Raw genomic sequence first — 119,858 nt, forward strand, 5'->3', positions numbered from 1 at the left:
TGACTTAAATATCCTAAATGAACTGTGGCCTAATCCTGGTTTAAATTAAACCCTGTCTGTGAAAATTAAATTGTCATCTATTATATGGACTATTGTACAGACATTTAGAAGTTCATTTTAAAATGCTCAGTATTGAAACTAAAAATAAATCTCTGTAAACACTTGCATTTTTACAACACTATAAGGGTGTCCCATCAGGTAATGAAAGTTCTACACACTCTTGTTTTCTTTGTTTTCTTTCTGTATAATGAAGATCAAAGAAACCAAAAACATCAAATGATGTCCTAGTATTTTTATGAGATTTGCATATTTCAATGTCAAGTACTGTAATTACCAAGTCATTTAATTTTGAAGTGGATTTGTTATACATTACAGCATTAAAGTTCATTAATACAGAAGAGCCATCTTAAGACATAACTGTTTAGATTGTGCATCAAAAATGCATTGAGATTTGAGATGGCTGCATCTGCCATGCAATGCCATCCACATTAAAGCTCACCGTTTAGATTAATGGACAGCTCAGACAACTGTATGTAATGTGACTGCAATAACATGAGAATTATTTATTCACCAATAAGCCTCTCAATGAGTAAAATAGTTTATCTTATGGATCACCCAACATTTTTTACAAAATCATTTAAGAACTTTTCTTGGCTCAATAAGATACACTTAAGAAAACAGCAGTGGCTGGGAAAGACCTGAATGTCAGCAGCAGAGACATGTCAACTAGATGAGCCCCAGAAACAAAGCTCCCCTCGGAGGACCTCGTCACCTAGACGGCCATCAGGACAAGACCACAAAAACCAGGTGAGTCCTCTGCACAATCTGACTGTTGCAATTTAGAATTAAACTGCTAGTTTCATCTGCCCAGAGGAGAACATTATTTCCCCGTTTAATACGGTAAAGCTGCTTTGACAATCAGCATTGTAAGAAGCGCTACATAAATAACAGGGGACTTGACTTCCCATATCAACTTCACTTAAAAGATGCAATCTTATCTGGTTTAGATTAAATAAACTGCTGACCAGATTTGAGCTAACGGACCTGTTGCAATGGCAGCAACTGTGGGATGAACGAAGGACCTTGCAGTTTCAGACAAACACTTGTCAAAAAAGTTCAACAAAAAAGGCAACAAAAGTCTGATTGGATAAAAGCAGTTTAATTTGAGTCATGTGTCCTGCAGCCAGTAATGAAGCACACTCATTGACAGGGGGACATGTAGGTGGTCTCAAATGAGTCACCTGAAAGAAACAGGAAGTGAGCTTGATTACATTCTACAGGGAATTTAGACAATCTAAAGTGTGAGGCATGGAAAAATTTTTATATATACATATATAAACTTGGCTGATAGTAGTCAGACTCTGATAACCATGGGCTTTAGATTAACCACAAGCCCACATTTCAGTTGCAGCTTGTAGGTCAGGGGGACTCCTTTGGTAACCTGGGAGATCGAAGAGAAACAGCAGCACAGGAAAAGCTGGCAGGTAGGTAGTGAATATACCCAGTGTACACAATCTCACCTCTTTCAGATACACTAGGACTCGATCCTCTCCAGCATATAACCCGCTCCACTAGCGGGGCAAGTGAACTGGGTGAAGATCCAAGCTGTGAAAAGACCATTGTTTCTGAAGGAGCCTCAAGCATGTTGGGATTTTACAAGTCATCTTTGCTTTGTAATAGTGAAACATGAGCTGGTTTCAAGACACAAGTCAAAGCTGTTCTTACTTCACTGTGAAGCTCAACATGAGATTGGTGGTTGGCAGTCTCCAGTCACCTTTGCTTCGACACCCAGTGTCCTGGCTACTTTAATGGGTGTTGGGATATTGTAGAAACACGCAGTCTGCGATTACAAAAATAAGGAGAATTAGGATGAGCATAAGAGAAGCAGAAATAAAAGGAGGTGAAGATATAGACCTGCACAGACACAGGTGGAGCCCTTCGCTTTAACGCCATATTGGCCTGGAACATTCTTCAGCAGCTTCTCCTGATACAGCAGCCGGTTGTCTTTATTCACGTCAAAGCTATAGGAATCTCCCCCTGCCACAACCGACTGTACAGTAACTGTGCTGGAGCCCTCCAAGCTGAACACTTCAGTGGCATACAGAGAGAGCATGAAGAGCCACTACAGTGTCCTAAGAAACGAGCACCATATTTAAAAAAAATAAAAATAAAAAACTCCACTGTAATGATTGAACTCCAGTTTGGTGGTCAGAGTCACCTGGGTGGAGGCAAAGCCTCCATAGGGATTCTGCTGGGTCACAAGCCAGTTGACAATGCGGTTAGCATAGCCCAGATTAGCTGTTGTGAGAGGCTGCACAGAGAGAACCGCTAGCAGCACATAAGAGCTGATCTCCACCGCCAGAGTATCACCAGATGCAGCCTGAGACCAGTGGAGCTTCGTGCCTAAAACGGAGATGGAAGTTCATGCCAAAGATCCTGGTGAACAAAGTCTCAAAACAAGAGACTGGTAAAAATCCCACCTTCAGAAATGGCACGGTTGTCCGAAGTGGCAATTGCATACTAGTCTCTCCAGCCAGACTGAAGGTGTAGGCGAGCAGAGCCGTGGTGTAAGTGTTTCCCAGGTTCCCAACGACAGGCCTCAAGCAAGACAGAGCATTGGTGATGACTGGATCCTGAGAAGCAATTGAAACACTACAGCCAAAACAGGAAGCATTTATAACTGCTGGTGTTTTTTTATTTATTTTTTTAACCGTTACAGGGACATCCATTTCAGAGATGCAGTGACGTAGGCAGTTATGGTCACATTATAGTCAACTCCATCCTAAAACACACCAATATACTTTAGAAGAATAGGCCCACCCTAGTGTCTATTGGTCATGACGCATTTGAAGAAATGTGGTTCTCCTTCATGTCACTGTGGTACAGAGTCCCCTGCTGCATAAAACAGCCGTCTGAACCTTGCTTGCCGATCAGCCAATCCTTTGCACTCTGAAGGACACTTGGATCAATGACGATGAAGTTCCTTGCTAGGCCAAAAGACCTCAGGACAAAGGTGGTCAACCTGGTCACAGAGGAAATTTCAAGACAAAGTGAACCAATGACAACATTAGAAGAACAGTATGAAACACACCATGTGTTGGATGCATCATAACCAAGTGTGCTGTATAAACCATCGCTGTGCCTGTAGTTCAGTTGTCCTTGGTATCCGGTCAAACAAATGGGAAGAATAGGACTGGACGTCCTTTGCATTCAGACTCAAATACTCGGCAGTGGATCTGCTCATCCATACCTTTCTGAAGGTAACAGGTGGTGTTTTATAGGATGGCTGCTGTGTGTTGGCCTGTGACTTCCAATATTTACATCCTGTAGTACCTGGGAGCAAGAACAATCATATTGTGTTCCCCACAGCCAGATGGCATCTGTAATAACCCATCCAGATTTTTCAGTGCACGGCCCACTATGTCCCCTATGAGACAGAAAAACCGGAGGTCAGGGCAAAAACCCATATCAGAAATCAAAGTTATTCTGCTGAACGTCACAGTACAGCCTGAGCACTGACAGTCACATGTACAGTTTCTGCAATGACAGACAGAAACTCTAAACTTTACTTGCAGACAGAGACAAAAACAGACCAACAACATAAGCAGTGAAAACCCATTTAAAAGGTCTTTCTCCCATTGGCACAGAGACAGGATGAATATGGCTCATTAAATGATCAGAGAGTGAAGACCATGGACCAAGCCGGAGTCACTCGAACCTGCCAATAAGTAATATTAATACACATTGAGCAAAGACAAGAGGAATCTCCTCTTGGCAGATCCATTATACAATACTATAGACAATTGAACCCAGACCATGATGCACTTGGACAGATAGTGACAGACAGGTAGTGAACAACCCCTTAAATACTCATATATGCTTCAAATTTTAGAAACATTATGGGCCAAAACTGACCGAGAACAAAGGCTGAGAGACCCCACTTGAAGGTCTTTCTCCCATTGGCACAGAGACATGATGAATACGGCTCATTAAATGGTCTAAGAGTGAAGGCCGAGCGTGTAGCTGGAGTTACTTTAACCTGCCAATGAACACCAGTAACATGGAGCAAAGACACAGGACCAATATGGATCTATTATATAAATAAAAGAAAATAAACATGACAGACCATGATGCACTTGGGCAGATAGTTGAAGACTGTGGCCTTCAGCTCAAAAGACTCCCCACGGATGATGGAGTAAGGCAGGGAGAGCTCCAGGAAGAAGGGCTGGAAGACAGTCAGCTGAACAGGAGGAGCCAAACCGAAACCTTTGGAGGACAGGCAGAACGCCTCCGTCTCCCATGTGGTGATGGTGTCAGGAACCGTGAGATGAACTTGTGTGGATCCAGAGTCTCTGAAGAGAGGACACCAGATAATAGAAATTAGTAAGTGTAGGCAGGTAAAATTGTAGGAAAGTGTCTTTAGATGGCATCAACTGCTGAAATAAGGTGCCTCACTAACCCCACTTGAGAGTTGCCAGATCCAGGTTTCTGAAAAGTCAGTCCTGATGGTCATGTCAAAAGAGGAACTGCCCTCTCCTCCAGCACTCTCTGCTACTGCAGCAGGAGTAGCCATTTCAACAGGATGACTGAAATACTTCACTGAAATCAAAAGAAGCCATTAATACTAGGACTGCAGCAACCAAATCAGACGTATCCATTTTCGATGAGTTTTAGATAAATCAGGTTTGTGCACCATGCAAGGAATCTGACAGTTACTTTACAATGATTAACGTTGCCAAGAAGCTAATTTTGCTCTGAATAATTGAAAGGTCAAAATCCATCGTAGCCCCAATCACTTAATCTTGCATTTGAATACACCTGGACTAGAACTACAAAAACAAACAAAACAACAACATTTCAGCACTAGTTGTGCCTGTACATGGTATGGTATTTGTCTTTTTTTACTTGTTCGAAATTAACACCATCACAGAAGTTGCGATAGTAATTCAGGCCTCTATACATCAGGCACTTAGGTTCTCGGACAGGCAGATTTGTTGCAATCTTCATCCCCACACTCTGTCAGAGCAGAGACATACATAGAATTAAATAAAAACCGAAACTGGATACTTGGTGCCACATTTCAGTGGCTGCTCAAGCTTCACAATTGTCAGTTCACTAATGTTGGATTGTCTGGAGTAGCAGCTTGGAAAAGAGACAGTGTCTTCGTTTCTGAACTGAAGAACGGTGACTAACCATAAGCAACCGCTGCAGTTGCACTTGCCTGAGGAACAAGTTAATACAATTGGTTCCTTGCAAGATAAGTCTTCATTTAAAACAAAACTAAGACTTAAAAAAAAAAAAAATCATACCACCAGATTGAGATCAGCTTCAGGGAGATCAGTGTTGAGGGAGAAAACGGCCAGTCCATTCTGGTTTGTAGTCAGATTCAACAATTCTTTATTGGGCCATTGGCTACCATCCAGGAGATGGACTGCCTTGCTCACCATTCGGGTCCCATTGAAATAGGATACTAAGATCTGTTGGGAAAGATACAGGTTAGGAAAAGGAACCAATAAGAAGCCATCTGAAACGAGTGACGATTTTACTTGCCTTTCCATTAATCGTTGATCCAGATTCAAAAAAAACTCTGAGAGGTCCTCAAACGTGACCTTGCCGACTTCAAACGTAATGGACACTTGTGGATTTTGACATGACTACGTCTGGAAAAAAAAAAAAAAAGCAGCAACAAATCAGCAAATAGCGCACCCGTTCCCTCCTCAGTGAGGTTTACATTAACAAGAACCAAATTTTGCAGACTAGTCTCGAATCTGGTGTTGAAAAACTGATGTACTGAAGGTGAGGGAGGCACAGCCAGTGGCAGTCATCTGGTAGCAGAACACAAATGGCCATATCTGAATCAGCCACATAAGATAAAACCCTCTCCTTTACAGCAGTAGTCACATACCTTAGTAGTTTTATTTAGGCACAGACGAGTCACCTCAGGAACCACAATGTATGGTAATGCTCACGACACTTCCACAAACGCTTGACCAGGTACAGGCTGCCCATGTGTATATCTGGGGAGTGTTGTAAGAAAGGAGATCAAGAATTAACGGACCAAAGAGACAAGAAATCCAAAAAAGACAGTTTCACTCACCACAAACTTCAATTTTTAGTCCCACATCTCTAACACTGTCACTATAAAGGCACCACAGATGTACATCAAACTTGGGTAAAACTAAAACAACTCTAAATTAAGACCCCAGATCTGCTGGTGTACGGTTGCACATCGTACATGACAACTTGCCATATTTTTTCCACCTCAAAAACCTGTGAGGTCATTTGGTCACCAATAAAACCCCTCAATGTTTACATCCCGACCTGGTCATCAGAGTTTAAACCATGAGAAAGCTGCAATAGCCACCCCGTTGAGGAAACATTTGTCCACTGACCGATTCTGTTATGATTGTCCTAGTAAAACAAATAAGAGATTAAACCGCTAACCTAATGTAAACGTACAAAGCAAGACTGTTCAAAGAACAAGTTATCGTCTCCACAACCACTAGACTGTACTGGAAGACAAAGACACTACTATTAAACAGTGACTCGCTAACATTGATTCAGAAAGTATCATTAGAGGGAGGGAGAAAAAAAAAAAACCACACACACACTGACTGAAGCACACGCATCTACACATTTGCAATTTGTTCAGATTAAGCTCAATAGTGAAAAAGACCAGGCTGTATCATTTGATCAAGAGGCACAAATTTGGCATCCATGGTCACAACTCTGAAATTCACTGTGAGAAGAGAAACATCAATAAATGCACACATTAGAACTTGTATCAGAAATTCCTTTCTATATGCCAAATATTCACCCAAGGGTCATTTGTATCTCACCAGTTTGTCCTGGATTGTAGATGGGTTTGTCTGTTTGGATGAAGGTCAAAGGCAGGTAATGTCTGAATATGACCTTCCACTCTTCTGTCACTTTGAAGACCCTCCCTTGAAGCATCACCCTCAGCTTCTGCACCGATTCTCCATCTACTCGAGGAGCCTGTAGAGAAAGAGGTTTTTAAATATTAAAATCAAACTAGACAAAAGGTCCATGTGTAGCATGATAACAGACCTGGAAACTAAAGCAATCGGTGAAAAGCCATCCGAGAGCTCTGCTGCACAAGAGGAGTTGTCATGTTTTTGTCATCAAGTAGAGAAACAGTCATTGTGAGACTCTCATTGGGTTTTAAGAGACTTGCACACAACTTCGTGTCAGAGCCAGACTCAATCACTGCAGGAAAAGTCACCAAGAACCACCTGTGGAAACATTGAATTTAAACTTCAGAAAGCATAAACAACCAGGTCAGAACATGTACTTGTGTAGGTATACATTGACAAAGTGCCATAGCCAAGACTAAGAGCATAAAACAAAGCAGGATGCTTTTATTCACTTCAAAGGCCAATGGTACTTACGGCCCTGATCTCTGCCCATCAACAGCAAAGAAAAGCGCTAAAATGACCCTTTTCCAAAAACAAATCTCCATCATAACCATAAGACCAGATGTCAATTGAGTGTCTCTTTCAGAAACCCAGCTGAATTTCTACTACAATATACCACGGTTTACTGCTCTACAGTTTCTCACAACCATCTAGTGCCAAGGTCTACAAACCTTCCTTAGAGGCACTACTGCACATTTTGTATGTCTCCCTCATCTAACACACCTGATTCATCTCATCAGCTCATTAGTACAGACTACAAAACCTGAATTGGGTGCGTCTGATAAGGGAGACATACAAAATGTGCAGTCCTGGTGGACAGTGCTTGTAAATTATTAATGTTAAACACTCTTTTCACTGATAATCCCCAATCTGAAATTAATTTACAGTATGTTTGTTTAGGCCTGCTCAATCTAAGCTTTAAATGGTAAAACTTATTTCATGTAAATAGTGACACATTCTCAAACATTGATTGTAAAGGCTCATTCACACATAATAATAATAATAATTATTATTATAATAAAGATTTCATACATCTGATGAACAACACAAAATTGAATGACTTTAACAACGCAGTTAAGTTCACAGAACCTAAGTGCGCATTTAAAGTTATTGTACGTTAATGCTAATATATTATTTTCCAAAACAAAATAATAATAAAAAAAGCTATAAATAATCCTTAGCTTACTGTAATCTGTTTTATATTTCATCTGCAACACCATTTGCATTAAAGACCCGACTGGCAGATCAACGGTGTTACTTGAAATGTGGCAAGATGACAGGCAGGTTGATATATTATATGATTTTATGATATATTAGACTATAGTATATTTACATGTGACCCTAGGCCACAAAACCAGTCATAAGGGTAATTTTTTATTTTTTTTGATCTACCCATAAGGGTAATAAGTTTTGTTTTTGTTATAAGGGTACTAAGGTTTATACACCATCCCGAAAGCTGAATAAATAAGCTTTTCATTGATGGTATGGTTTGATAGGATATGTCTATATTTGGCTGAGATGCATTACTGAGATACATTATTTGAAAATCTGGAGTCTGAGGGTGCAAAAAAAATCTAAATATTGAGAAAATCGCCTTTAATGTTGTCCAAATTAAGTTCTTAGCAATGCATATTACTAATGAAAAATTAAGTTTTGATATATTTACGGCAGGAAATTTACAAAATATCTTCATGGAACATCCTAATGATTTTTGGCATGAAATAAAATTTGATAATTTTAACTCAATATGAATTGTTGGCTATTGCTACAAATATACCCGTGCTACTTATGACTGGTTTTGTGATCCAGGGTCACGTAGAAGTATTTTTAATGTCGAAAACATTTCTATACTTTCTATACAAAGATTCTTTGGCGAATATCAGAACAACAGCATTTCTTTGATTTTTTTTCACAAATGCACTACATACTTTAGTCAACACTACACAAATCCTAGGGCCGGTTTCACAGACAGGGCTTAGCTTGACTAGGCCTTAGTTAAATTAAGGTTTTTAAGCAGCTTCTATTAAAAATGCCTTAGAAGAAAACGTTACAAGTGTGCATCTTGAGACACAACAATGGTTCTGACATATTTTAAGATAGGAAATCTGCTCAAGACAGCTCAAACATGCATCTTAGTCTGGGACTAGCTTAAGCCTTATCTGTAAAACCGGAGGGTACTGCAAACTTGCATATTATTATCTCTCTTTGTGTATTATACTGTAGCTTTATTTTAACAAATGCATATTTGTTGCTTGATTTGTGGCACTTAAACAATATTTGAAAATTTTATTTCAATCTTTAAAGCAACTGAAAAAAATGGAATCTTCAAATTCTCGAAATGACTCTCTGCTTAGCGCATAGTAGGCATTGGTACGCTGTAGCAAAGTCCCTTTCAATTTCTCTAGTGTCTTTGGCTGCAGTCAGAGCGGAAATCACAGCGCCCTCTGCTGGTCCGTCAGCAGCATCCACTTTAAATGATAAAATGTTTTTGTGACAGCCGTCTGTGACACGCTTACATATTTAATACATATATTAAGAATGTTAAAAAAAGTCACTTTTATATTACACCTGTTTAGCGCTCGGTGGTGGATGTGTGTGTTTATGAGTTTGTGTTTATGTGAACTGATACCCGGATGTTGATCGGCGCGGCGTCAGTGCGCAGCTGCAGGCCGGATTGACTGAGGTGAGCAAAACAAACCCAAACATTTGCAAACACACTCAACATATATCACGCTAGCAGCAACATACGCATGCATGCGTGTGAAATAATATGTTAGATTCGTGTTTGAAAGCTGCCTTTACTGTGTCGCGAGCGTATCTGTCAGTAAGTTGCTGAATTTAGTTTTGATCTCTTCATCTGTTTACCATCGAAATCCTCTGAATAATTGAATGTATAGAAGCCTTACATAAACTAACGTGGCCTGAGATGATACAAGTAACTCTATACTACTTGCTTCGAGTGCTATTAAAGCATATTTTCTGTGCGTTTGAATGTTTGTGCGTAAATGCGCCACAATTAGCACGTTAGCTTGGTAAGTTTAAGCAGAAAGATGAATAAAACCGCTTTTTGGCACATATCAGCAATGATTCATAGTCAATTTCAAGTAGTACATCGGCATTTGAAGTACATTGGAGAACTAATATCGTAGTGTGGTCGTTATTCAGTACCATAATATGAATCCGCGTATTTTTACAGTGTAATGCTGTGCAGTGTTTGTGTAAGAAAGTTTGTAATCATTAACACAACACAGAATAGAATTAAGTCTATTGTTTCATGACTGAGTTGGTGGAAATAGGTGCCAATGGAGCCATTTACAACATGCATGGGACTTTAAGGACATGGATACAGAACTGTTGTGTATCCTTTAAAACAGTTCAATTAACCGTGGAGTTATAATGTAATGTGTGCCATGTCACAGGAACAGGAAGGGAGCAGCAGTTCATGGAAGACAGTCACTGTAAGACAGGAGACAGCAGTCATCAGGAGGTGGGCGACACTTTTGCTGGATTTAACACTGTACATACTCAAGAAAACATACATTAGCTGTATATGAATGTATATGATTTTTTAAAAATCTTTTTTTTTTTATTGCAGGGCACTGAAGACAGCACTAAAGGTTGGTATTTTACAATTAACTTTTGAATACTCAATTATGAAATAGTCACACATGTACACTATCGTTCAAAGTTTTTGTGGTTAGTATGGTTTTTGAAGTCTCTTCTGCTCACCAAGTCTGCATTCATTTGATGAAAAATATAGTAGAAACTACTGTTGTGAGATTTTTATAATTTAAAAGAACTGTTTTCTATGTGAAGATGTAGTACAATGTAATTTATTCCTGTGATTTAAAGCTGAATTTTCAGCATCATTATTACTTCAGTCTTCAGTGTCACATGATCCTTCAGAAATCATTATAATAAGCTGATTTGCTGCTCAAGAAACATTTCTGGTTATTATAAATGTTGAAAACACTTCATGCTGCTTCATATTTTTGTGGAAAACTTGATGCATCCTTGCTGAATATAATTTGATCAATTTAAAAGATTAGTTCACTTCCAGAATAAAAATATCCAGATGATTTACTTACCTCTATGTCATCCAAGATGTCCATGTCTGTCTTTCTTCAGTCAAAACGAAATTAAGGTTTTTAAGGAAAAGATTCCAGGATTTTTCTCCATATAATGGACTTCAAAGGGGACCAACGAGATGAAGATCTAAATTGCAGTTTCAATGCAATTGAAGCCGAGGAATAAGGGTCTTATCTAGTGAAATGATTGCCCATTTTCTAAAAAATAAATAAATAAAATTGATACTTTTTAACCACAAATGCTCTTTCTGTGCATCTTCACGCATTACACTTTCACATCGGACAGGACATGCATGGTTAGTTCTTCATCTGTGTACTTCGGTTCATAAAGGTAGGGTAGGGTGAAAAATCTCATTTTCTCCTCCAACTTCAAAATCGTCCGACATTGTTGTTTTACCTTTTTTGTAAAGGGAGTTTGACTTTCTTTGCATGTTTGCTTTGTAAACATTGGGTCGGTACTTCCGCCTACATCACACATGCATGGATACGCAATTCGTGAAGTCGAACTATTGCAACACAAGCAGTTGTGGTTAAAAAAAAAAGTATATATATTTTATTTATTTATTTTTTTAAGAAAGTGACTTATGAATAAGACCCTTATTCTTCAGCTGGGATTGTGTAGCCCTTTGAAGCTGCATTGAAACGGCAAATTGGACCTTCAACCCGATACAGACTTCTTACATACTTTCAGTGGCTGTATGTGTGACTAATTCACATTTGTGTATGTCAGTGTTTCATGTATGCTTGTTTGCATAAGAAGTATGATTTAAACTTCACTTGATAAACATTTTACAAATCCTACAGATTCTTCTCAGAAGAATCTTTAAGAGCTTTATCATTTGAAAAAGTGAATCAAAATGTTCTTACCAACTAGTACGGCCCATATTAAGCCGCTTCACATAAGCAATTTTCAAGACCATTTGTGAAAAATCAGTTATGTTTTATAGTCAGTGTTTATTAGGGGTGTAAGAAAATATCGATACAGGTGAGTATCTCAATATTTTGTTTGGCGATACTGTATCGATTCTCAAACAAAATATCGATATTTAAAAAAAAAAATCATACAAGATTCATGGCAGTTGTTTCGTTTTGAGTTCATATCCAGACTGCTAGATAGCAGTCTTCATCTCTGAACTTAAACAGTGACAGTAAATGCTACAACCCAGCTGAATCTTTTCAAAATTTCTTGCTTTTTCAGCTCTTTGTTGCCCCCTTGTCAACTTTTTTGAGACCTGTAGTAGGCATCAAATTTGAAATGAGCTAATTTCTCAGTTTAAACATTTATCTATGTTCTATTGTGAATAAAATATTGGCTCATGTGATTTGAAATTCTTTTAGTTTTCATTTTATTCAAATTTTAAAAAATGTCCCAACATTTCCGGATTTCGGGTTGGAGCATTAGAGCATGTAATGTTAGCGTTACGCCGGTTTCACACTGGATGCGCAAGCAGTGCGGAGGTAGCGCAGAAGCAGCGTGCGCCCATTGTGCTTTCATACTGGCAGCGTTTGTCACCGCTGAACCGCGGCTTGTACTGCAATACAGACGAGTATCGTCATTTCTGTCGTATTTTCCAGCGTTCTCCTCCGAACACTGTGTGCCATGTGCTTTGATGTATGATATGGCCAGCATACTCCGTGATGTGACCGTGTCCCCCTTCCCTCTGTCCCACACACATATGTAAATAACATGCTATATTATAAATAGGTAGTTTACACAATAAACTTGGGCCAAGTTTTCAGGATGTGTGTACGAAAAATTGCCGACCCTGTCAGGAAAATTTATGTCTGACCCTTCTCACATTTTGTATGAGGAATATTAATTTTGCCATTTAACAGAAGACTTAGAGTTGCATGTGTTAGATTGAATAGGTGTAAATATCTTTTGTAAATCAGTCTGTAAAATTAATAAATCAGAATTGGGGGTTCAAATAGGCCTCTGGGCTCTGGAAAATAGAAAGGACTCACTATTCTGCACTGTAGCCGTGTGTTTTGTATACACTGTTGTTGTTTTTTGTATTAAGGTGCGTCTATTGTATTGTTTGTTTGGTAATTATCGATGTGAGATGGTACAAGCTGTGAGATCCAAGACAAATTTTGGAAAGAATTCCAACAATAAAGTGTAATTGGATTGAATAATTGAAAAAGTAATCTTAAAGCTAACAAATGCCTCTAGTTTTATTAATTTAACAGACCTTTTGAAGTTTGGACAAAAACTCATGGAAGTGATGTTTTCGTGCGTTTATTTTTCATGTGGTGATTGTGAAACACATCACATGATTTTATGGTGAAATGTGTTATTTTTCATGTTAATCGGGCGATTTTGATCAAGAACAATGCACTGTGATCTTAATTCATCATAAGCGGCACAGCAAAATAGACTCGAAACGATCGCGGCACTGCCGCTCCTGGTCTGCTACGCTGCCATGCCCGCCTCTGCGTGCGGTGTGAATGCTCTAATCAGTTAACATGGGCACTGAAAAATATCGGCTGCTAACCCCTTATTTACACTGCACGAGTCTGCGGCACGTTATAGCTCCAACAAGGTTTTTTCCGTCCTCCACGCGGTGCCAACTCACACCAGGATCATTTCAGAAGCGGCGGCAGGATTCGTGAGACAACGTGATTTGTCTGTCCGATGTTGTTTTTCTTGATTTTATTTATTTGTTACTGATTTTTTTTTTAAATTCTAAGATAGTTGGCTTTACGTTTGTTTTGTCCGGTTTAATTCTGTTTACTACTCGTACAACTCCTGCAATTAAACTCCATGCCTTGTCCTTTTTAAATTGTCCTTGTAAAAACAATTTTGCTGTCATATAAGAATATGCGTTTTCAACTTTAAGGATGAACCTCTCATTTATTTCTGGCCTCCTAGCAATAATATAGTGATATGAAATACGATCGAGAGTCTGCACAGGGTGTCTATTGTGAAATTGACAGGATTTTTTAACTTTTATTTTATATTTGCTGTGCGGTTTGGACGCGGCGTCCGTCAAAAATAGACTAGGCGCCTATCTTTTGTGAAGCGGCATGGAAAGCCACTTCTGGGATGCTTTGAAATGTGCCGCAGCACGACTGGTGTAAACATAAGCATTGACTACAGTGGCCGCGATCAGCTCCAGTAGGGGTTACACTCTGTTTACGCGTGCAATATGAAACAGGCGTTAGTTCGCTGCCAATAATAGAGGATGAAAGAATTGTTCCAGTTCCCGTTTCAGTGTACAAAGCTGAAGTGTGGTGTCATTTGGGCTTTTGTGGTAACGTCCGCCCCATTGTGGAGAGCCATCAGTAGGGTCGCCGTGCAGCTGCAGGAATAAGGGTCTTATCTAGTGAAATGATTGCCCATTTTCTAAAAATAAATAAATAAAATTGATACTTTTAACCACAAATGCTCTTTCTGTGCATCTTCACGCATTACACTTTCACATCGGACAGGACATGCATGGTTAGTTCTTCATCTGTGTACTTCGGTTCATAAAGGTAGGGTAGGGCGAAAAATCTCATTTTCTCCTCCAACTTCAAAATCGTCCGACATTGTTGTTTTACCTTTTTTGTAAAGGGAGTTTGACTTTCTTTGCATGTTTGCTTTGTAAACATTGGGTCGGTACTTCCGCCACATCACACATGCATGGATACGCACTGTGAAGTCGAACTATTGCAACACAAGCAGTTGTGGTTAAAAAAAAAAGTATATATATTTTATTTATTTATTTTTTTAAGAAAGTGACTTATGAATAAGACCCTTATTCTTCAGCTGGGATTGTGTAAAGCCCTTTGAAGCTGCATTGAAACGGCAAATTGGACCTTCAACCCGATACAGACTTCTTACATACTTTCAGTGGCTGTATGTGTGACTAATTCACATTTGTGTATGTCAGTGTTTCATGTATGCTTGTTTGCATAAGAAGTATGATTTAAACTTCACTTGATAAACATTTTACAAATCCTACAGATTCTTCTCAGAAGAATCTTTAAGAGCTTTATCATTTGAAAAAGTGAATCAAAATGTTCTTACCAACTAGTACGGCCCATATTAAGCCGCTTCACATAAGCAATTTTCAAGACCATTTGTGAAAAATCAGTTATGTTTTATAGTCAGTGTTTATTAGGGGTGTAAGAAAATATCGATACAGGTGAGTATCTCAATATTTTGTTTGGCGATACTGTATCGATTCTCAAACAAAATATCGATATTTAAAAAAAAAAAATCATACAAGATTCATGGCAGTTGTTTTTGTTTTGAGTTCATATCCAGACTGCTAGATAGCAGTCTTCATCTCTGAACTTAAACAGTGACAGTAAATGCTACAACCCAGCTGAATCTTTTCAAAATTTCTTGCTTTTTCAGCTCTTTGTTGCCCCCTTGTCAACTTTTTTGAGACCTGTAGTAGGCATCAAATTTGAAATGAGCTAATTTCTCAGTTTAAACATTTATCTATGTTCTATTGTGAATAAAATATTGGCTCATGTGATTTGAAATTCTTTTAGTTTTCATTTTATTCAAATTTTAAAAAATGTCCCAACATTTCCGGATTTCGGGTTGGAGCATTAGAGCATGTAATGTTAGCGTTACGCCGGTTTCACACTGGATGCGCAAGCAGTGCGGAGGTAGCGCAGAAGCAGCGTGCGCCCATTGTGCTTTCATACTGGCAGCGTTTGTCACCGCTGAACCGCGGCTTGTACTGCAATACAGACGAGTATCGTCATTTCTGTCGTATTTTCCAGCGTTCTCCTCCGAACACTGTGTGCCATGTGCTTTGATGTATGATATGGCCAGCATACTCCGTGATGTGACCGTGTCCCCCTTCCCTCTGTCCCACACACATATGTAAATAACATGCTATATTATAAATAGGTAGTTTACACAATAAACTTGGGCCAAGTTTTCAGGATGTGTGTACGAAAAATTGCCGACCCTGTCAGGAAAATTTATGTCTGACCCTTCTCACATTTTGTATGAGGAATATTAATTTTTGCCATTTAACAGAAGACTTAGAGTTGCATGTGTTAGATTGAATAGGTGTAAATATCTTTTGTAAATCAGTCTGTAAAATTAATAAATCAGAATTGGGGGTTCAAATAGGCCTCTGGGCTCTGGAAAATAGAAAGGACTCACTATTCTGCACTGTAGCCGTGTGTTTTTGTATACACTGTTGTTGTTTTTTTGTATTAAGGTGCGTCTATTGTATTGTTTGTTTGGTAATTATCGATGTGAGATGGTACAAGCTGTGAGATCCAAGACAAATTTTGGAAAGAATTCCAACAATAAAGTGTAATTGGATTGAATAATTGAAAAAGTAATCTTAAAGCTAACAAATGCCTCTAGTTTTATTAATTTAACAGACCTTTTTGAAGTTTGGACAAAAACTCATGGAAGTGATGTTTTCGTGCGTTTTATTTTTTCATGTGGTGATTGTGAAACACATCACATGATTTTATGGTGAAATGTGTTATTTTTCATGTTAATCGGGGCGATTTTGATCAAGAACAATGCACTGTGATCTTAATTCATCATAAGCGGCACAGCAAAAATAGACTCGAAACGATCGCGGCACTGCCGCTCCTGGTCTGCTACGCGCTGCCATGCCCGCCTCTGCGTGCGGTGTGAATGCTCTAATCAGTTAACATGGGCACTGAAAAAATATCGGCTGCTAACCCCTTATTTACACTGCACGAGTCTGCGCACGTTATAGCTCCAACAAGGTTTTTTTCCGTCCTCCACGCGGTGCCAACTCACACCAGGATCATTTCAGAAGCGGCAGGATTCGTGAGACAACGTGATTTGTCTGTCCGATGTTGTTTTTCTTGATTTTATTTATTTGTTACTGATTTTTTTTTTTTTAAATTCTAAGATAGTTGGCTTTACGTTTGTTTTGTCCGGTTTAATTCTGTTTACTACTCGTACAACTCCTGCAATTAAACTCCATGCCTTGTCCTTTTTTAAATTGTCCTTGTAAAAAACAATTTTGCTGTCATATAAGAATATGCGTTTTTCAACTTTAAGGATGAACCTCTCATTTATTTCTGGCCTCCTAGCAATAATATAGTGATATGAAATACGATCGAGAGTCTGCACAGGGTGTCTATTGTGAAATTGACAGGATTTTTTTAACTTTTATTTTATATTTGCTGTGCGGTTTGGACGCGGCGTCCGTCAAAAATAGACTAGGCGCCTATCTTTTGTGAAGCGGCATGGAAAGCCACTTCTGGGATGCTTTGGAAATGTGCCGCAGCACGACTGGTGTAAACATAAGCATTGACTACAGTGGCGCGATCAGCTCCAGTAGGGGTTACACTCTGTTTACGCGTGCAATATGAAACAGGCGTTAGTTCGCTGCCAATAATAGAGGATGAAAGAATTGTTCCAGTTCCGTTTCAGTGTACAAAGCTGAAGTGTGGTGTCATTTGGGCTTTTGTGGTAACGTCCGCCCCATTGTGGAGAGCCATCAGTAGGGTCGCCGTGCAGCTGCAGGAATAAGGGTCTTATCTAGTGAAATGATTGCCCATTTTCTAAAAATAAATAAATAAAATTGATACTTTTAACCACAAATGCTCTTTCTGTGCATCTTCACGCATTACACTTTCACATCGGACAGGACATGCATGGTTAGTTCTTCATCTGTGTACTTCGGTTCATAAAGGTAGGGTAGGGCGAAAATCTCATTTTCTCCTCCAACTTCAAAATCGTCCGACATTGTTGTTTTACCTTTTTTGTAAAGGGAGTTTGACTTTCTTTGCATGTTTGCTTTGTAAACATTGGGTCGGTACTTCCGCCTACATCACACATGCATGGATACGCACTGTGAAGTCGAACTATTGCAACACAAGCAGTTGTGGTTAAAAAAGTATATATATTTTATTTATTTATTTTTTAAGAAAGTGACTTATGAATAAGACCCTTATTCTTCAGCTGGGATTGTGTAAAGCCCTTTGAAGCTGCATTGAAACGGCAAATTGGACCTTCAACCCGATACAGACTTCTTACATACTTTCAGTGGCTGTATGTGTGACTAATTCACATTTGTGTATGTCAGTGTTTCATGTATGCTTGTTTGCATAAGAAGTATGATTTAAACTTCACTTGATAAACATTTTACAAATCCTACAGATTCTTCTCAGAAGAATCTTTAAGAGCTTTATCATTTGAAAAAGTGAATCAAAATGTTCTTACCAACTAGTACGGCCCATATTAAGCCGCTTCACATAAGCAATTTTCAAGACCATTTGTGAAAAATCAGTTATGTTTTATAGTCAGTGTTTATTAGGGGTGTAAGAAAATATCGATACAGGTGAGTATCTCAATATTTTGTTTGGCGATACTGTATCGATTCTCAAACAAAATATCGATATTTAAAAAAAAAAAATCATACAAGATTCATGGCAGTTGTTTCGTTTTGAGTTCATATCCAGACTGCTAGATAGCAGTCTTCATCTCTGAACTTAAACAGTGACAGTAAATGCTACAACCCAGCTGAATCTTTTCAAAATTTCTTGCTTTTTCAGCTCTTTGTTGCCCCCTTGTCAACTTTTTTGAGACCTGTAGTAGGCATCAAATTTGAAATGAGCTAATTTCTCAGTTTAAACATTTATCTATGTTCTATTGTGAATAAAATATTGGCTCATGTGATTTGAAATTCTTTTAGTTTTCATTTTATTCAAATTTTAAAAAATGTCCCAACATTTCCGGATTTCGGGTTGGAGCATTAGAGCATGTAATGTTAGCGTTACGCCGGTTTCACACTGGATGCGCAAGCAGTGCGGAGGTAGCGCAGAAGCAGCGTGCGCCCATTGTGCTTTCATACTGGCAGCGTTTGTCACCGCTGAACCGCGGCTTGTACTGCAATACAGACGAGTATCGTCATTTCTGTCGTATTTTCCAGCGTTCTCCTCCGAACACTGTGTGCCATGTGCTTTGATGTATGATATGGCCAGCATACTCCGTGATGTGACCGTGTCCCCCTCCCCTCTGTCCCACACACATATGTAAATAACATGCTATATTATAAATAGGTAGTTTACACAATAAACTTGGGCCAAGTTTTCAGGATGTGTGTACGAAAAATTGCCGACCCTGTCAGGAAAATTTATGTCTGACCCTTCTCACATTTTGTATGAGGAATATTAATTTTTGCCATTTAACAGAAGACTTAGAGTTGCATGTGTTAGATTGAATAGGTGTAAATATCTTTTGTAAATCAGTCTGTAAAATTAATAAATCAGAATTGGGGGTTCAAATAGGCCTCTGGGCTCTGGAAAATAGAAAGGACTCACTATTCTGCACTGTAGCCGTGTGTTTTTGTATACACTGTTGTTGTTTTTTTGTATTAAGGTGCGTCTATTGTATTGTTTGTTTGGTAATTATCGATGTGAGATGGTACAAGCTGTGAGATCCAAGACAAATTTTGGAAAGAATTCCAACAATAAAGTGTAATTGGATTGAATAATTGAAAAAGTAATCTTAAAGCTAACAAATGCCTCTAGTTTTATTAATTTAACAGACCTTTTTGAAGTTTGGACAAAAACTCATGGAAGTGATGTTTTCGTGCGTTTTATTTTTTCATGTGGTGATTGTGAAACACATCACATGATTTTATGGTGAAATGTGTTATTTTTCATGTTAATCGGGGCGATTTTGATCAAGAACAATGCACTGTGATCTTAATTCATCATAAGCGGCACAGCAAAAATAGACTCGAAACGATCGCGGCACTGCCGCTCCTGGTCTGCTACGCGCTGCCATGCCCGCCTCTGCGTGCGGTGTGAATGCTCTAATCAGTTAACATGGGCACTGAAAAAATATCGGCTGCTAACCCCTTATTTACACTGCACGAGTCTGCGGCACGTTATAGCTCCAACAAGGTTTTTTTCCGTCCTCCACGCGGTGCCAACTCACACCAGGATCATTTCAGAAGCGAAGCGGCAGGATTCGTGAGACAACGTGATTTGTCTGTCCGATGTTGTTTTTCTTGATTTTATTTATTTGTTACTGATTTTTTTTTTTTTAAATTCTAAGATAGTTGGCTTTACGTTTGTTTTGTCCGGTTTAATTCTGTTTACTACTCGTACAACTCCTGCAATTAAACTCCATGCCTTGTCCTTTTAAATTGTCCTTGTAAAAACAATTTTGCTGTCATATAAGAATATGCGTTTTTCAACTTTAAGGATGAACCTCTCATTTATTTCTGGCCTCCTAGCAATAATATAGTGATATGAAATACGATCGAGAGTCTGCACAGGGTGTCTATTGTGAAATTGACAGGATTTTTTAACTTTTATTTTATATTTGCTGTGCGGTTTGGACGCCGGCGTCCGTCAAAAATAGACTAGGCGCCTATCTTTTGTGAAGCGGCATGGAAAGCCACTTCTGGGATGCTTTGGAAATGTGCCGCAGCACGACTGGTGTAAACATAAGCATTGACTACAGTGGCCGCGATCAGCTCCAGTAGGGGTTACACTCTGTTTACGCGTGCAATATGAAACAGGCGTTAGTTCGCTGCCAATAATAGAGGATGAAAGAATTGTTCCAGTTCCGTTTCAGTGTACAAAGCTGAAGTGTGGTGTCATTTGGGCTTTTGTGGTAACGTCCGCCCCATTGTGGAGAGCCATCAGTAGGGTCGCCGTGCAGCTGCAGGAATAAGGGTCTTATCTAGTGAAATGATTGCCCATTTTCTAAAAAATAAATAAATAAAATTGATACTTTTTAACCACAAATGCTCTTTCTGTGCATCTTCACGCATTACACTTTCACATCGGACAGGACATGCATGGTTAGTTCTTCATCTGTGTACTTCGGTTCATAAAGGTAGGGTAGGGTGAAAAATCTCATTTTCTCCTCCAACTTCAAAATCGTCCGACATTGTTGTTTTACCTTTTTTGTAAAGGGAGTTTGACTTTCTTTGCATGTTTGCTTTGTAAACATTGGGTCGGTACTTCCGCCTACATCACACATGCATGGATACGCAATTCGTGAAGTCGAACTATTGCAACACAAGCAGTTGTGGTTAAAAAAAGTATATATATTTTATTTATTTATTTTTTAAGAAAGTGACTTATGAATAAGACCCTTATTCTTCAGCTGGGATTGTGTAGCCCTTTGAAGCTGCATTGAAACGGCAAATTGGACCTTCAACCCGATACAGACTTCTTACATACTTTCAGTGGCTGTATGTGTGACTAATTCACATTTGTGTATGTCAGTGTTTCATGTATGCTTGTTTGCATAAGAAGTATGATTTAAACTTCACTTGATAAACATTTTACAAATCCTACAGATTCTTCTCAGAAGAATCTTTAAGAGCTTTATCATTTGAAAAAGTGAATCAAAATGTTCTTACCAACTAGTACGGCCCATATTAAGCCGCTTCACATAAGCAATTTTCAAGACCATTTGTGAAAAATCAGTTATGTTTTATAGTCAGTGTTTATTAGGGGTGTAAGAAAATATCGATACAGGTGAGTATCTCAATATTTTGTTTGGCGATACTGTATCGATTCTCAAACAAAATATCGATATTTAAAAAAAAATCATACAAGATTCATGGCAGTTGTTTCGTTTTGAGTTCATATCCAGACTGCTAGATAGCAGTCTTCATCTCTGAACTTAAACAGTGACAGTAAATGCTACAACCCAGCTGAATCTTTTCAAAATTTCTTGCTTTTTCAGCTCTTTGTTGCCCCCTTGTCAACTTTTTTGAGACCTGTAGTAGGCATCAAATTTGAAATGAGCTAATTTCTCAGTTTAAACATTTATCTATGTTCTATTGTGAATAAAATATTGGCTCATGTGATTTGAAATTCTTTTAGTTTTCATTTTATTCAAATTTTAAAAAATGTCCCAACATTTCCGGATTTCGGGTTGGAGCATTAGAGCATGTAATGTTAGCGTTACGCCGGTTTCACACTGGATGCGCAAGCAGTGCGGAGGTAGCGCAGAAGCAGCGTGCGCCCATTGTGCTTTCATACTGGCAGCGTTTGTCACCGCTGAACCGCGGCTTGTACTGCAATACAGACGAGTATCGTCATTTCTGTCGTATTTTCCAGCGTTCTCCTCCGAACACTGTGTGCCATGTGCTTTGATGTATGATATGGCCAGCATACTCCGTGATGTGACCGTGTCCCCCTCCCCTCTGTCCCACACACATATGTAAATAACATGCTATATTATAAATAGGTAGTTTACACAATAAACTTGGGCCAAGTTTTCAGGATGTGTGTACGAAAAAATTGCCGACCCTGTCAGGAAAATTTATGTCTGACCCTTCTCACATTTTGTATGAGGAATATTAATTTTTGCCATTTAACAGAAGACTTAGAGTTGCATGTGTTAGATTGAATAGGTGTAAATATCTTTTGTAAATCAGTCTGTAAAATTAATAAATCAGAATTGGGGGTTCAAATAGGCCTCTGGGCTCTGGAAAATAGAAAGGACTCACTATTCTGCACTGTAGCCGTGTGTTTTTGTATACACTGTTGTTGTTTTTTTGTATTAAGGTGCGTCTATTGTATTGTTTGTTTGGTAATTATCGATGTGAGATGGTACAAGCTGTGAGATCCAAGACAAATTTTGGAAAGAATTCCAACAATAAAGTGTAATTGGATTGAATAATTGAAAAAGTAATCTTAAAGTTAACAAATGCCTCTAGTTTTATTAATTTAACAGACCTTTTTGAAGTTTGGACAAAAACTCATGGAAGTGATGTTTTCGTGCGTTTATTTTTCATGTGGTGATTGTGAAACACATCACATGATTTTATGGTGAAATGTGTTATTTTTCATGTTAATCGGGGCGATTTTGATCAAGAACAATGCACTGTGATCTTAATTCATCATAAGCGGCACAGCAAAAATAGACTCGAAACGATCGCGGCACTGCCGCTCCTGGTCTGCTACGCTGCCATGCCCGCCTCTGCGTGCGGTGTGAATGCTCTAATCAGTTAACATGGGCACTGAAAAATATCGGCTGCTAACCCCTTATTTACACTGCACGAGTCTGCGGCACGTTATAGCTCCAACAAGGTTTTTTTCCGTCCTCCACGCGGTGCCAACTCACACCAGGATCATTTCAGAAGCGAAGCGGCAGGATTCGTGAGACAACGTGATTTGTCTGTCCGATGTTGTTTTTCTTGATTTTATTTATTTGTTACTGATTTTTTTTTTTTTAAATTCTAAGATAGTTGGCTTTACGTTTGTTTTGTCCGGTTTAATTCTGTTTACTACTCGTACAACTCCTGCAATTAAACTCCATGCCTTGTCCTTTTTTAAATTGTCCTTGTAAAAAACAATTTTGCTGTCATATAAGAATATGCGTTTTTCAACTTTAAGGATGAACCTCTCATTTATTTCTGGCCTCCTAGCAATAATATAGTGATATGAAATACGATCGAGAGTCTGCACAGGGTGTCTATTGTGAAATTGACAGGATTTTTTTAACTTTTATTTTATATTTGCTGTGCGGTTTGGACGCGGCGTCCGTCAAAAATAGACTAGGCGCCTATCTTTTGTGAAGCGGCATGGAAAGCCACTTCTGGGATGCTTTGGAAATGTGCCGCAGCACGTCTGGTGTAAACATAAGCATTGACTAGAGTGGCCGCGATCAGCTCCAGTAGGGGTTACACTCTGTTTACGCGTGCAATATGAAACAGGCGTTAGTTCGCTGCCAATAATAGAGGATGAAAGAATTGTTCCAGTTCCCGTTTCAGTGTACAAAGCTGAAGTGTGGTGTCATTTGGGCTTTTGTGGTAACGTCCGCCCCATTGTGGAGAGCCATCAGTAGGGTCGCCGTGCAGCTGCAGCTGCAGCTTTCTCTCATGTTGGGGGCGTTTTGTGCAGTTGAGGCCACGCGTAACATACAAAAACCTGTGATATCCAAGTTGAAAGGTTCTGAGAATATTCAACATCTGTATTTATTTTATTGTTTTACAATTGTTTTGTTTTCTTCAGGAAACCTGCAAGGACTTTATTTTTCATTGATATTAAGCAGATGTAATTTTTTTGTTCAGATCAAAATGTTGACATTGTATGTTACAATTGTAAAGTTAAACTGTGAACCTTTAAAACAGGGTCTAAAAATATACAGTCAGGTCCATCAATATTGGGACATCGACACAATTCTAACATTTTTGGCTCTATACACCACCACAATGGATTTCAAATGAACAAGATGTGCTTTAACTGCAGACTGTCAGCTTTAATTTGAGGGTATTTACATCCAAATCAGGTGAACGGTGTAGGAATTACAACAGTTTGCATATGTGCCTCCCACTTGTTAAGGGACCAAAAGTAATGGGACAGAATAATAAATCATAAATCAAACTTTCACTTTTTAATACTTGGTTGCAAATCCTTTGCAGTCAATTACAGCCTGAAGTCTGGAACGCATAGACATCACCAGATGCTGGGTTTCATCCCTGGTGATGCTCTGCCAGGCCTCTACTGCAACCGTCTTCAGTTCCTGCTTGTTCTTGGGGCATTTTCCCTTCAGTTTTGTCTTCAGCAAGTGAAATGCATGCTCAATCGGATTCAGGTCAGGTGATTGACTTGGCCATTGCATAACAGTCCACTTCTTTCCCTTCAAAAACTCTTTGGTTGCTTTTGCAGTATGCTTTGGGTCATTGTCCATCTGCACTGTGAAGCGCAGTCCAATGAGTTTTGAAGCATTTGGCTGAATATGAGCAGATAATATTGCCCGAAACTCTTCAGAATTCATCCTACTGCTTTTGTCAGCAGTCACATCATCAATAAATACAAGAGAACCAGTTCCACTGGCAGCCATACATGCCCACACCATGACACCACCACCACGCTTCACTGATGCTTAGGATCATGAGAAGTTCCTTTCCTTCTCCATACTCTTCTCTTCTCATCACTCTGGTACAAGTGGATCTTGGTCTCATCTGTCCATAGGATGTTGTTCCAGAACTGTGAAGGCTTTTTTTTAAACTCTAATCTGGCCTTCCTGTTTTTGAGGCTCACCAATGGTTTACATCTTGTGGTGAACCCTCTCTATTCACTCTAGTGAAGTCTTCTCTTGATTGTTGACTTTGACACACATACACCTACCTCCTGGAGAGTGTTCTTGATCTGGCCAACTGTTGTGAAGGGTGTTTTCTTCACCAGGGAAAGAATTCTTCGGTCATCCACCACAGTTGTTTTCCGTGGTCTTCCGGGTCTTTTGGTGTTGCTGAGCTCACCGGTGCGTTCCTTCTTTTTAAGAATGTTCCACACAGTTGTTTTGGCCACGACTAATGTTTTTGCTCTCTCTCTGATGGGTTTGTTTTGTTTTTTCAGCCTAATGATGGCTTGCTTCACTGATAGTGACAGCTCTTTGGATCTCATCTTGACAGTTGACAGCAACAGATTCCAAATGCAAATAGCACACTTGAAATTAACTCTGGACCTTTTATCTGCTCATTGTAATTGGGATAATGAGGGAATAACACACACCTGGCCATGGAACAGCTGAGAAGCCAATTGTCCCATTACTTTTGGTCCCTTAACAAATGGGAGGCACATATGCAAACTGTTGTAATTCCTACACTGTTCACCTGATTTGGATGTAAATACCCTCAAATTAAAGCTGACAGTCTGCAGTTAAAGCACATCTTGTTCGTTTAATTTGAAATCCATTGTGGTGGTGTATAGAGGCAAAAATGTTAGAATTGTGTAGATGTCCCAATATTTATGGACCTGACTGTATATGGTATTTTTATAAAATACATTTCAAATACATTTTATTGCACAAAAAGTGGTTCAGTAATATTGAATGTTACAAGGACTGATGATTGCAAATGCAGATCCCACTGTGTTCTGGTTAAATGATTATTATTATTTATTTTTTTTGCTAAGGTATATGGTGGTGTGTTCTTAATGACAGCTTTCCTAAAAATAAATCCTATTCCTAAAATAAGAAATATCACAATATATCTCCATAAGGTACAATATGTAAGTTTTCGTCACTAGAGTTCGCATTTTCAAAAAAATAACACAGGCAAAGTTTGATGACGCTATGAAGGAGTATTTCGATGGATGAGATAATGAATACATTTTTTTTTATTACCTGTACCTTCCTTAGTTATTCAAACAGCGAATAAATTGCAAGCAAAGAACATTTACACTGTCAAAGAACATTATGACTGACTTAAGTCTAGCGTGAGTTTAAGCACTCTCAAAAAACTCCCCTTATAATCAGTAAAGTTGTCTATACACGGTTTTATGAATGAAACTCTTACGTCATATACGTACATCTGCACTTTGTTTATGATGAGAGAATTAGCGTAAGAGCTGAATTCAGTCAGCGAGCGTGTGCAGTGAACAAAAAACTCATATGAACACTTCTGATTGGCCATTGCATTCATAAGCTCAACAGACTAGTGAGTGATTGGTTATAATGCGCAACACTGTAAAATGCATTAAAAAAATCATGGCGCAACATTGAGCAGATTTAAATTTAATGCTGCGGTCAACACTTTTCATTTCATTTGCATTTTATTCGCGACAGACGTAATGGATTTAGTTTAACTGTTCCACAGCATTTGTGTCTGTGTGTTGCCATAGTTTCTACAAGCGGAAAATGAGGATATGCGGATATTACGTCATTGATTGGCGACAATGACCAGGGACGGGTCATAATTTAAAATTGGAATTTCTCTGGATTAACAAATCCTTGGGAACTTTTGGAATAACATAAATACCCAACTGCATAAAATATATAACACTAAGTAGTTTTTGGATATTTTATTACGAAAATCTTACATATTGTGCCTTTAAAGCAGTGGTGCCCACACTTTTATGTGTGATGATCTACTTTAAAAATGATCAACTCAATAAGATCTACCAACAAAAACAGTTTAATTATAAAAATAAAAAAAACACTTCAGATCCTTGTTGCTACTACATGGAATCTTCTAATTAAGGAGAAAAATAATAATTGCTCAATGTTAATATCATTCAATTTTAACAGTAATTTCAAACTCCTAAAGCACAACAGATTACAATAGCCAGGGCATTTACTTTATTCTGATGATTTGCACTGAATGGAATCAGACAGTTTTGCATAATCAGGGCAGTAGCTGCTGATACTGAGTCTCAAACAGGCCTCCAAATTGTCATTAGTTATGGTGGAGCGGTGTTTTGATTTAATGATCTTCATTTGTGAAAAGGCTGATTCACATAAATATGTCGAGCCAAAGAGTGCAGTCAGTGAGGTGGCACATTTTCTGATATTTGGATACTTGTCTTCTGCAAGAAGGTTCCAAAACTGTCCACTGGCCCTTGCTTTCACCTGAATGTCAGTCTGCAGTGATAAAATCTCATCTTCCAGTGCTGATGGGTTCATCTGAAACAGCTTTTCCATGTCTGAGGCCAGGGAATCAACTTCATGCTCATCTCCAAATGGAAAGCACATGAATGTAGCGACTGGTTCAAGTAATGCAAAGTCTTGAAAACGTCTGTCAAAGTCGGACTTGATCTTTTCCATTTGTTCAATGTAGCACTCACTGTCAAGTTGCGCAGGCTCCTTTCCTTGCTTATGCAGTTCAGATGTGATGTTTTGGAAGTTGCCTAATTCGTGGTGCTGCAGCTTAGATGTGAGTAACTGAAGTTTTCTTTTGAAAGCATTAACTGAGCTGATCATGTTGACCACCATCTTCTCTTTACCTTGTAGCTCTAAATTTAGCTCATTCAGCATGTTAGTCAGATCAGTCAAAAAAGCCAAATCTAAAAGCCACTTCTCATCCTCAAGTTGCTTGTATTCTGTGTTATTTGTAGATAGGAGAAACTCCTTTATCTCAGGCAGCAGCTCACGAAATCTTTCCAAGAATTTGCCCCTGCTTAACCATCTGACATCAGTGTGCAGCAGGAGATCGGTGTGGTTGCAGTCAGCTTCCTCCAAATGCGCATGAAACAGCCGTCTCTGAAGTGAGCGTGCACGAATTGAGCACACGATTTTCATGGACACATCCATGATCTCTTTCATGTTCAGAATTTTTGCACAAAGTGCTTGTTGGTGTATTATACAATGATAATTGAGGAAGTCAGGGAAAGCATCGTCCTCCTTGCACTTGGCAATGAATCCGTTCGAACGGCAGACCATAGCAGGTGCCCCGTCAGTTGTGATTGACACCAGTTTAGACATCGGTAGCTGCGTTTTGTCGACAAAGTCCTTAAATGAGTGAAAAATGTCCTCACCCCGAGTGTGTTCTTTCATAGGTAAAAGTGTTAGCAGTTCCTCTCTCGCGGTCATGTCTTTAAACACCATCCTTATAAAAACGCACAATTGTGCAGTATCGCTGATGTCTGTGCACTCATCTAACTGCAGTGAGAAACATTCACAGTCAGTTATGTCCTTTCCTAGTTGCTGTGTCAAGTCATCAGCCATCATTTCACAACGACGTGTAACTGTATTTCTCGAAAGCTGAACAGCTTTAATAGCAGACGCGATCTCAGATTTGTTTTTAAAATCCCGAAACAACGAGTCTGTTGTCTCGACAAGCGCGTCCTTCATCATTTGTCCATCTTGGAATGATTTTTTATGCTTGACGATGGTGTGACTCACCCGGAATGATGCCTCTGTGGCTGCCTTTGCTTTTAGGCCTGGGCGAGTAAAAAGAGACTGCTGACCAATTAATTGAGATTTCAGTTCTTTCACCTTTGTTCTTCTTAGCTCGCTTCTTGCAGGAAAATCGTTGTCATAGTTTTTATGAAGTGTCCGAAAATGTCTCTCAACGTTTCCTTTTTTTGGAATAGCAATACTTGCTTGACAGATCAGACAGAAGATGCATTTAGAAAATGACATAGTGAAAAAAAAAGTCTTCCTCCCATTCCGCATGGAAATGGTAAGTTTTGGGCTTTTTGCTTGGTACCGCACTCATTTTCAAATTGTTGGAATTGTGTTTTGAAGATTAAGGTAATTTGTTTAGCTATCGGATTTGTAATTTCGCGCTCCGTTTTCCGAAGCTCTCGATAGGCTTGAAGCAGGCTAGTTGTCATGGCAACTAATAAACAAAAGTTTTGCCTGGTCAATTTATTCTCATGTGCAAATCAGACAGAAACTAAAAAGAGAAGAAAAATAAAACCGTTTTATTTATTAACAAAAAGAAAAAAAAAAGAACATCCTACAATTGTGCGCGATCTACCAGCACTGTCTTTGCGATCGACCGGTAGATCGCGATCGACCTATTGGGCACCCCTGCTTTAAAGTATCGTAGCATATTCTATCACAACCCCTGTATCGTGATACGTATCATCAGATTTTTGCAAATACACAGCCCTAGTGTTTACATGCTGTGTTTTTGTTTTGTGTCTGGTTAGGGTTAGTACACAGTCTTATTTTTAGGAGGCAAATTATTTTACTAAAACACCAAGACTGGAATTAGGTTTATATTCAGCTGCCAACTAAAAGCTTTAGTTAATTAAATTTGGTTATTTGAGTAATTGCATGGTGTTCAGTTTTGACCGAAACTGATTGTTTTCTATGATGTTTCACCTGAATATTTTTGGTTGCCAATAATTTGGTGCATCACCAGTTTTATCTTTTTTCTGACTTTCAAATATGTTGATTCAAGGTTTGAAACTCAAACCAACAAAGAATTTTTTTTAAATTATGAGTGAAGTTTTCTGCCATTATGTAGAAGTCATTTTAAGAAATGCTGTCCATTGCTATGTACTATTGACTGCATCTCTTCTCAACCGCTGTCCTCCTGTCAGAATCGGGCTCATCTCCATCTGCCGCCATTGTCACCCTTACCTGTGCTTCATCTCGACCGGGTCCCGCCGAAACAACCTCCCCCTGTCCTGTTGTCGGGGGTTTGCCGGACCCCCCTGAGGGAGGGAACAATGCAAAGTGGACCGCTGTGGCCAACGGACAGCCCCCCTCCGCGGTGTCCCAGCGCTACATGCCCCGTGAGGTGCCCCCGCGCTTCCGCAACCAACAGGAACCAAAAGTGCTACTGAAGAGGGGCCAGCCACCACTGTCCTGCATGCTGCTGGGGGGCGGAAACGGAGGGGACCCTGTGCCCCAACTTCCCCTGCAGGAGCAAGCTGATGCTTCAGGTGGGTTGAATGAAAAAGTTATTGGATAAAGGTTTTTGGGGGGTCTTTTAAACTTTTCTGATGTGGTGTATTTTTCTCTTCCAGATCCAACAGTAGATTCTGTTTCTCTGCACTTATCATCAGACGCCTCTGCCACTCCCACTTATGCAAATTACACATGGGGGTTGAGCTCAGGACGTCAACCCTCCACTCAGGGAATGGACAAGGACAATTCTGATGTAGAGAAATGGCCAAGACCGGAAGACTCATGGAATAGTGATCAGATCCCACATTCTGCCATGTCAGGGATGGATGAGTCTGATGGCTTAAGAACGGACAGTTCTTCTCAACTCTCTGAATATGCAGAAGCCAGTGCGGTAGGAGGTGCATCTTCACAGTCTGAGAATAAAGAATCCATTAAAGGAGGCAATCAGCACTTCATTTCCAATGTGTCAATGATTTCTGGAGACCAGGAGGACACTCAAGGTCTAAAACCAAATTCCGACCCTGATGGAGTAAACCACACTGCTTCTGAGGAATCTTCTCCCACACCCTTGAGTCCAGCCAGTGCAGTGTACCAGACACTCTGCAAGAACGAAGAGCGCATTACAGGGGATTTGGCGGAGCTTCAGGCTGGACCAAATAGTGGTGGAGATGGTGGAGATGGTGGAGTCTCCAGTACGGAATTATGGGATACAGGAGAAGACCCTGTTGGGAAGAGAATTGATGCAGTAGGTGGAAGTTCAAGTGAAGGCACTGGCATCTCTCAGGGAGTGTGGGATGGAGACACGGTAGGTTCAAACAAACAGGCAGCTACAGGATGGACCTCAGACTTAGCAGATGGAGCATCAAAGGAGAATGTGAGAGGGATCTCTGAGGTAAGCACAGATAGTTTACAGGACTCTTCAATGTTTGCAAACAGTGTGGCATCAGGAGACGACAATCAGAAAGCAGTCAATGATTGGGATGGGTCTGAGGAAGTATCAACTGGCAGAGGAAGAAACGAGGATGGGATGCTCGCCCCAGATGTGGTCCAAAGCCCCTCCGGAAGTCAGGCCCTCCACCCAGAAGAAGCCTTACAGAGCATGATCAATCACACTAACCTGGATCCTAAAGTGCTGTGCAACACAGGATGGGGAAAGACTCAGATCAAGCAGAATGTTGCCTGGGATTTTGAGGGTGACCGTGGGAATGTTGGCTGGGATGGAGAAGTGCACACCGACCGCAGTAAGGAGGGCTGGCAGGACGCTGGTGATCTTTCCAGTTCCAAAATGCAGAAGCAGGAGGTTGGCCAGGTGGGTAGAGCTCAAGGGTGTCCCGGGCATGGAGACATGAGCATTGGGATTGGTGGCAAAGGGAGTGGTTGGGGAGAAGACCGGGAGGTTGAAGATACTTGCAGGAGGGAAGGGACGGGGTGGAACCAGCGTGGTGGAAGTGAGTGGACTCCATTACCCGAGAGTGGAGGCTCTAATGAAGAGAGAGACGGTGACCGCAAGAATCAGGATGAAGGGTTATGGGGCAGCCCGGAAGAGTCGGGACAGCGGAGTGGTGGCTGGGGAGGCAGCAGTGTCAAACCGCACCAGGGATGGGGCGAGAAGCTTCTTCCATCACAGATACCAAACAAACAAGCAGCACTTAAAACCCAAAATCAAAAACCACAGTCGCAAACACAGCAGCAAATGCCGGGATATCCAAAGGCCTTGCAGGAACGGGGTCGTCCAGGAGACACCAATGACCAAAGTAAAGGGTCTGGCTGGACCTGTGGGCCCATCCCTCAGGTGCCTTCAGTTGTAGAGCCGAGTGGGTGGGATGAACCCTCGCCACAGTCCATCAGCCGTAAAATGGAAATTGACGATGGCACATCTGCATGGGGCGATCCGTCACGCTACAACAGCAGGACCGTCAATCTGTGGGAAAAGAACAGCTCACAAGACCAACAGCAGTTGTCTGGAAGACAGGCAGGAGCTCTTTCTAAAAACTCTGGTAAGAAGGCAGCAGTGCATATTAAAGCAGTTCAACAGTTTCAAACCAGAAACATCCCATTCATTAACACACGTTCACATTCCAGTTCCTGCAACATGGGCACGCAGCAGTGGTCCCTCCGATCCTTCCGTGGACAACAGTACAGCTACTTGGGGGAAATCGTTTGATGGTTGGGGAGAATCCAGTGAACCAGGGAAAGGAGGAGGCTGGGGGAACTCACATTCCCATTCTACTAAATCTGGTAAGAGCCTGCCTTAAGTATACATGCTCAAGAGTTGCCAAAACAGTGGTTTTTGCAAGGAATTTGGCTACTTTTAAACTATTGCCCGGTTTTTTCCTGTGGGTTGAGGGTTTGACACATTGCACCAATTATGCTAGTTTTGAAATATTTTACTCTACCAAATTTATATTCTATAAATTAGAGGTCGAACGATAGTGGATTTTACCGATAATGATAGCTAGGTTGGACCACACTGGCCGATACCAATTAATCAACCGATAGTTTTCAAAATGGATACTGAAAGAAAGCTAGTGCTTTACTATTTAAAAAAAAAAAAAAAAGCAGTAACAGTACTGAACCATACTTTGTAAATGAATAAAAATATTAGTATTACTTACTATGTTGATCATTAAAGTTATTTCATAGTTTGCTAATGTTAAAATAAGAAACTTTTTAAAATTTAAAAATATAGCCTATTAGTAGCTAACTCCTTCTCAGCCACTCCAGCAACGGTTGCAAACCGGAAAACTATTGGCATGGATTTTTGCCGATAATCGATAGTTGCGGAAATCAACAATCGTGCCGATTAATCGGCAAAACTGATGAATCGGTCGACTGCTACTATAAATGATAAAACTGTTTTAAATGAGACAAAATAAGGAGAATTATGTGAAATCCTTCATGAAAACACATAATTTGATAATTGCTATTATACAGTGATTATTTGGACTAGTCTTGGGGCTAGTTTAATGGGCCATTAAATTAGTTTTGATTGGCCAATCGCTTGGGTTTTTTCTATGCCAGATCTGGAAACCCTGAGTACAGTATGATGGGGTTTAACAGTAAGATGGCACTGTTATGACAAAAACTAATTGTTGATTATTTCTCTTTCTATTATAATTGCAATTTATTAATTTTGAATAATCAAACTTGCATTCAAATACCACTTTTGTTGTATTCTTCATATAGATTATTCTTATTTGGTTGCTAATATTACATTGGTTACCTTGATTTGCCATTGTGTTCATCCACGCTGAAGACGTGTAGCTGTGTTTCCATTGCCCTTCAAACTGCCCAAATTGAAATTGCAAATTAGGGCTGCACGATAAACCACATGTGATGATGATGCTCATCTCGTCAGTAAAGCCGGTTCTGTGATTTGTAGTTAAAGGAGAACACGCCACTATTTTTGAAAATAGGCTCATTTTCCAACTCCCCAAGAGTTAAACAGTTGAGTTTTACCGTTTTCGAATCCATTCAGCTGATCTCCAGGTCTGGCGTTAGCACTTTTAGCTGCAGCTTAGCATAGGTCATTGAGTCTGATTAGACCGTTAGCATCTCACTCAAAAATGACCAAAGAGTTTAGATATTTTTCCTATTTAAAACTCGACTCTTCTGTATTTACATTGTGTACTAAGACTGACGGAAAATGAAAAGTTGCGAATTTCTAGGCCGATTTGGAAACTCTCATTCGGCGTAATAATCGAGGAACTTTGCTGTCGTACCATGGGTGCAGCAGGCACAATGATATTTGGACATTTTTGAGTGAGATGCTAATGGTCTAATCAGATTCAATGATCAATGCTTAGCTGCAGCGAAAAGTGCTACCGTCAGACCCGGAGATTGGCTGAATGGATTCGAAAACAGTAAAACTCAACTGTTTAGCTCTTGGCAAGTTGGAGAATGAGCCTATTTTCAAAAATAGTGGCGTGTTCCTTTAATCTGCATCACATGCTTTCAGATGAAGCAGCATTTAATACACAGAGCCGTAGTTCGCTGACAAGCTATGCAATATCGCGTTCATAATCGAATGCGATATTGCGTAGCATGTCAGTGATCTACGGCTCTGTGTATTAAATGCCGCTTCATCTGAAAGCATGTGATAGAGATTAACTACTAATCACAGAACTGGCTTTACTGTCGAGATGCGCATAAGTCACATGCGATTTATCGTGCAGCCCTATTGCAAATTAAAAATACAGTCATTGGAAACGTTTTATGTAATGAAGTAAATCTAAATAGGCCTAATGCTGTCTAAGACTTTTCATATTTAATTAACTGGCAAAATAATCACGATTATGGCTACCATGATTACCTAAACTCTACCTAAACAGGTTCAAAGTCTATGCAAGAGGGGTGGGGTGACGAAGGCTCGAATGTATCCCGACACTCCAGCTGGGAGGAAGAGGAGAGTGGCACTGGTGTTTGGGGCAGTCGGGGATCTCAAAGCAACACATACAACTCCGGGGGCTGGGGGCAAGGCCAGGGGGCCAGGAGACTCAACGCTAAGGTATGATGGGAGCTCTTTTTGACCTCACCAAGACTTTTTTATTTTGGAAATCTATCGACTCCTAAGTAACCCTTTGGTTTGTCCCTTAGAGCCCTCTTAAAGGTAACAGTGGGGACTCATGGGCATCTCCTGTGAGTCGGCAGTTCTCAAACATGAGCGTTACGGTAAGCTAGTTGCTACCACTGTGCTGATCTGCTCTTGTGTGTTGCTGCAGATCTGTAGAAATATGCTTTATTTTATTTTTAATTTTTTTGTCAGGATGAAGACTCCAGTATGGGTCACGATAGTAGGCACGACAGGAGAGGAATGAATGATGGTGAGATGCGGAGAGGCGGCAGGACTGGGGGAGCTTTCCGCTCACAGCCTTCCAAAGAGATGCCATGCGGGGAGACCGGACCTTACCTGGACAAGGTACTGAGACACATCCAATCTCATCTTCCCTGGAGGACAAAGAAAGTCTCATCTTATAACAAAGATTCCATGACATATAGGTTAAATGCAGAAACCCTCTCGAGAACAAAAAGCAGCTGGACTTATTGCAGTCCCGAGTGACCCTGGAACAACCTGAGGATATGAGATCAAATTTATCTGATACTACTCACTTTTCACAAGTGATAATATCAAATACTGTTCTGTTTTTTTGTCTTATTTGATAAGCAGTTTCACTCGAAAGTGCTTTACCATACGGAAGTCCATTGCAGCTTCCATTTTATGCTGGTTAAGTACCTTGTTCAAGGTCACAAGTGTAAAAGTCCATAGCTAGATTTTTAAAAACCTTTTAATGCCATAAACTTTATCTGTTGCACTTCTTTGCTGTTGTTTTGAAGGTTGGAGGTCATAGTATGTTTGGCGGTGGTGGGATTCCTCCACTGAGAGGGATGCATCAGGCTGGTGTGCACCCCTTAAACCCTTCCCCTGGGATACGAGCACAAGTGCCTCCCCAGTTCCTGCCTCCTCAGGTCAGTTAGTGTTCTTGGATTTAACACTGGGATAAATGGATGTTTATTAGTGCACAGTTATATCATGGTTCCTCCGTCGTTCTTCAGGTTCCTGGGCCGATGCTAAAGCCAATGGCGCATCCTAGTGGAGGCATGTTCCCTCCACAGCTTTCCCCCCAACACATCGCCATGCTTGGTGGCATTCATCCACACATGCAACAGTTTCAACTAGTACGTATCACATTAAGGGCCAGATTTACTAAACAGGGCAAATTAGCATTAGAGCGCAATTCCATAAAAGCGTCGATGGGAGGGGAAAATTCTGCGGGTGATTTACTAACAATACGCACATTAACCCTCTAAGCGCCAAAGTCTCAAAATTGCGACAAGACGTCATACTTCATGAAATAGACTGTAGTTCCTAATATGGTGTAATATCTCAGTAATGGCAGACAAATTAGTACTTCGATTCTAGACCAAAATTGTTCGAGGAAATAGCAAAGCAAGTGAGCTATCGTGTCATTGATGTGGAAGCAGTCCAGTTCATAGCGTCGGAGTAAATTGTGAGATTCGTGAGAGAAAATCGCAAATGGCTAATAAAAAGTTGCACCGTGAGGATGTGTTGCAAATGTTATTCGCCGATTCTGACTCTGAAGGGGAATATTTGCCTTTTAGAAATGATGATTGGTCGTCTAATGATCGTGCTTCTCCTGGTACATCTTCACATGCGCAATGGTGCCGCTGTAAAAGGCGAGAGTGTTCACGAAGCACCATGAAGTGATCATTTAGAGCCTTTGCCCAACGGGGATGGGGGTGGCAGGGGTGGACGTGGTCGTAGTGTCCATAGGAGAGCTGTTGCTCTCTGATGATCGGCCAGATTGTGTCGTTTGTTCTGATCGCGCACGCTCAAAGGGCCGCCGGCAGACATTACAGGTGCAGTCAGTGTGGGGTAGGTCTGTGCGCTGTGCCATGCAATGAGAAGTACCATACTCTCAAGAATTATAAACTGTCACCTAGATAACTGATTGGGCAGATAGCTGGTCAACTGATCAAAAAATAGGCACATGTATTTTACTATGGCACAGTAATATAGTAATAATTTAATACTTTCTCCTGTTTTACTGTTTTTCCTCTTTTCCTGATCATTTGGAATGAGGATAAAAGGACAAAAAAAACAAACAAAAAAAAAACATGCAAATCAATTCAATATCTACTATTTCCTGAATATTATGAAATTCGAGAGGGCCGCCTCCTGACGACGTCATAATATGCAAATTAGACGAGTATATTTACACCCCACATAAACTTTCAAGCATGCCCAACATTTTTCTACTTTGCAGTAGATCTCTATCTTTAAGCCCTTTCAAGCCACAAGCTTTTGAAATCTTGATGTCAAAATCCAGCATTTTTCCCAAAAATCCTGGCGCCTAAAGGGTTAAAGAACACAGCCAGAACTAGTGATGTGCGCTACAACTAATTTGACTGTCGTTTAAACAGAAGTTTTGTATCCGACTAGTCGACTAGTCTAAAAGCTAGAAACCCCCAAAAAATGGCAAAAGAAAAAAAACTGCGTGTACAGCCTACACTTGAAATACTTAATCTTTGCATCACACTGTCAAATCCCTCAATGAAATCTGCTAAAAACAGGTCATGATTATGCCGTATGCTTGCCTCACGTTATCATCATTTAATTTTAGGTGGTCGTTAAACAGAAAATAAGGAAGAGCTTACACCCAACATAAACCAGTGCATAGCTTATTTATTCAGATCAGCTGAAGCAATGCAGAAATGGAAAATAGACTGACAGAATTCTTCATTTTCATATAACGTTAGCCAACATATTAAAACACAAGTCAAAAACAATAGGAAAGTTTATCAAGGAATGGCATTAAACGGCTTTTAAAAATGTACTTCATGTTGGCTATATCGTCTAAAAACAAAATAATGCTTGGTTTACTTACTCAGAGCATGCGCATTTGTTCAGTGAATATAACATGTTAACGTGGTCTGGCGAAAGACGGGACTAGAGGCGATTCTGCACGTGAAAAAAAACCCGCGCTCGGCAGGAACTGAAGTCACAGGCACACAGAGAGATAACTACAAGCAAGCAGACAGTTTCGAAAAGAGCCTGGAAATCCCACACCACCAAGTGGGTCTTCGAGGAATAGACGGCGCGGATGGAATCGCGGACCGCAGCGGCAGGTTGTAGTGTATGAAATGATTGACATTTGCTGGCTTTGGCTGCCTCCAAGCTAACGCATGCGTGCCTGTATTGAATATGATTACGCATCACTCCAGTAGAGTTAATGTAAGCCAAATTTAACACAAAACTTTTCCGTTTCCTTCTAATTCAAAATAATCCCACACCTTACTGGTTCGTTGCGTGGTCATTTTGAGCACGCCGCCACTGACATGAAGAAAAGGCATGCGAGGTCTGAGGTAAAAATTTAGTTTCTGCCCAGATACACTTTTAAAAATATTTATATTTAAATATTTTGATATTTATTATTTTTCAAAAGTTTTATTTTAGCTTGTTGTTAAAATGTTTTAAATGTAGCGTTAAAATTATGGTAATTTTTTTTCTCTCGTGTAATCGACTATTGATTGCAGTGTCGACTAGCAGGAGCTGTACCGACTAGTCGACTAGACCCGCACATCCTTAGCCAGAACATTTCCATAATGACCAGCGCAATCTACTAAGAGCAGCGCAAATTAAAGCCTGCTTTAAGACATGCTTTTTTTGGTTGTTAAATAATGGCGCAAATACCAGTAATATGACGAGCGCAAACGTTAGTAAATCGCGTTGCGTGATTAATTTTTATACTCTCCTCCCATAAATTTTGTCTGAAAGGGAAACTTCTACAAATGCATGTTCAATAAGGTCAGGCTCAAAAATAACTGTCCATGCCTTTTCAGCGCTAATTCTTCACTGCGCGTGTTTAGTAAATCCTGACAGTACTATTGTAATGCCAAAAGATGGTTTGCGCTGGCGCAAGCTGTTAGTAAATCTGGCCCTTAGTCCTCAAATATAACGTAAGGCATTTAAGAAGCATCGTTTTAATGTTTTATATACATTTTCTATTTCAGGCCTGTCAGCTCCTATTGCAACAACAACAGCAGCAGCAGTTTCTGAATCAGAGGAAGTTTCCTCCTCCTGTAAGACAACAGCATGACCCGCAGCAGGTACAGACAGCATAACTGCTCTAGCAAATAACACCACAGTGCCCCCTACTGATTCAAACCTGTAAAGCCTGCCAAATCCAATTTGATATGGAAATTTCTAAGGCTTTTAAATAATCCACATGATCAAAACTGTTGTGCACAATCAGTCAGGCAACATAAGGCATGTAGCATGTAGATTGATAACTTAAACACTTTTATATCTAAAAATTATGGAAGCATATTCTTGACGATTGTAAGACCTGTTTTCATTGATTTTCTCTACTTGGCATGCTGGCAGATTTACACTATATGTATATAATGAAGTCAATATAACTCTATATAACACGTTTTAATATCTCATTCAGTGTTGCTTCTAAAAGCGGAATGCAAATATTCATGCGTTGAAAACATTTTGAGCCTGTTTCACTGTGTGAATTCTTTGTAGTTGGCGCGGATCATGGCAATCCTACAGCAGCAGCAGCAGGGTGTTGGTGGGCCTAAACTCTCACCTCCACCCATGGGAGGACAGGTTCCCAAACACCCAGACGCACATCTCCATTCACTGGGCATGAATGCCCACAAACAGCCTGATGGACCAGTGCATGCAGCCATGGGAGGATCTGAGCTGCACAGCAAAGCTCCTGCTGCTTTCACAGGTGAGGACGTCACCACCTCAAACAAACAAATCAGACATTTTGGACTATCCAACTTTTTCTTGCCGTAAAAATGGGCATTTGTAAATTCTATGGGTCTTGCTTCCGGTCTCGTCCGCGTCCAGCTATTTTTAGCTGTACAAAACAGTTTGTTTTGCTGCTTGATATTGAAAATTTGTGTGTCGTATGATATTATTTTAATGAATTATCTTAATTATGAGCACACTGGTTTGTAGTGCAAGCAGTTTTACCGTTTACTGCATGTTGTTATTCTTCTCGTTATTTATCAATGAACCGGAAGTCTCACCCATAGGCTTACTTCCGCGTTGAAGACAAAGGTGGATAAAGCATGTTTTATTGGTATGTGCTGCTTTAAATTATATTAGGGAATGGTTTTATTTAAATTTTTCATTAAATGTATAGTTTTTTTTTGTTTTTTTGTTTTTTTTCTTGAAATTTTGTCACCTCAGACGTGTGGATGAGTTTGTTCATTGGAACAGATCTGGAGAAATGCAGCATTACATCACTTGCTCATTAATCGATCCTCTGCAGTGAATGGGTGCCGTTAAGAATGAGTGTCCAAATAGCCGATAAAAAAAATAATAAAAATTACAAAAATCAGCAAGTAATCCACAGGACTACAGTCTGTCAGTTAATATCTTGTGAAGTGAAAAGCAGTGTGTTAGAAAACTCATAACCGTGAGCAACACTTTGAAGTTTAAAACAAAAAAAAATCTTAGTCATGGATTTGTTTCTTACAAGCATGCAGCTTTTGGCTTCACAAGATGTTAATTGATGGACTGGAGTGGTGTGAATTACTGTGACGTTAAATCGTCAATTCAGTTGATTGGACGTCCTTTTTGATTAGTAAAATGTAATTATTATTTAATTATTAAAAAGGAAAACCCAGAATTTTAGAAAAATAAAAGGCGATTTCATAGGCTCCTGTGAGTAGGTGTTAAACTCTGTGTTTGTGTGTTCAGGGCCGGTCAAGCAGGGCTCCTCGTTCTCTCAGTATGATGTGTTGGGCGGCAGCTGGCACAGAAGCGCAGGTGGGAAAGTCGATGTGTCTCCTGCCAACCCCACCTGGCCTCCAGGTAACATTTAGATCATTTTATTAGTGATTTCCCTCCTTTGAAATGGTGAAATTACTTAAAGGAACACTCCGCTATTTTTGAAAATAGGCACATTTTCCAACTCCCCAAGAGTTAAACAGTTGAGTTTTACCGTTCTCGAATTCATTCAGCCGATCTCTGGGTCTGGCGGGAGCACTTTTAGCTGCAGCTTAGCATAGATCATTGAGTCTGATTAGACCGTTAGCATCTCACTCAAAAATGACCAGAGTTTCGATATTTTTTCTATTTAAAACTTGACTCTTCCATAGTTACATTGTGTACTAAGACTGACGGAAAATGAAAAAGACTCATTCCGGCGTAATAATCAAGGAACTTTGTTGCCGTACCATGGGTGCAGCAGGCACAATGATATTACGCAGCGTCTCTCACAAATATCTCCATGGTTGCAAGGCACGCTCCCTGTGCAAGCAGTGCTGCATAATATCATTTTATTCTCAGTGAATAGGAGTTAAAACTCCCATCCCACTGACACTACTCCAATAATAGGCCATGCAAAACACCAAAAAATACTGTCTTTAAAATATTGCCAAGTAACGTTTCAAACAACAATAAATTCAGAGAAGGTCTTTAACACACAAGCATATGGAAAAATACAGTTATGATATGCTTTTCATATGATTCCATCGTGTTAGTTTTGCATCAAACACAATGTAATTTTCAGCAATCGAGATCTGGCAGCAACAGCGCATTTTGGTGCTTGGGCGAGCGCTTCGTGGACAGCTTACCTCGTGCATGAAATCAGCTGCATAGCAGCAAAACACTGAGAACATGCTACAATCCTGACGAGTCACAGCTACAGAGCGGAGGCGCCAAAGCTGCGGAGAATCCGCTCGCCCGGAAGCTTCCGTAACTGACGTAGATTTACAGAAAATTACCGTTGTTCTTCAAATAAATAATTTTACTTACTTACACTTACTTACACTTTATTAATCTTTAAGTCACATCTCAAATGACAAGTGGTCAACTTATAATCATGTTTATATTAATTAGCCGTGAACTCATTCTCTCACGCCTGTTTCACACATTCTCCATTTGCAGTGCAGAAGCAGCACAGACTCATTGTGCTTTCACACAGGACGTGTTTGCAGTCCGTTCCTGATCCGCGGCTGTTTACCACAAACACAACATTTATCCATAATTTTGATTTCAAATCCAAACATTGTTGGCCTATACTGAAAGTTGGCCTATACTTTTATCACAGTAAAGTTACACAATCTTTCTTAGACATATTCACATTTAAACTCAATTAATATAAACAACGTATTAAATGCATTTAGCTATATATTTGTATATTAAGTTGCTCAAGCAAGTGGAAACAAATATTTTAAATTAAAACTTACCATTGACAGAAACAGTCGGCTCTCGTGCCTTTTATATTTAAATCTTTATTACAAACAGTCCTGCGGGTCTTAAATAACTTAGTTTTTCTACCTTCACAAGACACAAGTGCATATGTTGCCGTGTTTATCTAAAAGTGCAATTTTCTTTGTTTTAAACCTAGCTAAAAAGCTTGTGAAACACAGACATTAATATCTATTTTACCATGTCAATCCATGTTCATTTTTACCATGAACAAAGTGCTGTCAGTTTAATTCCGTGCGTGCAGCACAGCAAAAATAGACTCGGTGCGGAAACGATCTCTGCACTGCTGCAGACGCACCGCTCCTGGAACGCACTGCCGGACCGCAACCGCGTGCAGTGTGAACGCTTTAATCTGTTAACATGGGTGCGGAAAAAAATACGCACCGCATACGGAGTATGTGTGAAACAGGTGTCAGACAGCCTGGGTATGCGGCACATTTGCAGCTTATATGGATGGACCGCCACACACAGTTGAGGTCAAAAGTTTCCACCCCCCTTTCAGAATCTGCAAACTTATTTTACCAAAATAAGAGGGATCATACACAGTGCATGTTATTGTTTATTTAGTGCTGACCTGAATAAGATATTTCACAAAAAAAGATGTTTAGATATAGTCCACAAGAGAAAATAATAGTTCTTATGAAAAATCCTTCGGGTCCTTTGGTTTTCCAGCATTTTTGTGTATTTGAACCCTTTCTAACAATGACTGTATGATTTTGAGATCCATCTTTTCACACGGAGGACAACTGAGGGACTCATATGCAGCTATTACAGAAGGTTCAAACGCTCACTGATGCTCCAGAAAAAAAAACAAAAAAAACATGTATTAAGAAAAACAATGCATTACACACACACACACAGACACTTTAAAACATAGTTTACTTTTTTTGTAACCGGAAAAGCAACCTGCTTGAATTCTGATGCTTACAAAACCCCATCCAAAGCACATTCAGGAAATCCTTAAAATACGTTTTTTTAGAAATCACTTTCGGTCTGAATATAATGGAGTAGTGTCACATTTCACAGTAGCAGTTCTTGTTTCATTTAAAGTTGTATTTGACTGTTCAAGAACTGTGAGTGGGTCATTAGACTGGTCATATGAACAAATCAGATGACTTAAATACAGAGTCATTTTCATTGATACTAGAGTCATTTATTTAATGTTCTCATCACATTCAGTCCAGCTCAGCATTTCACCCAACATCAGGAGCCCCACAGACTTTCACATGTATTTCGTATGTTGTCTCACTCAGAGTTTCAGCCGGGCGTCCCGTGGAAGGGCGTCCAGAGCTCTGAGCCCGAGCCTGACCCCTACATGAGCCCGGCGGGAATGCTGGGACCCTCCGTGCTCAGTGATACCGAACATCATCTGCTGCAAGACAACACAGGTACTGAGACAGCGAGCGTTCATGTTAACAGCATGATGTGTATCGCACGATGTGTGCTTTACGTAACGAGTCAGGAGTTTATATCCGTGTTCAAGGAAGGAAAGTCATGTTTACTAGTTTTGAGAAGGAACAAACTAGATGTTCACCAGCACAACTTATAAAATGTGTCTTAATTTTAATTAATCTTACATACAGTTTGCTTGTTTAATTAACAGAACTCATGGGAATTACTATAATACGGTGTGTTTTTTTTTTTTTTTTTGGTTTTTGTTTTTTGAGGTTTTTCCCACTAATGGAAAACTGGGAATTTGAAATGTTGAAGTTGAATATTAAAATCAAATTTTAGGATTGTTTCCAGGCCTTTTAAAGAGAGAATTTACAGAGTTTAATATATTTTGAGTTTTATTTAGTTATATATGTTAATTATTTAAATGTTATAGAATTTTGCATATAATTTTAATGTATTATATATGCAGACTTTTAAATAATAATAATAGTAAAGGATTTTACATACAGTTTAACCCTGTAAAGCCTGACGTGAAATGATAGTTAGAAAAATAAAATGTTTGAAATGTTTTTTTTTTGTTTTTTTGCATATTTGATACACATCAGGCTTTTATGGCTCATATAGTCTGATGTATAGTGAGAATACGGAGGGAAAAAACAGCTCATTTTTATTCAGACACAAATTAAGCAAAAATATGCAATATGTGCTGATATTTATATGATCAAAAAGATGAAATTCTGAAACTCTTATAATGCAAATCAATGAGATCTGTTTCACAGTATTGCAGATACTTACATGAAATTATATAAAACTCAGTCTTCACACTATATCTCCAGTAATATGTCAGTAAGATGAGATTTAAATGATCCAAACATATAATGCAATGCAATCCAATGATGATTGAGAGATGAACACACAAATGTTCCTCAGAAGATGTGAGATGTTTTGGAGGTTTGTGAAGATCATTCCTCCACTGAGGATCAGTGAAAGTAAAGCTTCTGGAAACAAACGTTCCTCAAAAGATCCTGATTATCTTATTTGAGACGCTGTGATTTTTACAGTAAAAATGATTGATGGAGAATCAAGTAAAGCCGAGCTTGCTTCAGTCCAGAAAGTGTTCATCTGGAAATATGACTACAGTTATTCTGATGTTTACTTGAGGAAAATCAGTAAAGATTTGACGGCAGAAAGACGCATGAAGCACCAGCAGAAGGTGAACGTTTGTACAATTAGACTAAAAGAGTTTTTACTTGATTAAAAAAAAAAAAAACGATCAATCATATGACAGAAGGCATGTAGTAGGTTGCGAACAACAGTTTTTTAAATTAATTTTTTTGTTCTTTTAGAGGCCTTAGAAATTGGTTTTGCTATGAATACTTGAAAAAAGTAACCGTGTTTGACAGCCTGTCTGTCTGTGATCAGGGTCGAACTCTCTGAACACCTGTATGCCTTCACCTGGTGCCTGGCCGTACAGTGCCTCAGAAACGCCCCTCACTGCACACGGCACCGGTAACGCTGACTTCAATATACTAATCAAGGTTTTAATGAAAATGCACAAAGGTTTTAAGTCATTTAAATTGCAAGGACCGTCGGTAACATTGTGCATCACCTCTTAACATTTCCAGCTAAATACTCCGAGCTGAAGTCCAGTTGGCCGCCGGAGCCCATTGGACATGGCAAATCATGGCGGACCAATCGGAACACTTCTCACCTGCCCCGCCCCCCTCCGGGTCTCTCCAGTCAGAAGCAGCCTTGGTCGGGGGAGGGGCCTTGGATGCCTAGGGCATGGGGGGGCGGAGCCAGTGGCCCAGAGTCGCCCTATAAAACAGGTACTACACACACACACACACACACACACACACACACACACACACACAGAGAGTCACTTCCATATGTGATGAACAGATGTTTGTGAAGATCAACCTGTTCATGTCTCGTGATCTTCAGAGTGGAGCGATGGAGGAGCTTCCGCGGGAAAATCGTGGCTGTTACTGCGAAACCTCACGCCACAGGTGTGTACGAATACACACACATATTACTGTTCAAAGATTATAATGTTTTTAAAAGTATAATATTAGGCTACCTGAGTAATGATGCTTAAAATTACAATTTTCACATAGAAAACTGATTGTAAATGGTAATATTTCACACATTTTTTGTTTTTAATTGTTTTTGATCAAATAAATGCAACAATGGTGTATCTGAATCATTTGCTGCTACTTGCATGTCATTTTAAGAGGTTTTACGGTATTATTTTGTATTTAGTATAGCAAAGCATCATATTTTTGTGATTTCTTGTGGTTTGTGTTGCAGATCGACGGTTCGACCCTGAGGACGATCTGTCTGCAGCACGGCCCTCTGCTGACCTTTCACCTCGGCCTGACGCAGGGCAGCGCTCTGATCCGCTACTGCAGCCCTCATGAAGCCGCCAAAGCCCAGAGCGCCCTGCATATGTGAGTCACACTATCACACACAAACACGTGTTTACTGATATTATATGTGATGAGAACGTAGAGATGTTGTCAAATGTTTATATCAGATTTTCCAAAATATGCATTAAATATTTTCCGATTTAGCTCATCTCATATATTTTATTTGCATAGATTTATTTTTGCACAGATCAATCAAGCGTTCTCCATTTACTGATACTCTTTTAATGTCAAAATCAATAACTGTTTTATATATATTTACTGCTGTTAAATGACTGGTTGATGAGAAAACATGCCTGTAGCTGTAATTTGAGTTCAACATATCACAACACATGTCACATAAACATTTCAAAGCCGTTGATAAATATAATTAATGTCAAACATGAATGCAAGAAGTAAGTTTATTTATTTATTTTTTTAATAAATTGACTCTCAATGTTGTGTCTGCTGATCAGGTGTGTTCTGGGAAACACCACCATCCTGGCTGAGTTCATGAGCGAGGAGGACGTCGTCCGTTACTTCACACATTCCCAGGCCGCAGGGGTCGCGGGGTCACCTGAGGGCTCGCCCGGCTCTGACCCCGTCCCACGAGAGGGCGAGAGGCCCGTGGGCTCCGGGGCGGATGGAGATGCGGCGGTGGGCTGGCAGGGGCTGGACGTGACGCCTGGCTCCACGGTGGAAGCGCCGGGACTCGCCCTCCTCAGCCAATGGAGCAACAGCGGCGGGAGGGGGGGGAAAGGGGTCTGGGGGGGTGTGGCTCTTGGTTACCACGGCAGCAGCCTATGGGGTGCTCCTCAGTTAGAGGACAGCACAGCAGGGTTGTTGCCAGGCAACCTTCTTGGAGGCGGGACGGACAGTTTGTGATTGACAGCAGTCAGTTATTAAGATTCTGGTACGTGGTGTTTAAAGTGTGTCAAACTGCAAAAATAATGATTGTTTCCAAACATGTGGAAGCCCATGCATTATTATGGTTTTTCATTCTAGCTTTCGAGAACATTTAATTTTTTTTAACCCCAAACTTTTTTTTTTTAGGGCCATTAAGAAATTTGCTTGATGACATTATTTTGAATGACAGTTAATCACGTTTCCAGCTAGTTCTCATAATATATTTGGATGTTTTTATTCTTCCCCAAGTGATTTCCATTTGATTTGTCTTATGAATACAAGAGTGAGTGAGTGAGTGTGTGTGTGTGTGTGTGTGTATGTATATATATATATATATATATATATATATATATATATATATATATATATATATATATATATATATATATATATATATATAATTAAATATTTATGCATTTATACAAAATAAATTTAGATATAGTTTAAAGGCATTGCAACAAATATCATGATGAAAAATAATTGATTTGGCATGAAAATATCACAATGCAAATAGCTATGTAAAACTCAATTACATAACTATATTTAAGTTTAAACGTATTTTTGAGGTAAATTTTTATTTGAGTAAAATAAGTTACCAAGAAAAAGCATAATGCATGGCCTCTGTATGTTTTCATTATTTTTGCAGTTGTTTCTGGTGACACACTGCAGCTTTAAGACAGACACACAATTTGAACAAATACTCGCATTCAGAGAGCTACATTTCCACACAAACACTGTACGTGTTGACAGGCTTTTGTATCTATCCAGTGAGATCTTAACACACACACACACACACACACACACACAGGTGCAGGGTGAGCGTTGTAGGGATTTGCTTACAGACATTCTCATCATTGCCAGAGTTAAGCTATCATGTATTTGAATGCAGGGACTGTTCCTTAAGGCCTTCTTACACGCACACACACACACACACACACACACACACACACACTGCTCAACTTGAATGACTGATTTCAATTTGATGTTACGCTGGCACACGCAGACACTGTTTGATGCTTCGATAGCAGATTTATTGATTTCATTAGAGCACAAGATCATTTGGAGCTGGTAGATGCGTTAAACTCGCCAAAAAAAAAAAACACATCTAAGTTTCATTTCACTCCAGAATTAAAATCGTGATTGATGACTGAGCACATTTACTCACACATTCTCATTATTGTAATGTTGAAAGTTTTTAATTTCTCATTACTGTAACAGTAATATTTACTATATTACCGCAATGCAATTAGCTTTTGATTTAAATAAACTAGTATCATGACAGATAAACACTTTACATTTTAAATAACATAATTTTTCTGCATGAAAGTAATGAGAATTTGGAGAAAAAAATGTTTAAAGTTTGGAAGGTCCTAAAAATGAGCTATTTTCATTGCTACTTTGGGATTCCGGAGTGAAATTGCTTCCCTGTGTTTTGGGAGGTTCACGCAGGTGGTGTTTTGGCTTTTCTGTCGCTCCGTTCCTTATCCAGCGCTGCGTTCCTGTGGATTTGTGTATCTTAAACGCATCTGCTCTCTCATTCAGACCTTCCACTGTTCCCTTCTTGATCTGTTTGTCAGGTTTGCTGTTACATTTATATGATTCGTACGTTGTTTTTTTGCTAAGGCATATACAAGTTATCTTCAAAGACTCTCAAGTGATCGGACGGACGGACGTCTGTAATGTGTGTATGTGTGCACTTTACTGTTTTGGTCTGTGTTTGTGAGTTTGTGTGCAGCTGTACATTGTTAATTGTGCACTATACACTGCTGGTTGTGTTTTACAAAAGTTGGCATTAGCGGGTTTCTGCGATTGGCGTTTCTCTTGTGTTTTTTAAGCGTACTCATGTAGCCTTTTGTATCGGCTGAATTGCAATAATGATTCTACAAGCATTTTTAAGACACGAACGTGTGACGGCGTTTCTGCCAAACTTATCCGCCTGTCCAGAGTTTACAAACAGCTGAAAGACGTATGTGTTTTTATGTGTCTGTACTGTTGTTTTTGTTTTAAATTAAGACTTTAACACTCCTTTCAGTGTTTCGTTTTTTTTGAGATTTTACAGAGAAAAAGAAGTGAAGAGTTTATTTAAATAAAAGTGACATGCAGCTGTTAAAACACTGAAGTATCAGACCTTTTTTTTTTTTTTTTTTTTTTTGGTGTGGTTTCTGGGCTCTTTTTATCATACATGTTACTAACCATAAACAGATTTTGTCTCTTAGCTGTAAACTTGTCAGTGCATTTTCCGGTTTTCTTTCAATAATTGAGTGTTTTACTCACTTATGTATAATGGATAATTATATAGATTAGTGGTCGTACTCATACATTTTATTTGAAATGTCTTGTTACCTTTTGATTGTGGATGTTTTGATTTGTAATTCCAGATGATCTTTGATTTTTCATTCTATTTCAAGTAATGTTTATCATTAATCTCTTAAATAAGTGCATTAGATGCTACTGAATGCACATTGAAAGATTTGTATTTTTCCATAAACTGTACAAGTTAAGTCTGTATTATTATTATTATGATGGATCGTTCTCTCAGCTCAGCTGCCTACCTTTCATTATGAGAGGGAAGTTAACAGGTTTTCATTCATGTTAATTTAATCAAAGTCTTCTTAATTTTTAATTATGTGAATGTTTTGCTTTGTGTGATTATAGATGCTGTTTATCTTTAGTAACGCATGTAGTAAAGATCATTTAATCAAAAAAATTACATTAGATACTAGTTGTTAATTGTACATAAGTTATAAATGTCATGTTTGGTGTATATCTTTCCACATACAGTATAAGTCAGAGTTTGGGCACAAGTATTCAAGGTTGTTGACGTTTTGTATAATAGAAAATTGTTAAACAAGCCTGGAACTTATGCAATAATCAAAGCATGCGACACAAATGAAAACTACGCTTTTATTTGATCTCTCTCTATAGTACAATGTTTCAAAGCAGTTTAAAACATGAACCAGATAAAATATGTTGTTCGTATGAATCGTTTCACGTTAATAAATAAGCGGTAAAGTTGCTGGAAAATACGTTCCCTTCACAACTGAACTAGCATATTGCGGTTACATTGAGGGATTATAAAAATAGTTTCTGTTTCAGTTTGTTTTGTCATGCTTAAACACCATGAGGAGGATAGAGCTAAAAAAAGATGCTTTTACTTCACTGTCTTGTAAAACTTAAAAATGCAAGTTCCGTTTTCTATATATTGAAGACATTCTTAAATCGTTCAGCCAAAGGTGTGTCCAAACTGCTACCGTGTTTATATTTGCAGTACCAGCTAATCTATTCAGCGTTATCTGTTGTGTGCTAATGACTTATTAATGCGTGTGATTGTGAAGCGTCGCCTGGCGGACTCGCGCCGCGCGCTCGGTGACGTCACCGGGAGTGAACGCTCGCTCGCGGACGCAACGCATCGCGGAGCAAAGCATCATGCGGGGTTTCACGTCCTGAGAGCTGCAGATGAGCTGGGTCCACTGAGAAACGTGAGTACTGGGTTTGATCGATGTGTAGGTTCTGGAGATCTGTCTGAAATCGAGATCAGCATCAGCATCAGCGCATCCGCTCGCGACGCGACGCGACACTGCAGCGTTCGCATCCTCCGCCGAAACGATCGAGGAAATTATAAGCGCTCTCGTTTCTATCGACAAAGAATCAACGTGTTTGATTTATAAAGTCGCCGGTTTATGATTTCTTCGATTGTGTGTCTTTACAAAACCACAAACATCGATGACAATGAAATAACGCGGCGTTTTATTAGTTTGTGACTCAGATATAAGGAGGCCCTATCATTGTATCTTCATAAATGTTGATATCTTCAGTTGTGAAGATTCTCATCCTGCGATTGAAAAAAAAAAAAATAAAAAGCAAAGATGGAGTTTTTCTTTTGATACGTTTTTAAACATGGTTCCATGGTAATACCACGTTATTTTATTTATTTATTTTTTGGACTTATTCTATAATAATGCAACAATATATAGCCTTTTTTTTTTTTTTGGTGTGGTACATTGTGTACCTTGTAAATATCATAGTATAAAGGCGCTGCGTGTACCACAGTATTAATGTATCAACGAAACACCACAACTGCATTTTTGTAAGTGTATGCTGATAATACTTCAGTCCAGCATATAGAGGCTGCTGTTTTGATGACATTAACCTCAGTTCACCTCACCAACCCTCATTGTGTTCATTTAAAGCGATAGTTCACTTAAAATAGTGTCATTTAGGCCTAGAGCCACTGGTATGTGAGATGTTTGAGATGTTCATCTTGTGGAGCACAAACATGAGCTCAGATGCTATCAGTGTTTCGGTCAGTCGTGTTGTTGTGATGCTGCCGTCTCCAGATGACCGGGTTGGCATGGCAACACTGAGAACATCCACTTCCTGTAAGAGAGTCGTGAGTCAAACACTGATGCATCATCTCTGCAGGAGGAAGATCTCCGCTTATTCTTGTCTATATTAATAAATTCTACGGTGCCACGTGTAAAATCCACAGATTTTACAAACTTGTTCTATTTTTGCATCATAAGGCTTTAGGTAAGTGTTAAAAAAAAAAAAAAAAACTGTATGATTCACATGTTTCACTAGTGAAACCTCTATGGACCTTCACCTTTTTCACATTTCCGGGTTTCTAAGCAACGAGAGTCATAGTTGGGTTAACTTGAAGAGCAGTGAATGGGAGAGTACCACAAATATATATTTTTTTGCATTCTCATTTGCTCAAATAGCAAAAGAAAAACTCCACGATGGTGTTTTCATCACTTTCAAGCAAAGGAAAATTTACCGTTCCTCCCATAGACGCTGCATTAGAAACACCCTCGCATTAGCGTTAACTAGTTTTTTTTGTAATTTGATGCAAAGGTGAAATACAATACAAAGTATAGTGTTATAACTTTACATACATTTAAAAAATATATATATATATATATATATAATTATGAAGAACTTTCGAGGATTTACGATGCTGATAAACGCATGATCACAGTCTTGTGGAAAGGGTCCATTTAGACGATTTTTTATGACTAGTATCAGCTCCTCCCCCTGGTGTGTTTGCCGTGTTCTGATTGGCTCTCGTCCGCAGATGGCTCTGCTGTGGAGGAGGGGCGTGTCATTATCGGAGCGTTCAGGGAATGATTCTTTGGTTGGCATGGCGCCAGGGCCCGGGGTCGTTACGGTGGCCCCTGTGGGTCACAACAGGTCGTGGGAGACGCCGGTGGTCACCCCGGAGACGCCCATCTTCCTCATGACCCCCGCCGCTCAGACCATCTCTGGGATCTTCACCTGGACGGCTCTGCTGCTCACCTGCCAACAGGTGCCACACATGCATTCATATTCAGAAACATATTCCTTACACCTGAGAAACTCCTTCTAGACTCCACTATAAAGTTTAGTTACATTGTGACATATATATTTATGTATTAGAGAGGTAACGCACTAGATGTGCTTTTAATAAAACTTGGCAGAAGTAAGGCAATTTATTTTTTTAAATCAGTTGTACAAGACTAGAGAAACATAGGGAAAGGGCTGTGGTGCTCTGTTTTATAGAAAAGTAGGGAGATTTCAACACCCATAATGCACTGGGCTCAATCCGTCTGTCTGTGAGTGGAGATACAAAAATACAGAAGTGCAATCTGTAGTTTTAAAAAAAAAAAAAAAAAACGACTGCTGATTACTGTAGATGATAAACAAATGTGAACTTCTCAGGGCAGGCAGCACGTTTATTTGTATATTTCTATATAATTCTGGCTTTTTAACAAGGCTGGTTTGAAATATGCAAGCTTATACATTTTTAGGCAGTTATTTATTATATTATGTATTTAATCATGTTTCGTAAGGTCAAAGTATGTGTTTTCTTTTGTTTAAATGAAACAAATATTTAATCATATTTAAATGCGTAATACTGTTAATATTGGAGTTAATACTAATATAATGTATTATTACTTGTTTTTGCATGTATATATTAATAGGAAATATATATTGTGTTTAATTATAATATTGAATTTCATAAGGTTCAAGTATGTATTAATATATTTTATAATGTCTAAATGTGTAAAATACAATATTAATATTACAGTAAATACTAATACATATAATTTATTACACAACTGTCTAGTTTTTATATATATATATATATATATATATATATATATATAGTACTGTATTACATATACATTGTGTGTGTGTGTGTGTGTGTGTGTGTGTGTATACAACACTTAATTTTTTATTATTTACAAAGCAGTTTTTAATTAATTTCTAAATCTATGATATATGTAAATCACAATATTTATTGTAAGGTTCACATTACATAATATATCTGTGGTATCATAGAGGTTCAGCTGACATACAATGACCAGCAGTTGCTCTGGCAACAGGTGGCATGACATCAGAGAGCAGAGGTGGTTGCATAGCAACAGCATTCAGAACTGTGTGTGTGTGTGTGTGTGTGGTGTGATAGTTCAGCTTATGTGAACTTGTAAAACACACACATGGAGAGTTGTGCTGACAGAAGAGGCACCTGCTCCACTGACACACAGACATTTTTTCTCATGTTTGACAAACATACAGGAAGTTCTGTTTCTGCTCAGTTTACATGTTTAATTCATTGGCATGATTGTTTTATGTACCACACAGCATCAACATATGCCGCATGCATATTAATAAAGAATAATAAATGACAAAATGTGAGTAGGCATGATAATAAACATGAAAGTATTAATGTCATATTGTCTGTGTCTGTGTGTCTCAGATCTACATGCACTTGCGCTACTATAACACTCCTAACGAGCAGCGGCACATCGTTCGCATCCTCTTCTTCGTGCCGATCTACGCCTTCGACTCGTGGCTCAGTCTGCTGTTCTTCACTAACGAGGAGTATTACGTTTACTTCGACACCGTCCGCGACTGCTATGAAGGTCAGACACGCACATCTGCACTCTTTACACTTAGAAACTTGATTGCGACATTAGCACTTTTTTGAATCATGCCTGGTTCTGTAAATTCACATTACAATTGCAATTCAGCATCATATTTGCATAATAAAACACTGTTTTTCAGACAACTCTGACTTCTGTATAGATTAGTTAATGTTATGTTTTTTTAGTTTCTCTATAGTGTCAGTGATGCCTAACCATTCACCCCTATATTGTATATATTGTAAATCAGTGCGTTAATACCATGTTAACACAGTTTCCATGTAGAAACAGTAACTGTCTGAACTAGGGGTGTGCGATATTGACAAAAACATTTTTAAAAATGGGGTATTTTTCGATAATGATAATTAAACAATATTGTGCTGGTACCCTGGCTGGTTTAAGCCAGTCATAACTAAATATGACACTCAAACCACCAGCAGGTGGCGGCAAGTCGCTGTCTTAAAGAGTGAGTCATTGAACCATTCATTTGTATGATTCATTCAGAACTGCTGATTCATTTAGAAACGAACAAGTGACTGTTGTTATGAATGGCACATTGAATTATTGACTCAAATAACGTGTTCAAAAACAGATTCATTTATGAACGAAACACAGCAGCGCTACTATGAGGTGCACACATGTTCTGAACCGACTTTGTTTGGAACTATTTTCTTTGGCAAACTGAAGAAAAACAATGTTTTGTCTACAATGTATGTCACTTAATATGAACGTCTTGTTTGTTGAACGCGCTGATATTCAGGAAAACCGCATTTTTGCAACTCGCTTATTGTTAAAACAATAAATATCGCACAGCCCTAACTGTGGTAAGTCCAGTAGAAACTGTGCTTTATAGTAAATGTTGAAGGAATGTGAAGTTGAGATTTCTTTCACGTCTGGACCCGTTCAGTAGAAACAACACCTGAAGCGGCACAGATACAGTGGACTTTAATATCTCACAGCTTTCTCTTTCACTGCTCAGGAGATCTGTTATGTTTGGTTAATTTATGAACTATGTCTCAGATGTTTCCGCTAATATTCAGTGAACAGACCCAAATGAGTCAGTAGTCATCATCCAGTAACAGTCTAGAGCTACATTTGCATTTATTCATTTAGCAGACGCTTTTATCCAAAGCGACTTACAGTCGGGGAATACTCATATTGAGACTTTAGCATCTTCTTTAGTCGCGCTGTGTAGGAGGAATCATTTGATATAACGTAGATTTCACCGGTGTGTTTCTGCAGCGTTTGTCATCTATAACTTCTTGAGTTTGTGTTACGAGTATCTGGGTGGCGAGAGCGCCATCATGGCCGAGATCAGAGGAAAACCCATCCAGTGAGTTCAGCGTTTACTGCTCCTCTCTGTTTCTCTGTCACGTGTTACATCAGCTGATCTGAGGTGTGTGTTTATTCAGGTCCAGCTGTGTTTACGGCACTTGTTGTCTGTGGGGCAGAACGTACTCCATCGGCTTTCTGCGCTTCTGCAAACAGGTATCTCACACACACACACACACACAGGGGCGCCGCTATGGTTTCTGGGCCCCCTGGACAGCCCTGTTGTTGGGGGGTTTTGAGCTGGTTGGTTCTGTGCAGCTTTGCATTCCGCGTTCCATTCGGTAGATTGCGTAACCGGGGGATTCCCCTCAGTAGAAACTGCTTTTCCCCCTCCATCGCCGGGCCCTTAGAATCATCCTAACACCCCCTTATGGTGGACCTGCACACACACACACACACACACACACACATAAGGAGTAGTGGGAAAACAATTTTAACACATATGCGAAGTGCTTAATAATGACTCAAACTGCATAACAATAATTCATAATTATAAATAATAATATAATTAATTATCTGAGAAGATATAATGAATTATTATCAGTAGAAATAAAAAGCAAACAGAATATAAAAAAATAAATAACTGTATTTGTATATTGTGAATTTTCTCTTTGACACGCTAATCTGAATGAATGTTTTGCGTGAAAGAAGGATGAAAGTATGTGATATTATTATGAGCGAGTCATGAAACTCTGCAGTGGTTATCACACGTTTTATTTTTTTATGATTATATTTTAAAACAATATTGCTTCACCATTTTATAATAAAAGGTTATGTCTGCCTACTTTATGAAGTTTATTTGGCATTTTTCTTTATGATCTCTTTATGAAAAATTAATTTGAGAAATTTAAAATGTTCATTGTAGAAGTCAGTTCAAGTTTTTATTTTTGTCTATAAGTGAAAAAAAGTGTGTGCATATATTCCATACAGAATTTTAAATTATAATTTTAAAGGTATTTTGAAAAAATAATCATTTTATTAATGCATTTTACATTTTATTTTTTGGAATGTTACAAAAATGAATGTCCTTTATATTCAATATAAGAACGAATGTACACAATGCATAATAAAAGTACAAATGCAATAACATATTTGTGTGCAAAACCTTTGGATATGTTTTTCAAATTAAAAACGATTTCAGAAATATTGTGGATTGAAGCTTTAATATCTTGAAATCCCTTGGGGTTTCACCATCCATTTTAAAATCTAAACATTTCTGCATTCGACATGGTTCAAATTGTATGATATTTCTAAAAGATGAGGCTCTTAATTGTTTATCACACAACATTTCTAGATTTTTCTTGACCTTAATTTGGCAACAAAGGTCTTTGTTGTTGTTAAAGCTACACCATCTACATTTTTTGGAAATAATAATACCACCTAACTCCAGGCTACTTTATAAAGTAGGAATATTCAGAAAATGAAGAATGTTTGTTATAGTTGATTCTGTGTTTTTATAAAGCGTATAAGTGAATGTGTGTGTGTCTCAGGCGACGCTGCAGTTCTGTGTGGTGAAGCCGCTGATGGCCATGATCACCGTCATCCTGCAGGCCTTCGGGAAATACAGAGACGGAGACTTCAAGTGTGTCTGTTCATCGCTCTAATCAAACAGACATCAGTGAGTGTTTTATGAGAGACTGATAGTAACTGCATCTCTCTGTCTGTGTGTGTTTCAGCGCGGCCAGCGGTTATTTATACGTGACCATCATCTATAACGTCTCGGTCAGTCTCTCGCTCTACGCTCTCTTCCTCTTCTACTTCGCCACTCGTGATCTGCTGGAGCCGTACGGCCCCATGCTGAAGTTCCTCATGGTCAAATCCGTCATCTTCCTCTCCTTCTGGCAGGGTGAGTCTTCATCTGACCTGACATTTGATCTTCACAAATAACTCAACGTCTCAAGAGGTTTTTGGGACATTTCATGGAAATCATCCCTAATGGAGGAGGAACATTTGAAGATCGTTTGTATTTGCAGTTTTGTATGAAGATATGTTCATTAAATCAGGATGATTTCTCAAATGATCACTACTGAATGTAATGCGTCCTTCATCTTTAATGTATATGGTTAAATAAATTAATAAATGTTCATAAATATTAAAATTATAAGATGTCAAATATAATTCTTAAATATTGTTGTTAAAACATCAATATAATTGTTAAATGGAAATCTGAATATCTTCAACTTGAATGTTTAAACAAATTATAAATCTAAATGTTGTGGAAAATTACAGTAGTCTTGTAACAGATTTTTTTTTTTTATATAATTTTTACATTCAGTTGCCACATTTATTTCAGATGAATTCAAAGGAGATTCATAGAGTTAAATTACAAATGTTTTACAATGTGTCATTTTTTAATTAAATATACAATTTCCTACAAAAAAGAAAAAGAAAAAAGCTTTTTTTGTTAAGTATAGAACCTTCATGCACTCATTTGTTTTTTGTCTTGTTAAAATGTATTAATTATAGCTATCTGTACTTGATTGTAGACATTAGAAATGCTTGAGCGATGCACATCTGAATTGAACTGTGTTATTCTGCGTGCTGTAGGGATGCTGCTGGCGATTCTGGAGAAATGTGGCGCGTTTCCTCGCATAAACTCTCCTGATGTCAGCGTGGGGGAGGGGACTGTTGCCGCCGGTTACCAGAACTTCATCATCTGCATCGAGATGTTTTTCGCCGCTCTGGCGCTCAGACACGCGTTCACGTACAAGGTCTACATGGACAAGACACTCGACATTCAGGGTAACTGCATGCGTGCTCATGTAGTACATGATTCGTTTAGACTCGATTCTGATTCACAAACTCAGTTTGAATCGATTCCGATTCTTCTGGGTATCAGTTTCACTTTTCACTGCCGTGGCGCTGAGAGTCTGTGACAGAGACGTATTTCAGCTTTATAAATGTGCAAAATCTTCAATGTTTCTGACTGCTCTTTCTCTTTGTCTTCCTCTCTATCATTTTTCAAATATTAATTTCAATGTGGATGTGCTGTATTTTGTCTCTCTCAGGTTGTGTTCCTGTCTATGGCCAGTACGGTAGGTTTACTCGATTTTTCTCTGTCTTCATTTAATGCATAATTCACTTTAATACACATTGTATCTGTACAGGGAACCTTTCATTTTATTTAATTAGGTGTGTTCATTTTTCTTTTTATGTTTTAACATTAACATTTTTATATTTTATATTTTGACCTTTTTTAAAAGCTTTAGTGATTTTGTTGTGTTTGCTATTTTTATAATAGGTTTTTCTTTAAATGCGAATGGAATTATTATTATTATTATTATTATATATTTTTTTTCAGTTGTAGTGTAGTGTTTTTCCAATTAAATATTTTCTAGTTTGGGACCAAACTCTAATGCTGTTTATTAAAAAAATAGCAATGGAAATAACATTTTTACGATCAACTTTTCATAAAGAAGAGTTTAATTTTCTGTAGCATTTTTGTTAATAGGTGCATTATTGTCTCATGTTGTATGCGAGTCATTTGTCATATATATGAGATTTTAATTAATTAATTAATATTCAGATTTGTGTTGAAAATGTATGGTAAAATGCTACAGCCATGGTTTTGTCAGGCTGTGCTGTTAACTAAAGGCTATTGCCAGTTTTTCCTTAAATTCACCCCTCACAAACTTCATAACTGAATAGGGAAATAAAATTGCTCTGCAAGAGGTTTCAAGCGGTTATGTACTCGGTAAAACTGTCTGTCTGTCTGTGTTTCAGGTCGTTGCGCTCCCATGAGCATCTCCAGCAGTCTGAAGGAGACGATGAATCCAGGCGATATGCTGCAGGACGCCATCCATAACTTCTCTCCGGCGTATCAGCAGTACACACAACAGAGCCGCTCTGAACCGCTGAGCCGCTCCAACAGCTGCAGCAACGAGAAAACACTGCTGCTCAGCTCCGACGACGAGTTCTGATGCGCTCGCGTTCACTTACAAACACCAGTGAGACGATGATCATGATGCCTACATAGTCAGCATGTTTAGGCAGCATCGGTGCTTCCAGTATGCTACCTTTCAGTACTTCGTTGTGGCCAAAAGATTAATAGAGAATACTTTAATTCAGTGGTTCTCAAACCTTTCAAATGGAGTTACCACCTTTGATCAAATCAAAGCACAACTCATTCTATTAACAGCAGTGGAAGAATGTTCTGGCGAGGTTCTCTCAAAGTTACGAACAAACGTTCTTAATAAAGTGTTTGCTCAAACTTATGTTCTCAAAATGTTAGCACAAAAGCATTTGTTCATCTTTCATTGTTCACAAAACATCGTTCATGGAAGGTTTTTTTCCTGAAATGATTTAATTGGAAGTTTGTGTAACATTTTTTTTTTTTAAATGTTACTACTTGTTCCGGAACATTCAAAAGTAATGTTCCCATAATGTTTAAACAATGATAAAACGGAATGTTTCCCTAAGTCACATAACCGAGAGAAAACGTTTTTAAAACTTAAAAAAAAAAAAACATAACTTAATGAGAACATTAGCGAAACATATTCATAATACAGACGATTTTGATTAATATCATAATTCTGATCAATATCAATAACAGACAACCCAGTAGTTCCGATAAATCATGACGCTATCAGACCCCTTTTTAGGGCTCATCCACACGAAGCCAGAGCCCTAAAAAAAGGCTAATAGAAAAATACAACTTTTTTTTCCTCGTTCTTCCGTAAACAGCGTCGTCTCAAGAAATATCTGCGTACACCGAAACCGATTCAAAACAATGTAGTATACATGCCAGACCAGTATGTGGCGCTGTAATTATGCCACAGAGATACAAAAACGGAGAAGAAGACTTGAGGCATGTGCATAAATCTTGCACGCTGTATACAAACCCAACACAACAACAACAAGATGAACATGGAACAATAGACTTATTACACTATTTATTAATCTGTGTTAATGTTAGCTAATAAAAATACAGTCGTTCAGTGATTGTTCATGTTGTTGTTGATGTTACGTATCAAAATATGCGGATTGGCTGAACACATGAAATGCAAGCGTGTCATTTTCAGATTAATCCACTCTGGGACCCGGTTTCAAAAATAGCGTTTCACGCTCCCAAAACGCCGGATCCGTCTGGACGAAACGCCGATACGATACAAATTTTTACGTATACAGCTAAACGACGGGCCCTTAGACTTGACTACAGGAGCTTGAACTTTTTCGTCATGTTTTCAGCTGCTTTTCCGCACATTTAAAATCAAATTAAAGAATAAACATTTGGGTAAAATAATCTTCCGAAATAAATATATATCAATTTAAAAGTGCGGTTTGAGAATCACTGGTTTAATATTGTAACTGGAGCACTGTATGTGTGTCACGTGAAGCTGCTGCCTGTGAAGAGCGTCTCAAATCACTCACTAATGAGGGTTTATTAGCTGTAGTAGATCTGATAGCGTGAGACAGACTGGAGGATGATTATGAATCATAATGATGTGCCATATAAACACAAACGCTCCTCTCGGCACTTTCTACATGTATATTTCAGGGTAACGTTAAGATTTATTCACATGAAGTATCTAAATTATAAACTGCTGCAACTACAGGAGGAGCTAGCTCATGACTGAAATGCCTTAAACATCTGTTACTTTGAGAACGTTACCGTAAGAAAATAGCTGCAGATTTGAATGAAGCAATTTAGTGTCTCTTCATTTTCTTTTCACTCTTGAATGTTTTCCTGCTGTTTTTTCTGTTTTTCTGAGTAAATGAGACTGAAATCTCTCCTCAAACGGATGTAAAGATGAGTGAAATACAGATGGGACACCGATTAAACTTCACAGATGTTTGAAAGCAGCTGTGTGAAGCTTCCTCAGATAATTGTCCTCTTTCGTTTGAGTGTCTTTTGTTAATCTTTCCTTTCCAAACAATCTATATTTTATAGGCACTTTTAGCTTTACCTCTAATTATCAAAGTTTGTAGACAAAAATTCGAGGTGCATTTTGAACGTACCTGCCAAGAAAACTGAAGTATATTGTTTTAACATAATCCACTCTGCTGGTGAAGCTTCTGTTTTCACAGTTTATATCATGTATATTATTACACTACCAGTCAAAAGTTTTTCAACAGTAAGATGTTTTATAAAGACGTCTGCTCACCAAGCCTGCATTTATTTGATCCAATGTAGGCTACAGCAAAAACACTAATATTGTGAAATGTTTTTACTTTTTAAAATAACTGCTTTCTTTTAATATATTTTCAAATGTAATTAATTCCTGATTTCAAAGCTGAATTTTCAGCATCATTACTCCAGTCTTCAGTGTCACATGATCCTTCAGAAACCATTCTAATATTCTGATTTGCTGCTCAAAAAAACATTTATTATTATTATTATTGTTATTATTATGTTGAAAACAGCTGAGCAGACTTTTTTCAGGTTTCTTTGATAAATAGAAAGTTCAGAAGAACAGTATTTTTCTGAAATAGAAATGTGATAGCACTTTATCTTTTACTATCTTTATCATCACTTTTGATCAATTTAAAGCATATTTGCTAAATAAAAGTATTAATTTCTCCCCGCCCTCCCCCCAAAACACACACACACACATATAAAAGTGTGTTTACATAATATATGTATGTGCGCTGTGTATATTTATTATGTATAAATACACATGCATGTATATATTTCAGAAAAGGTTGTTTATATATTAATTTATAATATAAATTACATGATTATAAATATAGACATATAAATACATGTAAATATTTTCAAAATATAAACTGTATGTGTGTGTATTTATATATACATAATAAATATTAGAAATAAAAACAGAACACATATGCAAACAAAATATATTTAAAGCAGTTATTCTAAATAGTAAAAATATTTTGCTGTATTTTGGATCAAATGAATGCAGGCGTTGTGAGCAGAAGATACTTAAAAAAAAAAAAAACTTGACTATATTCATGTTATATCAGTTTGTGTAACTCATATTTAGTGGAGTGTGAGGACAATCGGCGAATCATTTAAAATGAAATAACCTGATTTCTTAAGAAAGAATCGAAACTCCTTCTCAGTATTTATTATAGAATCTGTCCTCGTGCTGTAAAGTCTCCTCCGGAGGGCGCCGGTGAGTTTCTACTGTACAAGCGCGTTTGATCGTCACGTGACTTTCGCTTTAGAAACCTAACGGAGTTGCTGAAATAATGGCACAGAGCGAGTGTAAGATCCGGATTTAACTAACCAGACACTTGAGCTAACATGCTGCTTCAGTTAACCAGCAGAATTAACTCTTACTGAGAATGAATGATCTCAACTAAACCTTTTTTTTTTTTCTGTCGAGTTGTTTTCTTGCGCTGTTGAGCTGGCCTGTGTTAGTTTAATATGGTCATTTCCAGACGCTACACAAACATTCCTATAGCGAGAGAAATTCGTGTAAGGAATAACAACAAAGTTCACTGACAGTTATTTTTTTAGGCATGCATGTTGTTTTTATATTGTTGTCATAATAATAAAACTCTAAGCTGGTTTATTATAAGCTGCTATTATTACTTTTTCAAACTCGCGCTCATTACAGTATTGCTGCTTGTAAATCGTTAAATGTTCTTTTCAGTATGTTATTGTGGATATTGTAATGTAAGACTTTTGTTTCAGTGACTGCTGCATACGATCTTGCTCATGGCAGTGGTTGGAGCATAGACCCTCCTCCTAACTGTAAGTCTATTACATAGCCTAAAGAAAATCCAACCGATGTTGGATGAAGATCAAGCATGTGTGTTTTGTGTTTCAGTGAGTGATCTGAGGATTGTCCTGCTGGGGAAGAATGTGTCAGAAAACAGTGGAGTGGGAAACTTCATATTAGGACGAGCAGCGTTTGACAGTGAAGCTCCTCCAGATGTTGTAGAGAGAGTCGGAGGAAGACTGAAGCACAGACGCGTGATCATCATCAACAGTCCTCAGCTGCTCCAGACAAACATCTCAGATCATCAGATCACACAGACAGTGAGAGAGTGTGTGTATCTGTCTGAACCAGGACCTCATGTGTTCATAATCATACTGCAGTATAAAGACTTCACTGAGGAGGACATAAGGAGAGTGAAAACTGTCCTGAAAGAATTCAGCGAAGAGGCGATTAAACGCACCATGGTGATCACGACTGATGAAGAGACGCGTGACGCTGAAGGGGCATCTGTGAGAGCTAATGAATTAATTAAGCAGTTAAACAGCGAATGTGGAGGAGGACAACTGCAGCTTGATCATAAAAACAAAGAATGGTGCTCTATAATATTGCAACGATTAGAGAAGATCCTCAGAGAAAACGGTGAAGAATATCTCACACGTGAGCTGTATCATGATACAGAAGGATCATCAGTTGATGAAGATTGGAGCACATCTTTTGTTTCACTCAGAACAGAGGAGGAAGAGGATGCAGACGATGATGGAAAGTCATACACTCGTACAAAGAAAAAGGAAGCAAAAGGTTTTCTTCATAATATACCAGAAATGTCCTATTGTAAGTATTCCTGCTTTTGCAATTACATATTCAGCTGTGTTCTGACAGCAGGTTACTGAATATTAGGAACTTGAATAAGACGTTCAGCTGTTTTGGGTGGGTAGTCCTAATATTGATTGTAGTATTGAGAGTTTTTATGCTTGGACTACAGTATAATTCAGGCCAAGTCCAATTTGCCAATTGTTTTGTGTGTACCCATTTGATTGATTTAGTTATGCAAGATAGATCAGAACTAAGACATAACTCACTCATGGTTTTTTAATTAAGAAGCCGTTCATATAAATATATTTTTAAACGTCTTAGTGTGATCAGAGACTCATATGAGATTCTGTAATGGACAAAATGGTTAAAGTTTCAGTCATGATGCCTCATTGCGTATTGAATCGTGATATATGTATTGCAAAGTCTTATAGTAAATACATGCAGAGTGAATTAAGTTTAAGTAAAGAAATGCTAGGCAGCATCATGAGTTCTGTTTTCATGTATTCGCACTTTTTTTTTTCACAGTTAGTACTCCACATCTAGGACTAGAGCGCGATCTTGCAAAGAGTAAGTTTATAAACACATATGTAGATACATTTTTCAATTGCTGTAACATTTGCAAAATTAATATAATTAAAAAATATGTCTGAAAATGCTGCAGTAAGTTTTGTTGTTGTTCTTGTTTAAGGAAGTGTACATGCGAGCAGAAAACAGAAGCTGTGTGTTGTGTTGTGTGGAAGTGATGGAAAACTGAAGGCCTTCGTATCAAAACTTATAAGAGGAAAAAATAAGTTTCTTTCCCCCTTACCCCTGAAAGAGAAAGAGTGTGCGAAGAGAGACGTGGAGCTTCCTGCTCTGACTCGCCTCTCAGAGGAGGAAGTGATGCGTCAGGCTCATCAGTCTGTGTCTCTCTGTGATCCTGGAGTTCATGTTTTCCTCCTCATTATTCCTGACGCTCCACTGTCTGATGCAGACAAAGCAGAAATAGAGATGATCCAGAGGGTTTTCAGCTCAAGGATCAAAAACCACCTCATGGTTCTCATAATCCAAGAGAAGAACATGTTTAGTAAACTGATCAGTAGTAAAAGTAGTCTGTATAATATTTAATGTATTCAGATGAGTCTTCAGTCATTTGGAGGTAGACAATTTGTTTTGGAGAATGGCTCACGGGTTCCAGATCTGCTGCAGGATGTGGAGAACATGGTACAAGAGAATAGAGGAAGTTACTACACGACCTTCATGTACCTTCAGGCTCGAGTAGAACTGGAGAGAAACAAACACAGAGCTGAAATAGAGGAACTGAGAAGATCTATGATGAAAGCTCAGTCAACAGCAGGTACGAGTTCATGAGAAAGTGTGTTCCCAGGTCCTCCTGGGAAGTTTGTATTTGTTTTATTAAATTTAGCAAGATATTTTTAACTCTACTTTTACAAAATGATAAATAAATGTAAAAATTGAATTTTATGAAGATCCTGTCAATTTAATTGATATACATCCACGTTGTTTTTCAATACGTTAGTAACTATTTTCTGTGACTATAACTAGAAGAATAACAGAAAACGGTAAAACTATTTGTGCTACAAACCAGTGTTTTTGTAATTACAACTGTAAATATGGTAAGAAATGCCAGTCTGTAATTTCAAGTGGCATAACAGTCTGTTTTGTACAGTAGAAAGAAATGATGCAGATAACATCGGAAGCCAGGCACATTCAGTTTACAATAGCCATGCTGCTCTGACATTAAAATTATAATTAGTTTTGTAAATACTATTGTATTTTTTACATGCAACATAGATGTATTATAAATGGGGAAAAAATCAAATAATTTAATTTATTGACACAGACACAACATCTATTGCATTCCACACAATCAATGTCGTGATTCTTGCCTGTGTTCCCTTGTCTTGGTCTTGTGTGTTGTACTCTTATTTCGAAATGTATTTCCCCATTGTTTCTGTGCTCTTTTGCCTACCTGCCTTATCAGTTACCGTCATTAGTTACTATAGCAATTCATTAGCCCCTCCCCCTTGTTAACACTAGAAGCGCCAGAATTCCAAAACTACTAGAACAGCCGTGAGCGGTCATTTTGACCACTATATTATAAACTCTATAATCTCTAAATAAATTGCCCAAATGAGAGATTAATGTATTAACTGTGTTAGGATATCTTTAAAAAAAACAAATAACACCAACATGTAGACTTTTTATTTAGTTAAAAATGATAATTATAAATTTAGAAATATTCGCATCATTTCATAGTAAAATGTAATTATTGCATATTCAGTATTTCTCTGTATTTATTTTACATAACTCAGAACAACAAAATAACATTTAAAATGATCTATTTGATTATGATTTTTTTTTTTACAACATTTATGATACATTATAACACAGAACATAAGCTGGAAACAAGCAGCTCTAAAGTTAAAAAGAGTCACGAACGAAGTTTGGAACCATAAAACAATTACGCTACAAATTTTATATTAAATAAATATATCTATATCATGCTCAGCTATTTAAGATTCACAGTCAACACAAGTTACTTCTGTTCTTCTCGCACAATTTCCACACACGGGTTTGTGGCATTTGCAACAGGTGTCGCGCGTTTTATTTTGTTTGCAGATTCTCCGCACCTGGCACTGTCTCCGTTTTGGTGTCAGTTGCGGGGGTTGATTGTGCTTTTGGTACATTTTCTAAACGCTCCCTATAAACTCTTTATAAATCTATTTTTTAAAAGGCAATAATAATTTGTAGTCCAAGAATTTGTATTTATAATCAAATGAGCATATGCTAATAGTACTGGAGACGCTGACAGAGACAATAAACCGCGGAAAGAACAATAGAATCACATGAGATTTAAAGCGGTCAATATGACCGTTATGGCTTTAATAGGTAGAAATGCTCATATTTTTTTCCTTTTATGTAATTTATATAAAATCTATTGTAAGTAAAAATAGAAACACTTTTAGGAAAAGTCACAAACCAGCAAGATTGTATTTTTTTATTCAACAAAGTTATTGTACATATACATTTCAAAACGGTCATTTTGACCGTCATGGCAGTTCTAGTGTTAAGGTGTGTATTTAAACCCCCGTATTTGCCCTGTTTTTTTGTTTAGTGGCTGTTACGTATTTGGTTTTCTCCTGCTTATGGCTTGTGTCATTCTGGGTCCTGTTAATTCCTTCAATAAAGCTCCTCTACATTTGGATCCTCCTGCCTTCGCTCTTGAATCGCCAAGCGTAACAAACAAATGGGAAAATCAAATCGTGGTTGCTTTAGAAAATGTGATTTTTTTTTTTTTTATGTTCCACGTCATTAATTGTTCTTCTCTTTATGTTTGCAGGTTTAACACACAATTATGCTGCTGTGAGGATTGTGCTGTTGGGAAAGACGGGTGTTGGGAAAAGTGCAACGGGAAACACTATACTGAGAAGAGACGCTTTTATATCAAAACTGACTTCACGCTCAGTGACCAGAGAGTGTCAGAAAGAAACCTCTGAGTTCAACAGAAGACGGGTAACCGTGATCGACACTCCAGGCCTGTTTGATACTGGAGTTGATAATGTTGAGACCAGGAAGGAGATTGTGAAGTGCATTTCTATGGCGGCTCCTGGTCCACATGTGTTTCTGCTGGTGATTCCTCTGGGACGATTCACTCAAGAGGAGAAAGATGCAGTGAAGATGATCCAGGAGATGTTTGGAGATAAATCCAGAATGTACACCATGGTGCTTTTCACCAGAGGAGATGATCTGAGAGGAACCAGAATTGAAGACTTTATTGAAGCTAATGATAGCTTACAGTACCTCATCTATAAGTGTGGTAAGAGATACCACGTGTTCAATAATAATGAGACTACAGACCAGAGACAGGTTTCTGCGTTGCTGGACAAGATTGACTGTATGGTGGCAGCAAATGGGGGGAGTTTCTACACCAGTGAGATGTTCCAGCAGGTGGAGAAGAACATCAAAGGGGAACAAGACAGAATCATGAAAGAGAAAGAAGAAGAGATCAAGAGAAAAGAAGAAGAGCTGAGAGCTAATTATGAAGCAGAAATTGAACAAATGAAAGAAAATGAGAGAGAAAGACAGATGCAGCAGAATGAACTGAGAAAAAGTGAGGAAGAATTCAGAAAAAGAGAAGAAGAGATCAAGAAAGAAACAGATGAAAATCTACAAAAAGAGCTGCAGAGAAAACTGGGGGAGAAACAGAAACTATTTGAAGAAGAAAATAAAAGAAAAGAAAAGGCTTTGGGAGAACAACAACAGAACTTCATAAAATACCTGGAAGAAAATCACGAGAAAGAAAAACAAAAGCTCCAGGAGAAAATTCACCGTGAAACAAGAGAACAAGCAGAGCGTGAATATCTCATAAAACTCGAAAGAGAAGTAGCTAAAGCTTTAAAAGAAGCTGAAGAACAACTACCATGTAGTGCAAAACGAGCTTGTGACTGGAGTCTGTATGGAGGGTTTATTGGAGCAGCTGCTGGAAATTTAGTTGGTTCTTATGAAGACGTTGTGTATTGGATTATCAGAATACATTCTAAATGTCAAGCTAAACAGCAAACTGAAGGGTTTGTTCAGGTACAACCCCAATTCCAAACAAATTGGGACGCTGTGTAAAATGTAAATAAAAACAGAAAGCAATGATTTGCAAATCTAATAAACCTTTATTTTATTCACAATAGAACATAGAAAATATATCAAATGTTTAAACTGAGGAACTGTACCAATTTAATGGGAAAAAAATGAGGCAATTTTGCATTTGATGGCTGCAACATGTCTCAAAGTTGGGATGGGTGGCAACAAAAGGCTGGAAAAGCAAGTGTTTTTTTTAAAAAGAAACAGCCAGAGGAACATTTAGCAACTACCGTATTTTTTTCTTGGAAATACATCTGAAAAAACGCAGGCGTCTTATATTCGGGGTCTAGACTTCGACATGTCAATAATACACCCACAACAATAGGTGGCGCCAAACACGCTTAAAACGAGTGTGCCATGAAATATGTAATGTAATGTGTGTTGTAAAGATCACGAGTGAAAACAAAAGAAAAAGAAAAGCTTACAGCGGCACGAGTCGTGACTGTCATGTTAGCCTGATGGGAACAAACTTCCTCTGTAAGTGATTTTAAATCATAAGACAGTACCCAGATTTGAAGACTACAATAAGATTTCACTTCTACTGTTAATAAAATTTTGGTAGGCTACTATGAGATGGATAGCCTAAATGTTATATAATTCAGATGGGCTACCTGTTATTTCAATGGTAGGCTATATCAAAAAGTGTATATTTTTCAATGTCATTGTTGTTACATTTTACCAGTATTTACCATACTTTCAAAACAAAAATTAAAATAGGAAAAATATGCAATTTGAAAATAATTTAAGAAAAAATGTGTTTTACAGAGAGAGAGAGAAAAAAAGAAAAGAAAACAAGATTTGGTTTTCAAAAAGTCTTTTTCCAAAAGCTACATCTGGAAAAAGGGGGGCCGTCTTATAATCAGGGTCGTCTTATATTCAGGACAATACGATAATTAGGTTAATTGAGAACAGGCAAGTAACGAGTTTGGGTATAAAAAGAGTATCTAAAGCCTGAGACACACTACACGATTTTAGGCTGTCCTAGACGAAAGACTGGCATCGTAAAACAATCGCGAAGATTTCTGATTCGTCACGATTGTTTCACGATGCCAATCTTTCGTCTGGGACAGCCGGAAGTCGTGCAGTGTGTTTAGGGCTTTTGAGGGGCAGAGTCTCTCAGAAGTATAGATGGGCAAAGGTTCACCAATCTGTGAAAAACTACATCTACAAATTGTGGAACAGTGTCAGAATATTATTCCTCAAAGTAAAATATTATGTTTGTAAACCACTACTTTTCAATATTATTCATCAAAGTATAGCTGGAGGTGCTGTGCTGTGACAGGTTGTCAGGTGTGCTGTGGGAAATTAGTAAGTTTTCATATCGCTGTATTTTGTTATTATTATTCTAAATCCATGCTATTGGTCATATTTACGTCTATTTGTGGGTTTTACAAATATTTAACCAATAAAAAGCATTTAAAAGAGTTTGTGCCAAAACCTTATAATGCCATTGGATCCTCAAACTGTCAGCGAAACCTCGTAACTCCACCCTGCCTCCATTTAGAATGAAGTGCTGCGCACAGTTTGGAGACAGATATCTGCTTGTTTGCAGTGCAAACGTAAATAAAGAAATGCTGTTTGAATAAGTACAGTGTTTTATTTGCTCTAGAAATGCTGTCTATAAAAGGCTATTGGCTTTTTTTGGTGTGTGTGCGTGTGTGTATGTGTACCTGATATTCACTACGTTATGAGGACCAAATGTCCCCACAAGTATAGCATTACCAGTAAATCTTGACATTGTGCAGACATTTTTTTTTTTTGGTCCCCATGAGGAAACAAGCTTATAAATGATATATGATGAAGTGTTTCGACAATCTGAAATTGCAGAAAGTTTCCTATGAGGGGTAGTTTATAGGGTGATAGAAAATGCAGTTTGTACAGTATAAAAACCATTACGTCTATGGAGAGTCCCTGCAAAAAGTGTGTGTGTGTGTGTGTGTGTGTGTGAACAGGTATATATGGTTTATGAGGACAAATCATAATAACATGGGTACTGCAACGTGAAAGTGGTTTATGAGGACACTGCCTATGTCCTCATAAACCAAAAGGCAAAACATAAATGGTGTTTGTTTTGTGTGTGTGTGTGTTTCAAGAGCAGAGAAGAGTCTTATTAGCATTTGCCATCTAGGTGTAGCCAATATACCGTCCTGTGCATAGCACTTCATCTTTTATATCATGAGATTTTGGCTAAATGTATTCAACAACAAGATGACTAAGTGCCCATATACAATCAACTTTATAAGCATGTTCTTTTAGGGTCAAATAAAGATTTTTCAACTTGTTTTGGAGTGGTGTGACTCTCTTTTCAAAAGCTATTGAACTGGATGGTGTGCCATTGAAAAAACCAACAGAATACAGTAATGGTACAAATTATTATTAAGCAAATAATTGTAGATTACATAGTTGTAGCATGTTCTTTAGGGTCAAATAAAGATTTTACAACTTGCACTGTAGCACTGTGTCCGTCCTTTCAAAAGCTGTCGAACTGGATGATGTGTCATTGAAGAAACCGATGCAACAGATAATGGATCGCAATGACAGTTCGGACGCTGAGGAAATTTTAAATGTTTATTTACACTTGTATGACGGACCAGATACAATTATGAGCCTGCTATGCAGCCAAGAGAGCAGGGACAGGCCAGGATTAGACAGAACAAGGGTCAGAGGAGACACATTGAGTTGATGTGTGAGGAGAACAGGGCAGGTGTCTTGGTGAGAGAGAGTGTTAGCTTACAGATATACACACGTTAGCTAAATTTTTTGTAATCGGGCAATAGCAAAGCTAGAATTGGTCATCTATGAGTATTGATACTTACCAGTAACAGAAAGATAAGCGTTGATCAGGTGTGTCACATTCGTTAATATCCGACACTAATGTTACATGATATAGCGATTTCTCATCACTGCAGGAGCGAGAGATAAACATGTTTTTGTTTCATTAAGTGTTTGTGTGGGAAAAGCGAGGCCATGGTCACAGCTGAGGAAAGTCAGTGCTGCAGGGAGTTACACACTGGGTCTTAGTGGAGAATGTGACCCCCACACTTGATGTGCAGTGTCTGACTCTGCACCCAGGCTTTGAGGCTTGCTGTCTGAACCCATATGTGCTACAGATAGCCTATATACACTTCAGACAGGAGCATGGACCTCTCCAGGCCAGAAGACACATGTATGTTTAGGGCAGAGATCATGTATTACTCTGAGCTAAATACTTGTATGTATAAATACATAGTAAATTAAAGATTTGAATATTAAAAACATCTGAATAATTTTGTTTTTTTTTCAATTACAAGTTGTCTATATTTAGGTCACAACTACCTGCAAGTCACACTTTTTGATACCATTGGTATAAGACAATCAATATTGACAGCATACAGACAAGTTGTCCGCTGGGCCTATGGTGTCCTGAGCCACATTTTGGTGACAATAAATAAAAAAGAATCACAATCACAAATCGTCTTATTGTATAACAATTTGTTTATGAAGTTTAATAGTAATAATAATAATAATTTGTTATATTTATATAGCACTTTCTAGGCACTCAAAATGCTTTACATAGTAAGGGTGGAATCTTCTCATCCACCACCAGTGTGCAGCATCCACCTGGATGATGTGACGCAGCCATAGTGCACCAGAACGCCCACCACACACCATATTATTGGTGGAGAGGAGACAGTGATGAAGCCAATCAGTGTATGGGGATTGGGTTTGCATCAGATATATATCAAGCAGATCTGCATATATGGTTAATTCAATTCAGTTTTATTTATATAGCACTAAATCATAACGAATATTATTTAATAGCACTGTTAATACCTAACTCAAAACACAACATTTCAACTGTTAATATATATATATATATATATATATATATATATACATACAGTGGGGCAAAAAAGTATTTAGTCAGCCACCAATTGTGCAAGTTCTTCCACTTAAAAAGATGAGAGAGGCCTGTAATTTTCATCATAGGTATACCTCAACTATGAGAGACAAAATGAGAAAAAAAAATCTTTAAAAAAAGGATTTTTAAAGAATTAATTGGTAAATTCCTCAGTAAAATAAGTATTTGGTCACCTACAAACAAGCAAGATTTCTGGCTCTCACAGACCTGTAACTTCTTCTTTAAGAGGCTCCTCTGTCCTCCACTCGTTACCTGTATTAATGGCATCTGTTTGAACTCGTTGTCAGTATAAAAGACACCTGTCCACAACCTCAAACAGTCCAACTCCAAACTCCACCATGGCCAAGACCAAAGAGCTGTCAAAGGACACCAGAAACAAAACTGTAGACCTGCACCAGGCTGGGAAGACTGAATCTGCAATAGGTAAGCAGCTTGGTGTGAAGAAATCAACTGTGGGAGCAATTATTAGAAAATGGAAGACATACAAGACCACTGATAATCTCCCTCGATCTGGGGCTCCACACAAGATCTCACCCCGTGGGGTCAAAATGATCACAACAAACTGTGAGCAAAAATCCCAGAACCACACGGGGGGACCTAGTGAATGACCTGCAGAGAGCTAGGACCAAAGTAACAAAGGCCTCAAATCCTGCAGTGCCAGACGTGTCCCCCTGCTTAAGCCAGTACATGTCCGGGCCCGTCTGAAGTTTGCTAGAGAGCATTTGGATGATCCAGAAGAGGATTGGGAGAATGTCATATGGTCAGATGAAACCAAAATAGAACTTTTTGGTAAAACCTCAACTTGTCGTGTTTGGAGGAGAAAGAATGCTGAGTTGCATCCAAAGAACACCATACCTACTGTGAAGCATGGGGGTGGAAACATCATGCTTTGGGGCTGTTTTTCTGCAAAGGGACCAGGACGACTGATCCGTGTAAAAGAAAGAATGAATGGGGCCATGTATTGTGAGATTTTGAGTGAAAACCTCCTTCCATCAGCAAGGGCATTGAAGATGAAACGTGGCTGGGTCTTTCAGCATGACAATGATCCCAAACACACCGCCTGGCAACGAAGGAGTGGCTTCGTGAGAAGCATTTCAAGCTCCTGGAGTGGCCTAGCCAGTCTCCAGATCTCAACCCCATCGAAAATCTTTGGAGTCCGTGTTGCCCAGCGACAGCCCCAAAACATTACTGCTCTAGAGGAGATCTGCATGGAGGAATGGGCCAAAATACCAGCAACAGTGTGTGAAAACCTTGTGAAGACTTACAGAAAACGTTTGACCTCTGTCATTGCCAACAAAGGGTATATAACAAAGTATTGAGATGAAATTTTGTTATTGACCAAATACTTATTTTCCACCATAATTTGCAAATAAATTCTTTAAAATCCTACAATGTGATTTTCTGGATTTTTCCCCTCATTTTGTCTCTCATAGTTGAGGTATACCTATGATGAAAATTACAGGCCTCTCTCATCTTTTTAAGTGGGAGAACTTGCACAATTGGTGGCTGACTAAATACTTTTTTGCCCCACTGTATATATATATATATATATATATATATATATATATATATATGAAGATGTACCAAATATATACTACCAAAAGAAAAATATTCCATCTGACCCATTTAAAAACATTTAATAATCTTTCAGTCTGGCTATCACACTAATGTGATGTTAAAGTGTGTTAAATTGTGAATGCTGTGCTAGATACACGCCAACAGCCTCATCTTGTTGATCCTCTGGAGTGACATGGAAAGAGGAGCAGGTGTAGTGGAAGACAGGGCTGATACATATGCGGGGAGAAGTAAGCACAAGTCTAGATCACATTCACTGCTGAAAATACTTTTCCACTTGGCCTCCATCACATCTGCATCTCCATTTGGAGTGGAAGCTGCAGTCCAGTAGAGGTGGTTAATAACAGCTGGCCTTCACTGCTTCAGAATTTCACACTCCCTCATTACTTGCAATGTCTCCCAAAGCCGTATAAACACCACATGACAAAATTTGTTTCTTCTCAAAACCAGGACAAAATAAAATATGGCAATAAAGCCATAAGAGCCGGCACTCCTAAGGGAGCCGAGCCAAAAGAGCTGAATCTTTGAAAAGAGCCGGACTTCCCATCACTACCAGGCTCACGACTCCCTCTCGTGACGTCATATGACGCGATGTTGAAAAAAAATAAAACAGAGGTTTTTGAGAACTGTCAAGGAAACTCACTTTTTTCTTCTAAATTTGTGCCCTCACGTCTTGCAAAACATTTTCAAATCCTGCATTAACGGTTTATATGGTATTTTCATACAAGGTTATATATTCATTAAAAAAATAAATAAATAACCTGCAATATGCACTTTAAACATGAACATATATCTAATATTAGTAGACATAGATTTGAATATGCACTAAACAATAATATGATACAAGCCTCTGTTGCTCTATATTGTACTGAGATTCAAAGCTTACCATGCATCATCTTGGAAATGAAGCTTCATGAGTCTGTACCATATGTCGTCAGCGCTATTTTTCTGTATGATGTTACGATGTGTGCATTTTTCTTTATGTTCTGATTGAGCAACATCCATTTCAGACGTGCAAATTCTGTGGCTTTTTACAGTTTCCATAAGAGTAAAATGTTATGTATACTGTATATGTTGAACAAAAAGCATGCTGTTATCGAAACTTTATTCAGATTTCACAATATGTACTTTGTCATTTGTAATACATTTGTTGAGGGTCTCGTTAATCTGATGTTTGCTACTGTAATGTATATGATACGTAACTTTTTAATATGCAGGGGAAATTCACAATATTAAACAAATAACTAAACTTACAAACGATCTTTGCGTTGTAAGAACATTCAGGAATACTTCAGATATAAAAACGCTGACTTGTTAGGTGACGTTTACTCGTTAAAATTGTACGATTTACTATCAATTCAATATAATGTTGGAGAATAGGAAATAGCAATATGCACTGTAAAAAAAAAAAGTTGAGCCAACTTAAAATTTTAAGGCAACAAACTTCAGCAGATTTTTGAGTTTTCTCAACTTGTTTTTTTAAGTTCATACAACAAAAAATTGAGAATCTCCCACAAAAACAAGTTGAGCAAACTCAAAAATCTGCTGAAGCTGGTAAAAAATGTTTTTTTTAAGTTCGCTCAACTTTTTTTTTTTTTACAGTGTGGTGGCATGGTGGCTTTACTTCTATGGAGCAATTCAGTTCTCTATTATAGATCAGTAATGTAAACTTATAATAATGGATTACTGTGGTCACATGGACTTAACAGACACATGCAGGCAGCGGCCATGATGTCATCCAGACACATCAGATTGTCAGACAACTTGTTTACATAACCCTAGGAGGTCAAGTTTAAAATAAAATTAGATAATCTCACAGCCCTAAAGTAGAAGAAAGACCTCGCTTCTGGATTGCAAAATAACAAAAACACATCAGTGACGAATGTCTTGATATTATCGCATGTAGAAACGGTTGTCAAGATACAGTTAGCTTGATAATATTTATGTAGCAATAGTAAACTGCAAATGTATTTCCTTAATTTCTCCAGCACCAAAAACAGAACAATTAACATTCACTTTTCGATACTACAGTCTTTCGTAATTTAGCCCCAGCGCTGGTTTTAATACCAGGTTCAGGTATTCATTTCTACTTACAAAAGAAGCACAGAAGAATCAGTTGCAAAGCTACATGACAGTAGGGCTGTGCAAATAATCAAATGCGATTACCATGCGCATCTTGTCAGTAAAGCTGGTTCTGTGATTAGTAGTAAATCTCCATCACATGCTTTCAGATGGAGCAGCATTTACTACACAGAGCTGTAGTTCACTGACAAGCTACGCAATATCGCGTTCATTATCGGTGATGGATATTTACTACTAATCACAGAACCGGCTTTACTGACGAGATGCGCATGATAATCACATTTGATTATTTGCACAGCCCTACATGGCAGTATATCTTGCATGTTGGATCCAAGATGGCGGCGCGATCAGATGCAGCGGCTGCTCCAGGTCCCAAAGACGGTGCTTTTTTGTCTTTTAATGTCGTCTGTTCGTCTCCAAATAGTGTAAATTTACCGCTAGTTCATAAGGAAATCACTCCTAAACTCAAATATGTTCGTCAAAGACTTTTGGATATCGGCAACGCATACAAAGACCAACTCTCGCCGGCGGCTACTGAGAAGCTACGAGGCCTCTGTTTACTGCTGAAGCCGGACCTCGAGACCGCGGCCTTGCCTACTGTTGCTACCCGCACAAGGCGGCGTCGCAAGCGGTGTGAGAGAGGACGGAAGCACGGTAAGCGCGGAGGTATACGAGCTAGGCTGAGGGAAAACCCCACAAGACCGGCTCTTCCAACACTCATGCTCTCAAACGTTCGCTCTCTGGAAAACAAACTGGACTTAATTCAACTCAGTCGATCTACACAGCATGAGACAAGGGATTGTTGTGTGTTTGTTTTCACTGAAACATGGCTGAACGACAACATCCCGGACTCCGCCATTCAGCTGCATCGGACTAACTTGCTACCGCGGAAAGAGATTCATCACTGTCTGGTAAGACTCGCGGCGGTGGCTTGTGTGTCGTCAACAAAGAATGGTGTAACAATGCTGGGGTAGTGACAAAACACTGTTCATCGCTGGTGGAGTTTATGTTTGTGAAGTGTCGACCGTTCTATCTGCCGCGGAGTTCACGGCCATTGTTATTGTCGCGGTATACATCCCACCGTGCGCAAGCGCAAAGGACGCGCTTCGCGAGCTGTACAGCGCCATCAGCGAACAACAAACAAATAACCCCAACGGCTTTTTCATCATAGCCGGTGACTTCAACCACGCAAACCTAAAGACAGTTTTGCCAAAGTTCTACCAACATGTGAACTTTGCAACAAGGGAAATAACACACTGGACTTTGTTTACACAACAGTTAAGAGCGCATACAAAGCTGAACCCGCCCCACCTCGGGTACTCAGACCACATCTCTGTTATGCTAATCCCAGCATACAGACCACTTCTGAAACTGGCCAAACCGGTTCACAAACAGATCAAGGTATGGCCAAACAATGCCACCTCAGCACTGCAGGACTGCTTCCAGGACACAGACTGGAACATGTTCAAAGAGGCGGCCACCTACAACAACCACACAGACCTGCAGGAGTACACTGAAACTGTGACTGCTTACATCCAAAAGTGCACTGATGATGTGACAGTCACCAAGACCATCACCACACGCGCCAACCAGAAGCCATGGATGACAGCAGAGGTTCGTGGGCTGCTAAAGACCAGAGATGAAGCATTCAGATCAGGAGATAAAGCAGCCCTCAAAACAGCTAGAGCCAATCTGTCCCGCAGCATCAAAAATGCAAAACGGTCATATGCTCAAAAAATCAACAATCACTTCACAGACAGCAGTGACACACGGAGCCTGTGGCAAGCTATTCAGACCATCACAGACTACAAGCCCCCGCCACAGGCCTGTGATGATGACACATCCCTCCCAGACACACTCAACCACTTTTATTCACGGTTTGAAATGCAGAATGACACACCTGCACAAAAACTGCCCACACCTCCCAACGACCAGGCGCTCTGTCTGTCTCCAGCCGATGTAAGGAAGTCCCTATCTAGGATCAACCCACGCAAGGCTGCGGGTCCCGACAACATACCTGGCCGTGTACTGAAAGACTGTGCTGCACAGCTGACAGATGTCCTAACAGATATCTTCAACACCTCGCTGAGCCAGGCAGTCGTCCCCACATGTCTCAAATCCACAACAATCATACCGGTACCAAAGAAATCACCTGTGTCCTGTCTAAATGACTACCGTCCCATAGCACTGACTCCAATCATAATGAAGTGCTTTGAGAGGTTAGTCATGCACAACATCAAAACCAGCCTCCCCAACACACTCGACCCGCTCCAGTTTGCATACAGTCCGGACCGCTCTACGGACGATGCAATTTCCTCCACTCTCCACCTGGCTCTTACCCACCTAGAAAATAAAGACTCCTACGTTAGAATGCTGTTCATTGACTTCAGCTCAGCATTCAACACAATAATCCCACAACAGCTCATAAATAAACTCAACCTGCTGGGCCTTAACAATTCCCTCTGCAATTGGATCCTGGACTTTCTAACCGGAAGACCTCAGTCAGTCCGTGTCGGCCACAACACCTCGAGCACTACCACACTGAACACAGGTGCCCCACAAGGCTGTGTGCTCAGCCCGCTGCTCTTCACGCTGCTGACCCACGACTGCACTGCCAAGTCCAGCTCCAACCACATCATCAAGTTCGCTGATGACACAACAGTGGTAGGCCTCATCAGCAACAACGATGAAACGCACTACAGAGAGGAAGTGGCACAGCTGGCTGAATGGTGTGGCACTAACAACCTGTCCCTCAATGTGAGTAAGACAAAGGAGGTTGTGATGGACTTCAGAAGAAACTCCGGTGATCACCCCCCACTGACCATCGACAGCTCGACTGTGGAGAGAGTCAGCAGCACTAAATTCCTGGGGGTGCACATCACAGAGGATCTCACCTGGACCACCAACACCATGTCACTCTCCAAGAAGGCACAACAGCGCCTACACTTCCTCCGCCGGCCGAGAAGAGCAAGTCTCCCTCCACCCATCCTCACCACTTTCTACAGGGGCACCATTGAGAGTGTGCTGACCAGCTGCATCACTGTCTGGTACGGGAACTGTACCGCAGCAGACCGCAAGACCCTCCAGCGGACAGTGAACACAGCTGCAAGGATCATCGGTGCCCCTCTCCCCTCCATCCTGGACATTTTCCTTACACGATGCTCCAGCAAAGCAAAAAGTATCGTGAAGGACTCCACACACCCCTCCCACAGTCTCTTCCAGCTCCTACCATCAGGAAGACGGTACCGGAGCATCAGAGCCCGCTCTGCCAGACTGCTCAACAGCTTTTTCCCCCAGGCTGTGAGAGCCCTGAACTCAAATCACCCCGCTCCTCTCTGAACCCTCATACAAACCCCCTACCTCCTGAAACATGTAACGTGCAATTCGAAGTGTGCTACACACAGGTGAGTGGGCCTGTACAAACCACCTGTAGTAACACACTCTCCTCCTCTATGCGCACTAGTCACTTTTCACACACACTGCTGTGTGTACACAAATCCCACAAAAAGAACTCAGTAATATATGTATGTTTACATGCTCATGCACTACAAATCCTCCTGCACTGTTCCCCAGCCAGCTGCTTGAACTCAATGTTTCTCCTTGCACATGTACAGTATTTATCTGAAGCATTTGTATAGTTTGTATAGTTTGTATTTTTTAGTTTGTATAGGTACTTTTTTATAGATAGTATATTTATATTTATAGTCAAAATCTATCAGTAGGATAGTTGTGTATAGGTTTATATTGTCTTACTCCATTGTTGTATGCCTGTATTTATGTAGCACCGTGGTCCTGTGAGGCACGACATTTCGTTCCACTGTATGCCCCCGCATGTAGCGGAATGACAATAAAGCTCAACTTGACTTGACTTGACTTGATATGCATTTCCTAAATACATTTTACGTGGAAGAATAACTCAGTCATTTTAAAAACAACAGTGAAGAACAATATATACAGTCATGGCCAAAAATATCTGTGAAATTTAATCTGCATTGTTAATCCTTTTGATCTTTTATTTAAAAAATTCACAAATATCTAACCTTTCATTGGATAATAACAATTTAAAATGGGGGGAAATATCATTATGAAATAAATGTTTTTCTCTAATACACACTGGCCACAATTAACGATACCCTTTTATTCAATACTTATTTAAACCAGATTAACAGCCAGATCAACAAATCTAAATTTTCTCCTATAATGCCTGATGAGATTAGAGAACACCTGACAAGAGATCAGAAACCATTCCTTCATCCAGAATCACTCCAGACCCTTTAGATTCCCAGCTCCATGTTGGTGCTTCTTCTCTTCAGTTCACCCCACTCATTTTCTACAGGGTTCAGGTCAGAGGACTGGAATGGCCAGCAGAAGCTTGGTTTTGTGCTCAGTGACCCATTTTTGTGTTGTTTTTGAGGTTTGTGTTTGAATTATTGTACGGTTGGAAGATCCAAACATGGCAGATAGAATTTGATAGAATCCATGATGCCATGTGTCTAAACAAGATGTCCAGGACCTCCAGCAGAAATATAGGCCCACAACATCAAAAATACAGCAGTATATTTCATTGTACACATGGGGTACTTTTTATCCCTGTGTTCACCAAACCCATCTTGAGTGTTTGCTGCTAAAAAGCTCATTTTTTAGTTTCATCTGACCATAGAAGCCAGTCCCATTTGAAGTTCCAGTCGTGTCTGATAACTGAATATGCTGGAGTTTGTTTTTGGATGAGCTAGGAGTATTTTTCTTGAAACCCTCCAAAACAACATGTGGTGATGTAGGTGCTGTTTGACAATTTTTTTTAGGTTTTCTGACCCTGAGACACAAATGTTTTCTGCAATTCTCCAGCTGTGGTCCTTGGAGAGTCTTTAGCCACTCAAACTCTCCTTCTCACCGTGCATTAGGACGATATTGACACACGTCCTCTTCCAGGCAGTTTCATAACATTTTATATTGATTGGAAATTCTTAATTATCGCCCTGATGGTGGAAATGGGAATTTTCACTGCTCTAGCTCTTTTCTTAAAGCCATTTCACTAATTTGTGAAGCTCAGTTATCTTTTGCTGCACATCAGAAATATGTTCTTTGGTTTTTTTCATTGTGATGGATGATTAAGGGAATTTGGGCTTTGTTTTCCCTCCTATTTATATTTCTGTGGCTCTTTCCCACCTAGAAAATAAAGACTCCTACGTTAGAATGCTGTTCATTGACTTCAGCTCAGCATTCAACACAATAATCCCACAACAGCTCATAAATAAACTCAACCTGCTGGGCCTTAACAATTCCCTCTGCAATTGGATCCTGGACTTTCTAACCGGAAGACCTCAGTCAGTCCGTGTCGGCCACAACACCTCGAGCACTACCACACTGAACACAGGTGCCCCACAAGGCTGTGTGCTCAGCCCGCTGCTCTTCACGCTGCTGACCCACGACTGCACTGCCAAGTCCAGCTCCAACCACATCATCAAGTTCGCTGATGACACAACAGTGGTAGGCCTCATCAGCAACAACGATGAAACGCACTACAGAGAGGAAGTGGCACAGCTGGCTGAATGGTGTGGCACTAACAACCTGTCCCTCAATGTGAGTAAGACAAAGGAGGTTGTGATGGACTTCAGAAGAAACTCCGGTGATCACCCCCCACTGACCATCGACAGCTCGACTGTGGAGAGAGTCAGCAGCACTAAATTCCTGGGGGTGCACATCACAGAGGATCTCACCTGGACCACCAACACCATGTCACTCTCCAAGAAGGCACAACAGCGCCTACACTTCCTCCGCCGGCCGAGAAGAGCAAGTCTCCCTCCACCCATCCTCACCACTTTCTACAGGGGCACCATTGAGAGTGTGCTGACCAGCTGCATCACTGTCTGGTACGGAACTGTACCGCAGCAGACCGCAAGACCCTCCAGCGGACAGTGAACACAGCTGCAAGGATCATCGGTGCCCCTCTCCCTCCATCCTGGACATTTTCCTTACACGATGCTCCAGCAAAGCAAAAGTATCGTGAAGGACTCCACACACCCTCCCACAGTCTCTTCCAGCTCCTACCATCAGGAAGACGGTACCGGAGCATCAGAGCCCGCTCTGCCAGACTGCTCAACAGCTTTTTCCCCCAGGCTGTGAGAGCCCTGAACTCAAATCACCCCGCTCCTCTCTGAACCCTCATACAAACCCCCTACCTCCTGAAACATGTAACGTGCAATTCGAAGTGTGCTACACACAGGTGAGTGGGCCTGTACAAACCACCTGTAGTAACACACTCTCCTCCTCTATGCGCACTAGTCACTTTTCACACACACTGCTGTGTGTACACAAATCCACAAAAGAACTCAGTAATATATGTATGTTTACATGCTCATGCACTACAAATCCTCCTGCACTGTTCCCCAGCCAGCTGCTTGAACTCAATGTTTCTCCTTGCACATGTACAGTATTTATCTGAAGCATTTGTATAGTTTGTATTTTTTAGTTTGTATAGGTACTTTTTTATAGATAGTATATTTATATTTATAGTCAAAATCTATCAGTAGGATAGTTGTGTATAGGTTTATATTGTCTTACTCCATTGTTGTATGCCTGTATTTATGTAGCACCGTGGTCCTGTGAGGCACGACATTTCGTTCCACTGTATGCCCCCGCATGTAGCGGAATGACAATAAAGCTCAACTTGACTTGACTTGACTTGATATGCATTTCCTAAATACATTTTACGTGGAAGAATAACTCAGTCATTTTAAAAACAACAGTGAAGAACAATATATACAGTCATGGCCAAAAATATCTGTGAAATTTAATCTGCATTGTTAATCCTTTTGATCTTTTATTTAAAAAATTCACAAATATCTAACCTTTCATTGGATAATAACAATTTAAAATGGGGGGAAATATCATTATGAAATAAATGTTTTTCTCTAATACACACTGGCCACAATTAACGATACCCTTTTATTCAATACTTTTTAAACCAGATTAACAGCCAGATCAACAAATCTAAATTTTCTCCTATAATGCCTGATGAGATTAGAGAACACCTGACAAGAGATCAGAAACCATTCCTTCATCCAGAATCACTCCAGACCCTTTAGATTCCCAGCTCCATGTTGGTGCTTCTTCTCTTCAGTTCACCCCACTCATTTTCTACAGGGTTCAGGTCAGAGGACTGGAATGGCCAGCAGAAGCTTGGTTTTGTGCTCAGTGACCCATTTTTGTGTTGTTTTTGAGGTTTGTGTTTGAATTATTGTACGGTTGGAAGATCCAAACATGGCAGATAGAATTTGATAGAATCCATGATGCCATGTGTCTAAACAAGATGTCCAGGACCTCCAGCAGAAATATAGGCCCACAACATCAAAAATACAGCAGTATATTTCATTGTACACATGGGGTACTTTTTATCCCTGTGTTCACCAAACCCATCTTGAGTGTTTGCTGCTAAAAAGCTCATTTTTTAGTTTCATCTGACCATAGAAGCCAGTCCCATTTGAAGTTCCAGTCGTGTCTGATAACTGAATATGCTGGAGTTTGTTTTTGGATGAGCTAGGAGTATTTTTCTTGAAACCCTCCAAAACAACATGTGGTGATGTAGGTGCTGTTTGACAATTTTTTTTTTAGGTTTTTCTGACCCTGAGACACAAATGTTTTCTGCAATTCTCCAGCTGTGGTCCTTGGAGAGTCTTTAGCCACTCAAACTCTCCTTCTCACCGTGCATTAGGACGATATTGACACACGTCCTCTTCCAGGCAGTTTCATAACATTTTATATTGATTGGAAATTCTTAATTATCGCCCTGATGGTGGAAATGGGAATTTTCACTGCTCTAGCTCTTTTCTTAAAGCCATTTCACTAATTTGTGAAGCTCAGTTATCTTTTGCTGCACATCAGAAATATGTTCTTTGGTTTTTTTCATTGTGATGGATGATTAAGGGAATTTGGGCTTTGTTTTCCCTCCTATTTATATTTCTGTGAAACAGGAAGCGATAGCTGGATAATTTCATGTTCATAATCACCCTGGAGTGCTCAAAATTGTGAATATGAATGGGAATATACTTCAGAGATATTTTACTCATAAGAATTTCTAGGGGTGCCAATAATTGTGGCCAATGTGTATTAGAGTAAAACATTTATTTCATAATGATATTTCCCCCAATTTGAAATTCATATTATCCAATGAAAGGTTAGATTTTAGTGAATTTATTAAATAAAAGATCAAAAGGTTTAACAATGCAGATTAATTTTCACAGCCTTCTTTGATCATATTTACCAAGGGTGCCGATATTTTTGGCCATGACTGTATATATATATATTTTTTTTTTAAATGAACCAGAAAAAAGTGTCCTGGACAAGAATTGTTTGTAAAAAGCATCTACAAGTAAACAAACTGCAAGCAATACATATGCATTATAAGAGAATTGAACATGATATGAAAATCATATTCTTATCTTTTTTTTTTTCTTAGGATTGCTCTTAAGACAAAACTTAAGAAGAATTAAAATTCTTGAAAATAATCTTCTTAAAAATCATTGTAAATAACTTCTTAAAGTTAGGATACCCCAGACTTTAATCCAAATTAGTAAGAATGATTTAATTAATTTATTGGGTCATTTCAAATTAATTGTTTTATTTAAGCATTACAACAACACTAGCTACATATAAAACATGGTAGGACTATTAACAGGGATGTGCCCAAGTTTTATGAAGTGACAGCTATGACTGCTGATGCAAACAATGACAGGTCATGATTACGCGTAATGCGTTTTTTTTTTTTTCTTTGCCGAATTCAAAATTCAGTAACAACTCTACAAAAACGAGTCAAAATGGAGCTTGTCTTTAATTTTAGTCTATAAATACGATCTAATCTTTGGCAGTATTCAATGCATATGAATATGGCCATACACAGGATGCATTTACTGTAGCAGCACGAACACACATACCGGAAGTGCCTAATCAGAAGACAGTGCAAAAACACAGCACAAAAATGAATAAAACAGATCGCTGCAGCTTGAGATAGGCTCTTTAAAAGTAACTTCAAAAACACTGTGCAATAAAAACGCAAAGCCGAGCAGCAGTCAAACTAGTTACGATGAAAATAGTGTGCATGCTTATTATGATTATTAAGGTAATCTGCAGGAAGTGCAAAACTACAATCCTTGAAGTGTGAGTTTATCAGTGCATCTTCAGCCATGTATTCAGTCAGATAAAATATTTTCTTCTTAGGAAAAAAAATTAAGATATTCTCAAGAACATATTTGAGAAACTCTTAAGAATTTTTCAAGACTTGCGTGTTGTGAATCCGGCCTCTGGTCCAAAAGAGAGAATGTGAATGACTGAATGAATGAATGAATGAGACAGATGGAGAGGAAAGAGAGAGATAGAGCCAATTCAGTGAATGAGGATTATCAGGAGGCCATGATTGACAAGTGCAATTCGGCCAGGACACTGGGGTTACACCCCTACTCTTTTACAAGAAGTGCATGGGATTTTAAATGACCAGAGAGAGTCAGGACCTCGGTTTAATGTCACATGCGAAAGACAGTGTTTTTTTTTTTTTTTTTTACAGTAGTGTCCCCATCACTACTGGGGCTTTAGGTCTCACACAGACCACAGGATGAGCACCCACTGCTGGCCTCACTAACACCTCTTCCAACAGCAACCTAGTTTTCCCAGGAGGTCTCCCACCCAGGTCCTGACCAGGCTCAACCCTGCTTAAGTGGGCAACCGGTCTTGTGCTGCAGGGTGATATGGCTGTGGTCTAAAACAACACCACCAACAAAAACACGCATTACACATGCAACAAAACAGAACTGCTCCAACAGCAGCAGCAATGAGAAAACACTGCTGCTCACATAGACGAGTTTTGACATGCTCACATACTGATTCCGATATGACCCCTGTTCCAATCATTCTCCATTCTGCTCATGGCCCCCTCCCTGCTCTGCATATTTTGTATATCTCTCTCTTATCTAAGAGATCCGATTGAGTTCATGAACTCTTTAGAGAGAGATTCATGTACTGAGCTGCATTCCAATTCACTTTTCATTGTGTTTATTTCTCTCATCTTACAGAAAACTTTTACAGAAAAGGATTTGTTAAATGGTTTGCCAGGTCTTCTTAGGTAAATGACATTATTAAGCACGTTACAGTACAGTCAAGCAATGGGGGGGGGGGGGGGAGAAAAGATAAACAAATAATATTTTGCAAAAGAAAGGTTTTTGTCAAACAATATTATAGTTTATATATAGGTAAACAATATATAAAAAGGGCAGCTATAAAAACAAATCCACTGTTGATACAGCAAGCAGGTACTTGAAGCTGCTGGTGTCTATGCAGGCTGCCACTTGAGCCTTAAACAGAGCTCACAGAGAGAAACCTTTACAGCTGGTGGAGTAATACAACTATTTTATTGATTTAAATTTTATTATAAAGTCAACAGTTCACAGATGAGCATAGAGTGAGTGACAGAAGGATCAATGTGTTCTTCTCATGAATGAGACCTCTGACTGCAAACAGACAAGCTTCCTGCTTATCTGATACTGAACACTAATAATGTCACACGAATAATAAAAATAAATGATTTAAAGCAAATAATAAATGAACAAATCATTATGGTCATAGGACACACGGTGATATAGAATTGACCAATGACTTTCATGTGTGCAAGTTCCCTCCTAAACGGGAGGAGTTTATCTGAACATACATAAAGTGAAAGTGTGAATCTGACCAGTTTGTGAAAGTTTCCTTCAGCTCACATCTCAGCTGAAGGAAAATCATGTCAGAGACAAGTTCAACTCTCCAGTAAGCTAAACTGAAGGTATAACAGAAAAGGTAAGTGAAGAATCACGCTAGAATGCATTTACAAACAGAGTCTCTAAGACTAAAATATAAATCAGTAAATGAATAACATCAGTGTCACAGTCAGCTGCTTTATTTTTCAGCCTGTGCATTTAAGACATTTGGTGCGAAGTTATTTTTATTCTTTTTGTTTTGTCGGCATGCCAGCATATGTGTGACTTCACAAACAGTAACTGTAACCGCTCTGACCCCCTCATATGACTGTTTTTAGCATGGATTCAGTGGGACTGAATGTGATAGAAACTGCAGCTCTTGGGAGACCCTTCCAGCTGGGCATGCTGTATGACTGCAGAAAGGATGCATTGATACCAGGTACCACAAAATAAACTTATCACACATTAAAAATATGATTCACAGAGAAATGGTCTAATGTCATGCGAAATAAGAGGTGTATATTGTTGTGTAATAAGGCACAAGAAACACAGTTTAAAATACTGCACCGTATACATTGTACTCCTTATGTACTTCGCCAGCATTCACCAGTCTGCCGTAAATGTAAATCTGGTTTGGGTACACACTCCCACATGTTTTGGTTCTGCTCCTTGATAAGCCACATTGGGGATAAGATTAAAGCAAAGCTTGACTGTATATTGAATTGCATTATTGAGAAAGACCCTTGGTTTTTTTTATTTTGGGAATGAGTAAAGAGGACAGACTGTCACATCTTCAGGTCAAGCTTGCAAGCAAATTATTATTCGTAGCTCGTAAATGTACACTTGTTCTGTGGATTAAAGACAAACCTCCAACAGTGGACCAATGGTGCAACGAGATTTTCAAAATCCTTCCTTTAGAACGTCTTGGGGCCATCAGCGATGGGAATGAAGCTGGTCCCAATTCTTTTGTAGTCTCTCTCAGAATACATCACAAGTTTGTAAAAAAAAACAGAGTACGTTTAAATTAGAAATACTAATGTGCTTTCATGGGTGCTGGAAGGTACATTCTGTCTTTATTTTAGTAAAAGTATTTTGTAAAAGACCTTTTTTGAAAAAGAAATGCCTTTATTTATGTAGTGTTAAGTCTGATCTTTGAGAAAATGTAAAGGGTCACTAACTTTGTTAATTATTTCACTGTTTTTTTTTTTTTACTGAACTGTACCATAGATTTGTCCTATGGTGTGACATAACAAAAAATTAAGAAAATAAAAAAAGCTCTTAATAATACATAAATAGCATTAGAGAGATTTATCTTAATTGTTAGACACTTATTTTCATATAGTGCTATTTATTTAATATGAAATTATAATTAACATCACCCCCCCACCTGTTCATTTTCTCTATATATTTCTGTGTCCTCTCTCTTCCACTAATTTCTCTCCCTCAATTCTTTCTGTCTCAAGAACATACAGTAGTATCACATTTTATACTTATTTTCATGACACTTTATAACAGTACAAGTTTTCTGCAAAAAACATCAGAAAATAGTTTAATTAATGTTATTATGGCATTTAAGAACACTGAAAATGATCAAAAAATAATAAAAATGAGTTAAACAATTGAATGATTTAAAATGCTTTTTAAAGAGACTTTGTCCTCTGGTGTGACATATTTGTCCTGTGGTGTGACAGTATAGGCGTCACACCGGAGTACATTTTCTGTCACTCCATAGGACATTTCAGGCTTTATCTGTCAATTAATTACCTTGCTATACCAAGCTAACCTGTCATTAGCGGTAAGCAAGACACATTTGCATAATTTTCCATGATTATGTATATATATAATTTAGGGGTGTCACACCAAAGGACAACAAAACGTAACACTTTTGTAGTGGTTCCAAAAAAGTTAAATATTTGAACAATTCTGAGACAAAAATGGACCGTGTGCACATGTCATGGGCTTCACAGGGGGCTTCAGTAACACGACCATGAATAGGGTCCTTCAACTAATTAAAGTGTTCTCTGGAATTGGCTGATTTAAAACTAGGATATGGTGTCACACCAGAGGACATGGTTTTCAGAGACAAAATGTATCAATTTCCTAGGTTTTCAGAAATGTATGGATGAAAAAAAATGATTGCCATTTAATAAAATAGACACTTGTACAATTATGCCGGAGGTATTTATTAACATTTTTATGCTTTTCTTTTTCATTTATAAAAGTTGTAATTTACTGAACCATGCTTGGGACAGTCACACCATAGGACAATTTTGAGATTTGGCTCAAAAATGTAAAAAAAATCTAACAACACTGCAGGTTTTATAACAGCAGGTCCATGTAGGACAAATAAATGTTTAACAATTTACTGCATTTATATGGTAAAAAAAAAAAAATTATATATATATAATATTTTCTGAAAATGCTCTTATATTATGTAGTATCTCAGAAGCAGAAACATTTTCACTTCCATTATCTTTAACTTCATTGAATATTTAACTTTATTAACTTCACCATCAGAATATGTATCTCTTTAACTTACTGAATTTTTAGATGTGAAATGTGATTCTAATAAATTCAATGTTGAACGTTAAAGCACCTTTTTCCTTTTACAGGGATCAGACTTTGGAATAAAGAGCAGCTGCAGCAGAATATTTGCCCTTGTCCTCAAATTAATACAGGATTCAATGTCACAGCTTCAGACTCCATTCAGGACAAATCTAGATTGCTAAATATTGATGGTGGACTTAAACTGAGTTTTTTAGGTGATCTCATCCATGTTAGTGGAGCAGCAAAGTATCTCAATGACACAAAAACATCTTTCAAACAGCAGAGACTTACGCTACATTATCATTCAACAAGCCGATTTGAAGAACTGACTGTGAACCATTTGCCTTTTAGAGATATGGCTGATGATGATCTTGATATAGCCACACATGTGGTGACAGCAATCCTGTACGGAGCAGACGCCTGCTTTGTGTTTGACAGAGAAGTTTCCTTCGATGAGGACAAAAGCACAGTAGAAGGAGAAGTAAAAGTGGCTCTTGAGAAGCTGCAAGGTGCTGTTTCAGTGGGTGCAAATGCTGATATGAGTGTGAATCACAGTCAGGAAACGGCAGTCAAAAAATTCACATGTACATTTTATGGCGACTTTCAGCTGTCGTCTAACCCAACGTCTTTTGAAGATGCTTTGAAAGTTTTCACTGATCTTCCAGAACTGCTGAAAGATAATCAAGAGCTGGCGATTCCACAGAGAGTTTGGCTTTATCCTCTGGACAAACTTCATAAAAGTGCTTCAAAACTTCATAAAGACATCAGCATGGATCTTATCATGAAGTTAGAATCAGTGATTGAGAGTTTAAATACAACTGAGATGAAATGCAGTGATCTTCTGAAAGACTCGCCTGCTCAAACATTTGCTGCATTTTATGATAAAATTCTACACATGAAGCGAAACTGCTACATGTACAAGTTGAGGCTCATGAAGAATCTCGGCTCTTTGCTGCCAAACATTCGTGGAGATGTGATGAAGGAAACCACACTGATTGATCTTCTACAAGAATATGATGCATCTCCATTCAGAGGAGGTGACCTTTCAGAATGGCTGAGAGAGAGGGAAAGAGAGTCTGAGATCATAAAAACAGTCCTCAGACAGCTGAAGGATTATGGTGCACAGGTGGAAGTCAACATAGATGCCATCTTGATGGATCTGGAGGTCGAGAGTCTGGTCAGTTACACATTCGCATCACTGAACCACTCAGATGTGCTGCTTCTTCAACAAACTGCCTATCTGAGTCCATCAGCACGAGGAGAAACTACTGAGAAGAGCCCTGATTTCAAGCAAACGCCTTGGCTCACTCCTGAGATCCAAAAGACCATGAGGAGCTGTTTGGAGATATTTAAGAGGTTAATGGATTCAAAAGACTGTAACCCAGCTAAGTTTATTGTGTCCTCAAAGGAAATGGAGGACAATCCTGGTTCCTGCATTCTTCTGTATGAAAATGGATGTGATAAACCTCTTTGGTTTATTCCTCCATCCAAACCAACCTGTCCAATCACTGAAGAGGTCAAAGGTCAGAGTGTGGTTCTGAAGGTGGTTCCTTCCTCATGTCCTGCTACAGTGGAGCTCAGATTACTGTATAAAGCAAAGCAGGACACAGTCTGGACATCTGAACCTGTGCTGAAGGATCAAGACACAGTTACTCTGACTGATCTGAGAGCAGGAACTGAGTATGAGATCAAATGTGCAGCGGTGGGGAAACTCAACTACACCGTATACAGTGATGTGATCAGCGTTACCACAGAGGTAAGATGATCATTCATCAAATATCAGCTGGCAATAAGTACATGTTAGGTAAGAAGTACGTTAGGGAACTGAACAGAAATATTATAACTTACCCTCTTAAATTTCATGATTTAAATTTCATGATTTAATCAGTTTTTCATTAGAATAAAGTGAGTGTTTTTTAGCAAAGTACAAAAGAACCTAATAGTTATGTAATAAATGTATTTTTTTTTCTATTGAACAGAGAAAAAGCAAGAACATTGGAACAACAGGAATCAAAGTCGAAAAGATAGATAATCTATTTCACAGACTTCACCTTGAAGACAGGCACCACAATAAACTAAGGCCTGCAGATGTTCTTCAGATAACCAAACATTCATTACAGTCCCATGAGTCTTGTGCTGAAGAGAAGCTGATTCAGATTTTCATACAAAAGCTACTGATGCTGAACTACAGAGCAAGATATTTAAAAGCTAAAGAAAACAACGAGGAAAATCACATACAACAACGAGACTATGACCCATCTAATGAGGGTGATATTTTTCATGAAATGTCTTTGTCTAATGATAGAACAAGTCAGTCGGAGCAAATTCACCCGATGGATGTTCAGATGGCTGTGTTTCATTGTGCTGATGGTCTCCTGAAGCAGCTGATGGTGACTAAACTGTCCCAGTGTCAGTACGCTCTGCCTCTGCTTGTTCCTGATCCATTCACACAACAGATTGAGTTTCCTCTCTGGACATTTAGACAAATCAAAAAGAGCTGGAAGATGAGAAACACCAATAATGAAATCATCAGTCAAACCCAGCCAATCTACAAGGCAGAAACTCCAATGGTGTTTTTCTTCAGGTTTGGCTCTGTGTCTTCATCCAAGTCTCAGCTGATGAACAGTCTGATCAATGAGAAACACAACACATTCTTCCACAGGAACTGCACAGGCAGCAGCAGAACCAGAGTCCTGATGGATGGAGTGGTGGAGATCACCTGGTTCTGCCCCTCCGGATCAAATGATGATAAATTCACTGAGTGTGTTGCTTTCTGTAATCTACACGGTGATGCAGGAGACCATGAGAAACAGCTGCAGATCCTCACTAAAATGGCCTCAGTCAATGTTGTTCTTCTACCACGACTTCAGAGGTATGACAGAAGAATGAAAAAACTTGACGAACTCTATAAAGGCTCAAAGCCACTCATTTGTCTTTTTACTGAGGATGAAACTGCTGTAACTGTGTTGAAGGAAAAATGTCAGATTGGTCTGAAAAACAGAAATCAGTCAGAAGTATCTGAAGAACTCAGAAGAGTTATAAATGATTGTCTCTCAGAATCATCTTCCACTTTCAGACTTGAAGATGTGTCCAAACACTCAGACATCAGAGTAGATGAGGAAGATGATGATGACTGCAGGAGAGGAAGAGAAGCAGCACAGCAGATGATGAGTTTACTGGAAATGAAAAGTCTGAAAGAAATCAAAGAATCATTTCTGCCTCATCAGGGGAAACTGTGGCATCAGTGGAGTCAGAAGAACAAAGAACTACATCGACCTCAACCAGATGAGACAAAAATGGACATCAGCAGAAAACAAATAGACTTGAAGAAAATCCGTGAACAACAGCATGCATCTGACATCAGTGAGTTTGTGAAGCTCTTCATTAAAGAAATGAACACAGATGCTGAACATGAAAAGATGTTTTTCATTAAATGGATTGGAATCCTCCTGGATAAACATATCTCAGCTGACCTTTCTGCTCTACATCATAAGTATAATGAAAAGTGGTCAACAGTCTTAACAATGAATGATAACAAAAATAAATCTGAGCAACTGACAACTGTACAAATTGATCTTGAGAGAATATCTGAGGAACTTCAAGCTGCAACCTTTGGTTTGGAGCACATCATGAGGGAGATCGGTCAGATCTATGAATCATGTTCATCTGTGAAGAAGAACAAGAAAGACCTGCAGGTTCACTTCTCTTCTCTCCCGAGTCTTGCAGCAGAGATGATGATCTCTGGATTTCCACTGGAGCTGATGGATGGAGATGCTGCTCATGTTCCTCTGGTCTGGATCTCTGCTGTTCTAGATCAACTCATCCAGAAGCTGGGAGACCAGAGACTCTTTGTGCTGTCAGTTTTAGGACTTCAGAGCTCTGGGAAATCCACCATACTGAATGCCATGTTTGGACTCCAGTTTGCCGTCGGTGCTGGCAGGTGCACCAGAGGAGCTTTCATGCAGCTGGTCAGAGTCTCAGACGAGATGAAAACACAACTGAACTTTGACTATATTCTGGTTATTGATACTGAGGGACTTCGTGCTCTAGAACTGGGAAGATTGTCAAGACATCATGACAATGAATTGGCCACATTTGCTGTTGCTATTGGAAATTTGACCTTGATCAACATCTTTGGTGAAAATCCATCTGAGCTGCAGGACATTCTTCAGATTGTTGTTCAGGCCTTCATGAGGATGAAGAAGGTCCGACTGAATCCCAGCTGTGTGTTTGTGTGTCAGAACGTTTCAGACGTCAAGGCTGGAGAGAAAAACATGGAGGGAAGGAGAAGACTGCAGATGAAACTGGATGATATGACAAAAGTCACTGCTAAAGAGGAAGAATGCGATGCAGAATGTTTCAGTGATGTCACTGAATTTGATGTTCAGAAAGATGTGAAGTATTTCACTCAGCTCTGGGAGGGTAGACCACCGATGGCACCACCAAACCCAGTCTACTGTGAGAGCATTCAAGAACTGAAGGAAACAATTATGTCTTTTGCCTCAAAATCACATGGAATAATGCTGATAGACTTAAAAGTTCGTATTAAAGATCTCTGGGAGGCTTTACGGAAGGAACAATTTATCTTCAGCTTCAGCTTCAATGCTGTGGAGATTTCAGCATACAGGACACTGGAGCGCGAATACAATAAGTGGTCCTGGAGTCTTCACAGTGCCATGATGGAAACTGAGAACAAACTACACAACAAGATAGAAAATGGAACAATTCATGAGGTTGAGGAAACTGATCTTAAAAGAGAAGACGACAAGTGAAGAAGTGAAAAAATCAATGTCAGAATTATCTGAGAAAGTCAGAGATAAAGATAAACTGATTCAGTGGAAAGCATCATTTGACCTCAAAATTAAAGAACTTCAGGAAAACATTGTGAGAGAAACAAAGAGGAAATTAACTGAGATTCTTCAGCAGCGAGACCTGATGAAAAATATTGATGCTCAGAGGACACATTATGAAAACACTCTCTATGAAAAGAGCAAAGAACTTGCCTTTAAATTTAAAGACAAAGCAAATGATGAGGAAACACTGAAGAAAGAGTTTGATTTGTTTTGGGAACAGAGTGTGAATAAGATCATCACAGAAATTCATCCAATACTAGACATTGACATAATGACAGATTTGAAACACATCCTCAGTGACATCTACAAAAGTTCTTGTCATTACAGTGAGAGCTGTGATATTTTTACTGTGCCGACTTATTCAAAATATGTTCTTTTCAGAAAGTCCACAAAAAGAGTTAAAGAGAAACATGGATTTTCTAAAATTCTGTCTCCATTGGATGAAGCCCAAATAAGATTGTTAGTCACAGATATTGCTCTGCAGACAGACACAATGATTCAGTCATTTAACATTTCAAAGTTGGGCTACAACATCAGCTGCATTCAGCAACTCACAGGTTACATCAAGAAGAGAGTAACAGAACATCAGATAGGACAAGTGAAATATGTGTTCAAGATTAATTTCTTCATGGATTTGGTTCTTTCCATCTATAAGAGAGCAAACAAGAAGATCACTGACCAACACAAACTGTTCAGGGAAGCTAATGATCCTGTAATATATGTTGAGAAGAAGAGAGAAGAGTATTATACAATTTTCCAGAAATACTGTCATGGAGCAACGTCAGCTGCTATTTTTGGTAAGGTCATCTGTCAGAAAATTAAAGAGCCCATTGAGCAGAGTGTCTACAAGAAGACTGCCAGAGATTTGGCAGATGACATGAGATCAAACTGTAAATCAATGAATAGAAGCAGAGCAAATCTGGAGAAAGACATCCTGAAGACACTGGCAGAAGAGGAAGATTTCAACAAATACATGAACTACATTCATAATCCCAGAGATCACTTCAACAGTTTCATCAGAGATGAAGTCAGTCGGTACATCACTGATAAGTTCAGTGTCCGTGTTTTACCCAAGATGAAGGAGAACATTAAACTCCTGCAGCAGAAGATCATGAAAGCAGCACATGAATCTACTGAACATGTTCAAGTCAACAGTGGAGATGTTGGTTTGTGGTTGAAGAGTTTCACACAGCAGCTCTCAGATGAGCTGATCTTCTCTGAAAAAGATCTCAGTGGAGTGAAACATGATGATGTTGAAGTGAAACTCCTAGAAGATGTGATAAAACAAGAACTTCCTGCTACAATGTCTGAGATCAGCAAGAGCTTCAACACAAAGACATTTCCAGTAAAGCTGGACTATAAATTCAGACCAGATGAGCTTCTGATTGATCACTTCTGTTGGTGCTGTTGGGCTCAGTGTCTGTTCTGCACCAACACTGTAGAAAACCATGATGGAGATCACAGTGTTGCTTTCCACAGAGTGAGAGGAATTAAAGGATGGCATTTCTTTCAAACTCAGTATCTCTGTGCTGTTATTTGCACCAAAGTAGTGGCATGTGATCAGGATTTCAATGAACCAGATGGAACGTTCCCTTTGAGAGAACATAGAAGAGCAGGAGGAGTTTATACAGACTGGAGCATCACCACTGACCTCTCTGAACTGCCGTACTGGAAGTGGTTTGTGTGCAGATTCCAGAAAGATCTGGAGAGATATTGCAATAAAACATTTGATGGTTATGGTAAGATTCCAGATGAATGGGAAAAATATTCAAAACAGGATGCTATTGAGAGTTTGGGTCAATGCATCTAATGGAGAAGATGAACATTGCAAATCTTCTGTCTCCTCTTAGATTCACCTCAGATCACAGCCAGAAATTAGTTTACATTATGCATCAATCAACACCTCAATCAACACCTCATAGAGGACAATATTCAATCTAAAAGTTTTCTGTTCTACGGAGCAGGAAAAATCCTAAAACGATTTGCATTTTCTAAATTTTAATTGTAGACATATTATTGAAAAAAAATGCAACTTTTGACAAAACTTAATTGTTTTATAGCTTTGTATTTTTGTAGTTGTTGTTGTATGTTTAGAGGTTAAATTAGCTGTAGATACTAACATGATTAAATGAGTATAAGAAATTAGTTGTAACAAAGTTACAAATAATAAATAATAAATAAATTCAGATTATAAAATTATCTGCTGTTTAATAATACAAAGACATTTTGTTTTTTGCAACATTACTGCCCCCTACAGTTAAGTGAGTTGAATTCAATGTTTTTACAGTTCAAAAAGGATATGTAATGTGTAATGTGGAAGTCTGTGTACCATCATAATGTTTTTGGCATTCCTATTTCAAGTTAAATAACTTACAGTATGTGTAGTTGCTTTAATCACGTTTTTAAAACATTTAAACATCTCATGAAAATGTTATTAAATAATACTGTATTCATAACCTATAATCCCAGATAGCATGCAGATGTGGGCCACTTAAAGCAATGATACGGCACTGCTGGCCTTCTTATGGCCCAGACAAAATGGATGTAAGCCTGAAGTGGCCCACATGTAAAATAGAAAAAATGGCCCAAATGTATCAAATCACATGTGGGCCTCTGTCTGTAGGCAAAGATGCGGTGTTCACGGCAATGTGTAATCTGAATGTGACCCTAAAGTGGCCCATGTGGTAAATAATGAATATGGCCAACCAAATGTGGGCCACCTTTGGTAAAAATGTGGCACAATTGACAAAGGCTAATCAGGGTGTAAACCAAATGTGGCCCAGGTATATTAAAATGTATCTGAGCCAGATTTGGCAAAGATATGGCACAGTGAGCACTGGTTAATGTGGCTGTGAGCCTAAAGTGGCCCACATATGATGCCACAAATGTGGCCCAGTTATCCTAAACCGTCTCTGGGCCAGTTTTGGCAAAAGTATGGCACAGTGAGCACTGGCTAATGTGGTTGTGAGACTAAAGTGGCCCGCATATAAAATGACAAGTATTGGCCAAAAAAATTAATAACAATTTGGGCCATTTTTTATTGTTATTATTATGTGTACTGTGCAGCATAAAAACAGAAGTGCAATATAATGATAGCTCTTACTGTTACGGTTTCTGTTCATTTGGACTGTTTTCCTTTTACACCATTTCCCTTGTTGTGTTGATTGTATTGTTCTGTTCAGGTGTGCCTAGTTAATTATCCTTGTTTGGTCTGAGTACTTAAGTTCCTGTATGTTCACTTTGAGTTTGTCTGGCACTTACGCCTACATGTCTTAAATGTTGCTGTGCTATATTGTGTTTGGATTTACCCTTGTTGGATTAAAGACTTATGATATATAACCTTTCATCTTTGTTGTGCACTCTTTAACACAGAGCTCATGGCTGACATGCGGCCTTCCTATGATTTGCTTGTAGCCCAAATTTGGCATACAGGGCTGGACCACCCATATGCCATCATACTACACAGTATTGTGCAGTAGCCCCTCACTGCAGAACAAAAGATCCAGGGGGCGGGGTTGGATCCACATCCAAGGATCCTTATTCTGAAAGGCATGGATAATGGCTTCAAAAACGAATAACGGATAACGAATAATTCTGCCGAATATTCGGCTGAAGCTAGGTAACAGGTGAACCAGGACATCAGCGCGAAATTTTACACAAACCTCTAAAGTTATGCAATAGTGAGTGTGTAAAGCGAATGCATGTAAACTTTAGAGCGCAAATCAAACACTGCATTGCTGTTGCCTCTCCGTGCATCTCTCAGAAATCAGAGCTTGGCAAGAGTAATATTAACTAAAATAATACATCATACACGTTCTACTATTTGTGTATATTTAAAATGCAATGATTTAAACCTTATAGGCTACGATATGATACACGAATGAATGAAATGAGCACAGCGTGATCGCTAATCAAACAGCCACGTTGCCACGCACATTTGTTTAGTGAAGTTCAAAAAAGACTGCTTAAAGAGTTCTGCGTAATGAAAAAGTGTGCCTTGAATTAATTCAGTCGTGTTCAGATGATTAGGCTACTAAACGTTTGTCATGAAAGCTCTACTTGTATGATCAATTTATTTGTAGAAATTAATTTTATATTTTAGAATACTGAATAGGGCAAATAGTCGAAACACAAATATTTTTCCATGCTTTGTTCTCTATTTTTCCATACCTGCAAATTACTTAAGTGAAATGGTAACACTGTACAATAAGGTTCATTAGTTAAACATTAGTTAATGTATTAACTAACATGAACTAACCATGAGCAATACATTTGTTACTGTATTTACTAATCTTCTCTAACGTTAGTTAATAAAAATACAGATGTTCATTGTTAGTTCATGTTAGTTCACAGTGCATTAACTAATGTTAACAAGATTTTAATAATGTATTAGTAAATGTTGAAATTAACATTAACAAAGATTAATAAACGCTGTATAAGTGCAGTTTATTATTAGTTAATGTTAACTAATGTAGTTAACTAATGAACCTTATTGTAAAGTGTTACCAGTGAAATAATTTTTAAACTGCGCAGTAACCAGTGAGCCAAAGGAAATCATTTTGTTTTACATAAACCTCTAAAATTACAACGCAGTTAACAAGTGTGTGAAGTAAATGAGTGTAAACTATGAATTAAATAAGCACAAATAAAATAGCAGTGTTGCACTTGCCTTTTTCCATGCATTTCCTGGAAATTACTTAAATCAATTTCCATATTTCTAAACTGCATAGGAACCCTTACTGTTTTAATTAGAAGATATTTAAATATTTATTTATCGGATCACGAAAGGTCCCCAAAGTGGGACTCGACTCGTGTCCCCAAGCACAACTGCACTGCATGTATGCATATATAACAAGGGTATCAGTTCCGACTGTTAGAAGATATTTCAATAAATGTTATAATCATAATATATATATATATATATATATATATATATATATTAGTTAAACACGGCATATTTGTTCAGTGATAACCACGAAAAAAAAGAAAGGCTGTAAAACCATAGACATAATTGTCTTATCAAGTATAATTGTAAAAGTTCCGGTTCAAGCTCCGCCTACTTCTGGTTTTATCCGAATACAGATACGAATAATTTTGTGATTGTTACAGATACAAATATGCTTCGCTGCACACCCCTAGTGCTGACACAAATTTCAAATGATTTTCAATTGTCGCTTTGTCGCATCCAGTGTAGGTAGACTTTAGCTGTTGCTAAGTTGCGCGTCCAGTGTAGACACGGTGTTACTAACCTATCGAGAAAAAACAAAGCAACCTCGGCGTCTGATCGCAGGCCTTCCGCTCCTTGAGTTCTCTCCAGCACTGGAAAGCTGATCCGATATTTACACGGGTCCTACTCCTTGCCTTATCATTCCGCAGAAGTTTTCCTCTTTTGTTTATTATCCGCCATCTCTATCTTTCTGTCATTCAGCTCGGCTAATATCTGTCCTGTGCACTGAACGCTCTCTCCTCCACATCATGAGTAGACACACCCCTTACTGCTGATTGGCTACAAGTTTGTTTCGGTACTCGGCCCCGACTCAGTTTTCTAAAGCGTTTTTGAAAAATTACATACCCCACCTTTAATTGTATAATAAATAAAAAGAAAACAAATAGATAGAATACAAAAAGAATAGAGAAGCTAATGTTATTTATTTTTTATTTTTTTTAAAGAAAACAAGCAGTTAGTAAATGAATAGAGTGCCAGTTTTTTTTTTTTTTTTGGAATAGAAGTAGAATAGAGAGTGCTAGAGTTAGAGGTTCCAATAAAGATGGAAGATATGTGTTTTTAGCCTATTCTTGGAGATGGCTAAGGACTCAGCTGCTCAGATTGAGTTGGGCAGGAGGGAACATTTAAAGGGGTCATATGATGTGATTTCTTGTTTTCCTTTTATTTAGTGTGTTATGTAGCTGTTTGTGCATGTATGCGATCTGCAGAGTTACAAAGCTCAAAGTCTCCCACAAAAGGATTTATTCTATCTAAAAGAGAAGGCTGATCCAGACCGGGCTAAAACGGCTCATTCAAACACACCCCCCACATGTCTACATCACAATGTGGAAATATTTGCGCAATGCCGCCAAAATGTGCATGCAAAGAAAGAAGGCGTGGTTTCAGTAACGGCAGTACTGTTGATGCAGCCATGTCAGGGAGACGCTGTGTGTTTCTATGCAAAAGAAAACACACTTTATTTGGCCTTCTGAAAGTAGATGCAATTAGGAATCATTGTTAAGATTTGTTTACAACAGAACAGCATAACCCAAATGGTCGAATTTGTGCAACACATTTTATAGACGACAGTTTTGTGAACCTAGGAGAGTACATCCATCACTTTCCATCACAAACTACATTTCCCATAAACCTTTGCCTGGACTCATTATTGTGTGATTTGCACCCTTGTTCTTGGCTTGGATTATCCGTGTTTGTGTTTTTTTTTTCAACTGCTTACACACAAAATCTTTACTTGTCATACAATTTCTGAAAGCTGACACTCCAACAGCAGAAGCACACACCAAATCTGCAAAACCATACTCTAATTCTCTGCCTTTGACTCGGTTTCAATTTTATAAAACACTTCTTGCAAAACACAACACACAATTCTCTATGTAACACATACAAATCTAACAGGAATTCATATTATGGCAAAGGTGTTTGCAAATGTTTGCTTTTGAGATGTGTTTGTGATATTTTGAATGCAGTGCTTCATTTTGCAAGACATATGAGGCATTTTGTGTGCAATTCTTGGATTTGCGTGTAAAGTTTTGAAAAAAAAAAAGAGGCAAAGTTTTGAAAATGTGTGTAAGCAGTAATAAACTGTTATGCTTGCACCTGGATTCTCGCTCCATCTCTTCCCTGCTCCTGTTACAATATGACACTGAAAAAGCTACTTGTTTTTGTAATTACTTATTGCAAATGTTTTCAATAATGAGGCATATTTCTGATTTGTTCCAAATCCATAATGGTGCACAATGACATTTTTTTTTAGTGGCACAAAAAGTACCTTTTAATATCAAATGAGAAGATGCTTTGGAGCAAAATTATTTTTGATGAATGTAATTGTAATAATCATTTTGCTTTTGCTGTTAGCAGACTTAACAAACAGTGATGATGATGATTGTGATTGTGCTGCTGGGAAAAGTGTAAAAAAAAGGAAACGCGATACTGAGGCGAAAAGCTTTTAAATCAACGCTGACTTCATCATCGGTGACTAGAGAGTGTGAGAAAGAAACCTCTGCATTTTTCTTATTTTGCAAAATATCCACCAATGGGGTAAGAAAAATAATCTTATTTCCATTTCCAGAGAATGACTGTATCCTACATCACAAAGGCAGTACTAGGTGTCAACTTGTGCTCCCTAAAGTATACAATGCTTCAGTCTTCATAGAACTGCACCATGAGATGGGTCATCTGGGCACAGAGAGAACACTCATTTTGATCAAGGAACTCTTTGACTGGCCTAAAATTCTTTGAGATGCTGAGCACTTTGTGAAGAGAGAACATGAATGCCTAAAAAAAACAAAAAAAACAAAAACAAAACAAAACAAAAATGCAGCAAAACAACTGCTCCAACAGCAGCAGGAATGAGAAAACACTGCTGCTCTCTTAGACGAGTTTTGACATGCTCACATACAGCTTCTGATATGACCCCATTGTGATCACTCTCCATTTCACTCATGGGCCCCCCTGCTCTGCATATTTTGTATGCCAGTCTTATCTAACACACCAGTTGCCTGTAGCACGAAGTGAGATGAACAAACTCAGAGTTGCAGAGTAAGTTTTGAGTTGACAAAACCCGATAAAGCCAACCTGGTTCACCGGGCTCACAAAGCTCGATGCAAACGTTCTCTGTCAACTCAGAGTTTGAGCCAGAGTTTGTAATTAACTCAAGAGTGCGTGCACCTGAATATATATCAGTGTTTCCCATACACTGATTTATTTGTGGAGGCTCGCCACAATATCAAACTGACCGCCACAAATAGCTTTTTTTTCAAAAAGCTTTGACTTCGTTGAATAAACATGAGCACTGCACATTTCAAAATCGAAACACGGTGCGGGTGTTTTTATATCACTGTATTTTGAAGGAAACCGACCATCTTCAGAAAATTTTGGATGTTATTTTTATTTAATCTTGCTTGTAATGTCTGATAAAGCAGCGTTTGTGAGCGGAGCACTGCTTTGTGCGCAGCGTTACCGTGGGCGCCCTACAGTATATATATATATATGTCAAATTTTAAATTAAGTGGCCAGTTTAAAGGGGTCATATGATGATGCTAAAAAGTTTTGTGTATTCGGTGTAATGCAATGTTTATGCAATTTAAGGTAAAAAAAAATTAAAAATGTATTTTCTACTGTACATACCGTACATTAATGTTGCTCCTCTCTGCCCTACATTTCTGAATGAGGCGTTTCAGGAAGGCGTGGTTCAGTCTTAACTTTTAGAAAGAATATCTCTTTGCGTTTGAGATTTAATTTTTTTGCGACTTTATGGATTTTATCTATGCACAAACAGGTTGTAACACTCCAAAGAGAAAGGAAAACATGAAACTGCATCATATGACCCCTTTAAATATGTAAGTGAGATCATATTGTACATCAGGCCGCCTCACAGGAGTGTTCATGGGCAAATTAACCAGACAGGGCATTTCATTAACCTACAAAATTACATTAGGAAAACAGCTAAAGTGCACACACTTAAAGTCACTTTAGTTGTGTGCACTTTCACTGTTTTCCTAGTGTAATTTCATATTAAATTTATGACATTCAAACTTAAATGGCCAAAAATGATTAATAAAATTATGACAGATACCTTCTTGTCTCTGACGTCTATCTGCTGGAAAGAAAGTGACCATTACAAAACATGAGGCGCGCCTGCGCAGTAGACAGAGAGTGTGCGTGCCACTGGTTTAAAACATAAAAAGAAGTCTGTTTCGTGAAGAAGTATTCAACAAATTATAAGAAAATAACTGAATCGACTATATGCACGCTACTTTCTGGTTTTAGATAAGCCAGTTCAGTCATTTCCGGTCAACTGTCAAAATCAGCTGTGATGTCTTTGCAAGTTTACGAGAACTTTGCGAGATCTTCCCAGTATAACTAGCAAACACACATGTAAATAAGATTGCACATTGTGCAGTGTATGTCACTGATTAGCCTATAACAGGGTTTTTCATGAGTGAGCTCGGTCAGTTATGCTATAAAGGGAGTGCCCTTAGAAGAAAAGTTTTGTTTGTTAATTTGTAGTTAACTAGTTATAGTATTTGAATAATGTGGGTGTCAAAGGAGACATTCAGCATGTGCATTGTTGGGGAGGCTCCAGGAACAGTTTTAGGAACTACTAGTCAATGCAGACATGCAGAAATGAATGTGCTTTAGCTCATGAGTTCCTCATTACTGCTCCAGGAGAGCCACTTTTTTCAACTCTAATTACATGCTCCTGATCAATATCATTGAGAGAGAAACTAGTCTCTGTGTAACTGTGCTCAATATGCAAAAGCACTGCAGAGATAAAATCGTTTTGGCATCATGCCATCAAATGTGTTGCAGTGTTAAAGGATTAGTTCACACAAAAATAAAAATTTTATCATTAATTACTCACCCTCATGTCATTCCAAACCAGTAAGACCTTTGTTCATCTTCGGAACACAAATTATAATATTTTTGATGGAATCTGAGAGCTCTCAGAACCTCCATAGACAGCAATGCAACTGCAATGTTCCCAGATCCAGAAACGTAGCAAGGACATCGGTAAAATAGTCTATGTGACATCAGTGGTTCAACCGTAATTTTACGAAGCTACGAGAATACTTTTTGTGCGCAAAGAAAACAATAATAACATAATTTATTCAACAATTCTTCTCCCAGAGTTACCGTCTTCCGCCATTCAGCATGCACGAGCTTACTGAACATAAACAACGCTGATTACATTCAGTGAAAGCGTGTGCATGCTGAACATAAACAATGACAGAAAATGATAAATGTAAAAAAAAATGATAACAGTTTGGTAAACCCATAATTTTGTTCTGGCATGGTCTAAGGATGTTCTGAATTTGAATGGACTCTGAGGCTGATCTATTTTCTCAGGGCTGAAGTGAGAAAATCAGCACGTTATAATCTATGTGTAGAAACACAATCCCCCGGTTTCACAGACAAGGCTTAAGCCTAGTCCTGGACTAAAGTCTGAGCTGTTTCAACTGAAATAAACTTGCACTGACTGATCTTAAAATATATCAGTGCCTTTGTTTTGTCTCAAGATGCACCCCAGTAATGTTTTTGAACTATGGCCTAATCCTGGTTTAGTCTGTGAAACCCTGTCTGTGAAACCAGGCCTTAGATGCTCATGTAGTGTGTGCAAATACTTTTTGTTTGAGCAAGCTGGAATTGATGTTAATCATGTTAATATATATATATATATATATTTAAAATTTATTTATTTAGTTTACAAATTAATTTTCTACAAGTGAATCGTGGATGGTTGAAACCTTTTCAGGTTAACCAATTTTATGTCAGGCCTCTGTCGTGTGTTGTGTGTCTCCCACCCTCATGTTTCTATATTTGGTCATGTTCCTGTCCTTGTTAAGTGTGATTATTAGTTAATTTGCGTTCAGCTGTGTTTAGTCTCTATCTGTTATTGTCATGTGTATTTAGTTCATGCCCGTTTAGTTAGATTTTGTCTGGTCAACTCGATACTCCCCTGTGTTCCTGTGTGTCCCAGCCTTGGCTTGCCCTGTCTGTTTTGGATTTATTAAAAACTGTATTTTAAGTTCATCCTCGTCTTCTCGTTCCTCCCTGCTGTGTGCACTGTGACATTTTATCATTAACAATTCTATGATTATATTTCTAGAATGTAACAGTGTGCACTGAAACTAAAAATAATATGAAGAATAGCCTATACAGTCTGGGAAAGAGTTCATTTGAACAAGCTCAGTTTATTCTTGTGTTACATACCGAACATACTGATGCTTAATTATTTCCATATTGAGAGTCTGGTATGCTTTGTTTTCATTTATTAATATAAGAAGAATGGCACTGAGAGACATGAGACTGAGTCTGGGGTCTGACTACCTTCTGAACATGAAAAACATCACAAAGGAAGACTACGGACTTATACTTCTGCCAACAATGGACAGATCTGAATGGACAAGACCAAAACAAGGAACTGATGCTTCGTTAATGCTAATTTTACAATTATGTGGTCAATTTAAAAAGGGCAATTTCTTCATTTAAACTCTCATTATGATTGAAAAGTCTATGATTTCTGTCTTATTTTGTTTTTTCAGTGTCTTCATCATCCTCACAGACTGAGATCAGTGCAGGCAGCTCTGTGACTCTCTCCTGTCAGTTGTATTCTCTTGCTGAAGTCTCTTGTGATGATTGGGTCCGTTCTGAGGGAATTCAGCTGTGAATTAGGCCGCTGTTAAACTGATGATATCAGACTCCAGATATCAGCTCCAGGACTCCAGCACTCTGACTACAGCGCTCCTGAATGAAGATGACAACAGAGAATGGAGATGTCAAGTTACACAAAGAAATCAGGTCAAGACCTCAGACACATATACTCTCAAGATTTCAGGTGAGAAAACAAATTCATAAATCAGTTTTAGGCAGCTGCTAGGAGAATGCATGTGATTGCAAGAAAGCCCACCTCTAAATCAGTATGATGTTGTCAAGCTCAGATATATGTTCTCTTCATGTTGCTATTCATGGTCCTCTAAATGGTTGTTAGGGTGTGGCTACAGAGTTACAATAGTAATATTTACAATCTAGATGCCCACCCTAATCACAAGAGCCTACCCATATGTCTCTACGATGTTCTTGTGCAGACATATGGCTTGTTCACGTCTTATTCATGTTGTGTTGTAAAATGATTCCACCCCCAAGTTTCTATGACACAAATTTATGTCCAATGTTAAGTCTTTTCGCCCAATTTTCACCTGCCGTGCGAATATCTTACACCTGATTAGTTGCCATAGTACACCTGTCTTTAACAAGCCGGGTGATTTTACACCTCATTCATGGGCTTGCGACAAATGATGCAGGGTGAATTATGCACTAAAGTTCATATGGAATCTATAGTAATTAATGACTAGATTTGTACATTTTCTGAAGAAAATGTGAGTGCTTGCCATGGCAAAAACTATCAATATTTATTGCAAAAGCCCAAGCCCAAACATGAGAAGAGTATTCTGAAATACTGGAGCAATTTCTTTGTAGCTAATGGAATAGAAGATGAGGGTAAGCAAAGAGCTAATCTCTTAAGTGTTGTGAGACCAAAGACTTATAGTGTGATGCGAAATCTTCTCAGCCCTACAAAACCAAGTAAAAAGACTCGTCAGCAGCTGGTAACAATGATCAAAAACCATTTTAATCCTCAACCAAGTGAGATTGTACAGAGATTTAAATTTGATTCGAGAATGAAGAAGCTGACAGAAACCGTGACAGAGTTTGAAGCTGAGTTGCATCGTTTAGCACAAGACTGCAATTACGGAGCAACTTCAGACCAAATGCTGAAGGATCGGTTTGTTTGTGCCATTGATGACAATCGGATTCAGAGATATTTACTGTTCCTGGCGGATAAGGTGGAATACTTAGGCCACAAAGTAGATGGACAATCCTACAAGAGCAAAAGTGAAAGCCATAGAAGAAGCCCCTGAACCGTGGAATGTCACAGAGCTTAAAGAGTATCTGGGGTTGATTAACTATTTTAATAAGTTCCTTCCGAATCTGGCAACGCTGCTAGCCTCCTGCCTCTGTTACTGAGAAAAGATGTTTAGTAGACATGGAAAAAGCCACAACAAGAAGCATTTGATGAATCTACAGCTCTACTAAGATCAGCAGATGTGCTAGTACATTATTCATCAGATTCAGAACTGGTTCTGGCTTGTGACGCCTCACCCTACTGGGTTTGTGCGATGCTCTCGCAATACAGAAAAGGAGTGAATGTGGAGAGACCCTTTGGGTTCATGTCAAGAACACTAACGCCTGCAGTGAAGTGCTATGCACAGTTGGACAAAGAAGGTTTTGCTGTGGCATACAAAGATTATCAAAAGATGTGCATTTGCAATTTGCACTGATCATAAGCCCTTGATTAACCTTTTCAATTAAACAAAAGCAGTTCCTCAAATAGGATCACCCAGCGTGCAAAAGTAGGCTGTGATGTTACTAGCATATCAATACAACATTGTGCACAAGCCTGGAAAGTACCTTTGAGAAACTGCGAATGTGTTTCAGTCTGCAGGGATTGCCTAAAATTCAAGTGCCAGACAACGGAACATGCTTTACAAGAGAAGAACTCAAAACCTACATGAAGAGAAAAGGCATTTAGCACATAACGTCAGCTCCTTACCATCCTTCTTCAAATGGACTAGCTGAACGTGCTGTTCAAACTTTCAAGGAAGGGGTGAAAAAAGTGGCTGCTACCGAAAAAGAGACTAGCCAACCTACAAATCTGAGAAGGTATGCAAGAGAGAGCAATTCTCTATCTCTCTGGACATTTCTTTACAGACAGTGATCATGATTTAACCACCATCAGCTTTGAACTGATTCCAACAAGCTCAGGATCTTCAGCACTGCCCTCAGCCTGAGCTGTGTGTGAGAAAGAGAACGGAAATACAGTAACAATAAATCACACAAACACATCAGCAAAGAGGAAGGTTTGACCTGAAAACCAGCAGTTATTCACTTATTCTGTAAACTGTCACATTGTATAAGCATTCTCTCTGTGAGACATCAGTTATAGAAAAATAGTAGAACTTGGGCCTTTTTCATACTTCAAATATATTTAAAAGAAATCAATTATTATTATTATTATTATTATTTATTTTCTAAACAACACATTTAACAATTTAATTTTAACTTCAAGATGTTACCTTGCTTGTGATTGTCCTCCAGCTGCTTAGCCTGATTATTCTTGTTCATCTCCCTCAGGATCGCCACCATGTTCTTCACTGCTTCTTCTCCAAAAAGGTCCACCATCTTATCCACTGTTTTCAACCTATCTGCATCCTCCATTTCAGAATTTGATAAATCTTTATGAGTTTTCCTTAAGTGCCATTGAAATATCTTTAATGAGAGCATTGTAGATATCAGGAAATGTGTATTAGAAAAAGTCTAGCCAATAGTGACTTTAGGAGCAACCATGAAACATTAAGTATTTTTTTTTTTCTTTTTTTTTTCTTTTCACAATTGTACAATGCACAGCTTGTCCAAATCCAGATTGTTTTACTGGAATGTACAGGCAGGAGTATGTGGGTGTTGTGTAATAATCTTTCATTCTCAGGTCAAGCAGGGGAAGTAAAGTCATACCAGATACACAGAGCAAAGCAGCTTTATGTCACTCTTCTCGTTTAGCTATTTGTCAAAAAATAGAGAAAGAGAAAATGTCCATTAAAGCAATTGCATTTTGCCATGCTTTTCAAATATGACACAGGCAGTCATCTGACAGATCACGAAAAAAAAAAAAAAAACACACACGTTCAACTTGCATTTAGCTATTAAACAAAAGTTTTTAGTTAATTGGAGGTTTTGTAATGCATAATTTAGCAGGATTGACTTGACTTTGATGGATCTGATTTTTATTTGTAAATGGTCAAATCTTGTCACTTTTATATAGGCTACTCAAATTACTGCTTTCCTTATTTCATCAGATAGAAAGAAATTCATAATTAATATTTTCTGTAATACAATTTATTGTGGTTTGGAGTGAAAGGCTCCAAATGTATTAGATATGAACCCTTAAATGCGGGTCTTTACATCATTCTCCACCCTCTCCCTCCTTCATTTTTTAAAGTTAGACATCAACTTTCTTAGCAATCTATTCATTATAAACAATACAACAAGGAAAAAAGTAATATAAAATAATGCTTTTAAAGTGTTTATGCAAATGTGTAAGTATATTTTTCCTGCCCAACTATATTTACATATCTGATGACTCAATATGTGCAATGCATCTTTATTCCTCGAGGTGGCACTGTTTGATACACAATGATGATGTGATGTTTCACTCATAATTAGCTACAGCAGGCATAAAACAGAAGAATATCATCAGCAAAGCTTGAACTGGTTTTAATGGTTTTACTGCTGAGCAATTACTGTACGCAATGATAACCCTATTATTCGAATGGCCATCACACAAAAAGTCCAAATCCTTGGTCTGGGGCCCTGGAAAATAATTAAAGGTTGTCTCTTGAAGCTTCACTTCCCTTTTCCTTTTCTTCATTTTCCCCAATATCTCTGTCTCTCCTTTTTTTATTGTATCTGTCACTTCTTCACCAGCAGGTCTACTGTTATGATTATAACTATGTCCACCTTGTTGCAAACGACCACTTCATTGCAATTTGTTTTCACAGAATGATAAAATTACTTAACATTTTAAGATGTTATTTAACAAGCCTATATTTCATACAAATATAGGCTACCAAAACGCATATTCTAAAGTGCCAAAATGTGAAAATCAGTAGGCCTACAATATATTTTTGAAAAATCCAAACACATTTACTGTATTGTGATATTTTTGTGTTGCTGTTTGCTCAAGCTCCCTCCCTTCCTATACAATACTTTGGCAGAGAGTCGAAAATGGGCACAAAACCGGTTCATAGCGCAACGCTGCCAGTCAAGACTAACCGATTTATAATAATAATAATAATAATAATAATACATTTTATTTAAAGGCGCCTATCAAAGCACCCAAGGACACTGTACATTAAAATGATAACATAACACAAAATCCTGACGGCAATACAGCAAATAACAAATTTACAATAAATCATTTAAAATTTATCAGAAAAAGCTAATCTGAACCGGTAAGTTTTAAGGCATGATTTAAAAGTAGTCAGGCAGTTACTTTCTCGAATAGATTGTGGAAGAGAATTCCAGAGATTAGGAGCAGCACAACTGAAAGCCCTAGACCCCATAGTGGCTAGACGAACAGAAGGTACAACAAGGGAAACAGATGAAGAAGATCTGAGAGTACGTTTCGGAATGTAAATATGAAGCAAATCAGCAAGATAAGGTGGAGCAGAACTATGAAGAGCTTTGAAAGTGAGTAATAAAATCTTGTACTCTATGCGATATTTAACAGGTAGCCAGTGAAGGTAGTAGAGAACTGGAGTGATATGCTCGGTGGAAGAGGTTCTAGTAATTATATGGGCAGCTGAATTCTGGACCAATTGAAGCTTATGAAGAAGTTTATGGGGTAGCCCAAAAAGAAGGGAGTTACAATAATCAATGTGTGAGGTAACTAGAGCATGTACAAGAGTAGCTGTTGAATTTGGAATGGAATGGACGAAGACAACTAATGTTCCGTAAATGAAAATATGCAGACCGAGTGATATTGTTCACATGCTTTCCAAAAGATAAAGTACTGTCGAGGACGACACCCAGACTTTTAACCTGAGTAGATGAGCAGATTATGGAGTTATCAATAGAGAGAGAAAAATTATTAGACTTTGATAAGTTAGATTTTGTACCAACAAGGAGAACTTCTGTTTTATCAGTATTTAGCTTAAGAAAATTATGTGAAAACCAGGATTTAATCTCTTCTAAGCAGCCTAAAAGAGAGGAAGAAAGAAGGGTAGAATTTGGTTTAGAGGACAAATAAAGCTGGGTGTCGTCAGCATAGCAATGAAAATTAATGCCATATTTCCTAAAAATGTGACCAAGGGGTAGTAGATAAATAATAAATAAAACAGGGCCCAAAACAGAGCCTTGAGGGACACCAGTTGTAACAGGTGAAATGTAAGATTTGAAATTTTTAAGTTGAATAAACTGATTGCGCCCAGAAAGATAGGATCTGAACCAACTAAGAGGGACTCCAGTAATACCTATGGAGTGGAGTCTATCTAGGAGAACTTGATGAGAAATTGTATCAAAAGCTGCACTTAAATCGAGTAGAATAAGTATAGTTAAAAGTCCAGAGTCGGCTGACATCAGCAAATCATTAACAACTTTAACCATGGCCATCTCTGTACTATGCAAAGGGCGGAAACCGGATTGAAATTTTTCAAACAAACTATTTTTTAAAAGATGATAGTGAACCTGAGATGCAATGGAAATTGGACGAAAGTTGGAAAAATTATTAGGGTCGGCTCCCGGTTTCTTAAGTCTTGGAGTAATAACAGCAACCTTAAAAGATGAAGGTGCCACACCAGAGGTGAGAGACGAGTGTATGATATCAGTTACTATATCAGATAGAGAAGAAAAACAAGCTTTGACCAGGTGAGTAGGGAGTGGATCTAACAGGCAAGTGGAAGACTTAGATTGTTTGATAAGACCTGATATTTCATCAATAGTTGGAAGTTCAAAACTGTTAAGTAGACACAGAAGAGAATCGTGGGACGATAAGTACAACAGATCAGATGCCGCATTATTTTGAAGAGTTAATTGTTGATGAATATTTTCAATTTTAGCAGTAAAAAAGGTCATTAATTTATCACATAGATCACTAGAGTATAGATGAGAAGGAAGGGTATCAGGTGGACGTAGGATAGTATTTACTGTATTAAACAAGGACCTTGTATTCCCTTCATCTATCCTAATTATATTCGAATAGTAATCAGATTTAGCAGTTAAAAGAGCACTCTTATAAGAGAGCATATGATCTGTGTACATATCTTTATGAACATTAAGTCCAGTTTTAATGTATAAACGTTCCAAGCGACGCCCCTTAGTTTTAAGCTGTCTCAGTTCTGGTGTAAACCAAGGTGCAGAATGGGTAAAATAAACAGACCGAGTTTTTAAAGGTGCAAGTGTATCAAGCACACTATGCAATCCCTCGTTATAATAGGAAACCAAGTCAACCAAAGTAGAAAAAACATTGCTCCTGAAGAAATTGTCCAGTCCATCAGAAAGAGCAGATAAATTGATGTTCTTGATATTACGAAATGAAATGGAACGACCCATATTGTTTTTTTCAACCATTAAGTTAACACTGAATGATATTAACTTATGATCTGATATGGGCAGGTCTGAAGCACGACAATTAGAAGGTATTACACCAGAACAGCAAATAAGGTCAAGAATATGGCCTTTACAATGAGTTGGAAAATCAACGAATTGCTGTATTCCAAAGCTATCAAGGCATGATATAAAATCCCTAGTGAGAATGTTACTGACATTGTCCATGTGTATATTAAAATCACCCAGTATGATAACATTTTGAGATGTAGAACTCAGTAAAGTTAAAAATACAGAGAAATCATTTAAAAAACTAGTAATACTCCTTGGTGGACGATAAACTGTGGCTACAACAGTAGGGACAGGCCCATTAATTTGCAAAACAGTGGACTCAAATGATTCATACAGAGGCACTTTCATGGGCAGGCCCGGAGTGGCCATCGGGAGAACCGGGAGAATTCCCGGTGGGCCGCTCTGCCCCGCTCATAAACTGGGCCGGCAGACTCGCCTGCTTTTTTAAAATTTATTAAATTTTTTTTTTTACATACACAGAATAACGTATATGTGTTTAAGTTACTGTGTGACTGATAACTAAGCTAATATCACTAGATTTGTATTTAACATTAAAATGTGGCGTTTCTGTTGTCAGAGTGCGCTCTCTCTCTCTCTCTCTCTCTCTCTCCCTCTCCCTCCCTCTACACAAGCGCGTGTCCCAGGTCGTTGCCATTGGAGACAAACCAAAACCATTAATGCTGTAGTGTGAGTTAGCTAGAGTGCGCTAATCGCGGGAAGAATAAAATGGATAGTAAAAAAAAAAAAAAAAAAAAAAGACAGGTTAAAAAAAAAAAAAGGTATTGGAGGATGACGGGGCCAAATGTGCCAAACTGACAAATATTTTTTTCAAGAAGACAAACGAGCACACGTGACCTGGCGACTCAAGGTACAGTGACTAGCTACATTTACAGTGGCAAACAACGCTTTTATCCAAACTGACTCACACTGAAGGATTTTTTTTTTTTGATTTTAGCGTGTTCTTTCTTTCTTTTTCTTTCTTTCTTTCGAGATGCTTATTGATTTCCCATTTAGTTAGCTTGGCAGCTTTCAATTTTGAATTGAACTTTTTTTTTTTTATAATGTTACAGTTGTATGTTTTGCAGCAGAAATGTTTCATATAATTTATTTCATTATTTTATTTATTACATTGACGTGGGTATAAAAAAAACAATAGTGCAAAAAGTATATTTCTTACTGCACTACTTTATTTTTGTTTGAATGCAAACCATTTTTTCATAATGAAACAGTTGGACTCCTTGTTGCAGAAAACTCAGTATGTCATTTGTTATTGATATTTATGGTCATATTTACATTATTCATATTTTTTATTGAAACATGTCAAAATTAAATATAACAGGATAGTAAGAACAGATCTGTCACTTCATTTATCCAGATTCCACCACGGTGGGAGGGGGTTGGATGGGGATAGGTGGTAGGCTGGTCTTGAGCATTACACTCCCGGGCTGAAAATTGATCCCACTCCGGCCCTGTTCATGGGAGAAACTTTCCACTTCTCATTATAAAGTATCGCAAGTCCTCCACCTCAGTCAGGCCAAACGCACGAGGTTGACATGTGTAAACAAAGCCAGGAGGGACAGATTGATTAAGCTGCGAAAAATCATGAGATTGTTGCCAGTGTAATGGGTTGAGAAAATGCCATTTATAAGTTTACTGAAAACAGTGAACCTTTTTCACAGGTATGAATGTATTTCATTAAAATGTTCATTTCATTGTATTTGTGAAAATCGAAATGTGTAATACAAAGAGTTTGAGTGAGTTTTGAAGTGTATCTAATCGTAAAAGTGTTTTAATTTACTGAGGATTATAAAAAAGGCTGAAGAGGGAGTTAAATCGTGTTTCAGGCCTGATTTATATTGATTGAGATTAGAAAAATGTTTTATCAGACTGAAATAGTGAGTCTATGCCATCTGTTGTATTGGTTAAAAGTGTTTTAAGAATTACGTTTCTCCGTGTATGTTGTATTCTCGTTTCAGTCGCCATTTTGAGTGTTCAGCACGTGTGTTGTTTCAGTGTGCACGTGCATGAGTTAAATGGAATCGAAGAAATAATTATATCAAACTCATATTTCAAGTGCAATGAAATTTAATGTATTTTTGTTGTGAAATCTGGTCTTTAAGACTTATCTCTATGTATCTTCATATCAACTTATGTGTATCTATATATTTTCTTATACAAGTATACACTATATTTTGCATACTTATGAAGTGTACTAATGGTTTGTTTAAACTGTATTTCACAAAATGCACTTTGGGAGTGTTGAGTTTTGAAATGTTGAATTTTTTTCAGAATTTAAAGATAAATTCTTGCGGTAATAAACTGACTGCCGCTGTGGAAAGACGTAACTTCTTTGTCCTCTCGTGTTTTTCACAGTTTATTCACCCATCCACAGTGCATAACGCCTGTGTATGCTTTGCTGCTGGCCCAGATATCCCCTAGGTCTGAGGCCGGTAACAATTGGGGGCTCGTCCGGGATCCAGCACATATCGCCTGGGGAGATTGTCATTTCAACGGTGGGAGCCTGTGCCCAGTGTTTCAGGGAAGACTGCTGTGTCAAGTGTCATCCAGAGAACAACTGCCACAGGTGATGCATCAAGATGACTACCTTAAGCCAACGCCGGGTGCTGGTCTTCAAGATCCAAAAGAAACTTTCAGATTTGAGTCTTATTCAGCTGCAGACTGTTGCAAGTTCGATAGATGATGGCCGTGAAACTTACCATGATGCAGATCTCAGTGAACCTGAACTGTATGACCTGATTGTCGACTACATCAGAAGTGAGAAACTGAAAGCTGCTGAAGATGAGGGCATGAGTCAACTTCTTCTCCTTTTTGACCTACTCAATGAGGTGCTATCAGCTCCAGACACCTGAGCTGCTGAACCTGGTAATGTTGCACCTGTTTTGATGGGGGATTCACCAACATACCACCATGGTCACACTCCAACCGATGACGATGAAGTTCATACACCACCATCTCATACGGAGAGAGACATTCACACACAACCATTACATATGGACAGAGACACTCACACACAACCATTACGTATGGACAGAGACACTCACACACAACCATTACGTATGGAAAGGGACACTCGCATGCGGTCGTTTCAGGGAAGAGACACCTCATCAATGGCTGGTATGCCCAGCCACATCGGTGCTGCTGCTTCGGGTAGGATGAACTCATCATCTAACATTTCTGATCATGTTGTAAGATTGTCTGATGTTTCAGCTCTGTTACCACGCAGAGAATTTAAGTTACATGGTGGTCAAATCTCCGATGCAGGTTCTGATATCTCTTACAACAGTTTGAGTAAACAAATGGATGAGGGGTTGCAGGAAGGTTTTAGCGAGTCAGAAATAATCAGAACTGTCCTGAAGATAACCAAACCAGGTACTTTCAGGGAAATGTTGAGTAATAAAGAAGACCTTACTGTAGAAGGTTTAAAGAGATTTCTGCGGTCACACATCAGGGACAAAAATGTAACTGAGCTTTTTCAAGAACTGAGTAATGCTAGGCAGCAAGACAGAGAAAGTCCACAACAGTTTCTGTACAGAGTTATGGGGCTAAAGCAACGAGTTCTTTTTGAGTCCCAGCAACCAGGTGTTGATTTCAGCTATGACAAAAAATTGGTTCAGGGCACTTTCCTGCATACCATTTACCAGGGTTTGAATGAGAAAAACAGCTATGTACGACATGATCTTAAACCCTTCCTTTCAGACATGCAAGTTAGTGACGACTTCCTATTGGAACAAGTGACTAAGTCCACCTCCGAGGAAGAGGGACGTTTAAAACGACTGATCACAGTAGCTAAAACAAGACCAGTGACTATGAATTCAGTTCGACATGACTCAGGTGAGCTAACTGACCAGAATAGACAAACAAAAGTTGACTCTGAATTACAGGCTAATCGTGATGCTATCAAGGAACTGACAGCCCAAGTGTCTTCATTAACTAAGCATCTAGCCCATCTTACAACATCCGCTGAGACTATGGAATCAATAGACAAGAGCACACCTACTACTAGACCTCAACCAGCAGCTGAGACAAAAGGGAAATGTCACAACTGTGTCCAGAAGGGCAATATGACCTGTTCCCACTGTTTTATTTGTGGACAAGCTGGTCATAGGGCTATTGGCTGTCTTCAACGTAAGCTGTCGGGAAACGGGAAGAGGTCGCTGGAGAGGGGCAGCCTGTGACCTCAACCAGTTCTGAGCCCCAGATAAAAGCCAAAATCCCAAGTCATCCACAATCAAAACCACAATGTCAAGTGGACCCAAATCGACGAGTAGCTCAGCTTATTGGCAAGCGATGTATGGTTTAAATCTGAGCGCAGCTTTAGCTCAGTAACAAAACAGTGTGAAATTCATAGATCAGATGTTTTAGGGAGAGACGTGTCCATTGTCGATACTCCAGGATTTATGGATTCAACTTCAAAACCTGAAGATTTAGTGCAAGAAATGGCAAATAGTGTTGCCCTCTGCAGTCCAGGGCCTCATGCCTTCTTGTATGTGGTGTCACTTACAGGGAGATTCAAACAGGAAGATGAAAATGGCATTAAAAATATTGAAAAAATTTAATAATAATCCCTATATTCACCCACAGCGATCAACTGGAGGGAAAGAGTGTGGAAGATCTCATCAGAGAGAATGAAACACTTAGCAGTTTTATTCAGCAGTGCGGAGGAAGATACCACATCATGAACAATAAAGACATGAGGAACAGAAATCAGGTGAATGATCTGCTGCAGAAGATTGACTCAGTGATAGAGCAGAATGGAGGATACTACACAAATGAAATGTTTCAGTATGCACAGAAATCAAGACATGATGAAGAAGAAGAGGAAAGCTTGATTAGGAGAATGTGGAAGAAAGCTAAAGAAGTCTTTCAAAAATTCATTTTATTGCTAAAGCTCAATTGTTACTTTCACTAGCTAAAAGGATTATTGGACTTATAAATGATGTGAAAGTGACGTGTACTACAGGAGATAAAACCTTTGACGTTCCAATGAAACACAAAGGTCAGACTAAGAGTCCCAACACTGAAGAAGCTCAAGAACTAACGAATGAATGTCAGTGAGTTTGTTTCAGTCTTGATTTCAGTCTGTGACAGTACTTCAGCTGTAACTGATAATGTACTGACATTTTACGACATTCTGAACAACCAGAAGCAAATCTATAAGCATGGATCATAATGACTTTTGAACAGTCTGTGAAGTTGATGTATGACTCATCTAAACGTAGAAACCTGGAATGTTGATGTAAACATTTACTTTAAATGTGAACACTTCTAAGTGATCTGCTGTCTGTGGTTTTAGGAATAACAACAAATAATCCTTGATTCATAGTTCATAGAGCAAAGTATTTGTCTAAATACATTTCTAGCATTAAACAGGCATGTGTTTTATATCATCAATTTAGTTGATGCACTTTATGTACTATTTACCATGATGATGCTGAGAGTGTTTTGTGTTGTGATCAGCCTGCATAAGAACTCATTTGTAATTATTTGATTTCTAATTATTTATATATATCAAAATCAGTCTTGTATATTTTAAACAATCCTTTCATGTCAAGTCTGTTGTCTTTTTTGTTTTATTCACCAATGTGATGATATGTTCTGCACATAATGCAATTACTGTAGCTGAGATGTCATATATTGACACTTCCAGTTCTGTTCCTATAAATATAAACACGAATGTAATTGTATTCAAATTAGATCATTGTTTTAAAAAAAGAAAGAAAGAAAGAAAGAAAACAGGTTCAGTTAAATGAGTAAACCTCCACCTGCTCTCTGAGTGATTCCACATGAATGCAGTCACACCTAATGGAAGTCCCTGTGGCTTTAATGAGATCTAAGAAATATTCTAGGGACATAATGTCCTTTAATTTGTCACTTTATTAACTTATTACCATATTAAAGCATTTTTTTTTTTTCCATTATTTAATTTGTTACAGGAGGATGTGTTCATCCTTACAAACCTTTGCCAGGAAAACTCTCACTCAGTGTCAAAACCTATAAACCTTTGATGGCCCGTTTTCCATTGAGAGCCAATCAAAAATTATATTCTGATTAATAATTGTGTTGGCAACCAATATATAATATGAATGTACTTTACTACATTACAAGTGCTATTAAAACATGCTTTCACATATCTGTGATGGTTATAACTCTCCAACTGGGAAGCATGACAATTTTGACTTTGACAACAAAAATAGGCTTGCCACAAAGACCTGAAGGCAACACGGGGAAAGATAAACTGAGTAAACAGAAGAATGCAGGCAGAAGGTAAAGGAGATCATGAGAGACTACAGAGAGAATGAAGAGATTCATGCTGTGTAGAATACAAGTAAAATAAAGAAAGAAATGCTGTGAACAGCTGCCAGTTAGAAAGAACTATTATACATAACTGATGAAATATTAGGTGACATCTGCGTTCAAATTAACTATAGGCTAAAATAGAAGTCCTGGCAAGAGTGGGGAATCTGGAAATGTTGAAAGATTATGCACTAGGAAGTGATTTTAAGTACATTTTCATTTTATGCCAATAAGTAATTTCAGTAACTCCTGACCCTAACACAAAGCCATGTGCCATGGTGTACGACAGTACTGTTTCTATGTGATGTTCACTGAATTTTTCTATGTAACCACGAGGGGTCAGTGTTGTCATGTTATTGACGCTGCATTATTCTTTGAACATGTTTCTGATCATTATTTTTCTGTTCCTACCCTGATGTTATTCTCCCCTGTAGAAAATGTATTCAGTAAAGAGCAGTGAGCTATTTTCTCTCTTGACAATTTTTTTTTTTTTTTTTTTTGATAGATTGGTTGACATTCTTGCATTTACTTAAGATGCAAAATGTCAAGAGTTAATCATTTAAATAGAATGTATTCTAAAATCAATATTTAAATGTTTCATTTTGTTTAAGTTAATATTTATATTTTATTTCAACTTTTTTCAAATAACAAAAATGTTTTGTTAATGTCCATGGGACCTTCTTATGCCATTGTGCATCTCCAGTAAATGCACCTTGATTCAAGAAAGTTTATATATTTGTACTAGGGGGAAAAAGATGAAGATACTAGAACATCATCAGTAGTTTGGGTTTCACTTTATTTTGATGGTCCCTTTAACACATTCTATTGACTATAAGCAATGTTGCACCTACATTTCTACTGACTCTCATTAGAGTGTTAGTAGTGTATTAGTTGACTGGTAGGGTTAGGGTTAGATTAAGTTGACACGTTCTTGCAAAGTTACTTACACTCAGTAGAATATCTGTTGGGAGACCAACACAATAAAGAGTTAGTAGATATAAAGTAGATAGTCTACTAATACTCTTACGAGAGTTTGTTGACATGTAGTTGCAACATTACTTAGTGTCAACAGAATGTTCAAAAGGGACCATGTAGTTGATTGTGAATGTGTGTGTGATTCTCGGAGCAGGACTGGAGCTCCGACGACAAACATCAGGAACATCAGCTGTCAATCACCCAGCAGAGGAATGATATCAGCAGCAGCCTGGATCAGGACAGGCAGAGGTCAGAGGTCACATGATCAGCAGTGTGAGCTCACATGACAATCGTATTACTGATGGATGTGTTATAGTGTTACTGAGTCTGTGCCCATCATACATTGTACAATTTTCTATGAGAATGTCCAATCGAATTTTGCCCAATAGGCCTAAGTTACACAGCCTTTCAACTATGTTGATGCTGTGCAGAGAAGAAGAGAATTCTTTATGTCTTGGGGGGTTGAGCTCACTTCCTCATTCTGTGCTGCCTGCATTCATTATAGTTTCTTGAGATATGCAGCCTGTTGTGGCATGAAAGAATGATGTCAAGTGATTTAAAGGAACATTTTTTTTTTTTTACATGTCAACATAAAGACCTGCACAGGACTTTTGCTTTTTGGAACTCAGAATCTTAGCAGACTGACAGATTATATGCAGTATCTTAATGTAGTAGGCATATAACTACACTGTAGTTTTGTGATTCCACTTGTTCCTGTCATTTTCATTCGATAGATGAAGACTCTTCTCGTGCCTGATGTGCATTTGAGAAGCAGAAAGCTGTCATCAGAATCTGAGTGAGTATCCCAGGAATATATAGACTCTAAGTGCCATTTGAAATGTTCTTCTAAAATTAGCATTTTTATCAGGCTTTTTTGTGTAGGTTCAGTTATTTCACTTTAATGGCAACGAACAGGTTCTTTTCATTGCCATTAAAGTGAAATACAGTAGTGGTCAGAATCATTGGCACCCTTGGTAAATATGATCAAAGGAGGCTGTGAAAATTAATCTGCATTGTTAATCCTTTTGATCTTTTATTTTTTTAAAAATCTAACCTTTCATTGGATAATAAGAATTTAAAATGGGGGGGAAATATCATTATGAAATAAATGTTTTTCT

The 119,858-nt window shown here is 38.6% G+C and overlaps 3 protein-coding genes and 2 pseudogenes across 5 annotated transcripts; 4 read left to right on the forward strand and 1 right to left on the reverse strand.

Annotated features, from left to right (window-relative positions):
- Positions 1-1,153: 1,153 nt before the first annotated feature.
- Positions 1,154-7,588, reverse strand: LOC131535795 (alpha-2-macroglobulin-like protein 1; annotated as a pseudogene).
- Positions 7,589-9,406: 1,818 nt separating this feature from the next.
- tnrc6bb.1 (trinucleotide repeat containing adaptor 6Bb.1) lies at positions 9,407-46,840 on the forward strand. Of its 3 annotated transcripts, none has more exons than XM_058769221.1 (20): positions 9,408-9,618; positions 10,355-10,422; positions 10,531-10,552; positions 29,723-30,067; positions 30,152-32,029; positions 32,115-32,270; positions 34,364-34,539; positions 34,629-34,703; positions 34,798-34,950; positions 35,367-35,498; positions 35,586-35,708; positions 38,565-38,660; positions 39,085-39,295; positions 40,276-40,389; positions 43,044-43,178; positions 44,608-44,694; positions 44,811-45,014; positions 45,133-45,197; positions 45,499-45,638; positions 46,070-46,840. In XM_058769221.1, exons 2-20 carry the CDS (start codon positions 10,378-10,380, stop codon positions 46,476-46,478), a joined length of 4,566 nt encoding a protein of 1,521 aa, XP_058625204.1. In that variant the 5' UTR covers positions 9,408-9,618; positions 10,355-10,377; the 3' UTR covers positions 46,479-46,840. The 3 variants fall into 3 exon arrangements, with proteins under 3 accessions (XP_058625206.1, XP_058625204.1, XP_058625205.1); XM_058769222.1 differs by lacking the exon at positions 9,408-9,618 and adding an exon at positions 9,623-9,759; XM_058769223.1 differs by lacking the exon at positions 44,608-44,694 and having other exon boundaries at positions 9,407-9,618.
- Positions 46,841-46,886: 46 nt separating this feature from the next.
- LOC131536368 (transmembrane protein 184B-like) lies at positions 46,887-61,270 on the forward strand. The gene is made up of 10 exons (XM_058769251.1): positions 46,887-49,978; positions 51,574-51,804; positions 53,239-53,404; positions 54,647-54,737; positions 54,817-54,892; positions 56,227-56,318; positions 56,413-56,582; positions 57,284-57,478; positions 57,745-57,771; positions 58,460-61,270. Exons 1-10 carry the CDS (start codon positions 49,817-49,819, stop codon positions 58,654-58,656), a joined length of 1,407 nt encoding a protein of 468 aa, XP_058625234.1. The 5' UTR covers positions 46,887-49,816; the 3' UTR covers positions 58,657-61,270.
- Positions 61,271-61,687: 417 nt separating this feature from the next.
- On the forward strand, positions 61,688-70,069 carry LOC131536357 (GTPase IMAP family member 8-like; annotated as a pseudogene).
- A 16,038-nt stretch (positions 70,070-86,107) lies between these two features.
- LOC131536346 (interferon-induced very large GTPase 1-like) lies at positions 86,108-96,828 on the forward strand. The gene is given in 5 exon segments (XM_058769219.1): positions 86,108-86,194; positions 86,433-86,533; positions 88,707-90,397; positions 90,621-93,409; positions 93,411-96,828. Coding segments are annotated over 4 exon segments (6,474 nt in total). The 5' UTR covers positions 86,108-86,194; position 86,433; the 3' UTR covers positions 95,305-96,828.
- The last annotated feature ends 23,030 nt before the right edge of the window (positions 96,829-119,858 follow it).

This window comes from Onychostoma macrolepis, chromosome 03, assembly GCF_012432095.1.
Source record: "Onychostoma macrolepis isolate SWU-2019 chromosome 03, ASM1243209v1, whole genome shotgun sequence".
NCBI lineage: Eukaryota > Metazoa > Chordata > Actinopteri > Cypriniformes > Cyprinidae > Onychostoma > Onychostoma macrolepis.

What these genes read in the sequence shown, in the direction of transcription:
- tnrc6bb.1 (XM_058769221.1), top strand. Translation starts at nt 10,378, where the DNA reads ATGGAAGACAGTCACTGTAAGACAGGAGACAGCAGTCATCAGGAG. An exon ending in AGCTCTTTCTAAAAACTCTG is followed by an intron (nt 32,030 to 32,114) that starts GTAAGAAGGCAG and finishes TTCACATTCCAG; the next exon opens with TTCCTGCAACATGGGCACGC. An exon ending in CAACCCCACCTGGCCTCCAG is followed by an intron (nt 40,390 to 43,043) that starts GTAACATTTAGA and finishes TGTCTCACTCAG; the next exon opens with AGTTTCAGCCGGGCGTCCCG.
- LOC131536368 (XM_058769251.1), top strand. Translation starts at nt 49,817, where the DNA reads ATGCGTGTGATTGTGAAGCGTCGCCTGGCGGACTCGCGCCGCGCGCTC. An exon ending in AGCTGGGTCCACTGAGAAAC is followed by an intron (nt 49,979 to 51,573) that starts GTGAGTACTGGG and finishes TCTCGTCCGCAG; the next exon opens with ATGGCTCTGCTGTGGAGGAG. An exon ending in CTTCCTCTCCTTCTGGCAGG is followed by an intron (nt 56,583 to 57,283) that starts GTGAGTCTTCAT and finishes TGCGTGCTGTAG; the next exon opens with GGATGCTGCTGGCGATTCTG.